The 144,179-nt window shown below is 40.2% G+C and overlaps 3 protein-coding genes across 10 annotated transcripts; all 3 read right to left on the bottom strand.

The window, feature by feature from the left end:
• Positions 1-61,415: 61,415 nt before the first annotated feature.
• Positions 61,416-88,666, bottom strand: LOC308319300 (unconventional myosin-Vb; the record flags this gene model as incomplete). Its single annotated transcript, XM_080769304.1, has 35 exons — positions 61,416-62,153; positions 62,548-62,628; positions 62,770-62,944; positions 64,136-64,436; positions 65,017-65,155; positions 66,702-66,791; positions 67,556-67,707; positions 68,408-68,530; positions 69,057-69,165; positions 69,374-69,497; positions 69,879-69,979; positions 71,224-71,424; positions 71,926-72,074; positions 72,241-72,334; positions 72,767-72,982; positions 74,085-74,324; positions 74,715-74,871; positions 75,043-75,363; positions 75,472-75,558; positions 75,941-76,038; positions 76,924-77,067; positions 77,277-77,360; positions 78,023-78,154; positions 78,839-78,979; positions 79,544-79,625; positions 80,070-80,338; positions 81,116-81,228; positions 81,349-81,456; positions 82,151-82,232; positions 82,431-82,574; positions 83,803-83,959; positions 84,705-84,849; positions 87,440-87,608; positions 87,707-87,817; positions 88,640-88,666. 35 exons carry the CDS (start codon positions 88,664-88,666, stop codon positions 61,989-61,991), a joined length of 5,031 nt encoding a protein of 1,676 aa, XP_080625430.1. The 3' UTR covers positions 61,416-61,988.
• Positions 88,667-89,302: 636 nt separating this feature from the next.
• Positions 89,303-99,322, bottom strand: mbd3b (methyl-CpG binding domain protein 3b). Of its 4 annotated transcripts, none has more exons than XM_080771336.1 (8): positions 99,235-99,286; positions 97,184-97,261; positions 95,931-96,090; positions 95,148-95,285; positions 94,818-94,908; positions 93,359-93,536; positions 92,723-92,875; positions 89,303-92,194 (listed from the first exon to the last, which is right to left on the bottom strand). In XM_080771336.1, the coding sequence occupies exons 1-7, from the start codon at positions 99,246-99,248 to the stop codon at positions 92,728-92,730; spliced, it is 807 nt and encodes a 268-aa protein (XP_080627462.1). In that variant the 5' UTR covers positions 99,249-99,286; the 3' UTR covers positions 89,303-92,194; positions 92,723-92,727. The 4 variants fall into 4 exon arrangements, with proteins under 4 accessions (XP_080627462.1, XP_080627460.1, XP_080627463.1 ...); XM_080771334.1 differs by lacking the exon at positions 99,235-99,286 and adding an exon at positions 97,718-98,037; XM_080771337.1 differs by lacking the exon at positions 97,184-97,261 and having other exon boundaries at positions 99,235-99,322.
• A 6,744-nt stretch (positions 99,323-106,066) lies between these two features.
• On the bottom strand, positions 106,067-135,585 carry tcf3b (transcription factor 3b). 5 transcript variants are annotated; one of them, XM_080771041.1, is made up of 21 exons: positions 135,004-135,585; positions 132,010-132,115; positions 129,261-129,333; positions 123,934-124,007; positions 122,677-122,749; positions 121,741-121,781; positions 121,371-121,503; positions 120,724-120,770; positions 116,864-116,963; positions 116,643-116,743; positions 116,229-116,349; positions 115,890-115,948; positions 115,685-115,760; positions 115,238-115,299; positions 114,570-114,770; positions 114,349-114,460; positions 113,779-113,926; positions 113,485-113,538; positions 112,239-112,477; positions 111,804-111,952; positions 106,067-109,169 (listed from the first exon to the last, which is right to left on the bottom strand). In XM_080771041.1, the coding sequence occupies exons 2-20, from the start codon at positions 132,091-132,093 to the stop codon at positions 111,810-111,812; spliced, it is 1,941 nt and encodes a 646-aa protein (XP_080627167.1). In that variant the 5' UTR covers positions 132,094-132,115; positions 135,004-135,585; the 3' UTR covers positions 106,067-109,169; positions 111,804-111,809. The 5 variants fall into 5 exon arrangements, with proteins under 5 accessions (XP_080627167.1, XP_080627169.1, XP_080627166.1 ...); XM_080771043.1 differs by having other exon boundaries at positions 116,229-116,319; XM_080771040.1 differs by having other exon boundaries at positions 114,570-114,773; positions 135,004-135,584.
• Positions 135,586-144,179: the final 8,594 nt, after the last annotated feature.

Here is a 144,179-nt window from a genome sequence, read left to right as displayed (position 1 = left end):
AAAAAAAAGTTAGCCTCGTTTCTCATCATTTTGGACCATGGGCTATAGCCCATATCGTACGGCATACTATAGCGCGCCGTTTTTCATCATTTTTGAGGATTTTAAAAAAATGACGAAATGACAAAAACGAAGGGTTATAGCCCATGTTTTTTGAAATTTTGAAAAAAAAAGTTAGCCTCGTTTCTCATCATTTTGGACCATGGGCTATAGCCCATATCGTACGGCATACTATAGCGCGCCGTTTTTCATCATTTTTGAGGATTTGAAAAAAATGACGAAATGACAAAAACGATGGGTTATAGCCCATGTTTTTTGAAATTTTGAAAAAAAAAGTTAGCCTCGTTTCTCATCATTTTGGACCATGGGCTATAGCCCATATCGTACGGCATACTATAGCGCGCCGTTTTTCATCATTTTTGAGGATTTGAAAAAAATGACGAAATGACAAAAACGATGGGTTATAGCCCATGTTTTTTGAAATTTTGAAAAAAAAAGTTAGCCTCGTTTCTCATCATTTTGGACCATGGGCTATAGCCCATATCGTACGGCATACTATAGCGCGCCGTTTTTCATCATTTTTGAGGATTTGAAAAAAATGACGAAATGACAAAAACGATGGGTTATAGCCCATGTTTTTTGAAATTTTGAAAAAAAAAGTTAGCCTCGTTTCTCATCATTTTGGACCATGGGCTATAGCCCATATCGTACGGCATACTATAGCGCGCCGTTTTTCATCATTTTTGAGGATTTGAAAAAAATGACGAAATGACAAAAACGATGGGTTATAGCCCATGTTTTTTGAAATTTTGAAATAAAAAGTTAGCCTCGTTTCTCATCATTTTGGACCATGGGCTATAGCCCATATCGTACGGCATACTATAGCGCGCCGTTTTTCATCATTTTTGAGGATTTTAAAAAAATGACGAAATGACAAAAACGAAGGGTTATAGCCCATGTTTTTTGAAATTTTGAAAAAAAAAGTTAGCCTCGTTTCTCATCATTTTGGACCATGGGCTATAGCCCATATCGTACGGCATACTATAGCACGCCGTTTTTCATCATTTTTGAGGATTTAAAAAAAATGACGAAATGACAAAAACGATGGGTTATAGCCCATGTTTTTTGAAATTTCGAAAAAAAAGTTAGCCTCGTTTCTCATCATTTTGGACCATGGGCTATAGCCCATATCATACGGCATACTATAGCGCGCCGTTTTTCATCATTTTTGAGGATTTGAAAAAAATGACGAAATGACAAAAACGATGGGTTATAGCCCATGTTTTTTGAAATTTTGAAAAAAAAAGTTAGCCTCGTTTCTCATCATTTTGGACCATGGGCTATAGCCCATATCGTACGGCATACTATAGCGCGCCGTTTTTCATCATTTTTGAGGATTTGAAAAAAATGACGAAATGACAAAAACGATGGGTTATAGCCCATGTTTTTTGAAATTTTGAAAAAAAAAGTTAGCCTCGTTTCTCATCATTTTGGACCATGGGCTATAGCCCATATCGTACGGCATACTATAGCGCGCCCTTTTTCATCATTTTTGAGGATTTTAAAAAAATGACGAAATGACAAAAACGATGGGTTATAGCCCATGTTTTTTGAAATTTTGAAAAAAAAAGTTAGCCTCGTTTCTCATCATTTTGGACCATGGGCTATAGCCCATATCGTACGGCATACTATAGCGCGCCGTTTTTCATCATTTTTGAGGATTTGAAAAAAATGACGAAATGACAAAAACGATGGGTTATAGCCCATGTTTTTTGAAATTTTGGAAAAAAAAGTTAGCCTCGTTTCTCATCATTTTGGACCATGGGCTATAGCCCATATCGTACGGCATACTATAGCGCGCCGTTTTTCATCATTTTTGAGGATTTGAAAAAAATGACGAAATGACAAAAACGATGGGTTATAGCCCATGTTTTTTGAAATTTTGAAAAAAAAAGTTAGCCTCGTTTCTCATCATTTTGGACCATGGGCTATAGCCCATATCGTACGGCATACTATAGCGCGCCGTTTTTCATCATTTTTGAGGATTTTTAAAAATGACGAAATGACAAAAACGAAGGGTTATAGCCCATGTTTTTTGAAATTTAAAAAAAAAAAGTTAGCCTCGTTTCTCATCATTTTGGACCATGGGCTATAGCCCATATCATACGGCATACTATAGCGCGCCGTTTTTCATCATTTTTGAGGATTTGAAAAAAATGACGAAATGACAAAAACGATGGGTTATAGCCCATGTTTTTTGAAATTTTGAAATAAAAAGTTAGCCTCGTTTCTCATCATTTTGGACCATGGGCTATAGCCCATATCGTACGGCATACTATAGCGCGCCGTTTTTCATCATTTTTGAGGATTTTAAAAAAATGACGAAATGACAAAAACGAAGGGTTATAGCCCATGTTTTTTGAAATTTTGAAAAAAAAAGTTAGCCTCGTTTCTCATCATTTTGGACCATGGGCTATAGCCCATATCGTACGGCATACTATAGCACGCCGTTTTTCATCATTTTTGAGGATTTAAAAAAAATGACGAAATGACAAAAACGATGGGTTATAGCCCATGTTTTTTGAAATTTCGAAAAAAAAGTTAGCCTCGTTTCTCATCATTTTGGACCATGGGCTATAGCCCATATCATACGGCATACTATAGCGCGCCGTTTTTCATCATTTTTGAGGATTTGAAAAAAATGACGAAATGACAAAAACGATGGGTTATAGCCCATGTTTTTTGAAATTTTGAAAAAAAAAGTTAGCCTCGTTTCTCATCATTTTGGACCATGGGCTATAGCCCATATCGTACGGCATACTATAGCGCGCCGTTTTTCATCATTTTTGAGGATTTGAAAAAAATGACGAAATGACAAAAACGATGGGTTATAGCCCATGTTTTTTGAAATTTTGAAAAAAAAAGTTAGCCTCGTTTCTCATCATTTTGGACCATGGGCTATAGCCCATATCGTACGGCATACTATAGCGCGCCCTTTTTCATCATTTTTGAGGATTTTAAAAAAATGACGAAATGACAAAAACGATGGGTTATAGCCCATGTTTTTTGAAATTTTGAAAAAAAAAGTTAGCCTCGTTTCTCATCATTTTGGACCATGGGCTATAGCCCATATCGTACGGCATACTATAGCGCGCCGTTTTTCATCATTTTTGAGGATTTGAAAAAAATGACGAAATGACAAAAACGATGGGTTATAGCCCATGTTTTTTGAAATTTTGGAAAAAAAAGTTAGCCTCGTTTCTCATCATTTTGGACCATGGGCTATAGCCCATATCGTACGGCATACTATAGCGCGCCGTTTTTCATCATTTTTGAGGATTTGAAAAAAATGACGAAATGACAAAAACGATGGGTTATAGCCCATGTTTTTTGAAATTTTGAAAAAAAAAGTTAGCCTCGTTTCTCATCATTTTGGACCATGGGCTATAGCCCATATCGTACGGCATACTATAGCGCGCCGTTTTTCATCATTTTTGAGGATTTTAAAAAAATGACGAAATGACAAAAACGAAGGGTTATAGCCCATGTTTTTTGAAATTTAAAAAAAAAAGTTAGCCTCGTTTCTCATCATTTTGGACCATGGGCTATAGCCCATATCATACGGCATACTATAGCGCGCCGTTTTTCATCATTTTTGAGGATTTGAAAAAAATGACGAAATGACAAAAACGATGGGTTATAGCCCATGTTTTTTGAAATTTTGAAAAAAAAAGTTAGCCTCGTTTCTCATCATTTTGGACCATGGGCTATAGCCCATATCGTACGGCATACTATAGCGTGCCGTTTTTCATCATTTTTGAGGATTTGAAAAAAATGACGAAATGACAAAAACGATGGGTTATAGCCCATGTTTTTTGAAATTTTGAAAAAAAAAGTTAGCCTCGTTTCTCATCATTTTGGACCATGGGCTATAGCCCATATCGTACGGCATACTATAGCGCGCCGTTTTTCATCATTTTTGAGGATTTGAAAAAAATGACGAAATGACAAAAACGATGGGTTATAGCCCATGTTTTTTGAAATTTTGAAAAAAAAAGTTAGCCTCGTTTCTCATCATTTTGGACCATGGGCTATAGCCCATATCGTACGGCATACTATAGCGCGCCGTTTTTCATCATTTTTGAGGATTTTAAAAAAATGACGAAATGACAAAAACGATGGGTTATAGCCCATGTTTTTTGAAATTTTGAAAAAAAAAGTTAGCCTCGTTTCTCATCATTTTGGACCATGGGCTATAGCCCATATCGTACGGCATACTATAGCGCGCCGTTTTTCATCATTTTTGAGGATTTGAAAAAAATGACGAAATGACAAAAACGATGGGTTATAGCCCATGTTTTTTGAAATTTTGAAAAAAAAAGTTAGCCTCGTTTCTCATCATTTTGGACCATGGGCTATAGCCCATATCGTACGGCATACTATAGCGCGCCGTTTTTCATCATTTTTGAGGATTTTTAAAAAATGACGAAATGACAAAAACGAAGGGTTATAGCCCATGTTTTTTGAAATTTTGAAAAAAAAAGTTAGCCTCGTTTCTCATCATTTTGGACCATGGGCTATAGCCCATATCGTACGGCATACTATAGCACGCCGTTTTTCATCATTTTTGAGGATTTAAAAAAAATGACGAAATGACAAAAACGATGGGTTATAGCCCATGTTTTTTGAAATTTCGAAAAAAAAGTTAGCCTCGTTTCTCATCATTTTGGACCATGGGCTATAGCCCATATCATACGGCATACTATAGCGCGCCGTTTTTCATCATTTTTGAGGATTTGAAAAAAATGACGAAATGACAAAAACGATGGGTTATAGCCCATGTTTTTTGAAATTTTGAAAAAAAAAGTTAGCCTCGTTTCTCATCATTTTGGACCATGGGCTATAGCCCATATCGTACGGCATACTATAGCGCGCCGTTTTTCATCATTTTTGAGGATTTGAAAAAAATGACGAAATGACAAAAACGATGGGTTATAGCCCATGTTTTTTGAAATTTTGAAAAAAAAAGTTAGCCTCGTTTCTCATCATTTTGGACCATGGGCTATAGCCCATATCGTACGGCATACTATAGCGCGCCGTTTTTCATCATTTTTGAGGATTTTAAAAAAATGACGAAATGACAAAAACGAAGGGTTATAGCCCATGTTTTTTGAAATTTTGAAAAAAAAAGTTAGCCTCGTTTCTCATCATTTTGGACCATGGGCTATAGCCCATATCGTACGGCATACTATAGCACGCCGTTTTTCATCATTTTTGAGGATTTAAAAAAAATGACGAAATGACAAAAACGATGGGTTATAGCCCATGTTTTTTGAAATTTCGAAAAAAAAGTTAGCCTCGTTTCTCATCATTTTGGACCATGGGCTATAGCCCATATCATACGGCATACTATAGCGCGCCGTTTTTCATCATTTTTGAGGATTTGAAAAAAATGACGAAATGACAAAAACGATGGGTTATAGCCCATGTTTTTTGAAATTTTGAAAAAAAAAGTTAGCCTCGTTTCTCATCATTTTGGACCATGGGCTATAGCCCATATCGTACGGCATACTATAGCGCGCCGTTTTTCATCATTTTTGAGGATTTGAAAAAAATGACGAAATGACAAAAACGATGGGTTATAGCCCATGTTTTTTGAAATTTTGAAAAAAATAGTTAGCCTCGTTTCTCATCATTTTGGACCATGGGCTATAGCCCATATCGTACGGCATACTATAGCGCGCCGTTTTTCATCATTTTTGAGGATTTGAAAAAAATGACGAAATGACAAAAACGATGGGTTATAGCCCATGTTTTTTGAAATTTTGAAAAAAAAAGTTAGCCTCGTTTCTCATCATTTTGGACCATGGGCTATAGCCCATATCGTACGGCATACTATAGCGCGCCGTTTTTCATCATTTTTGAGGATTTGAAAAAAATGACGAAATGACAAAAACGATGGGTTATAGCCCATGTTTTTTGAAATTTTGAAAAAAAAAGTTAGCCTCGTTTCTCATCATTTTGGACCATGGGCTATAGCCCATATCGTACGGCATACTATAGCGCGCCGTTTTTCATCATTTTTGAGGATTTGAAAAAAATGACGAAATGACAAAAACGATGGGTTATAGCCCATGTTTTTTTAAATTTTGAAAAAAAAAGTTAGCCTCGTTTCTCATCATTTTGGACCATGGGCTATAGCCCATATCGTACGGCATACTATAGCACGCCGTTTTTCATCATTTTTGAGGATTTTAAAAAAATGACGAAATGACAAAAACGATGGGTTATAGCCCATGTTTTTTGAAATTTCGAAAAAAAAGTTAGCCTCGTTTCTCATCATTTTGGACCATGGGCTATAGCCCATATCATACGGCATACTATAGCGCGCCGTTTTTCATCATTTTTGAGGATTTGAAAAAAATGACGAAATGACAAAAACGATGGGTTATAGCCCATGTTTTTTGAAATTTTGAAAAAAAAAGTTAGCCTCGTTTCTCATCATTTTGGACCATGGGCTATAGCCCATATCGTACGGCATACTATAGCGCGCCGTTTTTCATCATTTTTGAGGATTTGAAAAAAATGACGAAATGACAAAAACGATGGGTTATAGCCCATGTTTTTTGAAATTAAAAAAAAAAAAGTTAGCCTCGCTTCTCATCATTTTGGACCATGGGCTATAGCCCATATCGTACGGCATACTATAGCGCGCCGTTTTTCATCATTTTTGAGGATTTGAAAAAAATGACGAAATGACAAAAACGATGGGTTATAGCCCATGTTTTTTGAAATTTTGAAAAAAAAAGTTAGCCTCTTTTCTCATCATTTTGGACCATGGGCTATAGCCCATATCGTACGGCATACTATAGCGCGCCGTTTTTCATCATTTTTGAGGATTTAAAAAAAATGCCGAAATGACAAAAACGATGGGTTATAGCCCATGTTTTTTGAAATTTCGGGAAAAAAAGTTAGCCTCGTTTCTCATCATTTTGGACCATGGGCTATAGCCCATATCGTACGGCATACTATAGCGCGCCGTTTTTCATCATTTTTGAGGATTTTAAAAAAATGACGAAATGACAAAAACGATGGGTTATAGCCCATGTTTTTTGAAATTTTGAAAAAAAAAGTTAGCCTCGTTTCTCATCATTTTGGACCATGGGCTATAGCCCATATCGTACGGCATACTATAGCGCGCCGTTTTTCATCATTTTTGAGGATTTGAAAAAAATGACGAAATGACAAAAACGATGGGTTATAGCCCATGTTTTTTGAAATTTTGAAAAAAAAAGTTAGCCTCGTTTCTCATCATTTTGGACCATGGGCTATAGCCCATATCGTACTGCATACTATAGCGCGCCGTTTTTCATCCTTTTTGAGGATTTGAAAAAAATGACGAAATGACAAAAACGATGGGTTATAGCCCATGTTTTTTAAAATTTAGAAAAAAATAGTTAGCCTCGTTTCTCATCATTTTGGACCATGGGCTATAGCCCATATCGTACGGCATACTATAGCGCGCCGTTTTTCATCATTTTTGAGGATTTTAAAAAAATGACGAAATGACAAAAACGATGGGTTATAGCCCATGTTTTTTGAAATTTTGAAAAAAAAAGTTAGCCTCGTTTCTCATCATTTTGGACCATGGGCTATAGCCCATATCGTACGGCATACTATAGCGCGCCGTTTTTCATCATTTTTAAGGATTTGAAAAAAATGACGAAATGACAAAAACGATGGGTTATAGCCTATGTTTTTTGAAATTTCGAAAAAAAAAGTTAGCCTCGTTTCTCATCATTTTGGACCATGGGCTATAGCCCATATCGTACGGCATACTATAGCGCGCCGTTTTTCATCATTTTTGAGGATTTGAAAAAAATGACGAAATGACAAAAACGATGGGTTATAGCCCATGTTTTTTGAAATTTTGAAAAAAAAAGTTAGCCTCGTTTCTCATCATTTTGGACCATGGGCTATAGCCCATATCGTACGGCATACTATAGCGCGCCGTTTTTCATCATTTTTGAGGATTTGAAAAAAATTACGAAATGACAAAAACGATGGGTTATAGCCCATGTTTTTTGAAATTTTGAAAAAAAAAGTTAGCCTCGTTTCTCATCATTTTGGACCATGGGCTATAGCCCATATCGTACGGCATACTATAGCGCGCCGTTTTTCATCATTTTTGAGGATTTGAAAAAAATGACGAAATGACAAAAACGATGGGTTATAGCCCATGTTTTTTGAAATTTTGAAAAAAAAAAGTTAGCCTCGTTTCTCATCATTTTGGACCATGGGCTATAGCCCATATCATACGGCATACTATAGCGCGCCGTTTTTCATCATTTTTGAGGATTTGAAAAAAATGACGAAATGACAAAAACGATGGGTTATAGCCCATGTTTTTTGAAATTTCGAAAAAAAAGTTAGCCTCGTTTCTCATCATTTTGGACCATGGGCTATAGCCCATATCATACGGCATACTATAGCGCGCCGTTTTTCATCATTTTTGAGGATTTGAAAAAAATGACGAAATGACAAAAACGATGGGTTATAGCCCATGTTTTTTGAAATTTTGAAAAAAAAAGTTAGCCTCTTTTCTCATCATTTTGGACCATGGGCTATAGCCCATATCGTACGGCATACTATAGCGCGCCGTTTTTCATCATTTTTGAGGATTTAAAAAAAATGCCGAAATGACAAAAACGATGGGTTATAGCCCATGTTTTTTGAAATTTCGAAAAAAAAAGTTAGCCTCGTTTCTCATCATTTTGGACCATGGGCTATAGCCCATATCGTACGGCATACTATAGCGCGCCGTTTTTCATCATTTTTGAGGATTTTAAAAAAATGACGAAATGACAAAAACGATGGGTTATAGCCCATGTTTTTTGAAATTTTGAAAAAAAAAGTTAGCCTCGTTTCTCATCATTTTGGACCATGGGCTATAGCCCATATCGTACGGCATACTATAGCGCGCCGTTTTTCATCATTTTTGAGGATTTGAAAAAAATGACGAAATGACAAAAACGATGGGTTATAGCCCATGTTTTTTGAAATTTTGAAAAAAAAAGTTAGCCTCGTTTCTCATCATTTTGGACCATGGGCTATAGCCCATATCGTACTGCATACTATAGCGCGCCGTTTTTCATCCTTTTTGAGGATTTGAAAAAAATGACGAAATGACAAAAACGATGGGTTATAGCCCATGTTTTTTAAAATTTAGAAAAAAATAGTTAGCCTCGTTTCTCATCATTTTGGACCATGGGCTATAGCCCATATCGTACGGCATACTATAGCGCGCCGTTTTTCATCATTTTTGAGGATTTTAAAAAAATGACGAAATGACAAAAACGATGGGTTATAGCCCATGTTTTTTGAAATTTTGAAAAAAAAAGTTAGCCTCGTTTCTCATCATTTTGGACCATGGGCTATAGCCCATATCGTACGGCATACTATAGCGCGCCGTTTTTCATCATTTTTAAGGATTTGAAAAAAATGACGAAATGACAAAAACGATGGGTTATAGCCCATGTTTTTTGAAATTTCGAAAAAAAAAGTTAGCCTCGTTTCTCATCATTTTGGACCATGGGCTATAGCCCATATCGTACGGCATACTATAGCGCGCCGTTTTTCATCATTTTTGAGGATTTGAAAAAAATGACGAAATGACAAAAACGATGGGTTATAGCCCATGTTTTTTGAAATTTTGAAAAAAAAAGTTAGCCTCGTTTCTCATCATTTTGGACCATGGGCTATAGCCCATATCGTACGGCATACTATAGCGCGCCGTTTTTCATCATTTTTGAGGATTTGAAAAAAATTACGAAATGACAAAAACGATGGGTTATAGCCCATGTTTTTTGAAATTTTGAAAAAAAAAGTTAGCCTCGTTTCTCATCATTTTGGACCATGGGCTATAGCCCATATCGTACGGCATACTATAGCGCGCCGTTTTTCATCATTTTTGAGGATTTGAAAAAAATGACGAAATGACAAAAACGATGGGTTATAGCCCATGTTTTTTGAAATTTTGAAAAAAAAAAGTTAGCCTCGTTTCTCATCATTTTGGACCATGGGCTATAGCCCATATCATACGGCATACTATAGCGCGCCGTTTTTCATCATTTTTGAGGATTTGAAAAAAATGACGAAATGACAAAAACGATGGGTTATAGCCCATGTTTTTTGAAATTTCGAAAAAAAAGTTAGCCTCGTTTCTCATCATTTTGGACCATGGGCTATAGCCCATATCATACGGCATACTATAGCGCGCCGTTTTTCATCATTTTTGAGGATTTGAAAAAAATGACAAAATGACAAAAACGATGGGTTATAGCCCATGTTTTTTGAAATTTTGAAAAAAAAAGTTAGCCTCTTTTCTCATCATTTTGGACCATGGGCTATAGCCCATATCGTACGGCATACTATAGCGCGCCGTTTTTCATCATTTTTGAGGATTTAAAAAAAATGCCGAAATGACAAAAACGATGGGTTATAGCCCATGTTTTTTGAAATTTCGAAAAAAAAAGTTAGCCTCGTTTCTCATCATTTTGGACCATGGGCTATAGCCCATATCGTACGGCATACTATAGCGCGCCGTTTTTCATCATTTTTGAGGATTTAAAAAAAAATGACGAAATGACAAAAACGATGGGTTATAGCCCATGTTTTTTGAAATTTTGAAAAAAAAAGTTAGCCTCGTTTCTCATCATTTTGGACCATGGGCTATAGCCCATATCGTACGGCATACTATAGCGCGCCGTTTTTCATCATTTTTGAGGATTTTAAAAAAATGACGAAATGACAAAAACGATGGGTTATAGCCCATGTTTTTTGAAATTTTGAAAAAAAAAGTTAGCCTCTTTTCTCATCATTTTGGACCATGGGCTATAGCCCATATCGTACGGCATACTATAGCGCGCCGTTTTTCATCATTTTTGAGGATTTGAAAAAAATGACGAAATGACAAAAACGATGGGTTATAGCCCATGTTTTTTGAAATTTCGAAAAAAAAGTTAGCCTCGTTTCTCATCATTTTGGACCATGGGCTATAGCCCATATCATACGGCATACTATAGCGCGCCGTTTTTCATCATTTTTGAGGATTTGAAAAAAATGACGAAATGACAAAAACGATGGGTTATAGCCCATGTTTTTTGAAATTTTGAAAAAAAAAGTTAGCCTCTTTTCTCATCATTTTGGACCATGGGCTATAGCCCATATCGTACGGCATACTATAGCGCGCCGTTTTTCATCATTTTTGAGGATTTAAAAAAAATGCCGAAATGACAAAAACGATGGGTTATAGCCCATGTTTTTTGAAATTTCGAAAAAAAAAGTTAGCCTCGTTTCTCATCATTTTGGACCATGGGCTATAGCCCATATCGTACGGCATACTATAGCGCGCCGTTTTTCATCATTTTTGAGGATTTTAAAAAAATGACGAAATGACAAAAACGATGGGTTATAGCCCATGTTTTTTGAAATTTTGAAAAAAAAAGTTAGCCTCGTTTCTCATCATTTTGGACCATGGGCTATAGCCCATATCGTACGGCATACTATAGCGCGCCGTTTTTCATCATTTTTGAGGATTTGAAAAAAATGACGAAATGACAAAAACGATGGGTTATAGCCCATGTTTTTTGAAATTTTGAAAAAAAAAGTTAGCCTCGTTTCTCATCATTTTGGACCATGGGCTATAGCCCATATCGTACTGCATACTATAGCGCGCCGTTTTTCATCCTTTTTGAGGATTTGAAAAAAATGACGAAATGACAAAAACGATGGGTTATAGCCCATGTTTTTTAAAATTTAGAAAAAAATAGTTAGCCTCGTTTCTCATCATTTTGGACCATGGGCTATAGCCCATATCGTACGGCATACTATAGCGCGCCGTTTTTCATCATTTTTGAGGATTTTAAAAAAATGACGAAATGACAAAAACGATGGGTTATAGCCCATGTTTTTTGAAATTTTGAAAAAAAAAGTTAGCCTCGTTTCTCATCATTTTGGACCATGGGCTATAGCCCATATCGTACGGCATACTATAGCGCGCCGTTTTTCATCATTTTTAAGGATTTGAAAAAAATGACGAAATGACAAAAACGATGGGTTATAGCCCATGTTTTTTGAAATTTCGAAAAAAAAAGTTAGCCTCGTTTCTCATCATTTTGGACCATGGGCTATAGCCCATATCGTACGGCATACTATAGCGCGCTGTTTTTCATCATTTTTGAGGATTTGAAAAAAATGACGAAATGACAAAAACGATGGGTTATAGCCCATGTTTTTTGAAATTTTGAAAAAAAAAGTTAGCCTCGTTTCTCATCATTTTGGACCATGGGCTATAGCCCATATCGTACGGCATACTATAGCGCGCCGTTTTTCATCATTTTTGAGGATTTGAAAAAAATGACGAAATGACAAAAACGATGGGTTATAGCCCATGTTTTTTGAAATTTTGAAAAAAAAAAGTTAGCCTCGTTTCTCATCATTTTGGACCATGGGCTATAGCCCATATCATACGGCATACTATAGCGCGCCGTTTTTCATCATTTTTGAGGATTTGAAAAAAATGACGAAATGACAAAAACGATGGGTTATAGCCCATGTTTTTTGAAATTTCGAAAAAAAAGTTAGCCTCGTTTCTCATCATTTTGGACCATGGGCTATAGCCCATATCATACGGCATACTATAGCGCGCCGTTTTTCATCATTTTTGAGGATTTGAAAAAAATGACAAAATGACAAAAACGATGGGTTATAGCCCATGTTTTTTGAAATTTTGAAAAAAAAAGTTAGCCTCTTTTCTCATCATTTTGGACCATGGGCTATAGCCCATATCGTACGGCATACTATAGCGCGCCGTTTTTCATCATTTTTGAGGATTTAAAAAAAATGCCGAAATGACAAAAACGATGGGTTATAGCCCATGTTTTTTGAAATTTCGAAAAAAAAAGTTAGCCTCGTTTCTCATCATTTTGGACCATGGGCTATAGCCCATATCGTACGGCATACTATAGCGCGCCGTTTTTCATCATTTTTGAGGATTTAAAAAAAAATGACGAAATGACAAAAACGATGGGTTATAGCCCATGTTTTTTGAAATTTTGAAAAAAAAAGTTAGCCTCGTTTCTCATCATTTTGGACCATGGGCTATAGCCCATATCGTACGGCATACTATAGCGCGCCGTTTTTCATCATTTTTGAGGATTTTAAAAAAATGACGAAATGACAAAAACGATGGGTTATAGCCCATGTTTTTTGAAATTTTGAAAAAAAAAGTTAGCCTCTTTTCTCATCATTTTGGACCATGGGCTATAGCCCATATCGTACGGCATACTATAGCGCGCCGTTTTTCATCATTTTTGAGGATTTGAAAAAAATGACGAAATGACAAAAACGATGGGTTATAGCCCATGTTTTTTGAAATTTCGAAAAAAAAGTTAGCCTCGTTTCTCATCATTTTGGACCATGGGCTATAGCCCATATCATACGGCATACTATAGCGCGCCGTTTTTCATCATTTTTGAGGATTTGAAAAAAATGACGAAATGACAAAAACGATGGGTTATAGCCCATGTTTTTTGAAATTTTGAAAAAAAAAGTTAGCCTCTTTTCTCATCATTTTGGACCATGGGCTATAGCCCATATCGTACGGCATACTATAGCGCGCCGTTTTTCATCATTTTTGAGGATTTAAAAAAAATGCCGAAATGACAAAAACGATGGGTTATAGCCCATGTTTTTTGAAATTTCGAAAAAAAAAGTTAGCCTCGTTTCTCATCATTTTGGACCATGGGCTATAGCCCATATCGTACGGCATACTATAGCGCGCCGTTTTTCATCATTTTTGAGGATTTTAAAAAAATGACGAAATGACAAAAACGATGGGTTATAGCCCATGTTTTTTGAAATTTTGAAAAAAAAAGTTAGCCTCGTTTCTCATCATTTTGGACCATGGGCTATAGCCCATATCGTACGGCATACTATAGCGCGCCGTTTTTCATCATTTTTGAGGATTTGAAAAAAATGACGAAATGACAAAAACGATGGGTTATAGCCCATGTTTTTTGAAATTTTGAAAAAAAAAGTTAGCCTCGTTTCTCATCATTTTGGACCATGGGCTATAGCCCATATCGTACTGCATACTATAGCGCGCCGTTTTTCATCCTTTTTGAGGATTTGAAAAAAATGACGAAATGACAAAAACGATGGGTTATAGCCCATGTTTTTTAAAATTTAGAAAAAAATAGTTAGCCTCGTTTCTCATCATTTTGGACCATGGGCTATAGCCCATATCGTACGGCATACTATAGCGCGCCGTTTTTCATCATTTTTGAGGATTTTAAAAAAATGACGAAATGACAAAAACGATGGGTTATAGCCCATGTTTTTTGAAATTTTGAAAAAAAAAGTTAGCCTCGTTTCTCATCATTTTGGACCATGGGCTATAGCCCATATCGTACGGCATACTATAGCGCGCCGTTTTTCATCATTTTTAAGGATTTGAAAAAAATGACGAAATGACAAAAACGATGGGTTATAGCCCATGTTTTTTGAAATTTCGAAAAAAAAAGTTAGCCTCGTTTCTCATCATTTTGGACCATGGGCTATAGCCCATATCGTACGGCATACTATAGCGCGCCGTTTTTCATCATTTTTGAGGATTTGAAAAAAATGACGAAATGACAAAAACGATGGGTTATAGCCCATGTTTTTTGAAATTTTGAAAAAAAAAGTTAGCCTCGTTTCTCATCATTTTGGACCATGGGCTATAGCCCATATTGTACGGCATACTATAGCGCGCCGTTTTTCATCATTTTTGAGGATTTGAAAAAAATTACGAAATGACAAAAACGATGGGTTATAGCCCATGTTTTTTGAAATTTTGAAAAAAAAAGTTAGCCTCGTTTCTCATCATTTTGGACCATGGGCTATAGCCCATATCGTACGGCATACTATAGCGCGCCGTTTTTCATCATTTTTGAGGATTTGAAAAAAATGACGAAATGACAAAAACGATGGGTTATAGCCCATGTTTTTTGAAATTTTGAAAAAAAAAAGTTAGCCTCGTTTCTCATCATTTTGGACCATGGGCTATAGCCCATATCATACGGCATACTATAGCGCGCCGTTTTTCATCATTTTTGAGGATTTGAAAAAAATGACGAAATGACAAAAACGATGGGTTATAGCCCATGTTTTTTGAAATTTCGAAAAAAAAGTTAGCCTCGTTTCTCATCATTTTGGACCATGGGCTATAGCCCATATCATACGGCATACTATAGCGCGCCGTTTTTCATCATTTTTGAGGATTTGAAAAAAATGACGAAATGACAAAAACGATGGGTTATAGCCCATGTTTTTTGAAATTTTGAAAAAAAAAGTTAGCCTCTTTTCTCATCATTTTGGACCATGGGCTATAGCCCATATCGTACGGCATACTATAGCGCGCCGTTTTTCATCATTTTTGAGGATTTAAAAAAAATGCCGAAATGACAAAAACGATGGGTTATAGCCCATGTTTTTTGAAATTTCGAAAAAAAAAGTTAGCCTCGTTTCTCATCATTTTGGACCATGGGCTATAGCCCATATCATACGGCATACTATAGCGCGCCGTTTTTCATCATTTTTGAGGATTTGAAAAAAATGACGAAATGACAAAAACGATGGGTTATAGCCCATGTTTTTTGAAATTTTGAAAAAAAAAGTTAGCCTCTTTTCTCATCATTTTGGACCATGGGCTATAGCCCATATCGTACGGCATACTATAGCGCGCCGTTTTTCATCATTTTTGAGGATTTAAAAAAAATGCCGAAATGACAAAAACGATGGGTTATAGCCCATGTTTTTTGAAATTTCGAAAAAAAAAGTTAGCCTCGTTTCTCATCATTTTGGACCATGGGCTATAGCCCATATCGTACGGCATACTATAGCGCGCCGTTTTTCATCATTTTTGAGGATTTAAAAAAAAATGACGAAATGACAAAAACGATGGGTTATAGCCCATGTTTTTTGAAATTTTGAAAAAAAAAGTTAGCCTCGTTTCTCATCATTTTGGACCATGGGCTATAGCCCATATCGTACGGCATACTATAGCGCGCCGTTTTTCATCATTTTTGAGGATTTTAAAAAAATGACGAAATGACAAAAACGATGGGTTATAGCCCATGTTTTTTGAAATTTTGAAAAAAAAAGTTAGCCTCTTTTCTCATCATTTTGGACCATGGGCTATAGCCCATATCGTACGGCATACTATAGCGCGCCGTTTTTCATCATTTTTGAGGATTTGAAAAAAATGACGAAATGACAAAAACGATGGGTTATAGCCCATGTTTTTTGAAATTTCGAAAAAAAAGTTAGCCTCGTTTCTCATCATTTTGGACCATGGGCTATAGCCCATATCATACGGCATACTATAGCGCGCCGTTTTTCATCATTTTTGAGGATTTGAAAAAAATGACGAAATGACAAAAACGATGGGTTATAGCCCATGTTTTTTGAAATTTTGAAAAAAAAAGTTAGCCTCTTTTCTCATCATTTTGGACCATGGGCTATAGCCCATATCGTACGGCATACTATAGCGCGCCGTTTTTCATCATTTTTGAGGATTTAAAAAAAATGCCGAAATGACAAAAACGATGGGTTATAGCCCATGTTTTTTGAAATTTCGAAAAAAAAAGTTAGCCTCGTTTCTCATCATTTTGGACCATGGGCTATAGCCCATATCGTACGGCATACTATAGCGCGCCGTTTTTCATCATTTTTGAGGATTTTAAAAAAATGACGAAATGACAAAAACGATGGGTTATAGCCCATGTTTTTTGAAATTTTGAAAAAAAAAGTTAGCCTCGTTTCTCATCATTTTGGACCATGGGCTATAGCCCATATCGTACGGCATACTATAGCGCGCCGTTTTTCATCATTTTTGAGGATTTGAAAAAAATGACGAAATGACAAAAACGATGGGTTATAGCCCATGTTTTTTGAAATTTTGAAAAAAAAAGTTAGCCTCGTTTCTCATCATTTTGGACCATGGGCTATAGCCCATATCGTACTGCATACTATAGCGCGCCGTTTTTCATCCTTTTTGAGGATTTGAAAAAAATGACGAAATGACAAAAACGATGGGTTATAGCCCATGTTTTTTAAAATTTAGAAAAAAATAGTTAGCCTCGTTTCTCATCATTTTGGACCATGGGCTATAGCCCATATCGTACGGCATACTATAGCGCGCCGTTTTTCATCATTTTTGAGGATTTTAAAAAAATGACGAAATGACAAAAACGATGGGTTATAGCCCATGTTTTTTGAAATTTTGAAAAAAAAAGTTAGCCTCGTTTCTCATCATTTTGGACCATGGGCTATAGCCCATATCGTACGGCATACTATAGCGCGCCGTTTTTCATCATTTTTAAGGATTTGAAAAAAATGACGAAATGACAAAAACGATGGGTTATAGCCCATGTTTTTTGAAATTTCGAAAAAAAAAGTTAGCCTCGTTTCTCATCATTTTGGACCATGGGCTATAGCCCATATCGTACGGCATACTATAGCGCGCCGTTTTTCATCATTTTTGAGGATTTGAAAAAAATGACGAAATGACAAAAACGATGGGTTATAGCCCATGTTTTTTGAAATTTTGAAAAAAAAAGTTAGCCTCGTTTCTCATCATTTTGGACCATGGGCTATAGCCCATATCGTACGGCATACTATAGCGCGCCGTTTTTCATCATTTTTGAGGATTTGAAAAAAATTACGAAATGACAAAAACGATGGGTTATAGCCCATGTTTTTTGAAATTTTGAAAAAAAAAGTTAGCCTCGTTTCTCATCATTTTGGACCATGGGCTATAGCCCATATCGTACGGCATACTATAGCGCGCCGTTTTTCATCATTTTTGAGGATTTGAAAAAAATGACGAAATGACAAAAACGATGGGTTATAGCCCATGTTTTTTGAAATTTTGAAAAAAAAAAGTTAGCCTCGTTTCTCATCATTTTGGACCATGGGCTATAGCCCATATCATACGGCATACTATAGCGCGCCGTTTTTCATCATTTTTGAGGATTTGAAAAAAATGACGAAATGACAAAAACGATGGGTTATAGCCCATGTTTTTTGAAATTTCGAAAAAAAAGTTAGCCTCGTTTCTCATCATTTTGGACCATGGGCTATAGCCCATATCATACGGCATACTATAGCGCGCCGTTTTTCATCATTTTTGAGGATTTGAAAAAAATGACGAAATGACAAAAACGATGGGTTATAGCCCATGTTTTTTGAAATTTTGAAAAAAAAAGTTAGCCTCTTTTCTCATCATTTTGGACCATGGGCTATAGCCCATATCGTACGGCATACTATAGCGCGCCGTTTTTCATCATTTTTGAGGATTTAAAAAAAATGCCGAAATGACAAAAACGATGGGTTATAGCCCATGTTTTTTGAAATTTCGAAAAAAAAAGTTAGCCTCGTTTCTCATCATTTTGGACCATGGGCTATAGCCCATATCGTACGGCATACTATAGCGCGCCGTTTTTCATCATTTTTGAGGATTAAAAAAAAAATGACGAAATGACAAAAACGATGGGTTATAGCCCATGTTTTTTGAAATTTTGAAAAAAAAAGTTAGCCTCGTTTCTCATCATTTTGGACCATGGGCTATAGCCCATATCGTACGGCATACTATAGCGCGCCGTTTTTCATCATTTTTGAGGATTTGAAAAAAATGACGAAATGACAAAAACGATGGGTTATAGCCCATGTTTTTTGAAATTTTGAAAAAAAAAGTTAGCCTCGTTTCTCATCATTTTGGACCATGGGCTATAGCCCATATCGTACGGCATACTATAGCGCGCCGTTTTTCATCATTTTTGAGGATTTGAAAAAAATGACGAAATGACAAAAACGATGGGTTATAGCCCATGTTTTTTGAAATTTTGAAAAAAAAAGTTAGCCTCGTTTCTCATCATTTTGGACCATGGGCTATAGCCCATATCGTACGGCATACTATAGCGCGCCGTTTTTCATCATTTTTGAGGATTTTAAAAAAATGACGAAATGACAAAAACGAAGGGTTATAGCCCATGTTTTTTGAAATTTTGAAAAAAAAGGTTAGCCTCGTTTCTCATCATTTTGGACCATGGGCTATAGCCCATATCGTACGGCATACTATAGCACGCCGTTTTTCATCATTTTTGAGGATTTAAAAAAAATGACGAAATGACAAAAACGATGGGTTATAGCCCATGTTTTTTGAAATTTCGAGAAAAAAGTTAGCCTCGTTTCTCATCATTTTGGACCATGGGCTATAGCCCATATCATACGGCATACTATAGCGCACCGTTTTTCATCATTTTTGAGGATTTGAAAAAAATGACGAAATGACAAAAACGATGGGTTATAGCCCATGTTTTTTGAAATTTTGAAAAAAAAAGTTAGCCTCGTTTCTCATCATTTTGGACCATGGGCTATAGCCCATATCGTACGGCATACTATAGCGCGCCGTTTTTCATCATTTTTGAGGATTTGAAAAAAATGACGAAATGACAAAAACGATGGGTTATAGCCCATGTTTTTTGAAATTTTGAAAAAAAAAGTTAGCCTCGTTTCTCATCATTTTGGACCATGGGCTATAGCCCATATCGTACGGCATACTATAGCGCGCCGTTTTTCATCATTTTTGAGGATTTTAAAAAAATGACGAAATGACAAAAACGAAGGGTTATAGCCCATGTTTTTTGAAATTTCGAGAAAAAAGTTAGCCTCGTTTCTCATCATTTTGGACCATGGGCTATAGCCCATATCATACGGCATACTATAGCGCACCGTTTTTCATCATTTTTGAGGATTTGAAAAAAATGACGAAATGACAAAAACGATGGGTTATAGCCCATGTTTTTTGAAATTTTGAAAAAAAAAGTTAGCCTCGTTTCTCATCATTTTGGACCATGGGCTATAGCCCATATCGTACGGCATACTATAGCGCGCCGTTTTTCATCATTTTTGAGGATTTGAAAAAAATGACGAAATGACAAAAACGATGGGTTATAGCCCATGTTTTTTGAAATTTTGAAAAAAAAAGTTAGCCTCGTTTCTCATCATTTTGGACCATGGGCTATAGCCCATATCGTACGGCATACTATAGCGCGCCGTTTTTCATCATTTTTGAGGATTTGAAAAAAATGACGAAATGACAAAAACGATGGGTTATAGCCCATGTTTTTTTGAAATTTTGAAAAAAAAAGTTAGCCTCGTTTATCATCATTTTGGACCATGGGCTATAGCCCATATCGTACGGCATACTATAGCACGCCGTTTTTCATCATTTTTGAGGATTTAAAAAAAATGACGAAATGACAAAAACGATGGGTTATAGCCCATGTTTTTTGAAATTTCGAAAAAAAAGTTAGCCTCGTTTCTCATCATTTTGGACCATGGGCTATAGCCCATATCATACGGCATACTATAGCGCGCCGTTTTTCATCATTTTTGAGGATTTGAAAAAAATGACGAAATGACAAAAACGATGGGTTATAGCCCATGTTTTTTGAAATTTTGAAAAAAAAAGTTAGCCTCGTTTCTCATCATTTTGGACCATGGGCTATAGCCCATATCGTACGGCATACTATAGCGCGCCGTTTTTCATCATTTTTGAGGATTTGAAAAAAATGACGAAATGACAAAAACGATGGGTTATAGCCCATGTTTTTTGAAATTTTGAATAAAAAGTTAGCCTCGTTTCTCATCATTTTGGACCATGGGCTATAGCCCATATCGTACGGCATACTATAGCGCGCCGTTTTTCATCATTTTTGAGGATTTGAAAAAAATGACGAAATGACAAAAACGATGGGTAATAGCCCATGTTTTTTGAAATTTTGAAAAAAAAAGTTAGCCTCTTTTCTCATCATTTTGGACCATGGGCTATAGCCCATATCGTACGGCATACTATAGCGCGCCGTTTTTCATCATTTTTGAGGATTTAAAAAAAATGCCGAAATGACAAAAACGATGGGTTATAGCCCATGTTTTATGAAATTTTGAAAAAAAAAGTTAGCCTCGTTTCTCATCATTTTGGACCATGGGCTATAGCCCATATCGTACGGCATACTATAGCGCGCCGTTTTTCATCATTTTTGAGGATTTGAAAAAAATGACGAAATGACAAAAACGATGGGTTATAGCCCATGTTTTTTGAAATTTTGAAAAAAAAAAGTTAGCCTCGTTTCTCATCATTTTGGACCATGGGCTATAGCCCATATCGTACGGCATACTATAGCGCGCCGTTTTTCATCATTTTTGAGGATTTGAAAAAAATGACGAAATGACAAAAACGATGGGTTATAGCCCATGTTTTTTGAAATTTTGAAAAAAAAAGTTAGCCTCTTTTCTCATCATTTTGGACCATGGGCTATAGCCCATATCGTACGGCATACTATAGCGCGCCGTTTTTCATCATTTTTGAGGATTTAAAAAAAATGCCGAAATGACAAAAACGATGGGTTATAGCCCATGTTTTTTGAAATTTCGGAAAAAAAAGTTAGCCTCGTTTCTCACCATTTTGGACCATGGGATATAGCCCATATCGTACGGCATACTATAGCGCGCCGTTTTTCATCATTTTTGAGGATTTTAAAAAAATGACGAAATGACAAAAACGATGGGTTATAGCCCATGTTTTTTGAAATTTTGGAAAAAAAAGTTAGCCTCGTTTCTCATCATTTTGGACCATGGGCTATAGCCCATATCGTACGGCATACTATAGCGCGCCGTTTTTCATCATTTTTGAGGATTTGAAAAAAATGACGAAATGACAAAAACGATGGGTTATAGCCCATGTTTTTTGAAATTTTGAAAAAAAAAAGTTAGCCTCGTTTCTCATCATTTTGGACCATGGGCTATAGCCCATATCGTACGGCATACTATAGCACGCAGTTTTTCATCATTTTTGAGGATTTAAAAAAAATGACGAAATGACAAAAACGATGGGTTATAGCCCATGTTTTTTGAAATTTTGAAAAAAAAAGTTAGCCTCGTTTCTCATCATTTTGGACCATGGGCTATAGCCCATATCGTACGGCATACTATAGCGCGCCGTTTTTCATAATTTTTGAGGATTTGAAAAAAATGACGAAATGACAAAAACGATGGGTTATAGCCCATGTTTTTTTTAATTTTGAAAAAAAAAGTTAGCCTCGTTTCTCATCATTTTGGACCATGGGCTATAGCCCATATCGTACGGCATACTATAGCGCGCCGTTTTTCATCATTTTTGAGGATTTGAAAAAAATGACGAAATGACAAAAACGATGGGTTATAGCCCATGTTTTTTGAAATTTTGAAAAAAAAAGTTAGCCTCGTTTCTCATCATTTTGGACCATGGGCTATAGCCCATATCGTACGGCATACTATAGCGCGCCGTTTTTCATCATTTTTGAGGATTTGAAAAAAATGACGAAATGACAAAAACGATGGGTTATAGCCCATGTTTTTTGAAATTTTGAAAAAAAAAGTTAGCCTCGTTTCTCATCATTTTGGACCATGGGCTATAGCCCATATCGTACGGCATACTATAGCGCGCCGTTTTTCATCATTTTTGAGGATTTGAAAAAAATGACGAAATGACAAAAACGATGGGTTATAGCCCATGTTTTTTGAAATTTTGAAAAAAAAAGTTAGCCTCGTTTCTCATCATTTTGGACCATGGGCTATAGCCCATATCGTACTGCATACTATAGCGCGCCGTTTTTCATCATTTTTGAGGATTTAAAAAAAATGACGAAATGACAAAAACGATGGGTTATAGCCCATGTTTTTTAAAATTTAGAAAAAAATAGTTAGCCTCGTTTCTCATCATTTTGGACCATGGGCTATAGCCCATATCGTACGGCATACTATAGCGCGCCGTTTTTCATCATTTTTGAGGATTTGAAAAAAATGACGAAATGACAAAAACGATGGGTTATAGCCCATGTTTTTTGAAATTTTGAAAAAAAAAGTTAGCCTCGTTTCTCATCATTTTGGACCATGGGCTATAGCCCATATCGTACGGCATACTATAGCGCGCCGTTTTTCATCATTTTTGAGGATTTGAAAAAAATGACGAAATGACAAAAACGATGGGTTATAGCCCATGTTTTTTGAAATTTTGAAAAAAAAAGTTAGCCTCGTTTCTCATCATTTTGGACCATGGGCTATAGCCCATATCGTACGGCATACTATAGCGCGCCGTTTTTCATCATTTTTGAGGATTTGAAAAAAATGACGAAATGACAAAAACGATGGGTTATAGCCCATGTTTTTTGAAATTTTGAAAAAAAAAGTTAGCCTCGTTTCTCATCATTTTGGACCATGGGCTATAGCCCATATCGTACTGCATACTATAGCGCGCCGTTTTTCATCATTTTTGAGGATTTAAAAAAAATGACGAAATGACAAAAACGATGGGTTATAGCCCATGTTTTTTAAAATTTAGAAAAAAATAGTTAGCCTCGTTTCTCATCATTTTGGACCATGGGCTATAGCCCATATCGTACGGCATACTATAGCGCGCCGTTTTTCATCATTTTTGAGGATTTGAAAAAAATGACGAAATGACAAAAACGATGGGTTATAGCCCATGTTTTTTGAAATTTTGAAAAAAAAAGTTAGCCTCGTTTCTCATCATTTTGGACCATGGGCTATAGCCCATATCGTACGGCATACTATAGCGCGCCGTTTTTCATAATTTTTGAGGATTTGAAAAAAATGACGAAATGACAAAAACGATGGGTTATAGCCCATGTTTTTTGAAATTTCAAAAAAAAAAGTTAGCCTCGTTTCTCATCATTTTGGACCATGGGCTATAGCCCATATCGTACGGCATACTATAGCGCGCCGTTTTTCATCATTTTTGAGGATTTGAAAAAAATGACGAAATGACAAAAACGATGGGTTATAGCCCATGTTTTTTGAAATTTTGAAAAAAAAAGTTAGCCTCGTTTCTCATCATTTTGGACCATGGGCTATAGCCCATATCGTACGGCATACTATAGCGCGCCGTTTTTCATCATTTTTGAGGATTTGAAAAAAATTACGAAATGACAAAAACGATGGGTTATAGCCCATGTTTTTTGAAATTTTGAAAAAAAAAGTTAGCCTCGTTTCTCATCATTTTGGACCATGGGCTATAGCCCATATCGTACGGCATACTATAGCGCGCCGTTTTTCATCATTTTTGAGGATTTGAAAAAAATGACGAAATGACAAAAACGATGGGTTATAGCCCATGTTTTTTGAAATTTTGAAAAAAAAAAGTTAGCCTCGTTTCTCATCATTTTGGACCATGGGCTATAGCCCATATCATACGGCATACTATAGCGCGCCGTTTTTCATCATTTTTGAGGATTTGAAAAAAATGACGAAATGACAAAAACGATGGGTTATAGCCCATGTTTTTTGAAATTTCGAAAAAAAAGTTAGCCTCGTTTCTCATCATTTTGGACCATGGGCTATAGCCCATATCATACGGCATACTATAGCGCGCCGTTTTTCATCATTTTTGAGGATTTGAAAAAAATGACGAAATGACAAAAACGATGGGTTATAGCCCATGTTTTTTTAAATTTTGAAAAAAAAAGTTAGCCTCGTTTTTCATCATTTTGGACCATGGGCTATAGCCCATATCGTACGGCATACTATAGCGCGCCGTTTTTCATCATTTTTGAGGATTTGAAAAAAATGACGAAATGACATAAACGATGGGTTATAGCCAATGTTTTTTGAAATTTTGAAAAAAAAAGTTAGCCTCTTTTCTCATCATTTTGGACCATGGGCTATAGCCCATATCATACGGCATACTATAGCGCGCCGTTTTTCATCATTTTTGAGGATTTGAAAAAAATGACGAAATGACAAAAACGATGGGTTATAGCCCATGTTTTTTGAAATTTCGAAAAAAAAGTTAGCCTCGTTTCTCATCATTTTGGACCATGGGCTATAGCCCATATCATACGGCATACTATAGCGCGCCGTTTTTCATCATTTTTGAGGATTTGAAAAAAATGACGAAATGACAAAAACGATGGGTTATAGCCCATGTTTTTTTAAATTTTGAAAAAAAAAGTTAGCCTCGTTTTTCATCATTTTGGACCATGGGCTATAGCCCATATCGTACGGCATACTATAGCGCGCCGTTTTTCATCATTTTTGAGGATTTGAAAAAAATGACGAAATGACATAAACGATGGGTTATAGCCCATGTTTTTTGAAATTTTGAAAAAAAAAGTTAGCCTCTTTTCTCATCATTTTGGACCATGGGCTATAGCCCATATCGTACGGCATACTATAGCGCGCCGTTTTTCATCATTTTTGAGGATTTAAAAAAAATGCCGAAATGACAAAAACGATGGGTTATAGCCCATGTTTTTTGAAATTTTGAAAAAAAAAGTTAGCCTCGTTTCTCATCATTTTGGACCATGGGCTATAGCCCATATCGTACGGCATACTATAGCGCGCCGTTTTTCATCATTTTTGAGGATTTGAAAAAAATGACGAAATGACAAAAACGATGGGTTATAGCCCATGTTTTTTGAAATTTTGAAAAAAAAAGTTAGCCTCGTTTCTCATCATTTTGGACCATGGGCTATAGCCCATATCGTACGGCATACTATAGCACGCCGTTTTTCATCATTTTTGAGGATTTAAAAAAAATGACGAAATGACAAAAACGATGGGTTATAGCCCATGTTTTTTGAAATTTCGAGAAAAAAGTTAGCCTCGTTTCTCATCATTTTGGACCATGGGCTATAGCCCATATCATACGGCATACTATAGCGCACCGTTTTTCATCATTTTTGAGGATTTGAAAAAAATGACGAAATGACAAAAACGATGGGTTATAGCCCATGTTTTTTGAAATTTTGAAAAAAAAAGTTAGCCTCGTTTCTCATCATTTTGGACCATGGGCTATAGCCCATATCGTACGGCATACTATAGCGCGCCGTTTTTCATCATTTTTGAGGATTTGAAAAAAATGACGAAATGACAAAAACGATGGGTTATAGCCCATGTTTTTTGAAATTTTGAAAAAAAAAGTTAGCCTCGTTTCTCATCATTTTGGACCATGGGCTATAGCCCATATCGTACGGCATACTATAGCGCGCCGTTTTTCATCATTTTTGAGGATTTGAAAAAAATGACGAAATGACAAAAACGATGGGTTATAGCCCATGTTTTTTGAAATTTTGAAAAAAAAAGTTAGCCTCGTTTCTCATCATTTTGGACCATGGGCTATAGCCCATATCGTACGGCATACTATAGCGCGCCGTTTTTCATCATTTTTGAGGATTTTAAAAAAATGACGAAATGACAAAAACGAAGGGTTATAGCCCATGTTTTTTGAAATTTTGAAAAAAAAGGTTAGCCTCGTTTCTCATCATTTTGGACCATGGGCTATAGCCCATATCGTACGGCATACTATAGCACGCCGTTTTTCATCATTTTTGAGGATTTAAAAAAAATGACGAAATGACAAAAACGATGGGTTATAGCCCATGTTTTTTGAAATTTCGAGAAAAAAGTTAGCCTCGTTTCTCATCATTTTGGACCATGGGCTATAGCCCATATCATACGGCATACTATAGCGCACCGTTTTTCATCATTTTTGAGGATTTGAAAAAAATGACGAAATGACAAAAACGATGGGTTATAGCCCATGTTTTTTGAAATTTTGAAAAAAAAAGTTAGCCTCGTTTCTCATCATTTTGGACCATGGGCTATAGCCCATATCGTACGGCATACTATAGCGCGCCGTTTTTCATCATTTTTGAGGATTTGAAAAAAATGACGAAATGACAAAAACGATGGGTTATAGCCCATGTTTTTTGAAATTTTGAAAAAAAAAGTTAGCCTCGTTTCTCATCATTTTGGACCATGGGCTATAGCCCATATCGTACGGCATACTATAGCGCGCCGTTTTTCATCATTTTTGAGGATTTGAAAAAAATGACGAAATGACAAAAACGATGGGTTATAGCCCATGTTTTTTGAAATTTTGAAAAAAAAAGTTAGCCTCGTTTCTCATCATTTTGGACCATGGGCTATAGCCCATATCGTACGGCATACTATAGCGCGCCGTTTTTCATCATTTTTGAGGATTTTAAAAAAATGACGAAATGACAAAAACGAAGGGTTATAGCCCATGTTTTTTGAAATTTTGAAAAAAAAAGTTAGCCTCGTTTATCATCATTTTGGACCATGGGCTATAGCCCATATCGTACGGCATACTATAGCGCGCCGTTTTTCATCATTTTTGAGGATTTGAAAAAAATGACGAAATGACAAAAACGATGGGTTATAGCCCATGTTTTTTGAAATTTTGAAAAAAAAAGTTAGCCTCGTTTCTCATCATTTTGGACCATGGGCTATAGCCCATATCGTACGGCATACTATAGCACGCCGTTTTTCATCATTTTTGAGGATTTAAAAAAAATGACGAAATGACAAAAACGATGGGTTATAGCCCATGTTTTTTGAAATTTCGAGAAAAAAGTTAGCCTCGTTTCTCATCATTTTGGACCATGGGCTATAGCCCATATCATACGGCATACTATAGCGCACCGTTTTTCATCATTTTTGAGGATTTGAAAAAAATGACGAAATGACAAAAACGATGGGTTATAGCCCATGTTTTTTGAAATTTTGAAAAAAAAAGTTAGCCTCGTTTCTCATCATTTTGGACCATGGGCTATAGCCCATATCGTACGGCATAATATAGCGCGCCGTTTTTCATCATTTTTGAGGATTTGAAAAAAATGACGAAATGACAAAAACGATGGGTTATAGCCCATGTTTTTTGAAATTTTGAAAAAAAAAGTTAGCCTCGTTTCTCATCATTTTGGACCATGGGCTATAGCCCATATCGTACGGCATACTATAGCGCGCCGTTTTTCATCATTTTTGAGGATTTGAAAAAAATGACGAAATGACAAAAACGATGGGTTATAGCCCATGTTTTTTGAAATTTTGAAAAAAAAAGTTAGCCTCGTTTCTCATCATTTTGGACCATGGGCTATAGCCCATATCGTACGGCATACTATAGCGCGCCGTTTTTCATCATTTTTGAGGATTTTAAAAAAATGACGAAATGACAAAAACGAAGGGTTATAGCCCATGTTTTTTGAAATTTTGAAAAAAAAGGTTAGCCTCGTTTCTCATCATTTTGGACCATGGGCTATAGCCCATATCGTACGGCATACTATAGCACGCCGTTTTTCATCATTTTTGAGGATTTAAAAAAAATGACGAAATGACAAAAACGATGGGTTATAGCCCATGTTTTTTGAAATTTCGAGAAAAAAGTTAGCCTCGTTTCTCATCATTTTGGACCATGGGCTATAGCCCATATCATACGGCATACTATAGCGCACCGTTTTTCATCATTTTTGAGGATTTGAAAAAAATGACGAAATGACAAAAACGATGGGTTATAGCCCATGTTTTTTGAAATTTTGAAAAAAAAAGTTAGCCTCGTTTCTCATCATTTTGGACCATGGGCTATAGCCCATATCGTACGGCATACTATAGCGCGCCGTTTTTCATCATTTTTGAGGATTTGAAAAAAATGACGAAATGACAAAAACGATGGGTTATAGCCCATGTTTTTTGAAATTTTGAAAAAAAAAGTTAGCCTCGTTTCTCATCATTTTGGACCATGGGCTATAGCCCATATCGTACGGCATACTATAGCGCGCCGTTTTTCATCATTTTTGAGGATTTGAAAAAAATGACGAAATGACAAAAACGATGGGTTATAGCCCATGTTTTTTGAAATTTTGAAAAAAAAAGTTAGCCTCGTTTCTCATCATTTTGGACCATGGGCTATAGCCCATATCGTACGGCATACTATAGCGCGCCGTTTTTCATCATTTTTGAGGATTTTAAAAAAATGACGAAATGACAAAAACGAAGGGTTATAGCCCATGTTTTTTGAAATTTTGAAAAAAAAAGTTAGCCTCGTTTATCATCATTTTGGACCATGGGCTATAGCCCATATCGTACGGCATACTATAGCACGCCGTTTTTCATCATTTTTGAGGATTTAAAAAAAATGACGAAATGACAAAAACGATGGGTTATAGCCCATGTTTTTTGAAATTTCGAAAAAAAAGTTAGCCTCGTTTCTCATCATTTTGGACCATGGGCTATAGCCCATATCATACGGCATACTATAGCGCGCCGTTTTTCATCATTTTTGAGGATTTGAAAAAAATGACGAAATGACAAAAACGATGGGTTATAGCCCATGTTTTTTGAAATTTTGAAAAAAAAAGTTAGCCTCGTTTCTCATCATTTTGGACCATGGGCTATAGCCCATATCGTACGGCATACTATAGCGCGCCGTTTTTCATCATTTTTGAGGATTTGAAAAAAATGACGAAATGACAAAAACGATGGGTTATAGCCCATGTTTTTTGAAATTTTGAATAAAAAGTTAGCCTCGTTTCTCATCATTTTGGACCATGGGCTATAGCCCATATCGTACGGCATACTATAGCGCGCCGTTTTTCATCATTTTTGAGGATTTGAAAAAAATGACGAAATGACAAAAACGATGGGTTATAGCCCATGTTTTTTGAAATTTTGAAAAAAAAAGTTAGCCTCTTTTCTCATCATTTTGGACCATGGGCTATAGCCCATATCGTACGGCATACTATAGCGCGCCGTTTTTCATCATTTTTGAGGATTTAAAAAAAATGCCGAAATGACAAAAACGATGGGTTATAGCCCATGTTTTATGAAATTTTGGAAAAAAAAGTTAGCCTCGTTTCTCATCATTTTGGACCATGGGCTATAGCCCATATCGTACGGCATACTATAGCGCGCCGTTTTTCATCATTTTTGAGGATTTGAAAAAAATGACGAAATGACAAAAACGATGGGTTATAGCCCATGTTTTTTGAAATTTTGAAAAAAAAAAGTTAGCCTCGTTTCTCATCATTTTGGACCATGGGCTATAGCCCATATCGTACGGCATACTATAGCGCGCCGTTTTTCATCATTTTTGAGGATTTGAAAAAAATGACGAAATGACAAAAACGATGGGTTATAGCCCATGTTTTTTGAAATTTTGAAAAAAAAAGTTAGCCTCTTTTCTCATCATTTTGGACCATGGGCTATAGCCCATATCGTACGGCATACTATAGCGCGCCGTTTTTCATCATTTTTGAGGATTTAAAAAAAATGACGAAATGACAAAAACGATGGGTTATAGCCCATGTTTTATGAAATTTTGAAAAAAAAAGTTAGCCTCGTTTCTCATCATTTTGGACCATGGGCTATAGCCCATATCGTACGGCATACTATAGCGCGCCGTTTTTCATCATTTTTGAGGATTTGAAAAAAATGACGAAATGACAAAAACGATGGGTTATAGCCCATGTTTTTTGAAATTTTGAAAAAAAAAAGTTAGCCTCGTTTCTCATCATTTTGGACCATGGGCTATAGCCCATATCGTACGGCATACTATAGCGCGCCGTTTTTCATCATTTTTGAGGATTTGAAAAAAATGACGAAATGACAAAAACGATGGGTTATAGCCCATGTTTTTTGAAATTTTGAAAAAAAAAGTTAGCCTCTTTTCTCATCATTTTGGACCATGGGCTATAGCCCATATCGTACGGCATACTATAGCGCGCCGTTTTTCATCATTTTTGAGGATTTAAAAAAAATGCCGAAATGACAAAAACGATGGGTTATAGCCCATGTTTTATGAAATTTTGAAAAAAAAAGTTAGCCTCGTTTCTCATCATTTTGGACCATGGGCTATAGCCCATATCGTACGGCATACTATAGCGCGCCGTTTTTCATCATTTTTGAGGATTTGAAAAAAATGACGAAATGACAAAAACGATGGGTTATAGCCCATGTTTTTTGAAATTTTGAAAAAAAAAGTTAGCCTCGTTTCTCATCATTTTGGACCATGGGCTATAGCCCATATCGTACGGCATACTATAGCGCGCCGTTTTTCATCATTTTTGAGGATTTTTAAAAAATGACGAAATGACAAAAACGAAGGGTTATAGCCCATGTTTTTTGAAATTTTGAAAAAAAAAGTTAGCCTCGTTTATCATCATTTTGGACCATGGGCTATAGCCCATATCGTACGGCATACTATAGCACGCCGTTTTTCATCATTTTTGAGGATTTAAAAAAAATGACGAAATGACAAAAACGATGGGTTATAGCCCATGTTTTTTGAAATTTCAAAAAAAAAGTTAGCCTCGTTTCTCATCATTTTGGACCATGGGCTATAGCCCATATCATACGGCATACTATAGCGCGCCGTTTTTCATCATTTTTGAGGATTTGAAAAAAATGACGAAATGACAAAAACGATGGGTTATAGCCCATGTTTTTTGAAATTTTGAAAAAAAAAGTTAGCCTCGTTTCTCATCATTTTGGACCATGGGCTATAGCCCATATCGTACGGCATACTATAGCGCGCCGTTTTTCATCATTTTTGAGGATTTGAAAAAAATGACGAAATGACAAAAACGATGGGTTATAGCCCATGTTTTTTGAAATTTTGAAAAAAAAGTTAGCCTCGTTTCTCATCATTTTGGACCATGGGCTATAGCCCATATCGTACGGCATACTATAGCGCGCCGTTTTTCATCATTTTTGAGGATTTGAAAAAAATGACGAAATGACAAAAACGATGGGTTATAGCCCATGTTTTTTGAAATTTTGAAAAAAAAAGTTAGCCTCTTTTCTCATCATTTTGGACCATGGGCTATAGCCCATATCGTACGGCATACTATAGCGCGCCGTTTTTCATCGTTTTTGAGGATTTAAAAAAAATGCCGAAATGACAAAAACGATGGGTTATAGCCCATGTTTTATGAAATTTTGAAAAAAAAAGTTAGCCTCGTTTCTCATCATTTTGGACCATGGGCTATAGCCCATATCGTACGGCATACTATAGCGCGCCGTTTTTCATCATTTTTGAGGATTTGAAAAAAATGACGAAATGACAAAAACGATGGGTTATAGCCCATGTTTTTTGAAATTTTGAAAAAAAAAGTTAGCCTCTTTTCTCATCATTTTGGACCATGGGCTATAGCCCATATCGTACGGCATACTATAGCGCGCCGTTTTTCATCATTTTTGAGGATTTAAAAAAAATGCCGAAATGACAAAAACGATGGGTTATAGCCCATGTTTTTTGAAATTTCGGAAAAAAAAGTTAGCCTCGTTTCTCACCATTTTGGACCATGGGATATAGCCCATATCGTACGGCATACTATAGCGCGCCGTTTTTCATCATTTTTGAGGATTTTAAAAAAATGACGAAATGACAAAAACGATGGGTTATAGCCCATGTTTTTTGAAATTTTGGAAAAAAAAGTTAGCCTCGTTTCTCATCATTTTGGACCATGGGCTATAGCCCATATCGTACGGCATACTATAGCGCGCCGTTTTTCATCATTTTTGAGGATTTGAAAAAAATGACGAAATGACAAAAACGATGGGTTATAGCCCATGTTTTTTGAAATTTTGAAAAAAAAAAGTTAGCCTCGTTTCTCATCATTTTGGACCATGGGCTATAGCCCATATCGTACGGCATACTATAGCGCGCCTTTTTTCATCATTTTTGAGGATTTGAAAAAAATGACGAAATGACAAAAACGATGGGTTATAGCCCATGTTTTTTGAAATTTTGAAAAAAAAAGTTAGCCTCGTTTCTCATCATTTTGGACCATGGGCTATAGCCCATATCGTACGGCATACTATAGCGCGCCGTTTTTCATCATTTTTGAGGATTTGAAAAAAATGACGAAATGACAAAAACGATGGGTTATAGCCCATGTTTTTTGAAATTTTGAAAAAAAAAGTTAGCCTCGTTTCTCATAATTTTGGACCATGGGCTATAGCCCATATCGTACGGCATACTATAGCACGCCGTTTTTCATCATTTTTGAGGATTTAAAAAAAATGACGAAATGACAAAAACGATGGGTTATAGCCCATGTTTTTTGAAATTTTGAAAAAAAAAGTTAGCCTCGTTTCTCATCATTTTGGACCATGGGCTATAGCCCATATCGTACGGCATACTATAGCGCGCCGTTTTTCATCATTTTTGAGGATTTGAAAAAAATGACGAAATGACAAAAACGATGGGTTATAGCCCATGTTTTTTGAAATTTTGAAAAAAAAAGTTAGCCTCGTTTCTCATCATTTTGGACCATGGGCTATAGCCCATATCGTACGGCATACTATAGCACGCCGTTTTTCATCATTTTTGAGGATTTAAAAAAAATGACGAAATGACAAAAACGATGGGTTATAGCCCATGTTTTTTGAAATTTTGAAAAAAAAAGTTAGCCTCGTTTCTCATCATTTTGGACCATGGGCTATAGCCCATATCGTACGGCATACTATAGCGCGCCGTTTTTCATAATTTTTGAGGATTTGAAAAAAATGACGAAATGACAAAAACGATGGGTTATAGCCCATGTTTTTTTAAATTTTGAAAAAAAAAGTTAGCCTCGTTTCTCATCATTTTGGACCATGGGCTATAGCCCATATCGTACGGCATACTATAGCGCGCCGTTTTTCATCATTTTTGAGGATTTGAAAAAAATGACGAAATGACAAAAACGATGGGTTATAGCCCATGTTTTTTGAAATTTTGAAAAAAAAAGTTAGCCTCTTTTCTCATCATTTTGGACCATGGGCTATAGCCCATATCGTACGGCATACTATAGCGCGCCGTTTTTCATCATTTTTGAGGATTTAAAAAAAATGCCGAAATGACAAAAACGATGGGTTATAGCCCATGTTTTTTGAAATTTCGAAAAAAAAAGTTAGCCTCGTTTCTCATCATTTTGGACCATGGGCTATAGCCCATATCGTACGGCATACTATAGCGCGCCGTTTTTCATCATTTTTGAGGATTTTAAAAAAATGACGAAATGACAAAAACGATGGGTTATAGCCCATGTTTTTTGAAATTTTGAAAAAAAAAGTTAGCCTCGTTTCTCATCATTTTGGACCATGGGCTATAGCCCATATCGTACGGCATACTATAGCGCGCCGTTTTTCATCATTTTTGAGGATTTGAAAAAAATGACGAAATGACAAAAACGATGGGTTATAGCCCATGTTTTTTGAAATTTTGAAAAAAAAAGTTAGCCTCGTTTCTCATCATTTTGGACCATGGGCTATAGCCCATATCGTACTGCATACTATAGCGCGCCGTTTTTCATCATTTTTGAGGATTTGAAAAAAATGACGAAATGACAAAAACGATGGGTTATAGCCCATGTTTTTTAAAATTTAGAAAAAAATAGTTAGCCTCGTTTCTCATCATTTTGGACCATGGGCTATAGCCCATATCGTACGGCATACTATAGCGCGCAGTTTTTCATCATTTTTGAGGATTTTAAAAAAATGACGAAATGACAAAAACGATGGGTTATAGCCCATGTTTTTTGAAATTTTGAAAAAAAAAGTTAGCCTCGTTTCTCATCATTTTGGACCATGGGCTATAGCCCATATCGTACGGCATACTATAGCGCGCCGTTTTTCATAATTTTTGAGGATTTGAAAAAAATGACGAAATGACAAAAACGATGGGTTATAGCCCATGTTTTTTGAAATTTCAAAAAAAAAAGTTAGCCTCGTTTCTCATCATTTTGGACCATGGGCTATAGCCCATATCGTACGGCATACTATAGCGCGCCGTTTTTCATCATTTTTGAGGATTTGAAAAAAATGACGAAATGACAAAAACGATGGGTTATAGCCCATGTTTTTTGAAATTTTGAAAAAAAAAGTTAGCCTCGTTTCTCATCATTTTGGACCATGGGCTATAGCCCATATCGTACGGCATACTATAGCGCGCCGTTTTTCATCATTTTTGAGGATTTGAAAAAAATTACGAAATGACAAAAACGATGGGTTATAGCCCATGTTTTTTGAAATTTTGAAAAAAAAAGTTAGCCTCGTTTCTCATCATTTTGGACCATGGGCTATAGCCCATATCGTACGGCATACTATAGCGCGCCGTTTTTCATCATTTTTGAGGATTTGAAAAAAATGACGAAATGACAAAAACGATGGGTTATAGCCCATGTTTTTTGAAATTTTGAAAAAAAAAAGTTAGCCTCGTTTCTCATCATTTTGGACCATGGGCTATAGCCCATATCATACGGCATACTATAGCGCGCCGTTTTTCATCATTTTTGAGGATTTGAAAAAAATGACGAAATGACAAAAACGATGGGTTATAGCCCATGTTTTTTGAAATTTCGAAAAAAAAGTTAGCCTCGTTTCTCATCATTTTGGACCATGGGCTATAGCCCATATCATACGGCATACTATAGCGCGCCGTTTTTCATCATTTTTGAGGATTTGAAAAAAATGACGAAATGACAAAAACGATGGGTTATAGCCCATGTTTTTTTTAATTTTGAAAAAAAAAGTTAGCCTCGTTTTTCATCATTTTGGACCATGGGCTATAGCCCATATCGTACGGCATACTATAGCGCGCCGTTTTTCATCATTTTTGAGGATTTGAAAAAAATGACGAAATGACATAAACGATGGGTTATAGCCCATGTTTTTTGAAATTTTGAAAAAAAAAGTTAGCCTCGTTTCTCATCATTTTGGACCATGGGCTATAGCCCATATCGTACGGCATACTATAGCGCGCCGTTTTTCATCATTTTTGAGGATTTGAAAAAAATGACGAAATGACAAAAACGATGGGTTATAGCCCATGTTTTTTGAAATTTTGAAAAAAAAAGTTAGCCTCGTTTCTCATCATTTTGGACCATGGGCTATAGCCCATATCGTACGGCATACTATAGCGCGCCGTTTTTCATCATTTTTGAGGATTTTTAAAAAATGACGAAATGACAAAAACGAAGGGTTATAGCCCATGTTTTTTGAAATTTTGAAAAAAAAAGTTAGCCTCGTTTATCATCATTTTGGACCATGGGCTATAGCCCATATCGTACGGCATACTATAGCACGCCGTTTTTCATCATTTTTGAGGATTTAAAAAAAATGACGAAATGACAAAAACGATGGGTTATAGCCCATGTTTTTTGAAATTTCGAGAAAAAAGTTAGCCTCGTTTCTCATCATTTTGGACCATGGGCTATAGCCCATATCATACGGCATACTATAGCGCGCCGTTTTTCATCATTTTTGAGGATTTGAAAAAAATGACGAAATGACAAAAACGATGGGTTATAGCCCATGTTTTTTGAAATTTTGAAAAAAAAAGTTAGCCTCTTTTCTCATCATTTTGGACCATGGGCTATAGCCCATATCGTATGGCATACTATGGCGCGCCGTTTTTCATCATTTTTGAGGATTTAAAAAAAATGCCGAAATGACAAAAACGATGGGTTATAGCCCATGTTTTTTGAAATTTTGGAAAAAAAAAGTTAGCCTCGTTTCTCATCATTTTGGACCATGGGCTATAGCCCATATCGTACGGCATACTATAGCGCGCCGTTTTTCATCATTTTTGAGGATTTGAAAAAAATGACGAAATGACAAAAACGATGGGTTATAGCCCATGTTTTTTGAAATTTTGAAAAAAAAAGTTAGCCTCGTTTCTCATCATTTTGGACCATGGGCTATAGCCCATATCGTACGGCATACTATAGCACGCCGTTTTTCATCATTTTTGAGGATTTGAAAAAAATGACGAAATGACAAAAACGATGGGTTATAGCCCATGTTTTTTGAAATTTTGAAAAAAAAAGTTAGCCTCGTTTCTCATCATTTTGGACCATGGGCTATAGCCCATATCGTACGGCATACTATAGCGCGCCGTTTTTCATCATTTTTGAGGATTTGAAAAAAAGGACGAAATGACAAAAACGATGGGTTATAGCCCATGTTTTTTGAAATTTTGAAAAAAAAAGTTAGCCTCGTTTCTCATCATTTTGGACCATGGGCTATAGCCCATATCGTACGGCATACTATAGCGCGCCGTTTTTCATCATTTTTGAGGATTTGAAAAAAATGACGAAATGACAAAAACGATGGGTTATAGCCCATGTTTTTTGAAATTTTGAAAAAAAAAGTTAGCCTCGTTTCTCATCATTTTGGACCATGGGCTATAGCCCATATCGTACGGCATACTATAGCGCGCCGTTTTTCATCATTTTTGAGGATTTTAAAAAAATGACGAAATGACAAAAACGAAGGGTTATAGCCCATGTTTTTTGAAATTTTGAAAAAAAAAGTTAGCCTCGTTTATCATCATTTTGGACCATGGGCTATAGCCCATATCGTACGGCATACTATAGCACGCCGTTTTTCATCATTTTTGAGGATTTAAAAAAAATGACGAAATGACAAAAACGATGGGTTATAGCCCATGTTTTTTGAAATTTCGAAAAAAAAGTTAGCCTCGTTTCTCATCATTTTGGACCATGGGCTATAGCTCATATCATACGGCATACTATAGCGCGCCGTTTTTCATCATTTTTGAGGATTTGAAAAAAATGACGAAATGACAAAAACGATGGGTTATAGGTTATAGCCCATGTTTTTTGAAATTTTGAAAAAAAAAGTTAGCCTCGTTTCTCATCATTTTGGACCATGGGCTATAGCCCATATCGTACGGCATACTATAGCGCGCCGTTTTTCATCATTTTTGAGGATTTGAAAAAAATGACGAAATGACAAAAACGATGGGTTATAGCCCATGTTTTTTGAAATTTTGAATAAAAAGTTAGCCTCGTTTCTCATCATTTTGGACCATGGGCTATAGCCCATATCGTACGGCATACTATAGCGCGCCGTTTTTCATCATTTTTGAGGATTTGAAAAAAATGACGAAATGACAAAAACGATGGGTTATAGCCCATGTTTTTTGAAATTTTGAAAAAAAAAGTTAGCCTCTTTTCTCATCATTTTGGACCATGGGCTATAGCCCATATCGTACGGCATACTATAGCGCGCCGTTTTTCATCATTTTTGAGGATTTAAAAAAAATGCCGAAATGACAAAAACGATGGGTTATAGCCCATGTTTTTTGAAATTTTGAAAAAAAAAGTTAGCCTCGTTTCTCATCATTTTGGACCATGGGCTATAGCCCATATCGTACGGCATACTATAGCGCGCCGTTTTTCATCATTTTTGAGGATTTGAAAAAAATGACGAAATGACAAAAACGATGGGTTATAGCCCATGTTTTTTGAAATTTTGAAAAAAAAAAGTTAGCCTCGTTTCTCATCATTTTGGACCATGGGCTATAGCCCATATCGTACGGCATACTATAGCGCGCCGTTTTTCATCATTTTTGAGGATTTGAAAAAAATGACGAAATGACAAAAACGATGGGTTATAGCCCATGTTTTTTGAAATTTCGAAAAAAAAGTTAGCCTCGTTTCTCATCATTTTGGACCATGGGCTATAGCCCATATCATACGGCATACTATAGCGCGCCGTTTTTCATCATTTTTGAGGATTTGAAAAAAATGACGAAATGACAAAAACGATGGGTTATAGGTTATAGCCCATGTTTTTTGAAATTTTGAAAAAATAAGTTAGCCTCGTTTCTCATCATTTTGGACCATGGGCTATAGCCCATATCGTACGGCATACTATAGCGCGCCGTTTTTCATCATTTTTGAGGATTTGAAAAAAATGACGAAATGACAAAAACGATGGGTTATAGCCCATGTTTTTTGAAATTTTGAATAAAAAGTTAGCCTCGTTTCTCATCATTTTGGACCATGGGCTATAGCCCATATCGTACGGCATACTATAGCGCGCCGTTTTTCATCATTTTTGAGGATTTGAAAAAAATGACGAAATGACAAAAACGATGGGTTATAGCCCATGTTTTTTGAAATTTTGAAAAAAAAAGTTAGCCTCGTTTCTCATCATTTTGGACCATGGGCTATAGCCCATATCGTACGGCATACTATAGCGCGCCGTTTTTCATCATTTTTGAGGATTTAAAAAAAATGCCGAAATGACAAAAACGATGGGTTATAGCCTTAGAGTATATATACAATAGAGAAGACACCCAAGTTCTCCTCCCGTCCACTTGCATTGAGTTGCTCAGAAGCGCATGAGGCGAATCCACTCCTCCTTCCGGTTTAGGAGCCCTGTGCATTCTGGATTTTTGCCCTCAAACACATGAACGCGCGACGACCGACACATGAACTAGCATCGTGCGTGTGTGCGTGTGCGTGCTACTCGTGGTGAACGCGCATCGCTATGTTGGCAGCAGACTCGTCTGCTGTTTTTTATCATATTAGCATTTTGAATAGATTAAGAACATGGATGTATCTGATTCTTTAAATTCGTTATTTTTATACACCTCTATGAACTGTTTACACACCATATAATATAATATTAATGCAATAAACTGAAGTTCATTCCAACTTGTGTTATTGTGTGGTGCAGTGCTGCAGTTGAATATTTGCTTTTAAAGGGACTTTATACTTTTGCTAATTCACATTTAGAAGAAAGTGAAAATATAGGCTACATACATTTTACAAATACACTTTACCAATGACAATGTAGAACAATTTTAGCTCTGAAGAACACTTTAAGCCTTCATGGCAAATGCAAGGTCACAGCACCACTCTAAACTATTAAATAATAATGCTACAGATCTCTAATAAAATGCCAAAATACAATAAATGATGGGTTCTTTTTCATAGCACTTGTAGCACTATGAATGCAAATATAATAAATATTAAATATGTATCAGACAACCAACAAATGTAATACAAACTATATATTTATATAACAAAATAATATTTAAAGTGTGACAATATTGTCACAATTGTAAAATTGTAATTGAAAAAGAATGTCAATATAGTTTAAAAAAGAGCACTTTGACACTTGTCATGCCAATTTGCGCACCACTATGAGCAATGACTTTTTAGACATATTACTAACAAAAATACCAAATCGTACATGATCTACTGCTTGACCAGACAGATATTGTTTTTGGTTCTTTAGACAATATGAACATATTCCAATATCTGATATGCAGAATAAATGCTGCGTAGGCTATTCTATGCCATTCAGGTTCATATATGTGCATAGGAAATATGTCTCAATACTGGATGTACAGTATTCCAGTCCCACTGTTGTTTATCCAGTGTGAATAATAGATTATTTTAAAAATCATTGCAATTTGATCTGTGACTTTTGCAGAACCCAATGTTTTAATTCAGAGGTTGGTTTAAAATGAAAGCATTTTGATTATCTCGGTAAGCACATCAATACGAATCTGGGTTATTATTGTGGTTATCTTAGCACTTCATCATGGATTCCTTGGGTGAAATTCCCAGTTTTACACTTCACATGTGACATAGAGAAATTCTTCCTTGATCTCCACCTTTTCTTAACTGCACTTTGTCCAAACAGAATAAATGTAATTTACACACTTGACCATAATTTGATTTTAATTGGAAAATTGATCATTTTCAGTGTTATGGAATAATTTAACCATTGATTTTAGACGGCACTGCACAGAGCTCCACGACCACCAGTCAATCATTCAACCTCTGCCCAGGGATGGAGGCTTGAAGACGGGGTAAATGGAGAGACATACGCCTGGCAGAAAATGAGTTTCGCCTACTTGTAGGTTATCAAACCATGTATTTATATCGGTAAATAATCATGTTGATGCTAAATCAACATTAACATTTCATGTACAGCTGCTATTTAAAAAAAAAAAAAAAGAATTCGGACTCGGGAGTTCTACAGCAGAAGCCTATGGTAAGTGAATGGGAAGTCAAAATGACATAAGCGATCTTTATAATCTTAATACTTGGTCACAAACCAACTATTTTACAAGAACAATATTGATGTAACTAGAGATTAGACAAATTATCTATATTTTATATACACAGAATAATAAGTAATGAGCAAAAGTCCTGATGCGGCATTTCCTGGTTTTAATGCGGTCTGTCTCTCAGCGCTCCGCTCTGGGGCAGAGCTCAGAGAGCTGGCTGAAACTTGCTGGAGTGGGCGGAGCCTAGTGCGCGTTCATGTGTTTGAGGGCAAAACCTTACCAAACTGCAATACCTTCTTCGGCCACTATGTCCATTGCGCTTCAGGATTTTCTCTGGGTGTCTTCTCTATTGTATATATACTCTAAGGTTATAGCCCATGTTTTTTGAAATTTTGAAAAAAAAAGTTAGCCTCGTTTCTCATCATTTTGGACCATGGGCTATAGCCCATATCGTACGGCATACTATAGCGCGCCGTTTTTCATCATTTTTGAGGATTTGAAAAAAATGACGAAATGACAAAAACGATGGGTTATAGCCCATGTTTTTTGAAATTTTGAAAAAAAAAAGTTAGCCTCGTTTCTCATCATTTTGGACCATGGGCTATAGCCCATATCGTACGGCATACTATAGCGCGCCGTTTTTCATCATTTTTGAGGATTTGAAAAAAATGACGAAATGACAAAAACGATGGGTTATAGCCCATGTTTTTTGAAATTTTGAAAAAAAAAGTTAGCCTCTTTTCTCATCATTTTGGACCATGGGCTATAGCCCATATCGTACGGCATACTATAGCGCGCCGTTTTTCATCATTTTTGAGGATTTGAAAAAAATGACGAAATGACAAAAACGATGGGTTATAGGCTATAGCCCATGTTTTTTGAAATTTTGAAAAAAAAAGTTAGCCTCGTTTCTCATCATTTTGGACCATGGGCTATAGCCCATATCGTACGGCATACTATAGCGCGCCGTTTTTCATCATTTTTGAGGATTTGAAAAAAATGACGAAATGACAAAAACGATGGGTTATAGCCCATGTTTTTTGAAATTTTGAATAAAAAGTTAGCCTCGTTTCTCATCATTTTGGACCATGGGCTATAGCCCATATCGTACGGCATACTATAGCGCGCCGTTTTTCATCATTTTTGAGGATTTGAAAAAAATGACGAAATGACAAAAACGATGGGTTATAGCCCATGTTTTTTGAAATTTTGAAAAAAAAAGTTAGCCTCTTTTCTCATCATTTTGGACCATGGGCTATAGCCCATATCGTACGGCATACTATAGCGCGCCGTTTTTCATCATTTTTGAGGATTTAAAAAAAATGCCGAAATGACAAAAACGATGGGTTATAGCCCATGTTTTTTGAAATTTTGGAAAAAAAAGTTAGCCTCGTTTCTCATCATTTTGGACCATGGGCTATAGCCCATATCGTACGGCATACTATAGCGCGCCGTTTTTCATCATTTTTGAGGATTTGAAAAAAATGACGAAATGACAAAAACGATGGGTTATAGCCCATGTTTTTTGAAATTTTGAAAAAAAAAAGTTAGCCTCGTTTCTCATCATTTTGGACCATGGGCTATAGCCCATATCGTACGGCATACTATAGCGCGCCGTTTTTCATCATTTTTGAGGATTTGAAAAAAATGACGAAATGACAAAAACGATGGGTTATAGCCCATGTTTTTTGAAATTTTGAAAAAAAAAGTTAGCCTCTTTTCTCATCATTTTGGACCATGGGCTATAGCCCATATCGTACGGCATACTATAGCGCGCCGTTTTTCATCATTTTTGAGGATTTAAAAAAAATGCCGAAATGACAAAAACGATGGGTTATAGCCCATGTTTTTTGAAATTTTGAAAAAAAAAGTTAGCCTCGTTTCTCATCATTTTGGACCATGGGCTATAGCCCATATCGTACGGCATACTATAGCGCACCGTTTTTCATCATTTTTGAGGATTTGAAAAAAATGACGAAATGACAAAAACGATGGGTTATAGCCCATGTTTTTTGAAATTTAGAAAAAAATAGTTAGCCTCGTTTCTCATCATTTTGGACCATGGGCTATAGCCCATATCGTACGGCATACTATAGCGCGCCGTTTTTCATCATTTTTGAGGATTTGAAAAAAATGACGAAATGACAAAAACGATGGGTTATAGCCCATGTTTTTTGAAATTTTGAAAAAAAAAGTTAGCCTCGTTTCTCATCATTTTGGACCATGGGCTATAGCCCATATCGTACGGCATACTATAGCGCGCCGTTTTTCATCATTTTTGAGGATTTAAAAAAAATGACGAAATGACAAAAACGATGGGTTATAGCCCATGTTTTTTGAAATTTTGAAAAAAAAAGTTAGCCTCGTTTCTCATCATTTTGGACCATGGGCTATAGCCCATATCGTACGGCATACTATAGCGCGCCGTTTTTCATCATTTTTGAGGATTTGAAAAAAATGACGAAATGACAAAAACGATGGGTTATAGCCCATGTTTTTTGAAATTTTGAAAAAAAAAGATAGCCTCGTTTCTCATCATTTTGGACCATGGGCTATAGCCCATATCGTACGGCATACTATAGCATCTATCTGCACAGTCAAGACTAGATTAAAAACCTCTATGACAAAAGGTCACCCGACAAAGTAAAGAGGGCGAGAAGAGAACCCCTCCACCCAACCCCTCGGCGTGGTCACGCCACCAGGGCGAGTTAATTGCACAACCAAACACTGTTGTATATACAGTATATTATGTACACGTATTAGAGGCTAGTATTTTATAGAGAAAGGCTTTATTATGTGATGGGAGTTTAATTGTGTTTAAGTGCTTTGCATTATATGAAATGTCTTGTCGTAGTTTACCGTTTTGCCTCATTCTAGTGTTGTTCTAACACCCACTGAGTATTTACTTTAATAAAGATTGTTATACATTTAAAACCCTCGTCTGTGGTCCTTCCAGGTTCGGACAACTCAGTCTTTTACTTAATTTCCATATATAAATGTTTAGGCATTTTGAGCAAAGATCCCAGGAGGAGAGAGATACAAAAGTCAGAATACGAAAGTGAGGCAAGAGGAGACACATGGGTAGGGATGGAGCTCATTAATTTATATCGATAACGATCAGGCTTAGAGCAATTTATATTATTTTGAGGAAAGACAGGAGACAATAAACTCTGAACAGAACCAGTATCTACTGGGGCAATTGCCCCAATGGGGCAAATGCTAGGGCAATTGACCTTTTTACCAATAAAATATTAAAGAAACTGTTAACAGGTTAATATATGTTCCGCCACTTTAAAAGCGTAATTGAGTTTACCCAGATAGTGCTGGTTGGCATTTATTGATTCACCTCTTGATTATTCAAACATGAACGGGCCACTACGCTCAACAAGCCCAAAGCTTATTGATAACGGGTACTCAATAAGTTTAAGGATTTTTCCTGGTATCGCTCCATCCCTACACAGCTTATTGATAACGGGTACTCAAGTTTAAGGATTTTGTTCGGGTATCGAGCTCCATCGCTACACATGGGTATCAACGTTTTATTGCTCATGGTCAAGCGGTCCATGAGCTATGCCCGTTTAAAGTTTGAATTTTCAGTTGAGTGCTATAGCGCCACCTATTGGACAATGGTTGTGGGCTTTGTGTCCTCGCCGTTTGGCATTGCCCTCTAGGTTGTCCTGATCAGATGGGGTGATGGGAAATCAGGGCAAATCGTCATTTTCAAATTATTGGGAGCCCAAAAAAATAAAGGGCTACCATATTGCCAAGTTTGACGAAAACCCGACAGCACAGTTCAGCCAGAACTAACATTTTTGGTGGAAGGAGAAGAGAAAAATAAGGGACCAAGAGTCCCTTCGGACTTGGTCCCTAAATAGACTTGTAACCCAACTGTAGGGAGTACAAACACAGTAAAGAACCTGGGGGTTATCATCTATGAAAAGGAAACAATGAGCAGAAAATGAACCATGTAAATACAACAAATTGAGGGCACCGCAGGGAGTTGAACCCCGTTCTGGTAAACCAGGAGTACCACACCAGTGCCTTAGTTTTTGTTTATAATTTACAGGTCCAAATCAGTCATTAGTTTCAATTTTGCAATATAATTTTAAAAAAAAAGAGAGAGCCTACACACTCAATTTGAATCTTGACTATAATGATAGCCATGCTTATGTCTTTATACAATTGAAAGCCGGAAGACTCACTCCACAAATACCTTAAGGAAAACTCCTCAGACATAAACTAAGAAAATATTTTGTCATGCTCATAAAGTGCTGCAAAGTGCTAAAAGTGAAAAGTGCAGCAGAAAACGTTTGGGTCATAGGCCCATCGTCAATGCCAAAGTTTTAGCTGCAAATGGCAGCATAAATAAATCACATCAATACACACCACATAATGTGATGTTAACTGACACGATGAAGCTTGCACATTATAAGACATACATCACATCAACCAACATCACATACCTAGCCCTACCCTAACCCTAAGTTAATTATGTGATGTTGGGATGACATGATGAAGCCTTACTCACAAATGTGAAATGAGACAAGACATAAACACACATCACATACCGGGCCTGTGTTCATAGGTGATGTGGGCTTACGTAATGAAGCTTTACTCACAAATTAAATCTGATAATATAGCACGAACAATGGTCTTATGACCTAGATGTTTGCTGCTGCACTTTTCACTTCAAGCACTTTGAGCGCTTTATGAACATGAACAAAATAGATTTTCTTGGTCTCTGCCCAAGCAGTTGGCCTTTAGGTTTCCGTGGCGCAAGTATTTTTCTATCTAGTTGTCCCATGTAGGAAACATGGGGCAAGACTGTACAATTTATGCCATTTGTGGACGATTGACATAAATTATACGAGGTAGCAGCATTCTTTGCGCCCCAGTATTTGTCAGCAATATGAACATTAGTACACAACATGAACAGCAATAAACACAATTCATATGGCGCAATGCCAACAGACGTGAATGACGAGCTAGCCGCAATTGCTGTGAAAAATCACCTTTAAAAAAACCCACATAAATGCACATCACATATCGGCCTGTGTTCATATCTGATGTGAACTGACGTGATGACGCTTTACTGGTAAATTACATGAAACAGCTCCAAATGAGAAACTGTACTCGAGACATGACCCGACTCACCCGAGTCACACATACACTAGTGAAAAACTAGTGTCATAGATAGGAAAGAAAGAAATAAGAAATTACAATACAATAAAGCAAAATGCGATTAAAAACTCTGAGACCAAAAACAAATAACTTTATTAAAGCAAAGAAGAGAGAAAAGATGAAGGTTGGGTAAAAACCTTGTACGTCCAAAATGGTTACTTTTATGGACCAAAACAACTGATCCAATATTATTAATATAATAATCTGTGTTCCAATGTTATTATTTAGTCACAAGCTCTTGCTGATACTTCACTGGTTTGAAAAACAGAATACTACATGTTAAATATTCAATAATGGATTATCTTTGCCTCATGAGATTGGCCATTTGGTACTTGTGTGTGACACTGTAGCATGACCAAGTAAGGAAATTAATTTACAAAAGGTTGAACTATGGAGATACAAGGTTTCTGCCCAACAGTCAAGGATAATAAACTACTCACTTACCTTCAATATCAGCACTAAACAAAATACACACACCAACGAAGGAAGCAAATGACACAGCGGCCATCATTTGCTTCCTCTTGTTAGTGTACACAGACCTACAGCATAGTAAGCTGTAAACACAGTGTTAAGGGGCTACATGCTACCATAATGACATAAGACATAAAGCACACACCTCCACATCACATAAAACACTAGTGACGAACTAGGGAAAGATAGGCAAGAAGAAATAAATTACCTAAATAAAATAAAGCAAAATGCGATTAAAAACTATGACAACAAAAAATAAACAACTTTATTAAAGAATAGAGAGGAGACACAAGAGAACATACATTATGTGATGTGGATGTGGACAGACTTTACCCGTAAATTATGTTAAACGATAAATAAATCACATGCCTCCACAAACATCACATAACTGTGATGTGGACTGGCATTATACACACAAATTAAGTGAAATTATACATGGCGCGAAAGACAATCTATGGTATGGTAGCATGTAGCCCACTTAAACAAGCAGCAGGAATCAGACGGTTAACTAACCTTCACTGATAACAGCACCCAGCAGTGGCAACAGCATAGAGTTCACCCAGCAGTGGCAACAGCATAGAGTTCACACCTCCAGTCCGCTTCACTTTCTGAAATGGCAGGGGAAAAGAAAATTAGTTGTCGGCCTACAGGATGACATTTTGGAAGTCATAACAGTCACTGACAGAGCTGTGTCACCATTATTACACACATTCTAGAGCTATAATCTGCCTTGTGCAACCATTTCTTTTATGAAGCCTAAAAGCTAAAAAGTTCTGTATGTAATTACCATGGGGGGCCTTCCGTCGCTCGGTTGAAGATAGCCGGTATTAATAGAGCCGCGTAGGTTGTATGGCACAATACGTCCCGAGCACCGTACGCCTCGTAATCTCAGGGAGCGTTCGTTGACACCGTTATTCGTTTCAGCTCAGCCGAGTAGACACTCTATTATCAATACCAGCTATCTCCTGAAGACTGCAGCCAAGGTCACCGCATGACACAAAGGTCACATGATCAACCTGTAAGACACAAACATACACCAACATTACTCTTTATCCAGATATTATACATTGTAGAAAACACATCTTTAGGAAATTCTTGCATTTTTCTTTTGCAAACAGATCTTATTTTAATGATGTTAGAGACAAAAAACACTTTCCTGGGGTTTTTATGCGTTTAGATATTTCAGTATTTCAAAGAGTCCATGATGTCATCATGGACACTGGGCTCACTTCCTTCCTGGACTAAATGTTGTCTCAGTAAGACAGCCCTCCCCCTATCCACAAGGAGGAGCAGTGGCCCAAAGCATTGTGGGAATTGTAGTTCAGGAAGGAAGTGAGCCCGGTGTCCATGACATCATGGAGTCCATGGACACTTTGAAATACTAAAATATCTAAAAACACATAAAAACCCCAGGAAAGTGTGTCTCAAAAATCATTCAAATAAGATCTGGTTGCAAAAGGGGTGAAGTGTCTGAGCCACAGTTACAACTTGTTTTACCATTATGTACTAAAGTAAAAGGGTATGGCATCAAAATGCACTTAAAAAATGACCAAATGTAGCTCATTACACAGAAATGTCCCATATCAAATGTTTGAAAGAAAAATTAATCTGAAAATAGCAGAACTACAATCTCACAATGCATTGCATCACAATGCATTGTGAGATTGTAGATCAGCTACTTCCAAATGGCCAAAATGTGGTTGTAGCTAGCCCAGTGGTAAATGGTGTAGCCAATGTAGCCAAAGGGATATTTTTTTTTAAATAATCCAAGTCTACAAAACAACTAGTAGTGTCCAAATAAAATATAAAAGTACAATATATTGTCCACAGTACTTCAGTAGATGTAATTATTTACTTTCCACCTGTTTGTTTGTTTGTTTGTTTATTTGTTTGTGTCTCAAAAAGTACCAACACATTCCTCATATTGTTGTCCTTTTAGAGTCACAATAAACAACCAACAGTCCTTCTAAAACACTAATATTAAAAAAAACAACAGAGTTAATGTTGGCTAACAACCATGCGGTTCTAAAACAAACCTTACCTTGTTGCAGCTACGCCCCAAACACACTGCTACGGAACGCGTGCGGTTCCATTTTAAATCATAAGCCCCGACTACTGTATCCGGGTCTAGACCGTCGGTCATTGGTCCGTCAGAGTGTATGGATCACAGCTGTGTGGAAGGAAGCCGCACGCATGCGCGCGCACACACGCACGCACACACGACTGACAGACAGACAGACAGACAGACAGACAGACAGTTGATGGACAGTTCAACATAATTAATCGGTTCACATTGCTGTCGGTCGGAGGAGGAGGAGGAGGAGGAGGAGGAGGAGGATTTGCTGTGGTGAACGGAATGTTAGTCAAGTCAGTTACAGTTCCCACTGGGATTTCCTGACAGTGTGGGAGGGTGCCCCACTCCTGGGGAGGGAGTTGGCTGAGATCCAGGAAGGTGTTGCTGGCTGCAATGAATAAAGGTTGGGTTTTGGTTGGTATGTCTATCTATTAGTAAAGTAAATGAGGTGGTTGAATGGAGGTTTTTTCATGATTTTTCTATTTTTTATATCGTTGAAAATCATGAAAAACAACATAAGTATGTAGGCTATATTAAAAAAATGATGAAAATCTGTTTTTTCGGCGACATATACGTCGAACCAATCATGATCGACTTAATACTACTCATGTAGGCCTATAGCTTAATCGAGAAGCACATCTTTGGAGGTTATACATCAACGAAAAACAGTGGGAAGTGGGAATTCATTGGTATAGAAGGAATAACCTGGGGGAGAAATGGAGCAGAGGACAAACCTAATGAAATGTTGTCCAGCAGGGGGCATGGGTTTACCCAGGCTAGGACAAACCGTCACTAAAGAATGTCACGGTGTGCAGTTTTTGGTTTGCCATAAATGAGCAGTTGGACGATGGGCGGCATTATATCTGTATCTAAACATGACATTATATGAGTCATCATCTTTGTGCTGCAATTATGGAAGTACAGTGGTGCAAAAAAGTGCATTTTTTACTTACTCTGTCACACGTACGTAAAAGTCCGGAATTCAAAATGTACTTGATTAAAAGTACAAAATAAGTATTGGTATCAAAAAGACCTTAAAGTTCTAAAAGTAGAAAGTACTTTACATTATGTGAATGTCTCATTTCAAGTTTTCAAAATTTGAAAATAGCTGATCTGCAAGCTCACAGTGCGTCGCACCACCACACACTGTGAGCTTGTAGATCGGCTTGTTTCAAATGATCTAAATGTATTCATATAAGTCTGAAATCATCTCTCATTGGGGGTCCTTAGCATATATTTTCAAATGGGGGGGTCCGCGGGCTATAATTAGTGCCAATTTAGGGGTCCTTTACATGAAAAAAGTTTGGGAACCACTGCTTTAAAAACCATGATAATATGAGTCATCTCTGCTGTGCTGTAATTACCGGGTGGTATCCATGAGAGTGAGGTTGAGTCTAAGGACCCCAAAACCGAGCCCCATGGTACGCCATGACTGGAGGACATTCTCCACAAGCCCTGAACTACAGGCCAGATACACAACGGAGTTCAAGGACCTCATTCACATACAGGATGTGAGGGAGGAACCGGGCACAGGGTACACGAAGTTCATGGAAGCACACGAGGCTGCAACAGCGAGGTGTGTACCGATGATGCAGAGGACCAGAGGCCCCACTAGATCGAAACATCCAGATGTCATCGCAGCACGTCAGAGAATAGAGGAAGCACGTCGAGCATGCGATCAAGAACCATCCGCAGAGCAGCGCGAGACACTGAAGGAGGCCAAGCGTCTTCTCTTCGCCGAGTACGATACCATCAAGGGTGAGGAGCTGATGCAAAAAGTCCGCAGGGTGGAAGCTGCTCATGGGGAATTCCAGTACAGCGAGTCATGGAAGGTGATCAATGAGATGTGTGGAAGGAAAAGACCGAAAGAGGGACAGGTGGCAGGAAACAGCCCAGAAGAGAGAGTGACCTCCTGGCTAACTCACTTCAGGAACCTCCTCGGCACACACCAGACAGTGGAAGGTGCTGAGAGGGAAATGCCTGCAGTCCTAGAGGATCTCAACATTGATGACGGCCCTTTCACAGCAGGAGAGTTTGCCAAGGTCAAAGCCTCCCTGAAGCAAGGGAAAAGTGCTGGACCTGACGGCATTCCACCTGAGGTAGTCAAGAACTGCAATCTTGATGAAGTCATCTTGGAGATCTGCAACCAGGCTCTATTGGGAAACATCATGCCAGAAATATGGTCTCTCTCTCACATCATCCCAGTACCAAAATCTGGAGATCTGTCAAAACCTGACAACTACCGTGGTATCAGCCTGACCTGTATCATAGCAAAAATGTTCAGCGCGCCGTTTTTCATCATTTTTGAGGATTTGAAAAAAATGACGAAATGACAAAAACGATGGGTTATAGCCCATGTTTTTTGAAATTTTGAAAAAAATAGTTAGCCTCGTTTCTCATCATTTTGGACCATGGGCTATAGCCCATATCGTACGGCATACTATAGCGCGCCGTTTTTCATCATTTTTGAGGATTTTAAAAAAATGACGAAATGACAAAAACGATGGGTTATAGCCCATGTTTTTTGAAATTTTGAAAAAAAAAGTTAGCCTCGTTTCTCATCATTTTGGACCATGGGCTATAGCCCATATCGTACGGCATACTATAGCGCGCCGTTTTTCATCATTTTTGAGGATTTAAAAAAAATGACGAAATGACAAAAACGATGGGTTATAGCCCATGTTTTTTGAAATTTTGAAAAAAAAAGTTAGCCTCGTTTCTCATCATTTTGGACCATGGGCTATAGCCCATATGGTACGGCATACTATAGCACGCCGTTTTTCATCATTTTTGACGATTTGACAAAAATGACAAAATGAAAAAAACGATGGGTTATAGCCCATGTTTTTGAAATTTTGAAAAAAAAGGTTATCCTCGTTTCTCATCATTTTGGACCATGGGCTATAGCCCATATGGTACGGCATACTATAGCACGCCCTTTTTCATCATTTTTGACGATTTGACAAAAATGATCCATCATCCATCTTGGATGATGGATCTCACGCATCAACTCAACTCCCGTCCCAAAGTCTCGGGACTATATGATCTGCACAGTGTGGAGTGTAACAGGTGGTCTGTTGTTGCTACAGCGCCATCGTGTGGTGGTTTAGATACATGCAGTGTGTTACGTCTCCCTTCTTAAAGAAAAGACGGTTGGTCCATAATGTTTGAGGCAATAAAGTCCAATAACAGGCACAATCGTTGGCTGAAAAATATGTGTGCTCAAAATATCAAAATAGGCACATAGCATGAATCACTTGGACAGTGCATTATAAGTAGCCTACCTGTTTGGAAAAGATGTGCAACCTTAGAGTAGCCTATACTCTAAGTGAAAATACTCAAATTTTCACTTTTCACTTATTACTTGCGCAAGCAGAGCGCGCAAATAATCGTTTCGCTTGGTCTCTTCGAAGTGAAGCCAAGTTTTCTTCAACGGTAAATCTGTGCCTGGTTTGCTGGGACTAGTTACAACATTACGTCATCCTTGAGAGAGTACATGGTGTGTATATGACGTAATGTTACAAGTTACAAGTTACAACATTACGTCATATACACACCATGTACTCTCTCAAGGATGACGTAATGTTGTAACTAGTCCCAGCAAACCAGGCACAGATTTACCGTTGAAGAAAACTTGGCTTCACTTTTTGGAACCAAGTAACCACAGTATACTGCTAATCAAATTACAACTACATACTCTGTATGTAGTTACTTGCGCAAGCAGAGCGCGCAAGTAATCGTTTCGCTTGGTCTCTTCGAAGTGAAGCCAAGTTTTCTTCAACGGTAAATCTGTGCCTGGTTTGCTGGGACTAGTTACAACATTACGTCATCCTTGAGAGAGTACATGGTGTGTATATGACGTAATGTTACAAGTTACAAGTTACAAGTTACAACATTACGTCATATACACACCATGTACTCTCTCAAGGATGACGTAATGTTGTAACTAGTCCCAGCAAACCAGGCACAGATTTACCGTTGAAGAAAACTTGTCTTCACTTTTTGGAACCAAGTAACCACAGTATACTGCTAATCAAATTACAACTACATACTCTGTATGTAGTTACTTGCGCAAGCAGAGCGCGCAAGTAATCGTTTCGCTTGGTCTCTTCGAAGTGAAGCCAAGTTTTCTTCAACGGTAAATCTGTGCCTGGTTTGCTGGGACTAGTTACAACATTACGTCATCCTTGAGAGAGTACATGGTGTGTATATGACGTAATGTTACAAGTTACAAGTTACAAGTTACAACATTACGTCATATACACACCATGTACTCTCTCAAGGATGACGTAATGTTGTAACTAGTCCCAGCAAACCAGGCACAGATTTACCGTTGAAGAAAACTTGGCTTCACTTTTTGGAACCAAGTAACCACAGTATACTGCTAATCAAATTACAACTACATACTCTGTATGTAGTTACTTGCGCAAGCAGAGCGCGCAAGTAATCATTTCGCTTGGTCTCTTCGAAGTGAAGCCAAGTTTTCTTCAACCGTAAGTCTGTGCCTGGTTTGCTGGGACTAGTTACAAGTTACAAAGTTACAACATTACGTCATATACACACCATGTACTCTGGTCCCAGTTCTCAAAGATTACGTAATGTTGTAACTGGTCCCAGCAAACCAGGCACAGACTTACGGTTGAAAAAAACTTGGCTTCACTTTTTGGAACCAAGTAACCACAGTATACTGCTAATCAAATTACAACTACATACTCTGTATGTAGTTGTAATGTGATTTGTAATTTGTAAATCTGTGCCTGGTCTGCTGGGACCAGACTACACAGATGACCATATCTACAATTTACAATTTAGGCATTTAGCAGACGCATATCTCTTACGTCATCACTGAGAGCTAGTCATACATATACACACCGTGTACTCTGGTCCCAGCTCTCAACGATGACGTAATGTGGTATCTGGTGGGACCAGATTACACAGATGACCATTTCTCTTACGTCATCACTGAGATACAAATCCAACTACAGATTTCGGAAGTATTTTAGATCATGTATATTTCAACAAATTTGAAAGTATTATTACAGAAATTGAAGTTAGAGACACATATTACTCTGATCATAATTTAGTATTAATATCACTATAGTACAAAATGAAATACATTTAAAACAATTGACAATTTACAATAAGTAATAAAATAATTATACTGTATAATATATTTTAATTCAGTTTATATACCTTTTTTTTCATCACATATCAATGATTCATTTTTCTGTAAAAAAGTAGTTAGGTAGCAAATAGTTACACGTAATGATTATACATTTCAAACGTTCCTTCACAGAGATACTGAGATGTGATAGTTTCCAGCGGTCGAAAGTACTTGCGCGCTCTGCTTGCGCACTAGTAGGCCATTTATGGCCTACTAGTGTGCAACAAGCAAGTATGCACTCGGCAGAGTGCAGTTCTAGTTGTAACTAGAACAACTACATACTCTGTATGTAGTTGTAACTAGAACAACTACATACAGTCTGTGCCTGGTTTGCTGGGACTAGTTACAAGTTACAAGTTACAACATTACGTCATATACACACCATGTAGGCCTACTCTGGTCCCAGTTCACAACGATGACGTAATGTTGTAACTGGTCCCAGCAAACCAGGCACAAACCTACGGTTGAAAAAAACTTGGCTTCACTTTTTGGAACCAAGTAACCACAGTATACTGCTAATCAAATTACAACTACATACTCTGTATGTAGTTGTATAGTACAAAATGAAAAACTATTTAAAACAATTGACAATTTACAATAAGTAATAAAATAATTATACTGTATAATATATTTTAGTTTATATACCAGTTTATATACCTTTTTTTTCATCACATATCAATGATTCATTTTTCTGTAAAAAAGTAGTTAGGTAGCAAATAGTTACACGTAATGATTATACATTTCAAACGTTCCTTCACAGAGATACTGAGATGTGATAGTTTCCAGCGGTCGAAAGTACTTGCGCGCTCTGCTTGCGCACTAGTAGGCCATTTATGGCCTACTAGTGTGCAACAAGCAAGTATGCACTCGGCAGAGTGCAGTTCTAGTTTCTCTCTGTGTTGAGATGAGCCTTTCAGAGCCATCTAATAGAAGAGTTAGGACATTGAGGGGGCAGAAACCCAGCGCTGTTCGTGCAGCCTGAACTGAGACAAGTTGGAGTTGGAAATACATTGTTTTCAACGAGGGCGGCGCAAACAAGAGCTATTGTAAGCATGTGTGCAACATGACAACTGTTTTAAAGTATTGTACAGTAACAAACTAAAGTCTCTGTAATGTTTATGTTGTATGATTACTACAAAACTATCTAAAATAAAGGGATTTAAGAGCATTAAAGCTGGGCTGTTGCCCTGAGTTCAATGCATTTCTTCCAGTCCAGGACTTGTCGGAGTTAGTTGAACTTGTCCCCATTCTCAATAGAAGTCTATGTAGGAGAGCCTCCATTGGACTGGAGCCAAAACCTGTCAGTGTGTCACACTCACACACACACACACACACACACACACACACACTGACACACACACTGACACACACACACACACACACACACACACACACACACACACACACACACACACACACACACACATTTGAAATGTTTATTTATGTCCACATAATGAGAAGTACAGGAAGACCTTGTACAAAGGACATAAACACTGCCAGTTACAACGTGCATGGACGGCAAAGCATCGTTACATACATACAGTTGAGCTGACATGTCGGACAAACAGCATCGTTACATACAGTTGAGCTGACATGTCGGACACAGGACAGCAGACATAAATCATGGATGAAGGAAACAACGCCTCCTCCAAATTGAGCGGCTTCCTATAATGGCTGAAACTGAGCAATTCCTCGCTAACTGCTTGGCTCTCCTTTTGGAAAGGCCGGCCATTTGTAAGCCCCTCACAACCAACTTATGCACATGCCCTAGGCTGCCAAAGATAAAAACTAAAAGTTTACATCTGTAGCCTAGCTGTGAGATCAGGGCCGGATTAACCCCCATGAGTGCCCCTGTGCAGATCATTTTTAGTGATGATGCCGCGCCATTGCGCCGGATGGCCCGCCCAGTACCGGCAGAGAGGTTCTGGAGCAGAGGATTGTGTGTCCCTGGTTTTTCCCTAATGGGACTGATCGAGGGTAGCTACTGGGACATAATTCGGGACTTGATCACCCCGGCTGGGTCACCCGAGTGAGGGGTATGATGTTGAGAGACTCGAAACCCAGAGGACCTTGGGATACATCACTGAGGATACTGTATGTCCCAGGTGCATCCTTGCAATGTTTTTGAGACACTTTCTGAATGATTCAGTTCTATTCCCTATCCCTATAACTATTGAGACAATTATAAAGTGACAAAGTATTGATTATGTTGGCAGCTCAGTGAGCTAAGGTGAATGCTGTATGATGAGTATTTATTTAATTAATACATTTTTATCCCACGATTGTCAATTATCTAATGTAATCCTGAGCGCTACACTTCCTCTGCCAACCTGGGGGGGCAGCGGACTGACCTCATGCTTCCTTCAATGCATGAGGAATCCAAGCTTCTTCTTTTCACAGGGGGAGTTTTCCTGGCCGGACATAGCGTGTGGAAGGAACACGTTATTCCAACCAGTTCCTTTCCCCTCCATCAGGCGCCCCGGGTGGCCAGGGGAGGCAGTTTAGTGACCAGGATTACTGCATGTTTTTTGTGAGGTATACCTACCCTAGGGGACACGGGGAGAACATGCAAACTCCACACAGAAAGGCCCTTTCGCCAACCTCACCTCGGGTGAGTGATGATGAGTGAGTCTTGATCAGTGGTGGAAACTAAAGTAACTAAGTACATTTACTTAAGCACAATGTTGAGTTATTTGTAGTTTACAGTACTTGAATATTTCCAATTTCAAATCCTTTTTTTATTTTTTATTTTAATCCCACGATTTTGTAACCCATTTTTACCCCTGTGTCAATTATCTATTGTGATCCTGGGCTCTAAACACCCTCCGCTAGCCTGGGGAGAGCAACGAACTTAACTCATGCTTCCTTCATGCATGAGTGTCCAGGTTGCTCCTTTACACCTGACAGGGGGAGTTTCCCTGGTTGGACGTAGCACGTGGAAGGAACACGTTATTCCAACCAGTTCCTTTCCCCTCCATCAGGCGCCCCGGCTGGCCAGGGGGAGGCAGTTTAGTGACCAGGATTACTGCATGTTTTTTGTGAGGGTAACTACCCTAGGGGACACGGGGAGAACATGCAAACTCCACACAGCATACTTTTAGGTCTACTTCTACTCCACTACACCTCAGATCCAAATATTGTTTTTACTCCACTACAGTTGTTTGAAAACTTTAGTTACTAATTACCTTGTAGATTTTGATTATTATTACAAAACTACATTAACTCACAATGTGGGAACTTGTACTGTAGATCTACAAGCTCACAATGTGGGAACTTGTACTGTAGATCTACAAGCTCACAATGTGGGAACTTGTACTGTAGATCTACAAGCTCACAATGTGGGAACTTGTACTGTAGATCTACAAGCTCACAATGTGGGAACTTGTACATTTTGATGCCAATATTTTTGTACTTTCATTCAAGTACATTTAGAATTCCAGACTTTTAATTGTAATGTATTTCTACATAATTGCAGTATTGATACTTTTTACAGAAAATGCATTGATATTTAACAGTTAAGCCTTTTTTATCATATACTGTACACAGTGTACAGTATTATCCATTCGCATCCAACGTGTCACATGTTCGCATCACATTGTAGTGAGCTGATGAATCTGCAAAAACAAAAAAGCTTAGCCACAAGACATAATTTTTCATTCCTTCAAACAAATCCTTCTTATTTCAATTGAACAATCGATTTAAAGTTGGTCAATCTTGCCAGGCTTTGTTCTGTGCCGACATCTTGTAAAATTATACAAGATATGGACAGAATTTCACAGGCTGAGAGGCGGATTTGTACAATACAAGTACAATACCCCCTTTACTGTTTAATTTCAGGACGACGATAATTTAACCAGTTTTCTAGTCCTTCATTTCTCAATGACAGAGACAAGACTCTGAGTGTGAATATGGAAAGCAAAAAGTTTAATCTAAGTAACAAGTTTGAATGTGTGTGGAGGAAGCAGCAGCCCACCTCCTTTCAGCACAGATGGTATTCTCTTTGGTTTTTCATAAGCTTACCGTGTTCATGTCTTCAGTCAACCACAGCACACCCACACACTGTCCTGTGAGACAATCAAAATGTTTATCAGCTATTAAAGACACACATTGATGAGGAAATGGGGGAGGTAGAATGAGAAATCCACAATGGGAGGACGGAGTGCCGCCTCGTTAATTTCTTGACTTCCCTTTGACATAAATTAGGAAATATACTGAAAAGGAGAGGGGGAGGAGACTGGTTCTGCTGGGAGTTGGAAAGTCCAAATGAATGCCTTGTCTCCTGTGTTTCAACATCTATCATGGGCTTCTTCAGTGGTTGTTGTCAGGGTTCCATTTATAATCACACATCACATTGCAACGTGTCGTGAGCTTGTAGATGTGCTATTTTCACCATTTTTGAATGAATTAACACTGCAGTGTTAATTTTGTCAATTACCCTTTTCCACTGTGAAAACTATAAAACTATAAGTCATGATGTCAATTTCGTCAACAAATACAAACTAGGAGAAGATATCCAGTAGAAAATAAAAGACAGGTCTTTGTATGGTTATACGCTCAGGTGTTGCTCTCTGAAAATAGCAGATCTACAAGCTCACTCAGCGTTGTGAGCTTGTAGATCTGCTATTTTCAGCAATGTGTAAAATCAGTCATCATCTACAGTTGATTTTTGTTGCAAAAGTTTTATGATATAAAGTCGACCTAATAATTTCAGATGACTAAAATATAACTAAACTAAACGAAATCTTAATCAAAAGACTATGACTACAACTAAAATCAAACTTTGCTGCATGGTATTGTGTGACAATAATTCTATCTGCTACTGGAAGCAGCTTGGCTGCTGTAAAGGACTTTCGACATTGGCATGGAGCCAATCGTAAATCCTGCTGTCGGGCAATCATTTTTGAGTGGTGCAACCACTCCTATAGACAGCTATGTGTGTCCCTGGGTCCCTGGGACTGTCCCTGGCTGGCTGTGTCCGAGCACGAACATAGCTTTTGTTTGGTTTTCACAACCAATTGTCACTGTTGTAGCCTAACACACATGCACGCACGCACGCACGCACATGGTAACTCTCTCATTTCTCTACCGTTTCGGACGCAGGACGGCTCGCCGGAACCGGGCCGACACCCTGGGCGCGTTCCTGTGGGTCTGGCTTGGGACCCCCACACGGAGTTGCACCATTCACTTCACACAGGTGTGATTTTTGTTTCATTTGGGGCCTTGTCATTTCTACTACGTAATCACACTTTTTGACCGCTCCATTACACAGCTGTGCCTGTGTGTGTGTGTGTGTGTGTGTGTGTGTGTGTGTGTGTGTGTGTGTGTGTGTGTGTGTGTCTGAGCACGGACAGCTGCAACACCTTGCCAATACCTCTGGATGGCACTGTTGAGCAGCGACACACACACACACACACACACACACATGCCAGGGAGGAGAGCTAGTATGTATAATTGCACCGCTCAGTTCACACAGGTGTCTTTTTCTCTCTCTCGTAACATACTGAATATTTCATCAAGGTATTGAGTAAGACTGTGAAAAACTGCGAGCGTCGAGGAGTGGAGCTCAGACGCCAAAAAAACAATGAGTTCACTACTACAAGACCACGAGAGATTGCAAGAGAAGGTATTGGACTTAGAAACGAGGTCTCGACGCCAGAACCTGCGTTTATACAATGTTGCAGAAGACAACGAGGGGAATAACATGATGGGGTTCATTAATAACTTCATCAAAACTGAGTTAGCACTGGACATTGACCTGGGCATACAGCGCTGCCACAGATCCCTCATTCCCAAGCCACCGCCGACCGCCACCCCCCGTTCAATCATCATGTGCTTTCAGTGTGTGTATATGTATGTATGTGTGTGTATGTGTATGTGTATGTATATATATATTGTGGAGTGTGTCAGGTCTCACCTCAGGGGGAGGGGCGCGTTACCATGACAACCAGGCACGCCCACGGCCGTGTCATAGACTCAGTGTACTATCCAAGAGCAATTCTAAATCAGCTGCGCCTCATTCCGGCCGCCGCCCTGGTTAGCAATTAAGGACAGCCGCAGCCTGTCAGCCGCGCCCTTTATAAACAACCTGCGCACCTAGCAGTATCAGATCCCTGCTACACACAGACGCTCGCGCAGCATATGCCGTCCACTCGGCGTTGGATGGTAAGTCCACACTCCTCTCACTTATGGACTCTCACGTAGGGACTATGTTTATTGTTTGATCGCTTGTATCACCACTCAATTGCTCTCTTATATTCCCACATCACCAGGCTTGTAGGAGTGGGGCTGGAAGCACACGCAGGAGCGTGTGCCCCCCATAGACAAGTATACACGGAGAGCCGCCTGCATACTAGAGACCCACCTGGCTCGTATCGGGGACGAGTGCGGAAGACGGGACCCCCGTATGGAAACGGCAGCTCCACAGCTCCATAAGGTCGCAGTAAGACAAACCGTTCACTATCTATCACCCGTGTTATTAAGAAGAGGCACTCATAGTGGCAAATGAGCAGCTAAGGATAATAACGAAGACTGTGAATGAAGGAAGTCACACTGTCGATGCTAACTGAAGACTGTGAATGAAGAGTGTCACCGTGGTGTTGTACACTGAAGATTGTTGAATGAAGATAACCCCGTAGAGACTAATGGAAGCTAGCAGGCTCTAGATAAAGTGTCACGTCCACCCTGTGAAAGAAGACAGGCCCGTGTTATGTTTATTTCACCCTGTGAAGAGACTTTAAGTTGGCTTGCTCCGCCAGGCCCGGTGAAAGAAGACCGTTAGAAACTAGAGCGCTTACTTTGTGTTAACCCTCTGACTGCCGTTGTCGTACCGACACGGCCACCCAGTAGATAGAGAGAAATAAGAATATAAATGCTTGTGTATCTTCCTGTGGGCCGAGCCTAAGGGGCCCTCCGTACCATACCCGCCCGGTACCATACCAAGTACTTTTACTCTAATTACTCACCACCCCGTATCCGAGTACTTCTACTCTAAAGTACTCTTCTGTGCCTAGTGGATAGAGAAAGATACGCACCCCCCTTACCTACCTCCGGGGGAGCCTCCTGGCCTCCTCTGGAACCTGGAAAAGAAGAAGAGAAAGAGTTATACAAATGTCTAGTTGGTAGACTGCCTAGACCGGGAGTCTCAGGCCCCAACTTTGTACTTATCTTGTGCTCTGACCGTATGCTAACATCCCCTCTCATCCTCTGCAGTGACGACTCCCGCCTCGGAACCGGGACCTCATGCAAAGAATAATAACTGTTTGAGTCCTGTTTGTACTACTGACTTTGTTTGAGCCTTTTGGAGAAATAAAGAAAGGGGCGCCCTCGTGTGTCTAACCCCTGATACTGCACTCTGAGTTCTATTTCCCACCCGACCTCCCACAATATATATATATTATCCCTTGATTTTCTTTTGTGTTGCACTTATTTTTTGCTATTTGTCATTGTTGTTGCTGTAAGGTTAGTTAATGCTATTATTGGTACTATTTTCTTGCACATATGAAGGTCTGATTATATTCATGAAAATATTAATGGTAATCAACAGAATATCAATGTGCGAAAAACAGACTTTGCCAAAGCGAATGATCGGTTTGAGAACACTGTGGAAAAGATTGAAACCATCAACCCCAAAAGTGCAGATGAAAAAAAAGTTTATTTTATTTTCAGCTCCTTTAAATGGAGAAAGTTACTAGATGCACTGATTGGGATAGAAAGAGGGCAGGTCATCTCTCCTGTATGAAATCTGAGAAATAAACTGATCTGATCCGTTTAATGGCTGCCAGTTGTACAGACTGTCAATTTAGAAGATGGTTTTGTCACTTTTGTGGGCCTAATAGTACTGCACTGTATGTAACTTTGACTGCAGAGTTCAGGCGTACTACTGTAGCTGGGTTCAGTACAATATTTAGTAAATAGTGTATCTACAGTATTCAACAGTGCATTCCCAGATAGCAAAAGATGTTAATTCAACGTTGACTTTTGGTCAGATTGGTTATTTTTGGTTGAGGTTGAAATACCTATGTTGATTCAATGTCTAATTACAGTTAACCATTTCAACGTTTGAAAAGCTGTTGTTGAATCAATGTATTATAGATGTTGATTTTTCAATGTTGAAATGTCCTACAATTAATTGACATTGTTTCAATCCTATGGTTTCAATTGTGATGGGGGGGGGGGGGGGGGGGGACCTCCACAATATTCTCTGTTTCTCATTTGGCCTCATGGGAAAAAATAATTACCCACACCTGCTATAGTATGTCGTTTTTTCATGATTTTCATGACTATAGTATGTCGTAGGTGTGACTAAAGGTACAACTCAGACTTCAGGCTTTGCGGAGGAAGGAGAGCTTAATGGAGTCTGGGATGTGTAAGTGTTCAGCGTGAAGCGCTGGGGGAGGCTGGTAGGGGAAGGTGACAGGGAACACACGCCTCACGTCCATCAGGAGCTGCTGGGAAGGCTGACCGTCAGAGCGCTCCTTCAGAAGACCCTGCAAGAGCCCAGACAGAGGCACTTACACAATGGCACATTATGCACCAAAAGGTTCATTCATCTCATGCATGTTCACTGTGGAGACTTGATGGTACACACGGTATTGTTCAAAACTGTCACTTTTTCAGGATTCAAATTCAAAAACGTCAAAATTATAGCAGATCTACATGCTCAACAAGCTTGTAGATCTGCTACTTTTGATCAAGTATAGGGCATTAATTTACAAAAGAAAGTTAAAATATGGAGATAAGAGGTGTCTGCTCAACAGCAACGATATATTGCATTTATGACAATGCCAAATTATAACATTATTTAACATAATTTTAAATAAATCTAACTATGAGATTGTAAAAATTGACCTAGCATTTCGACCATACTACCATGGTGTGTACCTGGACAGAGCGGATAAAATTCAGCGTGACTCTTTCTTCAAGGTCGCTGTCGGGGGTGTAAAGGGTCAGGATCTTCACAATCTGTTGATACAAGTAAGACATCAAAGACATTCAGGCCTGAGAGCTGAGCACACTGGAGTTACACAGTTCATTATTATTATTATTATTATTATTATTTTTCAACAAACACAGAAAGAAAGAAAAAAGCAAAGGGAGAGCCACCTGAGGTTTGGCCAGAGCAGTGCAGGTCTGAACAATGGCCTGTGCATCCGCCTCAGTCTTCTTTCCCACCTGCAGCAGCTGGACAGCCTGAATGAGTGGCTCCAGCATGGAAACAGCACCCCCTGCCTGCAGGCCATGGCAACGCAGCCACTCCTCCAACAGGCTCACATTATATCTGGCAGAGAGAAATGTTTAAAAAATAATAACAAGCATCAAAGGGTAATAATAATAAATGCTTTACTCTGTACTCTTACATTAAGAACCATGTTTGTGTAAGTGTTCCAAATGATGAGTTGGATTCAAGAAGTGGCTGGCCTTAAGATTATGGTCACAACAATAGTAAATTAAAACACCCCTTAATAGTGAACTATAACAATCCATCATACATATCCAGATATAAGGGTAATCCAGTGGAGTTAGTCTATTATGAAAATTTTAAATTTGCATCAAAAGACATCTCTGTGTATGTGTATCTAAAAAAAGGTAATCGATAGAACAATCCCTGTGGAAAAAAAATCAATAGCTGCAGTCAGGGAACAGTCTCTCTAACAGGTCTCTCTAACAGGTCTACACATGCATGCAAGGTTTAAAGCAAAATAAAAGCTTATGACTGAAACTTTTGTTAGGCCATGTCCCAATCTGAACAATGAGTTCAGAACTCGCACATTGAAGCTTTAACCTTTTGTGAAATATGGAAGTCCATTTTGGAAGATGCTTCTGAACATGCGTTCTAGTTTGACCAATTCAAACGCACAGTTTGACCACTTCAATGAATATAGCCAACAACCAGTTACCGTATCTGCATGCCTCGGCTCCAGCAGCACATGTCTGTCCTTACCGTATCTGCATGCCTCGTCTGCAGCAGCACATGTCTGTCCTTACCGTATCTGCATGCCTCGTCTGCAGCAGCACATGTCTGTCCTTACCGTATCTGCATGCCTCGGCTCCAGCAGCACATGTCTGTCCTTACCGTATCTGCATGCCTCGTCTGCAGCAGCACATGTCTGTCCTTACCGTATCTGCATGCCTCGTCTGCAGCAGCACATGTCTGTTCTTACCGTATCTGCATGCCTCGTCTCCAGCAGCACATGTCTGTCCTTACCGTATCTGCATGCCTCTGCTCCAGCAGCACATGTCTGTCCTTACCGTATCTGCATGCCTCGTCTCCAGCAGCACATGTCTGTCCTTACCGTATCTGCATGCCTCGTCTGCAGCAGCACATGTCTGTTCTTACCGTATCTGCATGCCTCGTCTCCAGCAGCACATGTCTGTCCTTACCGTATCTGCATGCCTCGTCTGCAGCAGCACATGTCTGTCCTTACCGTATCTGCATGCCTCGGCTCCAGCACCACATGTCTGTCCTTACCGTATCTGCATGCCTCGGCTCCAGCAGCACATGTCTTTCCTCAGCAGCAGGCTGTTGAGCGCTGAGGCGGAGATGAGGTAGGTGAGCTGGTGGAAGGCCTGCTCCAGCAGGCTGGCGGGCAGAGCCTGGCGGGACAGGGCGGTGTGCAGGGCCCCCAGTTCCCTCAGCACCGACGCCATTGTGGGGGCGTCGGACCCCGCGGCCCGGGGGTCTGAACCCGCTCGCTTCCTGGACCCTCCCAGTTTGAGAGCAGCAGACCCAGACAGGCCCGGTATGGTCTCACTTTCTAACATGGCTGTGACTGTGGGGGGGAGAGGGGGGTAAGAACATGTACTCAACTCCCAGGTACTTAAGTTGAGACAAACTATAGATACTCCTGGTCAAAAATTACTCAAAGTTGCTCTGTTGAATTTATACTTCAATCAATAATCAATGATTTTCCATTGAATAAAAATCTGATTCACGACACATTGTGAGTAGGTCGGCTACATATCGACTATATTTTACATAGGGCTCAAGTGGTTGCCTTCCTAGAGATGTAGTGGAGTCAAAAGTAAAATATTTACTTCGAGTAAAGTATACGACTATATAAGCACCCCTCACTTCAGACGGGTGTGATCTTTTAATAGCCAATATGTAAAATACAGAGTAGGGGGTCCCCGGACCCCCCACTCTGAGAACGACTGACCTATATAGTAGGGTCCCCGGACCCCCCACTCTGAGAACCACTGACCTATAGAGTAGGACCCCCCACTCTGAGAACCACTGACCTATAGAGTAGGGTCCCCCACTCTGAGAACCACTGACCTATAGAGTAGGACCCCCCACTCTGAGAACCACTGACCTATAGAGTAGGACCCCCCACTCTGAGAACCACTGACCTATAATGTTCTGGAGGCGTGCCTCCGTGATGGAGAGGAGCTGCTGGTAGGTCTGGATGCACAGGTCGCTGAGGGTTCGGCTCAGGTCACTGAAGTCGCAGGTCAATGGAACCAGTGCCTCTGACCCCAGGGTTCCAACCTTATGGGAATCAATAACACCACAATACGAATCAATAATGCTGCTTTTAATGATACATAACTATTCTGCTATCCTCCTCACATTGTTTGCAATGACCAGTGGACACTCCTGATTAAATATTGACATGCAGTTCATTAGCCGATCTGCAGCCAGCAGAGTATTATAGGTTTTTTTTGTTACCAGGCAGCCCAAAGGTATCTCAGCGGCAAGGTCGTCTTTGTCCAGTGGATTATAGAGGCACTGAATTATTTACACATTTCTTGTTAGTATGGTAAGATTTTTTTTTTTTTTTAACTTAAATTTTTATTGTTTTACAAGACAGAAAAAACAAACTTACAATACATATAACATCATAGACGTACAAAAAATAAAAAACAGAAAAATACAACAGGCATCGACATTGCGTTTATAAAAAGTTACTTTATCTTTCCAGGCATTCCCAGTTGTCTCTCATTCCCCTATACCCTTAAATATTGTCCATTTATACCATTTGTCCTCCATCTTTTCTTCTTGTAGCCTCAGACTGTGTGTTAGTTTTTCCATAAAGTGAATCTCCTGAATCAAGTCCTCCCACTGTTCCTGTGTTGGAGGTTCCATCTGTCCCCATTTTCTTGTGATAGCTTTTTTTGCTGCCGCCAATAAAATGTTTATCAAATATCTATCCTCTCCTCGTATCTGACCCCCCATCAGGTTTCCTAAATACAAAACATCACACTTCATAGGCACTTCGTATCCCAATATCTTTTGTATCTGCTCATGTATCATTTTCCAAAACACATCCATTTTGGGACATTTCCAAAAAACATGTGAGTGATCTACATTTGCATCCCCACAACCTCTCCAACATTGTATCTGTTGCTTCAACTGTTTACTCTTGATTTTTGGTGTTATAAAAAATCTGCATAGGTTTTTCCAAGAGAATTCCCTCCATATCCGTGAATTGGTAGTTGACTGATGCATTCTCCACATATGTGTCCAATCCTTTTCTGTAATTTCTATGTTTAGTTCTGTTTCCCATTTATTTTTTATGTATTCCGTTGAATGACTGCCACTCATCAGAGTTGTATATATTGCTGATATAATTCGAATATTTTTCCCCTTGTATATATTTTTGATGATTTGGACAATACCATTCACTTCTATGGAGGGCCTCCCTTTGACTTCCTTAGTGTAATAATCCCTTAGTTGCAAATACCTGAAGAAATCATGTTTATCCAACATGTATTTAACACTCAAGTCTGTGAAACTCTCCAATGCCCCACTTTTCTCCAAAACACACCATGCCGTCATTCCTCTATTACTCCATATTTTAAATTCCTTATCATACCCTGCAGGTTTAAATGAACTATCAAATGCCATCCATTTTAAAATCTTTATATCCTCTTCTAACTTATATATTTTTACTATTTTAAACCAGATCTCCAGTGTAAACAGTGTGATTGGATCCATACAATGTTTTATTTTCTTAAACTTTCCATTTTGCTATATAATCTGGTTTACACCAACATCCTACATATCGTAATTGGGCCGATGGTAAGATTTTTACCTGCTTTGTCGAGTGCTGGGTCAATAGGTCATTCAACAGACAGGTATTTTTCATCCACAGTGCTGTCATATCTACATCGTTATTATGTTTCTGCAAGAAGATAATAGAACATAAATGTCAGTAATTGTTATGTAATTAACACTTCTGTGTGTGCGTACTGTGTGTGTGTGTGTGTGTGTGTGTGTGTGTGTGTGTGTGTGTGTGTGTGTGTGTGTGTGTGTGTGTGTGTGTGTGTGTGTGTGTGTGTGTGTTCAAATAATGTCATCATCAACTATGTGGTGGATTATAGAGGTACACATGCTGCCAACTCATTGGTTGCTAAGATACAGCCCCTGCAGAGTTGGCTGGGAGGCCCCACTGCCCCTTGAGCGGCATCTGTTTTAATTTAAGTTTTCGTTTCCCTTTTGTCCTTGGTGGAGGGTGTACGTGTAGCACTAGTGTTACCATGCGTGTTATATACCTGGGATGTTAAATATAAAGAAATGCCTTTAAGTATGAAGACAATTGTATGGTAGTTTGCTGTTCCGCTTAAAAATCTTGAAAGTGCTTGGGATCATGTGTTCCGATTTGTGACTTCTGTAAGAGCACTAGAAAAGTGTGTTTTGAAGAAAACACAAAAAGGTGTACATGGGTGCATCATGATCCAAACAATGTTGATAAATATGAGCCATAAGAGTTATGGCCCAAAACGTGAATATATATATATATATAGGCTTCACGGGTAAGTGTAATTGATAGAAAATAAGTCATGTTTTGGGTAGCCAGGAGGCAAGCTTCTCTCTGTAACAATGTCATGAATCGTACACGGTCAGAGTTAAATTGTCACAGATGATGATGTTAGTGTTACTGTTTACCTTTACAGCTCCTTTCATGGCACTGACAGCAGCGCTACAGAGTGAACGTGCACGAGTCTGGTCTCCACTGCAGTCAGCCTGGCGCACACACAGGAACAGCACACTGGCCGGCAGACCAGGGGGCAGAGACAAGGCACTGTGTCCACGCACATCTTAACCACGCACGCACGGACACACACACACGCACACGCACGCACAGGTCATATTCACACAATTTAAGTCTTAGCTGTCATTAATGCCTATTAATGTCATTAATAGGAAATAATTTAAAAAGTCCCCCCATTCTGTGTTTCCTAGAACTGTAAGTATGAAAAAATCATTAACATGTTAACAGCTCTAAGGTATATTAATGACATAATAAAATGTTGAAAATTTGTGGAATGCCCCTTTAAGATTTATCATACAACACACACGTCACAAAGTATCGCAACGTGCTGTGAGCTCGCCCCAAAACACACTCGCCACCTATTTTGTCGCAGACCACTCACCCGAGTGTTTCTTGTGTTCTTGTATTTGTTATTATTGGGACAAGGTTAGGAATACGTTTAAGGCTAAGCAGAGCTTTACTGGGGTTAAGTTTAGGAATAGGGTTACATTTTTAAGCATAGTTTTACTGAGGTTACGTTTAGGAATAAGGTTAGGTTTTGGCATAGTTTGGCATAGATTTGACCCGGGGGGGCATGTTTTGTATTCCTGTGAGCTTGTAGGTCTGTGATTATCGCTATTTTAGACTTTTTTATATTATTCTTGTTTAAATATTAACATATAATAACATAGTGACTCCGGGTTGAAAGTGGTCTGGTTACAAATGCAGCTGTTTGAGTACAAATAAAAGATAATATGACTTCTGACCTGTGATGAGATTCTTGATAAGCTTGGCCTCATCTTTCTTCCTACATTCCAGCAGGCTGGTAACTGCCACCGCTTTAGGTTGGGAGGGAGTAGAGCCTTCTGGGCGCAATGATGATGGGAGGACTGGGCGGAGAAAACACCATAACACAGACCAGACAACAGGGGAGAAAAGACAAGACTACACAGCTGTAAATCCATGTGGAAATCCATCTGTTGTTTTTGCTACCATGAATTCGGCTTAATGCATTAGAGTTTATACTTCTCAGAGTTGTTGAATGAGGAGGCTGCAGGTAATTGGATGCTTATAAATTTTCACTAAATTCTGATTCTGATTAAAATAATAATTTTCCGGGGACAGTGATATGAAAGAAAGCAGTTGTATTGCTGTAGTAGTAATTTATCACAATGTGTCATGAGTGGAGTCCCTTTATCACCTCCATATCGTCTCTGGTGGAAACCCCATATGTCCAAAACTGTTTCTTTTCAGGACTCAAATTCAAAAATAGAAAAAGAAGCAGTAGTATGGTGGTAGTAGGGTGTTAGTAGGGTGTTCATTTATGAAAAAACACAAAAGGTTAGAATACAGAGATAGGAGGTTTCTGCCCGACAACAACGTTATGCTGATGTGCATCACAACCAGTGATATTACCTGTTTGAGCCAGTAGTCGTCTGACTGTGACTGTGCTTCTCAACTCCTTTACCTCTCTTCTTAGTCTCACACACTCCTGTTCTCTTGCATCGAGCAACTCCTGCACATCCTTAACACACGCACGCATACACAGACATTTTCCCAGAGTTAATATAACTCAGTGAGTGTACTAGTCAAATACAAGAGCGCTACCCCCAAAACATGCCCACCCCGAGTCGAATCCGGCGACCACGAGGTATTCCTAAACATAACCTCAGTAAAACTATGCCTAAACCTAACCATATGGACCTGTGAGGGCTCAGAGTTTGACAGTGTACCTGATGCAGTGCCCTGGAGGGAGGGTCAGCGAGGGCAACATCTCCATGCGGCTGTGTGTTCCCCATAGACTTCCTCTCCTTCTCCCACTGGCTGTGCTGGCTACGGAGCTGGCCCTCCAAGAACCTGACACATTGATGGAAAAGAAAGCATTCTATAGGGCCCTATCTTTCCTTAGCCCTTATGCCTATAGGGGTCGCACAGCTTTTGGTGACTAGTTTTTTTATTTTGGCGTAGTGTTAGAAATGGGTATAATGATTTCAAAAAGCTGTGCAAGAGTATTGGGAGCGCCCCCTAGTGGTCTGTTTACACAGACTAAAATATTACACTTATAGGTATGGTTGAAAACATATGCATATCCGCGCAGTGTGATATTAGTATTATATGGTCAAGCCAGGCTACACATACTGTACATATAATATTCCTCAGCTATTTAAATGTAGTTAGTTACTTTACACCACTGAATACTTTGTAAATGCTTGTTATATGGTGAAATGTAACACTGACTTGTTGGCTACTCGAACAGCATCATAAGCATGTCCCAGGTCCTCTCCTCTCATCTTCACTGCTGTGTCTTTGGCCACGCCCATCCTCTCCATTAGCGGCTCCTTAAAGCAATAACAAACAAGCAATAACAAAACATTCTGCTAAATACAACCTCCACGCCCACGCTGATGTTCCCAAGAAGACAAATTTATAACTACTTTGTTGCTTTTTCTTTTTTGTGAGTAATTAGTAGTGTGTAGAAACATGCAACTCTGATAATTATATACAGTTAGCTTTGACTATGGTCGCTAAAAGGCTATTTTAAATGACAGTCATGTCACTGCACCTATACTAATATGAAAACACAATTTTTATAGATTTAGGACACAAAGTTGTATTCTGTGATTTTAACACCATGTCCTTTGTTTGTAGCCCGGCTATTAGAGCATAGTGGCCATTTTCTTTACTGGCTCTGGTTCCACACATAGAAAGCCCATTCATTCAGACCATTTAGCCCAGAGATTTCCAAAAATATTGATACCAATAATTGTAATCCTGGAACCAAGCCATCCAGGCTCCCGGTGAATCGGGACATTTCTGTGTAAATAATAATCATACTATAATTCTAACAATGTCTGAATGTCTGTCTGTCTGAATGTCTGAATGTCACTGACAGCGCGTGATCTCATCATTGCCTGCACCAATCACTCCCACTTTTCACACAGGCATGGACCATAATTATATGGAGGTCTTAACGGAGCCCTTTTTTCGATCTGACACATTAATGATTCATAATTAATTTATTAGTGGATTAAAAAATGCGAAAATGGGTATTGTACTGTCAATATGACATGAATATGAATGCAAAGTAGTGGTTGATGTGTGGACAGGCTAGCTTTTCGTGTTGTGCGTGGTGAGATGTGTGCAAACGGTGTGCTTTGGTAGGAGAAGACGAACAAAGGATGCAACATTTATTAGTGAATTAAAAATGCACCGTACCCCCCCAGTACCCCCCACGGCCACAAGAGGGGGGAAAATATCTCACAACGGGTAAGGGCTAGTAATAATAATACATCGAAAAACAACTGAATGGCTGTGTGCTTATGTGACTGCACGGTGTCTCCAGCCGACAACGCTGATGAAGGCTTGAATGGCGAAACGAGTTCAGTGAGTGCTGGTTTTCTCTTTTAGATACATTTCTGTTAAAGTTATTTACCAAACAGCGCACCCAGTAAGAATGCTTAAGAAGTTTGAGACTGTTTGGAGTTGTGCGAGCTATACCATGATAAAATGAATGAACGGGAACCAGAGTCGGTAAACAAAATGGCTGCCACTGCTAAGACCTAGCTTTATATTATTCTCTCACCATGTGTGTCTCGGCGCCCAAGATAGGGACACTCCAATCAAGGCTGGCAGAGGTTACACTGACCCTGCGGACCTCCTCTGGAGAGGTGGGTGTAGATGGGAAGAGCGGTGGGTTGGAGAAGGACGGGGACATGGGGGTGGAAGAGGTGGGCTCCCAGCCCACACTCTGGGTGGAGTCAGTTCGTCTGTGACCCTTGGCATGCTGCCATGGGCAAAAGAACACTTATACACAATATTTTATGATGTGATAGGTGGCTTTTGTTCAAACAAGTGTTAATAAATAGTGCTATATTCCAGGGGTTTTCAGCATTAACCACTTCAACCCTACAGCGATCTCTATTCTGAAGAGAACATTGGACGAAAATAGCAGATCTACAAGTTCACAGCGTGAGCTATTCTCTGTAAAAGAGTTTGGTGTACAATTAAGCAAGTACAGAGCTAAAGGTCAGGTTTACTAAGTATTGATGGTTTAAGTGCATGGTATGACTGAAAATACACATTAACATGAATCGAACATATTAAGAAAAAACAATCTATGAAAAGCAAAAATCTGCAACACAATTTCACAGACAATGTAGTGGGGGGGTCGGAGGACCCCTGCTTCATCACTCTCTCAGCTAAGTGGTCCTTGGCCTGAAAAACGCTGAAGACCACAGACATTCAAAGGATATAGTCCACTGCTGTATTCTTTGAATGTTTGTACCTCTGTGATCAGGCTCATCTCCTTGAGGTTGTCGTATCTCTGCTCCAGTCTTGTGAATTCTCTCAGCAGACCCTGGTACTTCCTCCGCTCATCATCCACCTCAGCCCTCAGAGACTCCCCTGCCTGGGACACAGCGGCACGTACGCACTCTGCACGCGCGCACAAACACGCACAAGCACACACACACACACACACACACACACACACACACACACACACATACACACACACACACACACAGTGTGACTGAGAAAGAGAGAACTTCACTATTGATCAAACAAAATCCTTCAGGACAGTGGAGGTTGGGTCACCTACCCTCCTGTCTCTTCTCTTGTTCAACAAGACGTGAAGTGAGTTCCTCGTTGTCTTTCGCTAGACGCTCCCTTTCTGTCTGCAGGGCCTGTAGCTCCTATGTGTCAAAGAAGTTGAGGGAAAAAGGTGTGAAATAGTAATACAAAGCATCGCAACACAAACAAATACACATACACGTCAAAGCTATTTACCTCCCCAGTCATGTCAGTATGCTAATCGTATGGATTTCCGTGGATTGTGTGATGTTATTATCAGACATGCCCTTGAAGGGTTCAACTGGGTCCATGTAAAAACTCTGTATGTCAGGCTCTGCTTCAGGGGGGTTGGTTCGTATTGTCAGATTCTGGGTCATGCTTTCTCAGATAAATCTGTAGTATCACAGGAGCAGTCAGTGGCACACTGCCAAATGAAATATCATTGTAATAAATAAATTATCTTGGAGGGTAATAGGTATTGCAACTCTAGATTCATCCCATTATAAATTATAATATGCAAATTGCGGCTACATGCGGTCGCTGGCTGCATCTACCTGTGTGAGCCGTGAGATCTCCTGAGCGGTCTTCTCCTCTGCCCTCCTCTTCTCCTCCATCTCCTTCTCAGTGACCACCACGGGGACTGGATGCGGAGCGACGTGCTGTTTTTGGCTCTCCAGCCTCTTCAGCGCCCCCCTGAGGGCGTCCAGCTCGGCGCTGTGGGCCTCGCGTTCAGCATGGAGGGTCTCCCTCAGAGCGGCTCTGTCCCTGGCCTGGACACACCCAGCACAAACAGTACTCACGTTTGTTACTTATACGTAAAAGTACCAATACTGCAATGTAGAAGTACTCTGTTACAAGGAAAAGTCTGGTAAGTAAGTCCAGAGTAAAGTACTGGTATCAAAATGTACTTAAAAGTAAAAAAGTAAAGTAAAAGTATTCGTTGTGCAGAATGTCCCATTTCAAGTTTTCTAAGCCCTCACTCACACCTTCGCAAAATCGCAACAGACTGATGTATGCTTGTTGTATACAAAGGGTGTGATACATCTTGCCCCAATGCATTTCCAATGGGAGTCACATGGTTTGACACAACATTTGTGTTGTACGAGGGGGAGGGGGGCAGTCGAAACACAGCCGAAAGCCATACAACAGCTTGTAGTCCAAAATGTGACTTCCATTGGAAATGCATTGGGGCGGCCATGACACTTACATCTTGCTTACATCTAGCATGTATCAATGTTGTATGCTAGATCGAAAGGTGTGAGTGAGGCCTAAGGTAGCCATTTTCAAATAGCCGAAATAATAATAGGGTATGTTTGGTAATAATAATCAAAATCTACAAAGTAACTAGTAACTAAAGTTTTCACATAAATGTAGTGGAGTAAAAGTACAATATTTGGATCTGAAATGTAGTGAAGTAAAAGTAGTGAAGTAAAAGTACTGGAAATTGGAAGTACAAATACCTCAAGATTGTACAGTACTTAAAGGGGAATACCACTCATTTTCAACATATTTTTGTACACCACCATAAGTATCTATTGTATTATCCAAGTATAATAAAGAGTTAGTTGTTTAATCAGATTAATTTAGTGGATTATTTAAAAAAAAATCTTTCATGTCGATTCGTTGATAATACAGATATGAGAAAAATATGAATAAACCTGCTTCTCCATTACTAGATTAACCTACATGAGCACGATTAAGTTTAATTGGTTCTAAATATCGGTTTTGATATATTTTTAGTTAATTGCCTAGCCCTAAAATACATTTAAGAATATACATTTTCAACCAAATAAATGATATAATTCATTTATTTCAATTCCTTTTATTTTTACCCCGCCCAACCCCTTCCAAGCTCAGCTGCCGTTCACCAACCTGCTGGTCGACTCTCATTTGTAGCTGCATCACTTTGACCTCCATGCCCTTGTTGAGTTCTCTGTATTTCTCTACAGAGCGGGCCTCTGCCTTCAGCTTAAGCAGCTGTCTCCGAGCGGCCCTGCGACGCACGCAACACTGCATCAGCACCACCGCCGCCCGCACACGCCTATAGGCCTGCCTCGCCAACCAGCCACGCACCGCTGACTGCAACAACACCGCGGCCCGCTCTCCCACCATCTGCACATGTCAAAATAATGATATTGTGTTTTTTTAAAGGGTCACTGTCTAAGACAATAGGCTCTATGCACAGCAGCTATATTGGAAAGAAATTGGGCAGATGTTATCAATTATACGAATGAAGGCTCTGTTCATTATTCAGGTCAAACAGAGTCAGGGTGCAGATACATGGTGGAAACACTCTGCTACACCGGTGGGTCTGAAAGTGTGGTCCAGGTACCCTCATGATTCCTTGAGGGGGTTCCAAATGGCCCCTTACGGAGTTACAGGTGTGTAACTCTGAGAGTGTACAAAGGAATGAATTAAGAGGCCCAATTTCTTTCCAATATGGCTGCTGTGCATAGAGCCTATTAGAAATCACTGCATGGGTCGCCTGCTGATTGCCGTTACCTGTTTGTGCCTGCGTCGGGCCAGTGTGCCCCTGGTGAAGGCCTGGATGGTGACGGTGGCCTGGCGGATCATGAGGAACAGCTGTCTGATCGCTACCATGCGGTAGGTCTTCTGGATCACCAAGGCTGCCTTGGTGTAGTGGATGGTCATGACCAGCCTGGAACACATAAGATACAAAGGATCAAAATGAATGTAGACCTTTTCGCCTGGTCGGATGCACACAAAGTGAGTGACACCCACAGCCACGACACTAAAGGGCGCCGCGACCATGATCTGGTACCACCCACATCAATCAAAAACCCATTGTGAAGTGATTTCCCAACCTCACCGTCTGGCCAGAGCTCCCCTGCAGTATCTCTGCAGGGTGAGGGTTGCCCAGCGGATCCTGGTGTATTGATTCCGTGCCAGCCATCCTCTGACCCAGCTCTGGATGATCACCCCGGCTGCCCTCAGCCTCTCCGACCTCAGCCTCTCCAGGATAGCCACCTGGCCCGCCCGGAAAAACACCTTGGTCTTGCCAAAGCAGTACTGGTCCGGGTCGGGGATGAGCTCGGGCAGGGTCTGTCGGCATGAGGCGTGGGCCTGCTCTTGGCTCCAAGTTCCTCGGAGCAGAACGCGGTACCGCCGGAAGAACTCTGCATATGTCCATCTTGGAAATATACAGACAAATTAGGTGCTACGGGTACTACAGTATGTACACTAATGTTTTAGACCTGTAGAGTAGCTATAGTAAAGAATGTCTGTCAGAGCCGTGTACCTGGATGGAAAGCCTGCTGCACTGATCCGAATGGTCTCCAACACGCCGCAGGCTCTCAGCTGCTGGACAGCCCTCTTAGGGTCGAACCTGGCAAGGAAACACTCTGTTGTATAGCAGTGGTTCTCACACTTTTTGGAGGCCAGCGCTGCTGTCCTATTCGATATCCAGGTCTCTTACCATGCCCCACATCCAATTACATTTAGGCTAGGTTTATGCTCTTTAAATTATTAATTTGACAATACACCATTTCATTTTATTACTCTGGGCTGTCTTGAGAGATATAAAATATGTCTACTTCCTAGGGAGCAAAAACAAACAAGTAGACTATTAGAAGCAAAATTGTATAGTTTTAAAATAGGTTATCATTGTATTACTGCTCCTGCAAGCACCAGGGTCCAGTGCACATAATTACATTTTTCTGTATTTCTGTCTCAAGCAAATACACACAAATGTAATGTACAGTACTTACATGAAAGGTTCTTTGCAGTCGTTGGGTTTGATACAGCGGACATAGTGAGGAGTGGTGCTGTTCAGAGTGTCCATCAGCAGCTGTAAGGACTGACGGAACTGCAGTGGAGAGGTAAAGACAAGACCAACAGTCAAACTGTCTTCATTTAGATCAAAGGACACAAGGATGGGTCTGATAATGGTTGAAACTGAACTGTCGTTGAAGCCTGAGGGAACATCTAAACAAGTTATTCTAAAACTTTTCAATTTCAAGGACACCCAGTGTTATTAGGCGAGTGGTTCTCAAAGTGGGGTCCAAAATATTTTAAAAGCCGAAAAATAGAGATGGAGGTCTGCAGGCAAATACATATAATTTTGGGGGTCTTTAGATTTTTTCAACCAAGGTTCATGTTTTAGGTTCATTTTTATTAGAGAAAGTAAAAGATGAGTGGTTTTTTTTTTCATTTGCTGCTTTCTTTCGTTTTAGAGATTTTAGCTGTTTTTGACAGGGGGGGGCGGGGGCATTCGAGTATGGGGCTAAATATGTATTATTTTTTACAAAATGTTATAGCGATTTCTTTTTTTTAAAATCATTTACTATAGTCCTACTAGACCCCAAGAAAATACATCTGGCCACAAAAGATCACAGGATCTACTGAATATAAAGGAAGCCTACTGGGGGGGAAGCCACACTGTATGTGTGTCATAGGCTCAATTTTTCACTTTGACACATTAGAGAACCAACTGTATTAGGCCATCGACCAACATTTTATATTATGTATCAAAGGAGCCCCAATCTACAGTAATTCATCTTCAGTGTGAATTCAACTCAGAGTGCACAAATAGACCTGCTGAAATGTGTACACACACACTGTAAGGTTACAGGCCCGTAAAGTGTCCATTTGGTTCTAAACGATCAATCATTTAGCTGGGGATTGAACCCTCAGGCCAGGGACCCGGGGCAGGGAGTCAGTCCAGTCAAAGGGACAGAAGAAGACCACTAACCTGGACGCCCACAGTGAGTTTATGTTCCCTGTGAGCTCTCTTCCCCGAGCTGATGCTTCCATTGGCCAGAGAAGACTTCCCACCTGACAGGGACACACTGCCCTCTGTAGGATCCTTTTGGAACAGCTCGGCCACCAGCTCAGACTGAAGCATGCACACACAAGCACAGGAAAGCAGCAATTTTATCGATGACCAAAAGATTCATGTGTACAGTATATTATGCATACAGTTCATACACACACAAAAAGCGTGTGTGCGCATGGCACGCACTGTACGCACACAATCACGAAATGGGGAAGGTCACAAGGTCAGATATCAGATATATGTGATAGATACAAAGATAACATAATTACCTGACTTGCTCTCAGAATATTAATGGGTTCTTCAAACACTGTGCCACGATTCTTGTCTAAAAAGCCGTCACATTCATATTGGACCTGACAAGAGAACCAAAACAAGTTAACAAACAACCTATCTGTATGCAAAGCACTTATCGTCTGTGGAAAAACGAACACAATAGGTCTTTTTACAAAAATACATTCCATCAGTGATTCCCAACTTGTGGGCCGGGGACCACAAAATGCCTGCGTTTGTTGTCGCCTCTCTGAGGCTAGCCCCCAAATAACTTTAATGATAATACTTAACAATATTGTAAGAGCCATTTGAGTCATGTATCTATTTGTATGTAGGGCAGGGCTTGTCAATCAAGGCCATGGTTGCCATGGTTATTTAACCCTGTCCCTAATAAGGTGCAGGTACTGCTGACAGAGTAGTCTCGCGTATAGCCAGACAACTATTCCACAAACAACTGATTTTAGACTGTGTTCAGAGGGCTCGTGGTCTATAATCTTTTGACTGTTATGTTTATTTATATGCTGAAGTATAGGACTTTGGATAGAAAATAAATCTATTTCAACTGAATGGACACATCTGGTCTTTTGAGCACACGTCATAACTTCAAACCTGGCTGTCGGTAACCAATACTGTAACTCTATTTTCAAGTGTGATCTAGCATAGTTTGGGAGCCACTGCATTAGGTCATCAGTGTGGCTAGGAGATAGGTTCACAGTTCACAGTTCAACATCTCTTAACTTCTTACCGTATCAGCAAAATGCAGTATGATGAAAGCAGTGTTGGACATCCGAGGTTTACGGAAGTTGGGATGGGGCTTGCTGCTCTGGTGTTGGTCATAGAGCTTCCGTGCCCAGCTCTCCTCTGTGCCCTTGGGCATCTGATCGATAAATGAGAGGCTACTCATTACTTTCATGCATTGCTCTAACAATAAGAGTGTCTTTAAGTCTAATGTTTCCCCACGATCGTCATGGAAACGGCACATTGTAGTTTCAGAATCTGTATCAATCTTTATTGTCATTTTTTATTGTGCAGGGTACTCAGAGCAGTTAAAAGATTTAGCTTTTTTTGGGTGAACATTTTTGAAAGTCCTTTGAAATAATAATGTAAAACAAAATGTAGGGAACAAAAAATAAAGGGTGGACTGTGACCCATAAAGAAATCGGTCAGCCACCCACAAATGGGTGCCCACCGTTTGAGAAACAACTCAGTTAGTCATTTTTAAATGCTGTGTGTGTGTGTGTGTGTGTGTGTGTGTGTGTGTGTGTGTGTGTGTGTGTGTGTGTGTGTGTGTGTGTGTGTGTGTGTGTGTGTGTGTGTGGTACGCACGTGTGCAAGAAAAGGAGTGAGATCTCAAGGTTAGACAGAGACCGGCAGAGAGAGAGAGAGAGAGAGAGAGAGAGAGAGAGAGAGAGAGAGAGAGAGAGGGAGAGGGAGAGGGAGAGAGAGAGAGAGAGAGAGAGAGAGAGAGAGAGAGAGAGAGAGAGAGAGAGGGAGAGGGAGGGAGAGAGAGAGAGAGAGAGAGGGAGATAAATGGAGAGAGAAACCAGAGTGCATGACTGACCCTACACTCCTCATCCAGCAGATCCAGCAGGCCCAGATGTCCCTCTATCAGAGCGATGCAGGGCTGGTTGTCACTGAACTCTATTCTGCTCCAGGCCAGTTCCTCTCTCACATACTCCTCCTGCTCCAAGTGGAACACATGCTGTAGAGAGACAGACACCACACAGACCATGGTTGACCCAGGTCACACCTGGCAGACATGCTGACTAAATGGGATGTCACATGAGGACACTATATATATATTTGTTTTATTATATGTGTGTATACTATATATATATATCACCCCCACCTGACAGCAACAATGGGGGGGGGGGACATTGTTGCTGTCAGGTGGAAACCTTGTATGTCCAAAACTTTCAAAACATACAAAAACTATTAATTGCTTCTGGAAGTCTATGACCTTGGGTGGGTTTGAATTCTTAACCATACCTGTCGTCATAGAGCTTGTCAGCCTATTGCCATGGCCCATGCATGATGCATAGAGGGGTGTGCTTCCCATGTTTTCCACTTTTAGCTTGACGAAGACTCAAGTCGGATTGAAACGTTGTCACTATTTTAACTGTTTTGGCGTAGAGAAGTGTGCAGGACAGGTGTTACTTATTTTGTTGAGCATGACACATGGGTTTGGCACGTTTGCACGCACGCACACGCACACGCACACGCACACACACACACACACACACACACACACACACATCAAACTCACCCTATTGAATTGCTGCTGCAGTTTCTCATTAGCATAATTTATACAGAATTGCTCAAAACTGTTTCTGTCAAAGGTCTCAAACCTGCCAAAGAGAGAGAGAGAGAGCGGGGGGGATGCCTGGTTCATTATAGCTTGGTAATAATTACGTGACATTATTTTAAAGACCATTTTTGAGACAACCCCAACTCACACACTGTGGATGATAGTTTTATCCCTTTAACGTGGGGTAACGTTTAAAGTGGGGTGGGGTCCTTGGGGGGGCGGGGGGGGGGGGGTTGTGTCTATAGCGTCACAATCATTTGACCATTGAATCACTTGAACCACATTTTATACTTTGGATATTCTTCAAATGCAGTTACAAATGTTTTAATGGAAATCGTTTCGTTAGGCTTTCTTTATAAATGCAGATGCAATTTCTTTGCATCTGCATTTGAGCCAGTCTTGCATCTTTTATTTTGGAGTGCCGCTTTTTCCATTTAGTTGGCTTATGAGTTAACCATTGCTCTAACGTCTCTCCCAAACGCACCCGTAAATATCCAGCACGCCGATGAAGGACTTGGGTTTGTCTCTTTGGGCGCGCAGGGCCGCGTTGAGCCTGTGGACGGTCCAGCGGAACAGCTGACCGTAGATGTGCTTGGCCAGGGCGTCTCTGGCCTCCACCGCCTGCTGACCAGACATGGGTTTCACCAGCATCTCTCCTCCTACGGCCAGCCTGCGGTGGCACAGCCAGTGGGCCATCTGAGGCCCTTCTAGCCCCAGCAGCTTGGAGAAGACAGCCAGAGAGCAGTCCTGCCCCTGCAAAGAAATACACAGGACATGCATATCGTTGATATTTTTGTTTGTTTGTTTTTCTTTCCTTACCCCATTTTGACCTGAGATCAGATTCTTCTACATCCTGACAGTTTTCTGAAAAAGCTATGTTTCCATGTCAGTCGTTCTTCGATTTAAAAAAATAGCAGACCTACAAGCTCGTAGCGCGCTCACTCGGTGGCGTGCTATGAGCTTGTAGATCTGCTATTTTTCAATAGCTAAAGCATAGCTAAAACCAAAAGGGATTCCCGCCTTACATGAATGCCATACTTGATCATACTACAGTACAGCATCAGACAAACAAAAGTATCAAAAGTAGCAGATCTGGCCCGGGCTGGCCTAGCGGTCCGGGCACCTAGGCTGGTAATCCTGGTAATGGTAAGCCTGACAACGTGTTGTGGGTTCGAGTCCCGAACCCGACAACCTTTGCTGCGTGTCTTCCCCCCCCCCCCCCCCCCCCATCTCTCTCCCCGTTTCCTGTCAACTTACAGAAACTGTACTGTACATCTATCAAATGCAAAAATGCCCCCAAAACATATCTTTTAAAAAAAAGTAGCAGATCTGCAAGCTAGAAACGTGGCACGAAGCGATGCGGTTTTATTTTAGTGCATATTTTCATTTGTCCGAATATATGAAATTAAATTAAATGAATGAATGACAGAAAACATCTATTGGAAGTCAGAAGCACCTTTAACCTTTTAGAGTCTGAAGGGACACACATTGATGTTTCTTGGAGTGATTGCACCACTCAAAAATACGTACATCAATGTAACTCCGATCACCACCTCTGCCACTTGATTGGATGTTGACGTTCCCCAAGTGCAGAACAGCTGACAGGATCCTGAAGAGCTCCATCTGTTGGTCATGCTGCACACCTGCAGTGTTAAAAAGAGAAGAAAAAATAATAATTTGAATGATCTTTGTCATATTATCAATCACTTGAAATATTAACCCTGGAGCAGGAAGAATTAGTGAGTGAAAATGTCCCGTTATACCCAGGACGGTGAAGGCATTGCGTGTGCGCTCCAGGTCCACCTGATCATCAGTACCAGGTATCACCATATCTCCTCCCTGGTTGGTGTAGCGGAAATGTTCAGCAGCATCTGTAGGATTTTGCATTGATGCCGTCAACATTTTAAAAGTAAGACAATATTGTCACAAGCAGGGGTTTCACCAACTAGACGACTAGTAACCACTTAGCCGACACAATTAGAATTATTTATTTTAATAATTCAGGGCAGCACTGCACATACACTAAAGTTTGCCTATTCTATATAATTTAACCCTTTAATGGTTGTATCTGAGATGTTTTTTTATTATTGTTTAATGGATGAATAAAATGTGATTTATCTCCACTACTTTGTTAGTAGTCGACAACTATTACAATTCAGTAGTCACGACTACTGAATTGTAACCGCTATATCCCTATCTTCACTTAGTTGACGAGGCGATCATACTATATATCAGACAGTGCCTATATGGTGAAGGCTCACCATCATACTGTATATCAGACAGTGCCTATATGGTGAAGGCTCACCCAGGTTGATCATACTGTATATCAGACAGTGCCTATATGGTGAAGGCTCACCCAGGTTGATCATACTGTATATCAGACAGTGCCTATATGGTGAAGGCTCACCCAGGTTGATCATACTGTATATCAGACAGTGCCTATATGGTGAAGGCTCACCCAGGTTGATCATACTGTATATCAGACAGTGCCTATATGGTGAAGGCTCACCCAGGTTGAGGTGATCATACTGTATATCAGACAGTGCCTATATGGTGAAGGCTCACCCAGGTTGAGGGCCCTCATCTCGGGCAGGTCTCTGGATGCACACAGCTGATAGAAGATATGGTAGTTTCTCTCGGCTGAGGCCTTAGAGTACATACACATGAATACAGTACTGAGAACAGATGCGTTGTTAAACTTCAAATTAATTCATTTTCCTAGGTGTTTTAGCAGTTCAAAAACAACATACAGAGTTTACAGACACAATATTAAGTTGTATGAATCGGGATATAGCAGCGTCATTTCAGAATGTGAAAGTTCTTCAGCAGCCAGGAAATGGTTTACCTGAAAGACAACTCTTGACTTTTCCAACAGATAGGTCCTCATGTTTGCCCCGATGATGTCCCCCTTGCTGCCAAAGCCAATCTCGATGTACTTCCCAAATCGACTGCTGTTGTCGTTCCGGGTGGTTTTAGCATTCCCAATGGACTGTGTAAATGAACCCCGCATAATGGCATCTGTTAGACTTGACTGTATAACAGGGGTCTTCAACATTTTTCAGGGCCCTAGCTGAGAGAGAGATGAAGCAGGGACCCCCTAATATTGTATAAAATTGGGTTTTTCACTTTCTCATAGATTTCATAGATACAGTAACTTCATAGACTTAATTAACTTAGACTTAGTTCAGGGGACTAAGTTAGGGAACCACCAGTTATCCTTGAGGGCGTTCCAGGTGGCCTCCAGCTAAAAGATGGATAGTTAGGGAATCAAATGGACCCTTATAAAGAGAGACAGCTTATAGATCTGTAACTGATGAGATTGGAAAATGAAACCAAATGGATCCTTACAGGTCCATTTGGTTTAATTTTACACTCTCAAGAGTTACATTATTTTTAAACCTCTGAATTACTTAATTAAGAAGTTAATTGCGAACGCAGTGAGCACTTACTATGAGACCTAGCAGATCATGTCTGTCTGTCTGTCTGTCTGTCTGTCTGTCTGTCTGTCTGTCTGTCTGTCTGTCTGTCTGTCTGTCTGTCTGTCTGTCCCGCTTTTGTGCCCATATATGGAGCTGAGTGATTTGTGTCACCATGACTCAGCCATAACCATATAAGGAGTCCCCAAAGCAGCTATACGTCCAAAACCCAAATATGTACGAGCTGCGTTCGCTTCCCGCGTTTGCGCGTCTTACTGGTATAATTAGGGAATATATAGAACAATTGTAAGTTGTAACTTTGATCAACTTTGCCTGTTATCTCTCTACCACTACCACATCAATACAGCATTGATGGAATTGTGGAGATAATCTTATCCAACAATAACAAAATATTCAAAGTTTTGGATGTGAGAGGCTACCATAAATGTCATCTGGTGGTCTGTGGCTCAAATGCTAACAAAATGATGGTTGGTTTACTATGAAAACCTGAATTTCATGTCAGTAGCCCGTCACGCCTTGTGACACGCTCCATATATGGCTGTCTCCATGTATGAAGATCACGACACCTCATCAAACCCTGGATAGCCATACATGGAGATGACTGGATCATCACCTAGATCTGCATATATGGAGCCGGCCAGCAACTGTGCCGTATTAAGGGCAAAGTCACTTCTCGGCCTCAGGGCGTCTTAATGGTATGAAAGGTATGAAAGCCACCCCCAGTTGAACACCGCTGCTCATGAGCCCCTCATAAGAAAAGCTGTGGATTTGCATCATCACCTCCATGATAGGGTTTGAGGCCAGAACCCTCTCCTCTACGCTGGTCTGCTGAGAAGCTCCTCCTACCACAGCAAAGTAGCGCATGGTAAACTTGGCGGAGACTGTCTTTCCAGCGCCCGACTCTCCACTGATAATGATGGACTGGTTTTTCTCCTCCCTGTACACACATAGATAATAGGAGTGCCGTTAATCGAACTAATCGATTCAACTTTTCATTTTTTAAAATCAATACTATATAACCAGTAAGACGGCCGAGGGTGAGGAGCGACCCTAAAGGGCGAGGTCGCGTGCACTGGCCATATATGGAGCGTGTCTTGAGTGTACAGGGTGTGATGAGTGAATATGGAGTCTATGCTGATGTCAGAAGTCGGTGGGACGAACCCGTATTTAGGCATGCCCAAATAAGGAGTCTGGCCCGGGCAGAGGCCTTTTGTGGCGATATGGAGTCTGGCCCGGGCAGAGGCCTTTTGTGGCGATATGGAGTCTGGCCCGGGCAGAGGCCTTTTGTGGCGATACGGAGTCTGGCCCGGGCAGAGGCCTTTTGTGGCGATACGGAGTCTGGCCAGGGCAGAGGCCTTTTGTGGCGATACGGAGTCTGGCCCGGGCAGAGGCCTTTTGTGGCGATATGGAGTCTGGCCCGGGCAGAGGCCTTTTGTGGCGATATGGAGTCTGGCCCAGGCAGAGGCCTTTTGTGGCGATATGGAGTCTGGCCCGGGCAGAGGCCTTTTGTGGCGGTTCTGGACAACCGTGGGTCCGACCGATTCGACATATGGGCTTAACTGCGACAGCAGGTCGCATTTACTATGACATCAGGGATATCCATACCTGATGATGTCATTGTGTTTTAGATTATGACTCACGATTTCTCGTTTTTTGTTTTACCATGACCTTTGACCTCTCACCTGGTCATTGTACGGTAAGCCTCCTCAGCCACAGAGAAGATGTGCGGCTCCATGTCAGCCATGTCCTGACCACTGTAAGCATCCACCACCTCCTCTCCATAGATGGGCAGCTGGTCATAGGGGTTGATGGCCACTAGGACGATACCTGCAAGAGCAGGAGGAGGAATTATTGTACTCGGATCCAGTATTAAAGGGATATTTCACTTTAAAAAAAACTTTTGGTCATTTCATCATCTACTCAGGCTTATGTGAACACCCCAGACAGTTTTTAAGTTACTTCAGTCAGTATTTAGATATTTGATATTAATTTTAGCTGCCCCGCCCCCTTCCTATACAAACCCATTATAACTTAAAACTTTAACCATGATAGATTCATCGAAAACACCCGACCTATCTTCTGTTGACTGATAATGCCCTTCTAATATGTGATTACGTGGTTTGTCATTTAATTTATTTTTAATAATTCTTTTTGATTTTGTGAGGGGGGGGAGCTGGAGTTGGTTTGTTTCCAAAATAATTATAAAGAATAAATGAAAACACAGCACGGCCCCCTTTTTCGTGCCATTTTTACTTCACTCGAGTATTTCCAGTTTTCAATACTTGTACTATAATATATCTCAGAGGAAAATATTGTACTTTTTACTTCACTGCATTTGTTTGAAAGCTTTAGTTATTTTATTTTAATTTAGTTTAGTTACTTTGTATATTATTACAAAACAGAGTATCCACTTCAGCCCTATACTTTGGCTATATGATAATAGACGATCTACAAGGCTAGCTCACAACGCGTCACAACGCGTCACAAAGCAGCGAGTTATTCAGTGCAGTCTGGCAGTGAAGGAATCCTCTCTATGAACTTTAAACATAATAAAGATGGGATTACAAGCCCTGATCACAAGCACACGACAGCTGTCTGTCAGACCAACAAAAACCACTAGGATCACACCCATCTGCCTTTCACCCTCTCCGGCATTCTACTTCAGTTTTTCTCAACCTGTTGATGGATTTGAGGGGGCCCCCAGATGACAGTAAAGTGACAATTTAAGGACTTTTAATACCTAAAAATAAATAGAAATCACACTCGTATGAAGTGAGCAGCACTCTTATCATCATACATCACATTCCGTGCTTAGCCAATCAGCTGAGCACATTCCGTGCTCATACAGACAAACAAAGCTGTGCATAGGAGTGGCTAGTGCCTGCATCAAAAGTGATATGGACGAACATTGGCCAAATTATCAAATAATATACAGCATTGTGAGTTTGTAGATCAGCTATTTTTACAATATATGTGTTGAACCAAGTCAAACAAGTAAGATGCGCGAACACAGGACGCAAACGCAGCTCGTAAATTGCAATAACAACAATAACGTTTTTTTTCTTCTACTGTGTGTGTGTGTTTTTTTTTTTTTACTTTTTTTGTGTGTGATACAGCTGCGCCCTCACACAGACAGACAGTTCTGCCTGGGTTACATAGTAATCGCTCATTGCATTCGCAATTCAATGTAACGCTTTAAGTGCTTGTCAAGGTGGGGGTCCCCATTTCAAATTACCAGCATGGAGAGATGTGGAATCAAGCTCCTTGAAGTTACCATTCCCCCTTTATATTTACTCAGATACTTATAAAAACCTAAAAATAATAAGCAATCCTATAGTTAAAACAATGATTGGTCTGGCATGAGGTCAATATATTTTTGGGAGAACTTCCACTTCTCTCTCGCTTCAGCCCAATTTGGGGTAGAGCTGATGGGGGTTTTAAATTATGGGCCGATAGGGGAATAGGTCAATTAAGGGATGTATTTGAGAGGGTTAGGGGGAGTATGCTCTCGTTTGAGGAGCTGGTCATTAAATATGATATCCCTCGCAAACACTTCTTTAAATATCTGCAACTGAGGGATTTTATTAGAACTGGCTTAATGCCTGGAGAACAGATATTCAGGAGGATTTAACAGTGGAGTGCGGCTTGTGCACAAGCTCAATCCCAGATTGGGAATACTCGTCTAAAACTTACACAATACAATTGGCTTATGAGAGTGTACATCACACCAGTTAATTGTTAATATTCCGGATGTATGCACCAGATGTGGTGAAGATAGAGGCACATTGTTCCACTGTCTATGGTCCTGTTCAAAATTGATGGAGTTTTGGGGGAAGGTCGGGCAGGAAATACAGAAGATTTTGTCAATAAATATTGTACCAGAACCAAAATTCTTCCTGCTATATCCAGAGGGACACAAGATAAAGCGTAATGAACAAATGTTTATAGATATAGGTCTTTTACAAGCTAAGAGAGTGATAGCATTGACCTGGAAGTGGCCAGACAAACCAAGTATTGCACAGTGGTTCAGGGAATTGTCTTTGGAAAAGATTACATACATTCTTAAGGACAAACAAGAAATGTTTCAGGAGGTGTGGGGTCGTTTTATAAGATATATTAAGATTAAGAACAATAATTTGAGTAGTGCTGTTCTTTTTTGGTTATTGTTGTTTTGTTTACTTTGTATGAGTAATTGTCTTGTAATGTTCATTGTTGTTTTTTGTATATTTGTATTGTCATTTGTGTGGAAAAGGAAAAATCAATAAATAAATTGTTGAAAATATTTATATATATTGTGGGGGGTCACGGCCTGAAAAGGTCGAAGACCACTGCTCTACTTAAGGGATTTCCCCTTTAATATTGATATCTTCCCATCTCCCTTTTTGTCATCTCTCTCTCTCCACCTGGTCCCTCTCACCACAGTAGGTGTAGATGCTATTGTAGTCCAGGAAGCGGACACGAAGGTTGTGGAGCACCGCAGGCTCATGGAGGAAGCTGAGAGCAGTTAGGTCATTCTCTCCCTCAAGGATGTCAGGGTTCCCCATAGGGGGGAGATTAGCGGCCGAGGCCACAGGGTACTGCACCTCCTGCCAACAGAGACGGGGAGGGGTTAAGGAGCTGTAAGAATATCAATGCTACTCATTGACGATGCTACTGTGTTTGTGTGCGTGCTTCTCTCTCTCACCCTGCCATCTGCGAGCTGTAGCAGTAACTGTTTGTCTCCAGGGCTGTAGTCTTGAAGGAGCTGTGCTGAAATCCAGACTGTGTCTGGGTCTGCAACCCAGACACTCGCTCCCTAACAAAGGAATGTTAATTGAGAGCAAATTAGTTTGTTGGGGGACAGAAAGCCAGCCAAACATGTACTTTTGTACATGGACTGGACTGACAAGAGCTGAAGTGATTGATTGATTGTATTTGGTGTGATAAAAAGAGCACTTTCCGACATACACCGAGTATGAAAACAGAATAAAGGCTGAGGGCTAATTTACATTGCAGTCCCGGTCATCAAAAAACACTAAACAACAGTGCAGATGACAGTGGAGGAATCATTATGTCATTCATTTTCCTTTCTGTATAACTGTACCATTGTTAAACTGGCCTGTCACACCCAGACAAGATATTTGTCAGTGATCAGCATAAAATGCTCTTAAACGGTGTTAAAAATTAACATTGGTCATCCCTCTGTGCCAGTCCTACTATGGATTAGTTATTACACTCCATGAGTATGTCTTCACTGAAGATTCAGTTTAGGAAAATCTGTTGTTTTTGTCTCTTATTTTTAATGAACATTTCTTTAGAATAGAAAACAATGATAAGGCTGACATTTGGGTTGAGAGAAATGAGTATTGATTTCTCTGAGGGATGTGACCAGGTGCACAAAGAAATAGAAAATCAATAATCTGTTTAAAAATGAATGACAGCGGTGTGCAAACGCAACAAAATTTCAATGTGTCTCATCACAAATAGGAACATGGATTTACTATGTTACCAATAACTGAAATTAAAGTTGAAATATTCCACATCCATGCATTTGTTTGGATAAACAACAAAAGCAATTAATATGGCACTATGAAAAAAGAAAAAATACATCTCCAATTCACTACTCATCAAACCTTACCTTGCAGTACAACTCCACTGTTTCCATGTTAAGCAGGAAAGTGGGCAGACATTTAGGAAAAGCTCACAATGGTCACTCTGGAATGGATAGCTAATGTCCTCTTGCCCAGAACAGCCACACTGCAAGTTTTTGTGAATGTTGTTGTACTTTGTCCATTTACCCAGAGACACTGCAAGTTAACTGTTAATCTGAATGAGGAATTGAGGATGCAGTGACTGGATGGAGCCAGTAGTAGACTAGTAGCCAGCTCAGTAAATTCCAGAGTTGGTAATTGTACTGTTTAACAATTAAGACAAGGAGTAAAGTGGCTCGGACTGCATCGTTACTATCAATACATTAAAAGAAAGAAACTTTAACAGATTACATCTAAACCTTTACTTTTCAACGTACCACTGCACTCCATCTAGAGACCCCTATCACATACAAGTTAATATTTGTCCCTATAGGGATCCCTAGAATACAATATTTTGAGATAAAAACATATCATTTTGGGGGTCCTTGATATGAAAAGGTTTGAGCACCACTGGTATACGTTTTTCCAGAAAACTGATTGTAGAATCAAGCCTCAGTGTTTAGTCTTATGTGAGCTCAACAAATCAACTTTGTTGATATGGGAATATCAAAATATTTAACGATAACACAGAAGAAAAAACATCACTGCTGTTGACATACAGATTTATTTTAATAATTAAAACAATCAATTTAATAATGTTCAGCAATCAGCCTGCTGATATTGAATAGGGAATTCATTTCAATTGGAAACATCATTACCAAGCTTTGAGAAATGGTGTAATACAGTCATACAAAATCACTCTTCCTCAAAACCCAGTGCAAAACAAATTCAATTTACATAATATCTCAGTTATAATTTACATTGTCACCAATTTTGTCCATGGGAGTTGGTACTACGAGGCAGCATGTGTGGTAAAACTGACACTTTTTTAAAAAATATCTATGGACTGAGGTTGAAGCAGAAACAAGCCATTGACAAAAAACAGCAATGTTTCACATCATCAGTAAGCACCAACTTTACATGATGACTAGCGTTGAAAACAGTTAACAGTTACACAATACAAGTCATTTCTTCATCACTGTGCTCATCTCTACCACATTTGCTTTAATTCTCAAAGGGGCCACATGATTGCTTAAAGTTAAATAGCTAAGCTAAGTAGACTAGATTTGGAGAGAACTAAAACAAAAGTGCTATCCCCTCCAAAAAATAACATGGCTCCTCTTTGGTCAAAAACACTGAAAATGAATGGTCTGATGACATAAGTCATCGCACGTGAATGAGAATATTTGAGAACACGATAAAACAGTTGAGCAGTACTTGTCCTCTCTGATGGATTCACAGACGTTTCAGCTTTACTATTGTTTGCAATTTAAGTCTGTTCCAGTCATACTGGAACTCCTCTTGTGGATTATGTGTGTATTGTTTACCGGTATTCTACTAGGAAATGTCAATGTATGCTGAACTATTCAATGAGGGCATTGTATAATTCAAGCACGAGACATACAGATGGGTGAAAATTTTAATAAAAAGACCTGAATAAATAGGTGGAGAAACATAATGGAATGCAACTGCTTCCATCCATGTGTACCACATGATATACAATCAAGCATCCCATTCCCATCATGCACTGTGGCATGAACACAATTGCTGAGCAGGTTCTCGTTGACCTTGATTCTGATGATCAAGATGGCAAGAACAAAAACAACATCTAAGTCACTATGAAAGAGTTAATCACTGGGGCAGGAGCTTCAGTAACAGACTGCCCAAATGGCTAGTGTTTGAATAGGATTTCAATCTATGGGTAAGACTACTAAATATGGTCAGAAATTGTGGTAAAAAGCAAACATTCAATGACTGATGCTCATGTATTAAAGAAAAGCTAAACGGCAACTCTTTCGCAGGTGAGTGAGAACGTCATTGCAAACATGATCAGAATGTGTCAGCAAGAACAGTCTGCCTGTGGACAACATAGAGAGCCATGTTATAGTAGGGTTGCTGTGCATAACCCCTACAGGGGTTGGTGCACATTTAGACCATAGGCACTGGTCTACAGAGTGGTCAAAAAAGTGGAATGAGTCACCCATCACTATGTTCTCCACAGGTGGGCGAGTGCACGTGTGGCATACACCATGGTACGGGCCTAAATGCTTGACCCTTTCAGTGAAGCTGGCTCTGTTGGGGGTTCAGCCATGGTTTGGGTCCACTTGTATGAAAAGAGGTAGGATACGCACAGTCTCGCAATTCTTGATAGTACCGGTACTAGACCAAACATTCTAAATAAATAAATAAATCCTATGATGAAAATGTTTTTACCTTGAATGGTCTCTTCCATGATGACAATGCCCCCGTCCACAGAGCACAAAGGGCTCACTGAATGAATAATTTGTAATGAAAATGACGGGAATATGCTATGGCCTTCGCAGTCACCAGATGTCAACCCAACATTGAACATGTGAGATTTGGGATCGAGGCATTAAGACAGTGCTTTCAAAACATTGTTTGCTGGAATTGTGTTCCATCCGTCCAGTAGTTTCAGAGACTTGTACAATCTATGCCATAGCACACTGATGCCATTCGGGTGGCTTGTCGTAGCCAAATACCTCACTAAGACACGTTGATGTTTTTTACTTTAATTTTACACCCGTCTGTATGCAAATCATACACATTCTTTCATTTCTCCAAAACCAAAATGCACCCAAATTAAATGTATATTCAGTGATTTCACTTAATTCAAATATCACTTATTTTTTTGTTTTGTTGTGATAATCCTCTCTACTATAGAGTGTGCTGACCATATAAGGAGTTCCTCCCTGTCCCCAGTTAACCCCTGGGGGTCAAAAAACCTTAGGTTTCGTTTTTGGCTAGGTGGCAAAGCCTTCATCCAATCAGGATAGAGAGGGGCCTTCCGCCAATCATGATCAAGCGGGGGCGGTCCTTGGTGTGTGTGCTGTTCGCCTGTTGCTTATCACCCCACTGTAGTGCGTGCACATCTTGTTACTGGGATGGACCGGGGGGTTTTCCAAATCACCTAAATCACTGAATGCTACTTTAACATGTTGAATGCATGTACAGAAGAATGTAGGGGTTTGACATGATTGTCATAAAATATGCAAACCCATACAATGTATTTTTCCCCATTTCTTTTTGTTTAGTAAAAAATACTTTTATCATTGAACACTGAATTCACATACTGTACATAACGCCGTTAACTTTTAAGCCTTTTGTTAAATTGCTGATGTCTTCTTGTTTTGACGTTCTAAAAAACATTAAAAATCTTCTCTTTATTATCGATAGGGATTACCTATTAGGGAGTACCTCGGTCCGAGTTGGTCAATGAGCGCTGGAATGACGGAGCTCCAGCCAGCAAGGGTTAGACAGGGAGGGGTAAACCAATCTTTAGGCTGCCCTGCTGTACATGATGGTCTTGTGGGAAGTGCAGGCTGGGGAATAAGTCACGGTTGGATTGGTGTGGCGGGGATCCTACCATTCATGTTCAATTGTGAGCCGTTTGTGTTAGTTAACACTCCCGGACATCAGAAAACCTTACAGGAGGAGAACAAAGGATGGTGAGGTTATGCCATTTAGAATAGATCAATCTCCTTTGTAGTTTACATTTCACATAAAGAACTTCATGTTAAATTGTTACGTTATGTTAAAGCTAACAAAAAACCTTGGCTCCATCGGACCCTCAAATTGTCTGATAAAGCAGCCAACTCCACCACCTCTCATGCAAGTAATTGACAATATAAAGTCACAACACAAACTTATATGAGGCACTATTGGTTTGTTTTACAAAATATAAGGTTTTCTTAATTTCCTGACAAATGTATACATTTTATTTCCTGAAAAATGAACATTTTGTAGTTAGGTGGTTTCTTCCCGACAGCAGAGCTATTTGAAATGTATAACATGGCTACAGAGAATACTTGATTCTGATTGGATGGAAGGCGTGTATTATTTTAACCACTGTTGCAAAAATAATCACTGTTCCAAATGAATATGCAGTGGCATAATACGAGCCAATCCAAAGTTTCCATTTAAAGCGCCCTATTAATGCAACCAGACCTTACCTGTGCTATACAGTGTCCATGTCCTCACTACTGTTGCCCTCATCCTTCAGAGCTTCTCCGTCGCTACCGGCCTCCTCAACGTGAGCCAGCATATCAGCCATCAGCGCCTCCTCTAGCCTCTTCCTCACGCTGTAGACCAGTTCCTCCTGTTTCCTACACCAAACATCAGACAGGAAACAGTTACTGTTGACAGTTATGAATGTATTGTGTGCGTGGGTGAGTGCATGCGCGTGTGTGTGTGTGTGTGTGTGTGTGTGTGTGTAAGGGGGGGTTGAAGTGAGAAGGAAGGTCAGACCGTAAGGTGCGAAACAGATATGCCATTATTAGGACATTTCTCAATGTAACTGGCTGAACATGATTGGTGCTCCCCAGTTAAAATTTTGCATCAACTCCAAAATTGTAAGAGCGCTAACAATGCTAGAGAATGTACAAAGAGATGTTCAACTGGGGAAAACAAAGGTTGAACAAGAACAATTATTTGCACTCGTACAAATGTTCCCAATTATATTTGGGGTTTGGAGCAGATGCTCTAAGAATGACTTGTTTCCACGTTTCTTCAAATAAAATGTGTCTGCGCAACAGAGTACTGAACATGAACTGGATACATATGTGAAGAATGTGGTGCTGCGTGCTTACCTGATATCCTCGTCGGTGACGATGAAGGCCTTGCACAGGGGCTGTGCGGTGTTGAGCCACACCCCTGGGTTCTTCTCTACAGCAGCAGACAGCTGGCCAGTGATGGGGGCTGCGCTGGTGTGGAGGGCACTAGCGATGGCCGATAGAAGAGTCTTGTCTGTGCAGCCTGGACCAACCCCTGAAGGCACAGTGGGACGATTTTGAGGGGTTGCGTGATATCCAAGGCTTTGTTCAAACTTCAGGCAACCTGGCAAATATTACTTATTTCTCAAATACAATTTTTAGGACTGACTGTCCACAGCCTGCCCTGTTATTTGCAAGAGATCACTTATATGGTTGTACAACGGCGTTGCTTATCAGAAACAGCACATCTACAAGCACGATTACAGGTGCTTTGTGTGTGCTGCTGCGGTCCTCGAGCCACCAGCTGTTTACATTGACATGCCATATGCTGCTAAATGCTGTCTGATCTGCACAAAATGCATGAATCACTAATCAGAATCATCTTTGTCACATCACAGTTTTAAGGTAAAAAGGTGGGTGAAATTTGTTTTTGTGCATAGTTCTCATCGTGTTGTTTTTCCAAGAAAACAAAGAAAGGGAATAAGAGAGAGGGGGGTAGGAGATCAAGGCAAGAAAGAAAAAACCACAGCACACTCGTAGGGTCTCTCTTAGCTCATTTACAAACAGCACAGCCGTAGGGTCTCTCACACACACACACACACACACACACACACACACACACACACACACACACACACACACACACACACCAGGTCAAATAAACTTTAAGATGCCATCACTGTCTAAACACCGATATGGCATAATAGCTCGTACACACTGCACGATATTTGCTCCGATTATGCTGACGCAAGATCGGGCTTTGATCGCCAAGGTTTTTCTCGCTGTGTGTGAAAGGCTCTGCGAAAAGATATAGAGCCTTCCCGACCGTTTCTGAATATCTAGCACGTTTGATATTTGGCTCTGTCACCGACTGGACATCGTACAGTATGAAATGGGTTGCAACCGTGTCCCAAGAAGTCCTGTATTACAGCCAATGAGAGCACAGGACAGCTGTGCTCACTGAAACTGTCCGTCTGTCTGTCGTCGACTGTATCGATAGATGATCAGATGATAATATATATAACCTTTATTCGTAGGGTAAATGCCTGTCCTGTGTCGTACGTACATGGTAGCTATATTAGCCCAATGTTTGAGATGTAAAAATGAATAGGAATAAAAAACAAATGTGTAGCCTATATCGGGTCTGGATCGCATCTTGGTGAACTCTTGCAGTGTGAGATGCCTAGTCGGCTATCAATCGTTTAAGCCACAACGATATTTAAAAAAAAGACTCCTGTAGTGTGAAATACATAACTATCTGATGACTCGCCGACAACTTTAAAATTCCTACAGTGTGTAGGGGTCATAAGGGAACAATGACATGGAACAAGTTTACCTTGCAGGCCTTTAGGTAGCTCCATAGTTTTTACCAGTTCCTCAGCAATGTCATAAGCATTCAGACCACTGAGCTTCTTTTCCCAAAACAGCTGTGGACAGAAAAGAAAGTGCGTTTGCTTTTAGTATTCAACAATTCCTCGTGGTCACTTCCAACATGACTGCACGATTACTGCAAAAGTGCTATTCCCAATAGTTTTTTCTTAATATTGTTAATCCCGATTATAAGGCACAATTACTGATAGTGAATGATGTATTTTTTGTGATGAAAGATGGCATCATCTTCTTAATGCCTTTCTTGTTCACAATATGAATAGGATGAGGGTCATACCTGTCTGGGCTGATCCACTGCCTTCTGGGGATCCGTCTTCACTTTGTTACTGGGGTGGTTGGTAACCTTGGTAACAGGTTGCTTAAAGATGGATGCCGTTTGTCTGACTGGAAGCGACGTATTCAGGTCAGGCTTACCCTTTGAAACATAATAAACATGCGCGCACACACGCACACACACACACACACACACACACAAGTTGAAGACAGGCAGGAGAGAGAGAGCAAGACCAGTGCATCACTTGATGTTGGTAACTGTTGGTACAAACTAAGTACATGCACCAGTATTTGCTAAGTATATGTAGCTGTATGTACATTCTTTCAGAAGCTGTTATATATATATATATATATATATATATATATATATATATATAGAGAGAGAGAGAGAGAGAGAGAGAGAGAGAGAGAAGAAAGCTTCTGTCACTAGTAGTTGAACTTTTGTCAAATATCCCAGACACAGTCAAACTGTGTTTTGGTCTGTAATAGTAATAGTAATCAGAGGAACGTGGACTAAGTTTGAGGCCAGCCCAGAATCCCAGATTCCGATTCTAATCAATTCACGGCCAATAACTAAAGCCCGCTGATCACAGTTACAAAATGTATGCTTCGGGTGAATTAAAAAAAAAGACAGCGATAGATTTATTTTTAGCTTGAAGATTGTCTACTTCCACTATATATGGAAAATGTGAACATTTTTCAACATGTAAATGATGACGGTTATGCAAGAATTTATTGTGATTATCTCAATGCGATTATGTAACAATGGCGACAGGCTTCATCTCACCTTGTTCTGGTTGTTGTTGTCATAGCGCAATCTCTGGCGGTTTTTGTTCAGTTTACTCATCAGCATCTTCCCTGTACGGAAATCAAAGGAGCTGAGGTCCATCTGGTTACCGAGGTAACGGGCCAGTTGAGGTTTACTCCGGAACTTCTTCCCAGAGGGGCTAGGACGAGGAGAGACAGAGAAGTGACACAACACTGAATACATTGTAAAGTCAACCATGGATGGAGACACACATGACATACAGCAGCCATTCCCAACCCGTGTCGCCACCAGGGACCACTGTGGGCCGTGAGTGGAAGTGTGCCCCCAAATAATTGGCAAAACACAAGATTTATTTATGATAATATCATACCATTAACATTTAGTGACAGTAAAATTAGATTTCATTGTGATACCAATAAATAGGACCTTGAAGTATGCTCCTATTTTTAATTCCATGATCCAAGCCAGGAAAACAATCAATTGATGGTTAATTAAAATAAACATGCTATAAAATTGCATGTGGCCCACCCATCTTACTACTTAACACGCCGTTAACCACTTAAACCACTTATGGTTGAGCGGAGTGCCGGAGTCCCTCAGGGCCATATACTAGTATCTTTTCTACGTTATTGTGGGGAAAGCTTTCACTGGAAATGGCCGATTGACAAGCTCACAACGCGTCGTTAAGTGGTCAGATGGGTGGGCCGCAAACACTTTCAAGTGGGCCCTGGTCACAGAAAGGTTGGGAGCAGCTGACATCATACAGCAAAATAAGAGACCTGCACACAAACACGGACACAGGCCACACATCAGAATGGTACGAACAACACTGCAGACAGAAGTAAAGAACCTTGACATGCAACAAGTCAAAAGCAAATTGTGAACACCACCACATCATCCATATCGCAATGAGTTCATGAATCGTCGCATCATGTTTGTGACAACGGTGAGTGAAAAGGATGCTGATGGCCCATTAACGTCACATTCAAAACAAAAAGTGTTACTTTTTCCTTTCAAACTCAACATTATATCCATGGGTGCAAAAAATGGTAACAATTGATACAGAATGGAACAATTGTGTTGGTAACCGTGTTAACAAATCTGTTTAAACACAAAATGTTTCGGGGTAGAAACATTGTTGACTTCACTTCTAGGAGCAACGATTCTGCAATGAGTAGAAACAAACAGCTGCTGCAACGTGCTAGTAACTCATGCACATAACTTACATCACACAGCACAGTAAACACCAGTAGGATGGTACAGTAGCCTACCACAAACTATACAAACGACCCGCCTGAGCCTCCCCCCTCTCTCCTCGCCTCTGTTCCTCATCTTGCTCTTCTCCTCTGCTAAATGGAAACAAATCTGACGTTGTTGGTTCACTTATAGTGGGGAAATTGTAAGATTACATTACATTAGGACCAGAGATTTGAGGTTTTGCAAGGCCTCGGACAGGCTTATGGATTAACGTTAGTATCAAGTACAAGTAGTAGTACTAGCTGCTACTTCTACAGTAAACTCCTATGTTGTTGTTAATCTGTATCCATTTGTAACTCAGAGTGTAACAAATGTAACCAAATGGACCCGGCCGTCACTAAGAATTAAGTACTACTATAGGCTACATATGGCTGGGTGGGACAAGCTCCTTCTCATCCCATCCCAACATTGTGAAAGCTGGCCTGGACTGGCCTAGTTCAAACAGACGCCCTGTTTCCAAACTTTGTCTCCGTTTCTAATTCCTCCCAGCTCAGAGCCTCGTGGCTTTCACTTGAATGAAGTAACAACCTCATGTTTTCATTCAGTACCTAAAATAATACACGTCGCTTTTTCCAGCGGACAAACCCGACTTTCTGGTCACTTCTTCCATTTTCCAGCCCTTGGGGAGAGCAGTGCAATCCCACCTTTTCTTCTCCATTCTTACCCGACCGCGATTTAGCCTATAAAATCCACTTTAAAGTGCCCGGCGACTAGACTTGGTGGTATTTTAAGCAAGTGAAAACGCTCTTTTGTTTGGTTTTTCACACCATTACAAGGCTAACACATTTACACGCGCTGTCTGTAATGAGATCTCGCTGCCCGACGGCATCATCATCACATCTCTTTGTCGTTAGGCAGATCGCTCCGCCGTGGCCGTCGCGGCCACATCACTACCTGTCTGACTCGCCGGGACAACGAGGTCTAGAGCCCGCAAATAAAACACAGCAGCAGCAGGACGGTGACGGTGTGTAGCACCCACATTGGTGGCCCATCGAGTGCCGTCGTCGTGGCTACGAAGGGTCGCTGTTTTACCATTTGTCATGTGGCCTTTTTGGTCAGTGGTCCCACCACAAATGTGTTTAGTTTAAATATAAATAGACGTCTAAGATGATGAGCAAATGTCAGTATTTTCCATAAGTGCCATACACATATGCAATCTATTTTCAACTACAATACATAAAAACAAATATTAAGCAGCCCATGTACACGTTTTTTTGTTTGTTTTTACTGGCAACTTGGCACCTACTCCGCTTTGTGAAGAATGAATTTACTGCAATTGCAAACCGGCGACCTCTAGAGTCACAGAATGCGATAAGACACCGGTGTTTGTGAAACACCTGTACTACAGTAACATTAGCTTGCCTTGCGATGAAACCAAAATTGATATCCTATAAAAAATGTATTTCAAATAGTTGGCACTAGCAAAACATGATAACCTTCACATGATGTGTGAAACAACACATTTGCAAGACGACAAATAAAACGCCGGCAAGCGGCAATGTGTCGCTCAACCGAATAGCTTTACAATATTTGAAAGTTTCATGTAGGCTACGTGAAATTGGAGAAGCGTTTCACGACAATGTACCCTGTGTCATTCAGACTTGGAGCCGGGTTCTTTTTTTTAATGAATGAACAAAGTAGGCCTTGTCGATCAAATGCAGACATTTTAAAGGGTGACATGCATTTACGGAATCTTTGTACCCCATTTGGAAAATATGCTGCAGAAAAACAATTAAACGCCATTTAATGTAAAAACGAAGAAATAGCTAAATATGACATTGTTTGTGCATGATGTACCTTTGCGTCGCTTTCAAGTTTTAAGCATCCATAACAAGGTCATTATTTCACCGTGACGCCAACAGTAAATCGGTAACAAATTTTACAATCTGTTGTAAGACATTGCACAGCATTTGTATTTGCAAATCCGAGACCACCGAACGCCTATACCTAATCGATGACAAACATACTCTTCAAAATGCATTATGAACACGACACATTACGCATTAAAAGCATAAAGAATCGAAATTATGGTGAGTCCATTGCATTATCCTTTAGATATACTTACTCGTTTTTATCCATCTTGAAGATACTATCTGGTTTTCTCCCTTTCGCTGTTAAATCCCTTCTCCCCTCTCCTCTTTCAGTCCCCTCCCCCTTCGATGGGAGAAATGCAAGACATTATCCACGCAGAATTCGTAGCTTGATAAAATGGACAGATTTACGCCCGGAAACTAGCTCATCATTTTAGAGGAATAAATAATCTTTTTTATGTAATTGCAATGAAGTATGCGACTGGAATGTTGATATAAACCATCACATAACTCATTATACTTATAACACATTCCTTATACAGTAAGCTACAGTTTAATTAAAATGACAAATCCTAGGTTTAGGCTGCAGTGTCAGAAATATCAGAAGAAACACGCAAATATACCAAAAAGGAACACAAAGGAAACAGACATGTTCATACTTAGATTTTATTTCAGAAAATATAGACCACACAATACAATGGAAACCTTCCACCATGCACAATTTAACATGTGGCAATATTTAAAATACTCTGTCAGCACAGAAAGACAAAATATTTGTTCAATGTTCACGTTAAATAACGGAAAGAAAAACAAACAGAGCATTCACACATATTACAGTGACTAAAGTTACAATCAGGGGGTCAGAACACTGGCATTTTAAGCGAACTTTAGTCATTTGTCCTCCTTGCACCAAATGATTAACCTCGATAAGAGCCCCATAGTGCAACTTCTTAAGGAGCCCACTTTGATTGGCAGATTGGTGGGCCAGGGCATCTCTCTTCAGCCAGCATTGAGTAAGCTGAGCTCTCATCCACAAATCCAGGCCCTGTGTAGAGAGACAGCTCCTGCCGGAGCAACAAATGAACACAGTGTCGTTCGAAATACTTTTAAAGCAAATCCCTCCTCTTCTCATTTGTGACTCTAGAATGTACGTTATGCTACAAAGTCAGGAAACAATAAGTTTAAGGATGTTGAACATTTAAAAAATAAAATGTGCTTTTAAAAAGAAAAAAATCTTTACTCCCTGTTCCCCGTTGACCACAGAGCATACGGAATTACAGATGTACTAGCACTGTCCTTCCATACAGCAAAAAAAAGGCCTAGTTTGACACAATCTTTCTTCCAGATAAGACAATCTTGCACACCTGGATAGAATCTTTCTGACGGGTGTGTTCGAGTATACACAGGTAAATTAACCAAACACACCCCTACACTGTTGTCACTTGCTCAATAAAGAAAAGGTTTAATGGCACAAGGTTTCAGTCAAGGAAGGCCCATGACCGAAATGGTATGCCATTAAAGGAGAATTCCATACTAGAAGGCTATCTTTATTTGTAGTTGTTACGTCCCCACTAAAGAGGTCCAGATGTTATTTTGTGCAAAAGCGCATTATTGGCTATTTCCCCTACCATAAGCCCTCAATGAATTGCATTGAATTGAATGTGGCTATGGGGTGTTCAAAAATCAATTTCTTTTGTATATATCTTCTCTTCATAATGTAAATAGTATCTCACGCGGCACACTTTACTACTTATTTCGATGGAAATAAGCGAAATTGCACAAACCCAACCCCCATTGAGGGCTTATATTAGGGGAAATAGCCAATAATGCACTTTTGCACAAAATAACACCTGAACCTCTTTGGTGGAGACGTAACAACTACAAATAAAGGTAAGAAAGCCTTCTAGCATGGAATTCTCCTTTAAACTATGTCTTTATTGAGCAAGTAATGACAGTCTGGATTGAGGGGATCCAGATTAATCTAATTCTTGTTTTTCCAGATAGATGAAATTCCCCAATATATACACCATATGATACACAAAATACTAGATACACTAATAGTAGCGGTTAAAATGAGCAGTTGGATGATTTCAAGCATAAAGCTGAGAAACAAAGAATTCCTTAGGTAGGGCAATTGATATTTTTTTTATAGTTAAAACAAAGTTTTTTGTTGAGAAGATAAATCACTATATTCTGATAGTAAACATACTATATAGTGTCTGCTCATTTCTTTGTCATCAATTCCATTTTCATAAAATTGGTATCCTGACCTGAAAATGCATTTTCTGCTTAACCCATTTAGATCTGAGACCAATAAAGAGCTGAAGTAACATGGAGACTCCTGCAACTGAACAAACACTTCATAGCAATGAGTACTATCAGAATATAGAGCTATTTAACACTTATTTTAACCAAAGAAAATCACTTACCCTACCTTTAATATTATATTTACTCTATTAAACAACTCACTCACAATTCATCATTTGTGAGACTTTACTCATCATCCTTGAACTTTCCGTTAATGTAGGGCACAAAGTCCAGGAAGAGCCTCCAGTCTGTAAAATGAACCAGTGCCACTCCACCGACAGTGCCCCAACCAACCAGATTTGGTATCCTGAACAAAATATGAAAGAGAACAATGTGTCAGTCAGACCACATTCGCTCTACAGGTTTTTGTAAAGAAATGTGAGCACCTCACAGGTGTCATTGTCAGTATGGACCATGAGGGCTGGCATGACATTCAATCAAGAGATTACCCGTCACAATTATTACATAATCATCTAATATTGCGGCCCGTCATGGTCATACCAATCAAAACAATTAGTTATTTTCATTGTTTTGAACAAGACTGTAGGTATAGTATTGTTTGTTCCAAGAGAAAGTGATGTCATTTGAGTATTAACTAGTGGTGGATATTTCTTGCAATCTCACAATATGTATCACGATACAGAGGCTATGATACGATATATATCGATTATACGTTTATTCAAAATAATGACCATGTTGCACAAATACAATAAAACCCTTTCAGGCCTATAGAGATCTTTAAATTTAAAATAAAATGTCTAAACATCCTAACAAGGGGTCTGGGAAGGTAGTGCATTGCAATTTGCAAGGGGGGCTTTGATAACGTTAAACAGAGGTACATTTGTCAACACCAGATAATTCATCACCCAGATAATTCATGCCGTATCGATACAGCAGCCTCTTGATCGATTCACCTATCGTCCGGAGTTTCGATCGATATATTTCCTTATCGATTAATTGTATCAATTATCGATTAATTGAATGCACCACTAGTTAAATAACCACTTATTTATTCACCTATGATAATCTGTTCATTAAATGTTCACTTCACATTTTGTGAATGAAGACTCATTTTGTAACTTAATCATTCATTATGATTATTATTATATAATATTATTATTATGCCTTATAGATGGAAATGTGGCTTTTTAATGTTGTGTGTTTTCTTATTTTTTTAGACTAGTTGTGTAGTCGGATACAAAAATACATTTGTAAACATTTCAAAATAATACTGACATTATTAGCTTGCAGCCCTTGGACTTTTGAAATTGTGTGGCCCCTGAGCCATCTGAAGTTGAGAAGCCATTTCCTTTTTATTGTATAAAATTAATAAATGTAAGTATTTTCCTTGTATTATTTCAGTTATTTGATATATCTGCCATGTGCATTTTTGGATAAGAAGCCTAAAAGCCAAAAAGAAGTTCAAATTTTCAAAAACACAATTAGCCTATATCGTTAATCGGAATTATTTGAGTGACAATTAATCGTGACAGCCCTATCATGAGGGCTGGCATGACATACACTTGACCTACAGTACATACAGAGAGAATACCCTAATCTCATCACCCTAGCTTGATTGGAATATAAAATAAGGTGAGCTGAGCTGCTCACAGCTTGCATATGGACTTATGGAGACATGCTAAACTTAATTAAACATCAAGATACTTATTGAGGTGTCTTGTGTCATAGGATTTTCTATTTAGAATAGGTTGCGTGTTTGCCTGCGTGTTTGCCTTCTGAATTTTGATAGGCTAAATACATCATATTGTCGTGGTACTAATTGACTGAAAAGGTTGTCTTCACCCATTCCCCCTTAGCAGTGTTGGCATAGTGTTAGGTATTCTGTTACTATTGGGTGTGCTAAATAAGTTAACATACTAAATTCTTACAAAAAACAAACAACTAGAAAGGCATCGTTTTCAAGATGGCGTCCACGATGGCTGTCAGGAGCTTAAAAGGCCTATGGTTTCATTGCAAACCGACCACTAGGCGGCGACCCAAATTGGTTTGCAATGGTTTTTGAAAACCTTATGACCATACCTAACAACATGCCAAAATTCAAAAAGCAATTACCAAGTGCATAATTGTTATGATTAATGTGATGGCTGCCGGGAGCTAAAATGCCTATAAACTGCATAAACTGGGATTAATGTAAAAAATATAAAATTATGCACTTGGTAACTGCTCTTTGAATGTTGGCATGGTGTTAGGTACTGTATGGTCATAAGGTTTTCAAAATTCTTCGCAAACTAATTTGGCTCGCCCCCTAGTGGTCGGTTTGCAACTTTGGAATGAAACCATAGGCATTTTAAGCTCCCGGCAGCCATTGTGGACGCCATCTTGACAACGATGCCTTTTTTCGTAAGAATTTAGCACACCCAATAGTATAATCCATTGCAAAATCTCTTCTATCAATTATTTGGGGTTTCAACCATATACTGACATACTGTATCTAATAGTGTGGCATGGTGTGGGCATAAGGTTTTCGAAAACCATCGCAAACTAATTTGGCTCGCCCCCTAGTGGACGGTTTGCAATGAAACCACTATTAGATACAGTATGTCAGTATATGGTTGAAACCCCAAATAATTGATAGAAGATAAACAACTAGAAAGGCATCGTTGTCAAGATGGCGTCCACGATGGCTGCCGGGATGCCTATGGTTTCATTCCAAAGTTGCAAACCGACCACTAGGGGGCGATCCAAATTAGTTTGCGATGGTTTTCGAAAACCTTATGCCCATACCATAACACCATGCCAAAATGAAAACGATGCCTTTCTGGTTGTTCGTTTTTCCTAAGATTATAGTATGTTATTTAGCACACCCAATAGTAACAGAATGCATTGGAAATTCTATTTTATCAATTAATTTGTATTACAACCATAGCTATACGCATCTAATATTTGAGTCTGTGCAAACAGCCCACTAGGGGGCGCGCCCAACGTGTTTGCACAGCTTTTTGAAAACTTTATACCAACCAACACCACGCCAAAATTAAAAAACTAGTCAACAAAAGCCAAATCTTGGTGATTTCTTACGAGTTCGCCCCCTGCTACTGATAAGGTAGGGTAGGTATATTAATTGCTTGTTTGCCAAAATGTCTATTGACAACAGTATTAGACTAAATGCAGTGTGCAGATCTAGCCATCTATTCTGTAGATAGACTAGACTGGGTACTTCAAATGCATCAACTTATCACTAAGTGTGAACTTGCCATTGGTCACCTCCTGCAAGGTGATGTGATTGTGAACTCAACAAAGTGCCACACGGCTCATACTGAGCCGAATGTTTTAGAAGGGTCATTAACAGTAGTATTCCCAGTCTCAAAACATTAACAAACTGCATAAATTGGTATTACACATTAAAAGATAGAAACGTTGGCGCAAACCATTTGAAATTCCTGTTGACTTTACACATTAATTATTAAATAATAACTCTTGACAATTTGATCAAGAAATGTCAAAAATAGCTTCGACTTCGATACCATACGTTAAACGACATACAAATATTAAACTTTGTAATATGACATTTACTTTCTGCAGTTTCCAACTTGCCTCTAAGCTAACATTAGCTAAGCCAACTATTTAGTTCGGTCATATGGAAGGGCGGACGTGTTGACATGTTTTGGACTAAAAATGATCGAAATTAGGTTTCAGCATGAAAATGTACACTTGCTACCCGGCCGTTCAACTCACCACGTCTGGAGGATGGAGACGTATTTCGCACCGACTACTTTGTTTATTATTTTCATAACCATTCTGACCTTCGCTTGTCTACTACTAGCTGGTTTCTCTCCCGTTACTCCATACAAATCTGGCTCGTTCCGCAGATGGCTGTTCAGGACCCGCGGACTGTCTCTCCTTATGCCTGATCAAAATAATGACGTGGTGGCGCAAAGCAAGCAGCACTAGACCCATTCTCTAAGACTAGACCACTAGTAGGCTACAATACAGGGTCATCTTAGGCCAATGTTTCATTCGGTATTTAATATCTATGGTCAATCTTGAAATAACCGGTATGTGACTCTGAGAGCACTATGCTTGTCTCCGACTCTGAGTCATTAAGTTAGTAGCTGTACTGTACAGTTTTGAATAAATGTAGAATACACTGTGCAATGATAGTGCACTGATGCGAGGCAGTAGTTTGGTCATTTATCATAGGGAAAATATGGACAAATTCACTTTCCAAACTATAATAAACCCTTTATTACAATGTTTTCCTTTATTTTCATTTTTATGTATACAAGATTCAAAAGCCAGACATTGAAAAATGTATAATTCTGTTATTAAAAATGGCACATTTATTGCTACATTACTGTTATATACAGGACAGTTCTCAACTACTTTATATATATATTTATATATAAAAACAAAGTAACAAAGGATACTGGGATTGGAGGCACTCTGAGGACACTACAGTAGTCATGATCATGTCCTCACCCCAAGTGTAAAGATGTCAGGGTCTGTAGCTGTGAATGTACTTGTTTCAACACTCAAATATTAATCTCCCCCCATTTTCTAGCTCAAACAAAATTGTGATGGGTGAAATGCTTTTTTTGTCGTTTTATTACTTTCTTTTTCCAAAACAAAAGCTGAATCCCATCAACTAAACACTTTCTGTCAATATTAGTCATGTTACTAAAACATCCTCTCGGTCATTAAATAAGAGGACAATTATTTTCTTCAGGTTTAAAAAAGAATGTATGCCAAGAGTCAGGTCAAGAAACAATGCAGACTCAAAAAAATTCCCCCATCACATAACTCATAATACAGGATGTAGGCTACAGGTTGTTGTCATTGTGGGTTGTTTTACAGAATACTCAATGTCCGTTCTTCCCTAAACAAATCTGCAATATTTAGTACATATTCATCTTGTAATAGGAAAAAAAAAAAAACTTCAAAACAACTCTTTGAAAGAAGTGTTCAAAACCTCTCACAAAAAGTCACTGTCAAAGCCAGAGCCGGCATTCAGAAAAGTGAAATGTAGAGATCTCAAAGTCTAAAAGGAAATTGTCATTGAAGTCGTAATGTGCTGGAATCCATCGCAGCAAAGGACTCGTACTCTGTTACACGGGAACTGAAAATGCTGCTAGTAATGACAAGCTCCAGTTACTACAGCTCAAAAATAAAAACAGCATCCTACTTCAAAGCCGAAGCGATACATACACATCAATGTGTATCAAAAAGCGGGCCAAAAATCAGCATCTCCTTTGAACCCAGTAGTGTAGAGTGGTTTAGCAATAGGGGGCATAGAAAAGAAATGCATGACCTGAACCCACGACCCTAAATAAAAACAGTAGTTTGGACAATATGGTCATAATCCAGTTGAATAATTAGAAGAAAGGAATAAAAACTAAACAAGATCTACATATCATTTATTTATTTTACTAGATACATTGGGGGGGAAAATCTCTTTATACCACTTTAAACTTCTTCCTGAAAATTGAAAAAGCATAGGAGAGGGGAAGGTGAAGGAAATGAACAGTTACCTCTCCAATCTCTGTGATAAAATGAAATGATATGGTTTACAAAATAAAACTGTCTTATAATGAAAATACAAGTTCAGGCACTGATAAGGTATCATCACTCTCCCACCATGACATCTTCAGTCTTGAGAATGAAAAGGCCACACTATTGATTTTAAGTTTTTTTTTTCTTTTCCCCATCTTTTTCTACAAATTAAAGTTAGATCTTTCAACAATACTATGATCACAGGACACACAAAAGGCTCTTCGACCCCCACCCCCACCCGCACAGAATCTGTGATTACAAGTTGATAAAGATCCTTCACCACGGGAGACAACATGGGAACAATATCACAATCAATAACACTGTTTTTGATCTCCATATTCTCTTGTATCTTACACTCAAATACCAATGTCTGCCTCCAAAACAAATGTGCAGTATACTGTAGTTAGCTGCACACTGAAATAATGCAGACGGTAAAAAAATAAAATAAAAACTGAAATGAAATGACAATGATACTGTACTGACAAAACCCAGGAATATGAAATCAGAAAATGAAGGCGATACACATTTGAATGGTAGCTACATTCAAAAAACCAGTTGCATAATTACTGTTAGAAGAGATTTAAAAAATCCCTCCATACAATTTGCCTTATGGTGCCTCACCACTTGAGTAAGAACACTTCAAAAGGACGGTGACACACACTCCATCCACATGTCCCCATATGGAAATAAAGAATTCCTCTGGTTATGGGACAATACACTTCCATTCTAATTCCACAAACTAAAACTGTATTTAGGCCATCATATCACCTTTAATGGTGACTTTAACTTATGGGGGGGTGGAAGGATAACCACATTTGTACAATTATCTTAAGTTGATCCTTTTCATTCGCCATCCTGCCTGAGCAAAGCACAGTTGAATGTTGAGCTCATTTTTGAACAAATTCATTTAAGTGTCAAATATCCCTCATTCAGATAATCTACAATACACTCTAAACTTCAAACTAATATTGCCTTTGTTATTTAGAAATCTACAATGTATAGACTAACAAAAAAATATATATTCTTATATATATATATTTCATTTTGCTCAACATGAAACATATCCGAGTAATGTATGGATGAAGTGAATTTACATATCAGACTTGTCTCAGTAAGAAGATACAAGGAAAACGTACTCAGGTGGAAGTTGAGTGGCTGAGTAACTTAATGGGAATGATCTTTTTAAGAATACAAAGCCTCTACTTGGCAAAGGCTTGTCTGTTTCTACAACAGTGGGCCGATATGATTCCTTACATCAATGGAGTCAAGATCGTTTTAAGTTTTTATCGATTAAGGGGCAAAAACATGGGATTCAAGTCTGTTGTCACAGACACTTTCTAAGTCAAAGCAACAACAGTACAGCTGATCAGTATTTTTTATAATTGTTTATAAGTTGGCCTTGTAGAAACTGAAATGCACCGACGGTTGACACCCATAGTTTTCAGTATATTATATACAACTGTGCTTTGTCTGGTCTACCTACACTTTAGTAAATAAAGCATTATCACTAACTGAAGCCAGGACAAGGGAGAACTGGAGTAACACTAGAGTGTGTGGTCAATAAACAGGAAGAACAGTTTGAAGGTGACTGATTCTACCACTGGATCAACTCTAATTTACAAAGAAAATCCTCCCCTTCTAACTCTCCAGATTCCCTGTAGGATGAAACAGAGAGACTGTCAGACCCTATCTGGATGTCAGAGGTCCTGTCATTCATGTAGCCTGTGCTCAAATTATCAACATTTTACCTTTTCCTGGAGGAAAAGTAGGCTAGAGACAATTCGACCTCACAGCCAGGAGCTTTGTTACATAACATATGTAAGACTGTACCATCACGCTGGGAATGACATACTACATTAAAAAATAATTGCTCATACACATAAGCAATCCCTTACAATAAATGTTCCTCACTTGTAAAGCAATTCGCTTAAATGTCTCATAGAAAACATGTAACAATTAGGCACAAATCCTTGATTAAATTTGTTTGTTTTTTTGTCATATTTCTTGTCTTTCACCAGAGCATATCGCGGCAGTGTGTGAAGTCCCAAATTTGTGGCAGGACAAACGTACTCTGGTGTGCCATCATGGTATGGAAGCCAAAAAAATTCTTACATGTATATAAAAAAAGAAAAGACAACTAAAAGTTCTTCACATTTGAGCTGGTAGTCATGGTCAGGAGTGCGGCAAATAGGCTGTGTCAGTTTTGGCAGTATGCATGTGTGTACAAGGTTGTGTGAATGTGCATCTCAAAACTGAAAGGGATAATACACAGACACGTCCATATCTACACACACACATACACAGACTGAGAATAATGGGTGGAAGAATCTGTTAAGGCCACATCCTCAGAGCCAAGGAAATCCCACCAGATCTGTAAAATAAAAGAACAAACATCATCGATCCATACAAAATGGAAATCTCAAGCAAAATATTGTGAACATGATGCCTATAGCTTTATAGGACCATAGTGGCATCAAGAAATGTCATTGTTTATTCACAGATTCATTCAGATGTATTGTACATAAACAGACCACTTTCCTGAACATTTTGATTTACAGTTTCTCCAGTCCTTAAATTCATACTTGTTGACTTCAATGTCAAGCGAAATCTTAAAACACTTTCATCTCGGATTCTGTTCCCAGATTTAGTTTATGAACAAAACAAGCTTTACTTAGTGTTGTATTAAGCAAGTTTCAAGTCTCTGCAGGTTTACCAAGGGTTATTTGATTATAGGAAGCCATTAAATGCATTCCTTTCGTTTCTTCAATACAGAATAAAATTTGAAGCTCGCTTAATTAAACATGCTGAATTTCATTGCTTTTTTTATTGTTGCGTTAAACATATGAAGTATTAAAAAAGGCATTAAATTGTCCTAAATTGTCACTTTGTTATCTGGGTGGGGACCCCTAACCTGACTCCACCAGATTGCGGCAGTATTGAGTTCACAAGTTCCCTCCTCCTGCCTGCCTCTGGTCTCTCTCAAGCAGAAACGATGAACCCGAAGCAGCGGGACAAAAATCTGATATCTCCGTAATAATTTCGAGTTGTAGTCCTGTTAGGTTGTGTTTACATGTGCGCTGTGGCAGCGCTTCAATATGTCACCAGTCCTGCATATCGCTCCGATCAGCATTTGATCGGAGTACATCGTCTCTGCCCGAGAGAGACCAGATGGGAGCAGTAGAAGGAACCGGTGGAGTCAGGTTAGGGGACCCCCCATCTTTTCAGAGTAAAATCTGCTATATCTGCTGGCAGATATAGCATAATTCCCCAGCAAAAAAAGTGTTGATGGCGTTGTCTTTCAGTCACGGATATTTTTCTATTTATAATAATAATAAACTTAATTTATATAGCACCTTTTAGACAAAGTCACGTGCTTAACAATAAAAAAAAAAGGCAACAGTGAATCATAATAAAATAACTTAATCAATTACAACAACAAGGCAGAATATAATTACAGTGTCAGTGGAAATTAAATGCATACATCGTTATGGGTTTGAAAAAGCTTTAATATACAAGTGGGTCTTTGGTTTTAAAAATAGTAATGGAGCTAGAAAACCTAAGGTCCAATGGGCGGCCGTTCCAAAGCCTAGGAGCCCCACTTGCAAAAGCCTCATCACCCTTTAGCTGAATTCCAATACCCAAAATTTCAGCCACTCGCTCACTCACACTCGCTCACTTCAGAATGGTGGCGTTACAGTAAAATTGGTGACCTGCTGAAATATGTGACACATCAGTGTCCTAATATATATATATATATATATATATATATATCTGATCTCCGTTTAACTCTGTTACAAGCAGGATTTTCAAACCTCAATAAGTCAGAATCTAGCAGAGCCGTCCATGGTGGATCTTCTGCTGTCCAAAATTCTGATTCATGTCGCTCCCGACATGTAAATGTTTCTGGCGAGAGGTAAACAGTGTGTGCTTGTGCCAATGATACTAAAGTGCGTGTTGAGTGTGTGTGTGGGCCGGGCAAACTCCTTCTAAGTGAAAGTGTATGGTGGCACTGGGAACTTCATAAATGCTAACAGCTAGCCGGCAGTAAGTTACGTGAAGTCCAGAAGATAGTCACGTATTTCGGCAGGTCACTAATTTCACTGTAACACCGCCATGCTGGAGTGAGCGAGTTTAAGTGAGCGAGTGGCAGAGATTTTGGGTATTGAATTTGGCTTAAGTCACCAGGTTGGTCTTAGGGACCTCTAGCAGGGCTAAATTAGAAGACCTCAGTTGGCGAACAGGCACATGGGGTTCTAGTAGTTCAGCTTGGTAGGCTACTGCGGTGCCAGTAAAATATTCCTTAATGGTAAATCCCAAATCCAAATGAAGAACTTGAATTAATAAGATATACAACAGCAAAATATAGAAGAATCTGTCCATAAACTCCAAAATCACTGCATATTCTGTTTTACCGAAGCCCGCCGAGAAACCTTCCAGACATATCACTTTTAAAGGAGCCGCTCATGCATGAGCAAAGAACTTCCATGGGCATGCCCATGGGGTTCAACCAAGCCCCCAGAATAGCTGGGCAACGTTGAAGTAGTCTCCCTACTGGTCAAAACCTGGTACTGCAGGCAGGCTGGGCCCAGGTTAAATGTATGAATGAATCGTGACGTAGCGGTACCACAAGAACAGCGCGAGGGGTACTATGATAGGAGCCATATCAACGCTGTTTTAATCAAGAAGTTGTTGTTTTTACCGTAGCTTAATAAAAAATGATAAGACATTTGGGACACACTAGGAGACGGAGTAGTGTTTTTGCGTTTATGGACAGCTGTTAAAATTTGTCTCTGATTAATTCCATTCATCAAGTTTGTTCATTTTTGGAATCGGGATTTACTGCAAAGGAATATTTTACAAACTAAAAATATCCATGACTGAAAGACCTCACCGGGTAAGTAAACGACATAAATGAAGACATTTCTTGGGTGAACCACGTCCCACGTCCCCAGGTTGTTTTCTCAAAAACAGAATATTCAATTTGTAGCAAAACAACTCTGCCTACCTGGCGTTACATGTGGCTGACTGGATTGTGGCCGTCACCACCCAGACTAGGATGGCCTCCTGAGAGCATTGGTGCGTCTCCCACCACTCCGGACACCTTCTCTTCCTCGCGACGCTTCAGACATGCTGCCTTGGGGTTCAGGTTACGTTCTTGAAATAGAAGAGAGATTATCGCCTTTGATTAAAATATGAAATTTACCTTATATAGAAGAAGAGGCAGAGAGAAGCAGGAAGTAGGAACCACTATTCTAACGGCTTGTGCTGCACAGAGCCATCAACGTCATCCTCAACTTGGAACAACAACTCAGAGGTCAGTCACCAGTATAGCCATTTGCTACAATTGTAAACTCTCCGAGTCTGGGTGACACTCGTGACTTTACAGTGCACTAAGAAGAACACATAATAGCATATGTCTCCAGGCTTGTCGGTGACTGACCTCTCACTTGTTGTTCCAAGTTCAGAATAACGTTGACGGCTTGATGCAGGATAAGCAGCTTGGTCTGAGGTTTGTCGTTGCTCAGGTGGAGCTGGCACATCCTTCCCAGCTCCTTGAAAGCCTCGTTGATGTCCCTCACTCGCAGGCGCTCGCGGGCATTGTTGGCCACCCGGCGCTCCTTCTCGCGCTCCAACTTCAACTCAGGAGGAAGGTCCTCGTCGTCCTCCTCATCATCAATACTGGGAATAACAGGTAAAAAAAAAGGATGACGCCAACAGGACTTCAAAACCAACCGTGTCAGGTGTTGGAGAGGTTAGCTGTATAGATGGACAATGGATACAGTTGCACTAGCTCCCTGGAGCAGAGTGCATGCACAATACAGAATTATCAATATGAAGTTATTTTATTAGTTAGTTATTTTTAAAAATTTGAAATAGTTTCACAGTTTTAGCCACTACACTGAATTTAGATGTCACCTATCGTATTGCTAGGCAGAGATCTCAGATTGTCTGGATACACAAGACTAACTAAGCTGTAAATGGTTTAGCTCCAGAAAGCATCTCTGATCTTGGAGGGCTTGTTGCACCCTGCATGGTTGCTTTAATGTAGTCTGAAGTCTGTACATTGTCCTTCAAATATGAGAGAAATGTGCTATATAAATAAATTGCACTTGACCACCACTTGTATTATGAAGTGAATGGAAGAGAAGACAGTAAGGAGCTACACTCCAGATGTTTTAGAGAAGGGCAGCAGCATCCTGCCCTCAAGTTATCTTTGTCCTTTGACCTGTATCCCACATAAGCTGGAAATGTTAACATAAGTTTGTATCTCAACAATGTGCTTGTAATGCTAAATGCGACCACAAGTTGTATACATTGTCTGGCAGAAAATAATTAAGAGCACAGACAATGTTGAGAATGTATTTCTCTATGTATATTTAAATATGTTCATATAGCAGCTACACCAACAAAATGTGCCTTTAGTGATATTTGAAAAGTGCCCAAAAGCACATCGTCGCTGTCGTGTGGAAACCTTCAACTGATAAAAAAAAAAAAAAGCAAGTCTACAAGCTCACAACGTGCCGTGATGCAACTTGTTGCAAGCTTGTACATCAGCTCTTTTGCTACTTGTGTGACACTGTCGTATGACGAAGTAGTGCATTAAATTATTTAAAAAATGTTGAAATATGGAGATACACGGTTTCTGCCCGACAGCAACAACCTGAAACCCTATTGGAGACACTTACTCATCTTTCTGGTCTGAAAGGCTAGAGAGGATCTGGAGGGCCAACGCCTCCTTTCTGTAAACAACGTGAAATAAGGGGAGAGGGTATGTCAACAAAGTTAAACACCAAATCTAACATAGGCTAGCATGGCCTGGGACAACAATTATATTAATTAAGCACATATACAAATCGTCGCAACGTAAGGGTAGCAACATTTCCACCTATGTGGGATAAAAACGGCTAACTCTTAATAGATTGAACAAATGTAATGATACAAGCTAAAAGCAAAACAGTGATTGGAGCGAGGAACTATACCTTGCTCGAGTGCGTGCCAACTTGACCTCCTTCTTCTCCTCCTCGGACTTGTCTCCAACGGATGAGTTTTCGTCATCCTCCTTGTCCTCTCTCTTGATGTCTGAAGCGCTGGAGGAGTGTGTGGAACGGGCTACACCACCGGGGAGATCTAGCAACAAAACACACACATGGTCATCAGGGGCGTCCATTTCCAAGACACTGCAAACTTTATTTCAGCTAACAAGTGGCTATTTCCTCCATATTTATCAGAAAAGGTGTGATATATACACACACGTGGAGAGTACAGTAAACATTTGTGTATGTATTTTGTAAAGTTAATTTCTTTGATCCCCAAAACTACCTTCAGAAAATAAACTGAAAATGTCTCTGGAGGACTCCTGCGGCGTGATAATTTGATGTGCATGCACCTTTAGGCGTTGCAACTTAATCACACATAAAGAAAAGTTTCTCTTTCTGAGGGCTGAGATAAAGAGTCGGATGACAAGGTCCCCTGATTAGAGGAAATAGCAGAGCCAAGCGAATACTATAGCTACTACTGTGGAATAAGATAAACGGTGTGCTAGGACTCACTGGTAAATCCCTCAGGTTGACCAGCAGTCTGTGGTGGTCCAGAGGCATGGTGACCGTGCAGCAGGGTGCTGCTAGGTGGAAGGCCTGTGGGCTCCTCGTGATGGTTCCCTCCCTGCAGAGGAAGGCAGACAGAACATCAACCAGGTCTCCTATTTTGCATGACATCACATGCAGTATTTTGACAGAGGCCCACAGCTGTAAAAGCACACACACACACTTACCATGGCCGGGTGTCTGTTGCTGAGGGCCAGTCCAGCGTTGGAGAAGGCAGGAGACAGGCCTCCAAGGCCGTTATGTACCGAGGACACAGCACTTAGCAGGCTGTGCATGTCAGAGTGAGGGCCCCCCAAACCTGGGCCCTGGCCCACGGCATGGCTACGCAATACATGGATTGCCTCCTCCAAACGATCCTCCATTTTATTCTGCTAGATTTGCACAAAATATATGTAGTTTAGCAATATTTTTAACAACATTTTGTCATTTTCTGGCTCAATTAATTTATATGCAGGCACTCAGATGATCAATTACTTATTTATATAACTAGCAACTACGGTTGAACGATATGGCGAATATATTATACAGCCGAATGTATACTTAGATGTATGACAGGGTTGCCCCCCGAGCCGCTGTGTGGCGGTGTATAAATCGTAGTAGGGGATGCCAATATTTGGGCCGATGGTGGCCGATAGGAATATTTTGGAATTACGCCCAACGTTATTAGTAACATTATGAATATAGTACATAATATGAATTGGCAGTTTCTACAATTGCAGATATGCAACACAGAGTAGTTATAGATCATATATAGACAGATGCTTATTTCAAATAGCATTCTCCTCATTAAGTACCAAGAACAGTAATTTATTTTGAGACAGATGTCTGACTGTACCAGTGCATGAGTTTGCCCTTCGTAGTTGGGTGTGGGTGGTCTTTGCCACTGAGACTGAGCCCCTGCAGAGATAATGGATGAAGAGCAGCCAGTTAATGAGGGTTCAGATAATGTTCACTAGTGACAATTCTAAACTCTAACAGCAGATGGAGCTACAGATCCATTTCTGTCAAGTGTATGCATCTTTTCACAGGTCACTCCTTACAAAACAAGTATAAAGGATCAATGACGAATCTTAAAATACGACATATATTCTATCTATATTATGCATATTAATATACAATGAAAGGGTTTTCAAAATGTAACGACATTGCATCGTTTCATGCAATATATGCCCCGACTACACAATTGAAAACAACCAAATCCAAGATCTTCTAAATGGAAGCCCATATTTCCCCGAGTCTACACGTGATCCTTGTACAAGCATTCGGGATGGCCTTATTGTACCTGCAATTCCCTGAGGAGAGCCAGGGGTGGAAGGAGCCGAAGAAAAGTTGTTACTATTATGGTCCGAGGGGTAGATCTGAAGAAGAAAAAAAAGACATGAGCACTAAGCCTCTACATAATGAACAACATCATACACTGGGGAAGTGAAACTATGAACTTCAATGAGATACCATGAAGCTGTGGAGGGAAGAGGGAACAAACTCACCGAGGCCAGAGCCTTCCCGATCTCATCTCCTGAACTGCCAGCCGTGGTACCTCGGCTCGCTGAATGAAGACACGGAAAATTATTATGGTCGGACAAACTCATTCATTAGTGTCCTAGGTACAAAATGAACCATGGACTGACCTCGAGTTACGGAGTCAGAGATGCAGTATCATTGTGTGATACTCAATTAACCATTGAAAAATGGGAGATCTACAAGCTAACAGCATATCGGAATTGAGCTTGTAGATCTGCCATTTTTGAGATAATGTTGCCTATAATAGCATGCTCAAAAGCGGGACAGCAGGATTAAAGTGGTTAAAAGCCATTAAAAGGTCTTACCCATAATGCCATCTCCATTGAGGGATGTGTGGTTGTAGGTGGACGGAGCCGAGTGGAAGCCGTTGACCTCACTGCCATGTAAAGGATAGTTCTGTGGGGACAGAGGCAGGGGTTGACGCTTCTAGAAAGAGAACACAGGTAACTAGATTAGAAAAGGCTCACACCCCTCTTAGAAAAGATACAGACTTTCAGTCTTATGAAGGGAAACAAGTGACTTCATGTCTACCAACATTTAATTATATGGTATGATGATCTCTGTGGATTTTATTAAACAAAACTAAAAGCCATATTTAGATAACTAGTACTGATAAAAATGTGAGGGGAAAGCACACAATCATGGGTAAAATCAATGTCGGAGGACGTGAGTGAAAGACCAGACGGTAATATTAGAAAGAGACAGTTCATTTCGCTCACCATCCTATCTTGTGGGTTGATAGCAGAGAAGGAGCCTGGCTGTCCAATGTGAGGGGAGTTGCCCAACATGGCAGAGTAGCCGGATGAAGACCATGGGTCCTCTGGAGATGCACAAATATTATTTGTTATATAAGTACATATTAAAAAAGTATGCAAGCATTAACAATGCACGGTCAAACTCTGTAAAAAATGATAGCGTAAAATAACCACTGCGAGGTTACCTTGCATGTAGAAGGATCCAGGGTAAACAGCTCCAGGCTTGGCACCAGGATATCCTCCATTCTCCCTAGCATATTCATCACCAGATGTGGAAGCGTACACCTAAACAACAGACAGGAAAAGAATGCACAGAGTTGGCACACAATTTCCATACACACAAGACCTGGATATTTTATTCTTCTGAAACACATTGCTAATATTTTCCCGTCACGCATAGCTCTGAACAACAACCGAGGGAAACAAGTCAGAAATACTGGCCCACCCTATCCATGTCAAATGCCATTTAATTACGATACTCTGACAGGCCACAAGATGGCGCGAGGGAGTCTGCCAGGCAACCAGGCAAGCAGGCCATCCGTCCGTCACCTATGGAGGACAGCACAGCGACCATGGCACGCTGGGAAAAGCAACGGCTCGAATCCCAGTGCACAGGGAGTGCTTCCTCTCGTTCCCAGGGGTCCAGTGACATCGCACTGTCACTGCCTGGCCTACAGCCGCTCCCCATAGACACACCGTCTCAGCTCACACACACAACACATTATGTGAGAGCCAACACACACTCACACCACCACAACCACCACGTCTCTGCGGATAACATCAAAATAAACTCAACAATATTTAATCCACTTTCGATGGAGTCGATTGGAGGTTCATTTTTTATCATGCACACGCACACAAGACAAAGCTTCTAAAGACTCCTATAATGACATTGGACATTTTATATTAGTCCCTCAAGGTGTTCAATAATCCTTTCTACTTAGAGCTAACAAAAATGGATGCTGTGCCTGTGGTGACATTCCACTCCCATGTGTTCCACAGCCATAGAATGAAGACAGACATGAGGAGCCCTCCACTTCCTGACACCATCAACCATCATTTACTCTTCCTCACGTGTACTGGAGGGGTGGAGAGACAGAAAAACGGGAGAAAGGAAGACAGAGAGAGAGAGAGGAAGAGACGGAGAATGGAGGCTATGCTGCGAAGAATGCTAATCCAGAAAAGGGACTTTTTTTCCTGTAATTTGATTTAACAGGGAGAAGTGGAAAGGGAACGGAGAGATGCACTTCTAATTACAGAGCCATCTGCCTGTTCCTGGACCACGTCCAACTCCACAGGCAGCTGGGCTGAGGAGAGGGAGAGAGACAGAGCGAGAGGGAGAGAGAGAAGGGGGCTGGGATTCAGTCAGCAAGAGAGGGAGGGAGGGAAGGAGGGGGGCCAGAAAGAAGAGAGTGAGAGCAAGCAAGAGAGAAAGAGATTGCAGCGAGTAGGGGATGGTGGCGGGGTGGGGAGGGAAAAAATGAAGGCCCTGATGATTTATGAAATGCTTAGTGAGATAAGGGGTGGGGGGGGGAGACAGAAGAAGGTAATCTAAATGACTTAAACAAAGCTTGATATGGCCAGGGGAGTGTGAAGGGAACAGGGGATTTAAAAATGATCACGGCTAATTCAGGGGAAAACATGACGGAGATGGCTTCATTTAACAATGGGCTTTAGGTTGCTCTTTCACGGGGAACAATGTCGCGCGATTCCTGCTGCTCTGGATGGGAGCGCAGAACCACACAAAGACTGGCACTGCTGGATAATTGTATTCACAGGAAGAAAAGGGATTTCTAGGGTAAAATCCTCCGCTAATAGGGGTTTAATGTAATTCAGGTTGTGACCGTGTAAAGGTCCCCACACTGGCAAAACCAGGGTTGTGACATGTTGCTGGGGGGAGGAGTGAGGAAGTGAGGGGGGTGAATAATATCAAAACTATATTCAAAAATGATAATTGAACAAGCAGGGTTATGAGGCTGGTGCCTGGTGGACAACCTGTGGGCAAGAGAGCAGCTCCTCTGCACTGCTGTTTGATGGTTTGTGAGGACAGTGCTCAGGGATCAGGATCTAGTGTACAGGTATTAGTGGATTACAGAGGTTGGGCACTTTGGAGGAAGGAGGGGGGAGGAGCTTCACCACTAAGGCTAGTGCAGATTTACCAACAGTAATGACAACGATGTGCATTACTATTTGCATGTATAAGGAGGATATTTACCTACAAGTTGAAACTAGTAAAATAGTGATGCCATCACATCAGTTCTTATGGTTGCTTTACTTGCTAGGACTGGATTAATTAAACTGGATTAAAAAAAGTGCACTAGATGTAAAGGAGAGAGAGAGAGAGAGAGAGAGAGAGAGAGAGAGAGAGAGAGAGAGAGAGAGAGACACAGAGAGAGAGATATGAGATGAGATGGGAGGAGTGTTGAAGGGAGGGAGGGACCACAGGATCATCATCATCAGTCATTAATCTGGGCTCAGACACGGGGCTAAGAGGCCTCGCAATGCGCCGCGCCTCACAACTGGGTCACTCACAGGGGGAGGCCCACCCAGACCATCATGTGGCGAGGCGTAGGCGGGGGGGGGGGGGGGGGGGGTGAGCAATTCACACACACAACATAATTTGGGCTGAAAACCACATGGCCATCGTTCTCGCTGCGGGGAATGGTTGCGGGTCATACCGAAAAAAAGACGACAGGACCTCCATCAGACCACACAGTCAAATTGTGTGTTCGTTGAACTCAGAAAAGTGTACAATATAACCAAAGGGCCCCTTTGGTTACATTTTGTACACTGCAGAGTTTACACATAGTTTTTACACTAAAATCGGCGCGCACACACGCACACACACACACACACACACACACACACGCTTGACGCTACACTTAAACCACACACACACACACACACGCTACACTTAAACCACACACACACTCTTAAACCACACACACACACACACAAGCTTTCCACTTAGTTTCCAGGTAATAATACAATAAGATTCCATAATACATCATTCACACTGTGCTGTTGGGTACAGGCTTTAGTTCCGACATACTATTGATCCAAAACCTCAATCTCTAACCTAACCATAACCGCAAGCACGGGAGCAGCGCATGTCGGACCATCGCATTTTCACATCGCATGTCCCCACGCTTCGGACCTGTGTGTGCACCCAGTGCTGTTCACGCAATTGGGCTCCAGCTGACAGTGACCCACATTATTATTGTCATTAGAGTATGGTTGTGACACAAGATTGTTACAGAAAATGTTTGTGTGTAACAGCAGTATTCTTTTTTCATTGATGACCAGATAGCAGCTCTGACAGGAGGGGATTCAGGAAAAAAATAAGTTAACTTAAAACGTTCAAATATCACAATCATTGATCACATCCCATTTCATGTTTCATTAGGCCCCCAATAGTCGATTAAGAACAAAGTGAAACTTTTGTGGTTTGGTTTTCCAGTAAATTTAGCTACAGAGAGTAACCGGAGAAACTGAAACTGGGTTCATTATCACTGGTCATATCACCATAAAACGTTGGTGAGGGGTGCGTTAAAACGACCAGATTGGGAGAGTGTTACGGTTAGGTTTAGGTGTGCTGCCCCGTGGGTGGTTAGGGTTAGGGTGAGGGTTTGAGATAGGTTGTAGGACTAATGACTGGTCTAACCAATTACTTGTCTAAACTAAGTACTGCACCCTAAAACTGCAACTGTAGAGCAATCCAAAGTGGGGCGTGATTGAAAGCCACCACACTAGACAGCAGCACAGAATCCAGGTATTTTCTCCTTTTCTGTACACATGAGAAGCAGACCCTGGGGACTACAAGGAAGCAAGCGTGGACACTGCAGTGACAAGGAAAACAATGTTTATCGGAGGCATTCAGAGTCACCTAGCTGTCAACTTGCAGGGAAAGAGGGACTGAGCAAGAGGACCTTAACCTATGTCTGTCACAGGACTGCTCAAGCAAAGTACTGAGAAAAGAGAGAGAAAGAGAGAAGTAGAGCATACTGGCTGTGGGCTGTGAAGGGGAGCAGAAATTAGCTCTTACCGAGGATGGCAGGCCATGGGGTTTCCGGATCTTCTTTGGCTGGGTATCTACAGAGAGAAAGACAGACAGACAGACAGACAGAGGGGGTAGAGAAACACAAATTGAGGATGTAGTCGTTGACCGTCTGTGTCAGTGCAGGTGCAGTGTGGGCTTCTGGTCCTACCACTATCTAATAATACGTGTGAATGTGTAAAATGTGGAACAAATACGTGGCATACATCAGTGTGTTTTGCGTTTGTGTGTCTCAGTATAACTGAATTTGTTGTTTTAACCCTTGAAGTTTGAATGTGCACTAAAGTATCCACACTTGTGTGACGTGAGGGGCGCTCTTATCATACAACACATTCTGTGCTCAGCCAATCAGCTAAGGACATTCAGTGTTCATACCCACAAAGCTGTGCTAATGAGTACATTCCATGCTCATAGACACAAACACACAAAGCTGTGCATAGGAGGGGTCAAAAAGATCCCTATCAATTATATTTCCTACCATAGATCAAAGACAAAGTTTTAGTGGAGATCACCTACGCAGCGTGAGATCAACACAATAAAAAGCCCTATTGCACATAAATGGGAACTGTATGTCCTGGATTCGTAAGATGACCTAATAAAGCCATCTATGAAAAGCGTCTATTCCATTGTCCTACCTATGCTTCCATCAGGGGGTCTCCTCCTTGGGTTGTTGGGGTATGACGGGTAGTACTGGGAGGCAGACTTCAGGCCAGAGGGAGACATGGCATCAGGGCTGGGCAATGCGATGTCGCTGGGTAGGAAGCCAGGCTAGATGGAGACATGGATTTAGTCTTTTAACAATACATTCAAGGTTGCACAATCACAGGAACTCCCTTCTCTTCTAGGAAACAGAGGCCGCTAATTCAATGTATTTCACAGGAAAATCAAAGTAAGACAAGGGGGTGGCCTTTATATTAATCCCTTAAAATGAGTCCCCCCCCGCCCCCCCCCCCGCCCCAACCCCAACACAAATTAGAGTGAGGATTAGGCTTAAACGTTGCTTACCTGGCCTCCAAAGGAAGAATATGGTGGCCTCTCGTTTTTACCTGTAGGATGAGAATGGTCATTGAGGGATTATGAAAATCAAACATTATGCTTGTGCGTGTGTGCATGCGTGTCTGTGTAAATGAAAAGTAGGTTTGTGAAAGTACAAAAAGTCCAGAGATGCCCCCCGCCCCCCCCCCCCCCCATCTTTTTTTTTCAGTACGCTCAGCTGCATAAAGCTGCCTGCCAGATAAAACCCTAGGGAGGGTTTCTGCTCTGCTGCCCTAACATTCAACACTCAACCAATGAGCAAACGCACACACATGCATGCACACATAACATTCACATGCATACACACACGCATCCACGCACACATTTTGCCGCCCAGATAACGATGTTTTGCGGTCAAAACAAAATATGCGAAACAGCTACATCAGCCACTGAATTAAAACTCATTGTCATTTCAATTTTTAGCTCTGAAGTTCTGAACAACAGGGCTGCTTTATAATTCATGTTTAAAATTGACCATATCGTCGCTGTCGGGCAGAAACTTTGTATCTCCATATTGTACGTGTATGTATTTTTGTTTTCATAAATAAATGCCCTACTTTATCATAACAAAGAAGTAGTGAAAATAGCAGATCTGCAGTATAAGCTCGCAACGTCAGCGTTGTGAGTGGTTAAGTAAGCTATTTTTAAACTATCTTTGCTTTTTAATTTAAATCACAATAAAAACAATTACGGATATATGAAGTTCCCACCTGGCAGTGACAATATGATGCAACATTTAAAAAAATGAGCAACAACATTTGACACGACTCTGACATTCCTGCTTTATCGTCGAATTGAAGGCACATTAGGGCGGCAGCCATATTTGGCCTTACATCACACGCAGGGTCGGGGAGGGTCGGGGTGATGTGAGATGTCATAAGATATAATATATCTGATATATCATACCTGCAATCCCTGAGTTGAGGAATGGGGAAGACAGGCCTTCATGCTCACTGTAATGAGATCCCTCTCCATAGCCCTGGAAGAATATTGGCACAAACATACACTGTAATGACACTTAAAGGACCATACCACTGCAAATGCAACATTATCATAGCCACACACAGATTCAGCCAAAAAAAATCTTTGCAACTTTTTCTTCATCAATAGAATCGACTAGTCAATGTTGGCAAAACATCACTGTGTGCTTAAAAATCATGCACATCATAATTCAACTAAATACATTTCCAGGAAAAGTTACAATCATAAATCAATCTTTTGTCCAGGGGGAAATTTCAGCTACACTTTTCAGATCATCCCGCTCTTTAAAATTGACAAAACACAATGATAATATAACTTTGACAGAAATATCCACATAATAATATTTAGTGTGGATTATCTATATCAAATGAGTTTCAAGTCTCTGCAAGTTGGTTTTCATATTGTGCTGAAGACCTAGGAAGAAACAATGCTACAGTATAGTGCTGTGGAAAATGATAATAATTGATCAATAATTCTAAATGTTGTAGTCAATGGGCTAAACATGCTAGACCACTGGTGTGGTCCTTTCAAGTAGGATGTACATGTACCAGCATAAGGCTAAAACACACTAATGAAAAATAGTCAGTGATTCGAGGCCATCTCCCCCCATGTGCAGCTTAGTGGTTACCCTCCCTTTTGCCTCATATCTAACCAAAAGCATCCATGCCAAGGAGATCTGCATCAGCTTGGGGGATTCAAACACCGACTTTCTTAATTATCAACTTGTGGTAATCAAAGTCTGCTGCATTTATTTCACCCCCTGTTCCTTGTATTTACAAAGAGTTGTGCCAAGACAGTTACGGAGGATGTGAAGCCGCAATTACCGGTGGGCTTCCACAGAGGTTCAGGACTGGCAGAGAGCTTGCCAATGCATGATTCTGAGCCAAGGCTATTAGATAGAGAGGAAAACTACTGCTCCGAAAAAAAGGGGGGGGGGGGAAATGGCACAGAGCGTGCCAAAATACTAAGCTGATGTGGGGTTTGCAGGAGAGGGTGTTATTTTGCTGTGTACATGTATGGCTGGTTTATTGTGTGCAGACAGACATTCATGTGCACATGAGATACAGACAAAGAGGGAGTTAGACCAAGACAGATATGTATGTACAGACACACAAAGAAAAAGAGAAAAATGCTCATAAACCGAAAAACATTTGCAACCAAAATGTGTGTGTCCATTCTTACCCGTCCCTGGTTAAAAGAGGGGCTGTTCTGTTCTGCTGATCCCCAGGACCCAGAGCCACTGCGCTCATCTAGACCTGAGAAAGACATGTTACATTGATTAGTAAGAAGACCAGTAACATAGGATAGACATAAAGCAGAGCTGAAAGACACCGCCAGGCAGGGACGTGACTTGGCCACTGCCGTCAAAAGCTCATTAGCATTCCCCAGATGAGACTATATCATTAGTACCATCCTATGTTTCACCACAGGTATGTAGCAAATAGCAATGTCCTTATCCTAAAGTCACATCAGACAGTGGCACCTGTCGACAAATCGTATACTTAGTATCCAGTTTTATTGACAGATCCCAGTGGACCTGGATAGGCACAGCAAAAATGACATTTTACATAAACGCTGTTATATTCTAAAAGGATTTTTACATGAACCGAGAAACTTTTTTTAAAATAAATATGCGAGACGCTTCCCCTTTTCACACGTTCTTCCTATGCATCATGTATGTATAGAATTGATGGGGTGGGTAAGGGGGGGAAAGGTGTGTTGAGAGGGTGAGAAGTGTTGGGTTGAGAGATGATTGAGTATTTGAATGTGTTGCACTGCATTTTCTTCTGCATTTTGCACAGTTTCACAATTGAAAATATCAAAAATAACTGATAAAAAAAAAACATATGATAAAAAAGAAAGTAAGATGCTGCTCAGTATACTCATTTACCAATCTAATGAATAGGGGTGTCCTAACAGTGACTGAATATTGGAAGATGTCGATCACTTAATAATTTGCAACCCAAAAACTTCAACAGGATTAAATAGTTCTTAATGTAAGCCACATTCACATCCCATGATTTATCTAGCTTATATACTGTGTTCACAGATTCCTCTGTGCATCTAAACCAATCACATCAATTTGTGAGTGGGATGTTGAGGACAACTGATTTGGGATTTGCTTACTACATGGTCATCTAAACATTCACAGCGATTTGAGTGCATTTCAATGTAAAATTACGGACGTGTGCTTCCGTGAAACTCGCCACCACTTTAAACAGTCTTTTCAAAGTGGAATATCATGCTACACCTCTGTGTTACTACAGACTTCTGTAGGACAATGTGGACACCATTTGCAATATGACGTTGGATGGTAAAGCTACATGACTGAGTCCTGAGCTCCAGCGATTGTTTAGTGTGCTGCTGGTGTTTGTCATTTGTGCATTTAAGCCATCGAGTGGAGATGGGCTGCGTACATGGGCTTAACAACGAGAGAGAGGGCGGGGGGTGGGTCTGTGTGTACACACAGAGGATAGTCGTGTAAGAGAACGAAATAAATATTATTTCAATTCATCATTGAAATTTGTTTAACTACAGAAAATAATGTGCTTGTGATTTACACTTGTAATCAAGACAGCAAGCACCCCACGCTCATATATATATATATATACACACACCGGTATATATATATATATATATATATATATATATATATATATATAAACCATGAAACAAATGTGTTTAAAAACTGAAAATGTGATTTGAATTGTGAAATGTTTTAGGTACACAAAGGGCCAGTATAAGTGACAGAGGGGAAACGCGTCCAAAAGATCGCTGGAGCAGAAAACTCCAAAATACCCCCATCATCCCCTTCTCCCTGTCTTATGCGCTAATGCTATCCAGCCTCTCTGGAGACACAAGGCTTAATTGCATACTGATTTGCATAATTGTGCATATTAATGCGGTTTCCCTATGAATATTCATATTTCGCCTTTGATTTTTGCCTAATTAAAAAAATGTGTGTGAGAGAGCGAAAGAGAATGAACGAGCGAGTGGAGGGATGGAAGGAGAGAGAGAGCGTGAGGGGAGGGAGGAGAGAGAGATGGAAAAGAGGGAGGGAGAGCGAGAGGGGTCTGGGCGAGATCAGCAGCCTGGCTGACGAGTGAGAATGAGTGATGAGACTAACAGAGCGGAGCAAGCACCTACACACGCTGCGACAGCCGTGATCTATGGAGCTGATGCCAGTAGCATGGAGAATCAGGGGAGTGGGGAAGAGAGGGGACGTCAGAAGATCAGCCTCGCTTGCTCACTGTCAGCCTGGCCCTGCTGAAAGGCCATAGGACTAATAAAAGCACTGTGTCGCTGGCAAAACACAGGAGAAGCTGCTGACGGACAAACTGATAAATAAAGATGGCAGGGCAGACTTTTCATCGAGGTGCCTCGATTCATAGCGTGTTTTGTCCGGTGAGAGTCTGACCCAATTTAGAAAGGTGATATGCACCATACAACCGTGAAACCATTAACTATCAGATATTACAGGACAGCTAGCCTAGCAATGAATGAATATATCTAAAATCAAAAGAAACGCGCTACTTTCGACAGCCAGGAAATGTTACATTAACCAAAACACTGCAAACACTTCCACACCGCCTTTGGGAAACACACAGATCATGCATAGTAATTTGCGAAGTAATTTTCTTTGAATAGGCCCAGAAGGCAATGGTTTTGAGTGTTTGAGTCAAACTCTGAATCCTCCATACATTTTTCTAATACACTGCACAGCCTCCTACAAAAGACTCAATTTGACCAGCGGGGGAGTGCGGGATAGAGAGAGCATGGTCGTGCAGGAGAAGTCTGTCAACATTGTTTCACACTTAGTGGAGTAATTAACTCAGAGGCAATTAAACAAGGTGGAAAGCTGCTGAGGTGACACTGACACTCAGCCAGCCTATGAGAGCCAAACATTGTGCTATACCAGGGGAGGGCAGGCAAGAGGAGAGGACTGTTGTGATGGTTGCCATGTTACCCCTCTTCCAATGATGCCACTGCAAAATATTAAGAATCATTAACTTTAAGTAACAATAGTGGCCGCAGGGGGGAAACACTGGAATTATTTATTATGCATTCTCACTATTAATTCAATAAGTAAACGGGGGCCATATTATACTAAAGTAACGTGGAGTTGTCAAACTAATGCCGATCCCTTTCATCCAAAACACTGCATTTTTGGACAAATTGTTTTAACTACTAGTACCAAGTAAAGTTAAGCAACTACTTACTTACATCTACTACACTCTAGCTGCAATACCGTGTGTGCGTAGCGTGCTGTGCCGTTTGTTGTGATAGGGAGAAGGGGGAACAGGCCTGTTGTATCCCTTGAAGTTTTGTGTGTGTGTGTGTGTGTGTGTGTGTGTGTGTGTGTGTGTGTGTGTGTGTGTGTGTGTGTGTGTGTGTGTGTGTGTGTGTGTGTGTGTGTTGGGGGACATTGCCAGCAGCTGCAGAGGTGACAGAGGGGACGCCTGCCTGAAGGCTCGTAGGCTTGGCCAGATCCTCACACTCCACCTCCCCAATATCCCCTTCACTTCAGTACACTCCAATCCTCTCCTACACGACACACCCCTCTCCTCTCCGCACACACACACACGCTCTGACCACTGAGGAGGGAAGAGGGACGCCTAATGCAATTAGCACCCCTCTGAGCACTTTTGTGCTGATGAATAGAGGTGGTCTGGTGGGCCACCAGACCACTCCGCCGTTCCCGCGCTGACGGCTCCCTGACTACACAAGCCGCCAAAGGCTGACGTCACAGGCGGACCTTGCTTCTATCAATTTCAGTTATTGTGCATCATTTGCATCAACCAGCGAGGTTCACAGCCGTAATCACATATAGGCCCCCCCACTACAGCATGATGAACAAGATCCTGTGAACAAAGCTGCAGGACGCCATACAACAAAGCAACAGGACAGATCTCAACTCACTACTACCGATGACACATTGAGGTGACGGGGAACAGCCATGGAGGTTTAAGGGCACCTGAACAGCCACATTATCCATTTCACTGACACAAACAGTGCACCATTCTGTGTACTAAATGTGATAAACATCTACATGAAACTCCTGGCACACAATTTGCAGATGTTTGCACTTTGACTCTCGTTTGCTAACAGAACCTACCTGGCGCTTGTTGGAAGTTAGAGGTGACAGCTATGATAAGTATCACATTCAAAATGTGTCAGTGACAAAAGGGGCACACTTTAGGACTTGGGGGTGGTGGGGTGTTTCGGGGTGGTGGAGGAGGGGTAGGCAGGAATTAACTCCTCACTGCTAAGTAATTGCCTGCTCTAATAGAAACAAACAGATTCCTGCCTTCCACTGGCTGATCCCTCTATTCAGTGAGCTCTCTCCCACTCCGGCCACTCACTGCATGCTGGGCCAGTTTAAGAGGCTGCAAGCTGGGGGTGAGGGGCATTGTCTCAGGCTCAAGCCATTTCCTGCAGATCAGTGGGGGGAAGAGCCCTGTGCTGTGTTGGGGGAGGAGTGTTTTACACTTCAGGGTGGGGGAGTCGTTTCAAGTCCATAAGCCCCTTTTTTGCCTTTGTTCCTCTGTGGCTGAGTTCTCACTCTGGGGAAGGCTGGGGAGTGTGACTCGATTTCACACGGCAGGTTGGCAGGGTGACAGAAGAGTGGAGCAACATGACTTACTAATAACATTCAGGAAGAGAGCAAAAGCTGGCTCATATGCTTCAGGTGTTCTGGGGTGGGAAACTGACAGCCATTTTGGGCTTTGAAAAGGAAAGCAACAGAAGCCAAAACAATGAAAGCACACTTATAATTTATGGAAGAGGGGGATGTTTAAACTAACATGATCCTGCTAAATGTGAATATTAGGCAATTTCCGGAGTAGAAAAGGCCATGTCAAGGTTTTATTTTTACGCTATGCAAAATAATTGTCTTTCAGCTACACTGTTAAAAACACTTAAGATGGTCAAATCCCTCGGGCTGTATGACTCACATTGGATAGATAAAGAAAGAGGATTTAACAGGAGAGACCACCACACATAAAGGCATAGTAGAGCAAGCTGTTGCATGTCCCCTAACAAGAACTCCCATCAAAGTGAGGCTCTAGACAGCTTACTACCAGCAGTAAAATATACACATGCTTTCCTCATCCTGCCTAGGTTAAATACACGCATATTTCTTTTCCGGATTCCAGCTAGGTTCAAAATGTGAAAATGCTGAATGCAAGCAATTTCTTTCCATTTGATGTGTTAAATAAATAAGCACCGTTTTCAAGGCACATACTGCAGTTAGCACTTTCTCATTTCTGCAAGCAGGCAAATGTATATTCCAAGCAGGATACAGCCATGTCAATAAACATTAAGTACAAAGACAAGTCAACAGCTAATGGTTGAGAAACTAAAATAATCATGTTTTGAAAGGAGATGTTTAATGCTTCTTTATGACTAATTAGTTACGTTTGATACCTAATAAAGAATGCAGTAAAAAATAATGTGGTCTCAGACGATGCTGTTTCTGTAGGTGTTCTGCACTGTGTAGGGAATCTTACCTGATCCACTGAACTGACTGCTAGCGAGCGTTGTTGGTCTTGGCTTTCCATTGGCGACAGGAGGTGCAAACATCTACGAGATGGAGAGAGAAAATGCTAAGTAACAAAACACCAGTCGACGCACTTCACACATTATAATTTCACCCAGCCAAATCAAATACTTTGTCACTTTATGTATGACTTCATTGATCACCAATGCCCCCCCACCTTCCCCCAAAGCGAAAGAATACTAAGAGCTTTAGCATTTGAGAAATGTTACACTTCTTTCTCTTACAAAAATGAGAGAAAAGGTGTTAAGACACTCTCAAACACCCTCAGAAATGTTGTAGTCAAAATGTTTGAGTAGAAACATTGGTGAGCAGATCGTTTGACTCAAAATGTTAGTTCACCAATGTTTCTGGTAGCATGTAACAGTAACACTACACTGTGGTAGTTTTCTGGTAGGATGGTATCTAGGCCATTACAATATGCCAACGCTTGAAAAATAAACCACTGAATCTGGTGACGAGTTAGCTTTACCAGCTTTTATTGCAGAAGGTGCAGTTACGGAAAACCTTCATTCATTAAATAAATATTGCATTTGGTATATATGTTGCACACACACTAGATATATGCTGAGCATCTAGAACCAAACAACAAGGAAGAGTCAAACATAACCCTCATAAAGGGGACTTTTCCCCCACGACCACTCCTTGTTGATTTTGTTATAAAAGCAATGAAAACAACTACTTTAGTGGGGGCTGTTGACACGCCTAGCATGTCATGACTGAGCACCATAAAAGAGCTGCAATGCAACAGCCACATCCTCCTAACCATCCGTTTTAATTGACTTTCCTAAATAAAAGCTACAACGGGAGTTTCTGAATGTTATATACACATCATAGGGTTTTCGATGACCCAGCCGACACCTACAGTACTTTTAACTGTAGTTAGTCAAAAGAAACCTCATGGGACAAACAATTACTTCATTAAGATTAATGTTTTAAAATTACCCTTTGTCCATCCATACATAATTAGTATCTATAACGCACAATTTAGTTTTGCCCAGCTATTCAATTTATTGAGAGAGAGAGAGAGAGAGAGAGAGAGAGAGAGAGAGAGAGAGAAACCTGACATTGGTCCTATGAGAACGGATGTCAACACAACACGCAGCTTAACAAAGGCATCAAAACAAACAAAAACACAGGTGAATAAAAAACAACTATGAATGCTGCAGAACGGATGTCTAGAGAATACTTCTAAAAGCATTTCCGTGATAATCATCAGCTATCAAATTGTGTTTGTTGTGACCAACAAACAAAAAAAAGAAGGAAAAAATAAAGAATCCTCTTCAGTTCTGAAAATAACACGAAAAGAAATTCATCTCCTCCAGAATGAATAACAAGCCATCGTCTCAGGCCCAGATCATATATCATAAATGTGTCTGTTGAACTGCTTGTAGCAGTGAGGAGTTGGTGTAAATTTGGTCCTGGTGACTCAGGTTTTCTCACGGTCCTACACATAAAATCTGTACTGTTATTCAACTCTCTGAAAGTGTAGACAATTTGATTTGTAGATTTTACTGTTTGGTTCTTCTAATATTACTTTCAGGTACCCGTGTTGATTTCTTTTTAAAGATATTTAGACGTTATGTATCGTATCCGAGCATTATCCGAATAGCAGGTGTGATTTCCCAGTAGCACAGTGAGTTCCCATTACCCCACTGGTGAATGAGTGAAGTCTGCATACACAACTGAGTAACTAAGTAACTAATCTTTAAAAACATCTCTTCTAAAAAATAAAAATAAGAGTCTGAAATATACCTGAGCTAAACATCCATCCATCTATTAAAAAGGACATAACATTGGTATTGCATTTTAGCCAATTGACTATGACTCATGGTATGCTCTACTGCCGACCATTTTCAAAAGCATACAGTAGGTTTCTTTTCTCTCCATTCTCAAGGAATTCCATTGGTTAGTTTCCACTCATCTCAGTAGAATACAGTATGAAAATCAACATGCAGCCACCTGACATTTGATTGAGATCCACTAAGTAAATAGTATGTGGATATTTGTCAATATTATGAAATCTGTTCATGTTAATACAATTTAAAGTGTAATTTGATTTGTAAAATCTAGCTGAACATACTTGAGAAAGGATTGATTTATGCCTGAAACAGTTAACAGCATTGAACAGCTGGTGAAGCAGAGAATGTTATGATAGATTGAAAGTTTGATCCTTAAAAACATTGCAAAATCCGATAACCTTGCAATTATTCCAAAATATAACAAACTGTAATATGCATTAGCAATGTAAATTACATCATGAGTCGTAGTCAACAGGCTAAACATGCAATACCGCCTATATGGTCTTTTAAATGGGATGGAAACAAAAGTAAAGTGTGCCGCATCCTGCCATGCTAGATGACAGATGACAGAATCACTGCCATTCCTATTTTTTTAAATCAGAACTGACCAAAGGTAGAAGAAGGCACACATGCAAACTCGCCCATGACCCCACTACCCATCCCATACAGCCTTATCTCTCTCTTCAAGTCCAACTCCTACCTTCCACTCATTTTGTACCCACCTCTCTGACTCAGACCTCTCCCTCCCACCGCCATCCAAACCCACGTCTCAAGTCTATCTGCCTCCCCATCCCTTCCAGAGTCACAGACCCTTAACCCACTGCTACCCAGACCCCTATCCCATTGCCACCCCGATCAACCATCCCACTGCCCCCCCAGACCCCTATCCCACTGCCTTACCGCACTGAAATCCAAGAGGTCGTTGAGTTCCTTGTCTGTTCCCACTGTTCCCGCAGCCATTCGTTGCTGCTGCTGCTCGTTCATGCCCTTCAGTCTCTAATAAACCCTACGAGAGAGATTTGCAGATACCAATGTTTAATGGCACCAGACCACAGTGAGTACACACATTAAATGTGGTTATAAAAAAGGGGGGGACAACAACAATCTGTCTGATTCAAACTACCACTGTCTGGTTAGATCACTTAAAAACCATAAACAGGGCAGCCATGTAGGCTGCTCCTTCATGTCCTAAAAATACTGGGAATATGTCAACACTGTTCATAGAAGCAGGTGAATTTAATGAACTTTCCCTAAAGCGGCAACATCCATACCCACTCAGGTCCACCACAAATACCTGTCTTTCAAAACTTTGAACATGACAATTTATTTAAAAAAACACAGTGGCCAAATTATTATCATTTTGACAACATTCCGAGTGCGGCATATTTTCCTCAGATGCTGCCTTTCCACTCAGGCAGAGAAAATGACACATAATGATGAATATGCCGCCTTTAGTCAAATAACTACCAAGTAATCACTTAAAATTTGTCTTTCTTCACGCAACCCTCGCAAATCATGCACGCATCCGTCGATCACTCATTGCTACATAAAAGATAATGTAATACATTTACAATTACAGACATAATTGGGACTATTGTTAGCCCAAGGAAATAGGGGTGAGAAAGGCAGAGTTAATGACTGTATGCAAGCACGTCATTACCAAATTACCATATGTCAACTCAGAAGGAACCTTGTCAAATGACACAGTGAGCATGAATACTGGATTTACCCTGTTTTGCATTCCAACGGAAGCCTGAGGCAACTCTCTGATGCTGAGCAGTGGCTCTGCATGCCTGACAGAGGAACTGGTGGAGAGCAAGTGGAGGAATAGAGGCACTGGGACACCAACAGGTGGTGTGCTTTTACAGCCTCTTTGGTAATCCAGCACTAGTATAATTTGTTGTTTCAATGGAAAAATTAAATTAAGGGCTTTGAGCTAATATAATTAACAAAAAAACACAAACAAGGATTTGATATGATCCAAATCACTACAGGGGGAATCTTCTCAATTGAGAATCAATAGCATACACATAGACGAGACAAAGTCTTAGGTCTAAGCGTAACATCCCTTTTCCATAATTCAGCACTGCTTCAGCAGAGCTGGACAGGACAGACTAGGTTTTGTGAATGCAGACTAGCATACATAATCTAACCTTGAGATGGGGAAAGGAAGTGGGCAAACACAACACATATGCCCAAGTGTAAATATGATACGAATTAGTCTTTGATTGCCTTTTCTTAACTTTTGGATAAGGTGACCAATAAAGGGCAAATAACATTGGCCAAACGTAGCTAAAAAATGTTGGCTATTATTTCCAAATATTTGGAGACATCTCATCTGATAGTTAAAGAGGCAAAGATTATGGCTTCTGGTGACAAAATGGCATCTTCTGCAACTGTTGGATGATTTTGGATCAATATTTGAAGGAGGCAAAAGATTAGGGCTCTTTGTCAACCCACACAAACCAGAGGGCTCTTTCACAAAGGAGGCTGTATGTCCTAGGGTGAAACAAAATTTGGTTCGAGACTCGAGTAATGGATGCTTAATTTGGAACAAGAACTTTACTACATTTAACCACCGGTCATGAGAGCAAACACATCAGAATGATGTGCAGGCCTACGTAAGTGAGCGTGTGACAATGCTCTCCAAATGTGTACTAACCAAGCACCCTTTATATGCCCTTAATAAACCTACAATTATTTGTGGAATAATGTGTTAACATTATTTTTTACGATATTCTGTCAAAAAAAAAGGGGGAAAAAAGCTACAAATGTGCACAGAATGCATGGGAACATTTTAGTTAAGAGTAAAGGTAAAACATAATAAATATGTTGACTGTAAATGTGTGATTACCACATTGTTATCGCCATATTAGCGACTAGGAGTAGTTGTGCTCAATGGAAAAGATAGTCAACAGTTGTTACAAATTATATTACAAAAGACACAAATGTTATGTATTTGCATCTAAAACATAAGCAAATGTGCCTCACTACTTCCCTTGTGTGGAATTAAACGATGTACGTAAACATAATGCTGATACACGGTGTAAACATGACTACATGGTCAACTATTGACTAGGCCACATCCAGGACCATGAGCATAGCCTACTGACAACTAACCCAGCACTATTGTGTTTTGAACTAGTCCCTAAATTGTCCTCGTGTTGTCAAAAGGGAACCAACAATATCTGCTAACTAACATGGTCAAAACAAACAATCGTGCTTGTAAATACACGTGCTGTTCCCCCGAGTATATATAAAAAGGAAACAATGTTTCCAACTTCAGCAACCAACAAATGTTACGTCTCCTTTCGGGATTTTAGGGTTCAAGTTGTGCATTATGAGGGAGTTCAGGCGGTGGGGGTTGGGGGGAATAAGGAATTTCCTGCCAAATGTGCAATAAAATAAAGTCTCGCCCGTGAGCAGGCAGTCCCATAAAGGGATTCTTAAAAGATATCCAATGGGTTTTTTTCTTATATAAGACAATAAAGTTTGTTGGTGGTGTAGCGAAAATTAACGCACAACTGAAACTTCAAAATGGTCAACATTACAAATGATTTCATATTCCTACATTGTTGCTATTGTTCTGGTCATTGGGCGAGTGGAAAGGACACAAAGAAAGAAAAAGAAAAATCTAAGTGCGGCTTCTTATAGAGAAGCAACGTTTAGCGGAGTGTTTTTTGTAGAACAAAGGAGTAATTTCCTCTTCTTCGTGGTCGATGCGGAGACCATCACACACTTGGCTCGCCACCTCAAACCAGACAAAAACTTGCATCCCCCGCTTTAACCACACATTCCCAAAACTTTTCTAAAATTTGCAGGCACTACAATATAACCTTATGAAACATTACATGCAATGTGCCTAAAATACGTGAGCGAAATGGGAGTAATTACCTTTCCTCTTCAAACGTCTGGTATCCAACAGTAAAAAAAAGAAAGGCAGAGACTCGGCAAGGGAAAAAACATAAAACTTCGGGAGAATTTCGACCTCAGTGTATGAAACGCATTGGATCGCCGTGGATGTCTTTCCTTTTCGCCACTAAAACACCCTGATTTTCGCACAGCGCCCACGTGTTCGATACAATGTAACCAAGTCTACGTGCAAACAATTCTATTATAGTTACTAATCTCGCGTCTTTCCTTTTTGTTGTTACAATTGAGATGATTTCATTCTTCTAGTAGACATCTTCACCACCTCCGTCCACATTGTCAGACGCAACAACGTATCCCTCCGCCACAAAAAGTGAGGGCCTCAAAGCCAAGCGGTGTCCAATTTCAAACGCCTTTGAGGGACGGGGCTGTTTTCGCAAGAAGGTAAGGAAAATGTACCTCGAATAATCGCCGAGGCCGAAATCGGTAAACGTTCCGACGTTAAAGCTCCGTCTTTCTCCGCCCGAACCCCTCGCTTCAAAATACGGGCACTAGTACAGCACTATGTTGTCCGGCGGAAAGTTACAGCAAGAAAGTTAGCTGCGATTACACAGCAGCTTGGCGAGATGGAACGATAAATCCGAGGGAGTCCGGCGAATGAGAAGGCAGATATAGTTGACGGGCAGGCGCACGGACCAATGGGCGTGTGCAGATGGACCCTCCCTCTTCTTGACGCTCACTTTCCCTGTGTGCTCGGGGAGGGTGGCTGGCTGAGGGGGGGCTATGCGCTGACATCATTTTATTGCTTTGGTTGCTGAGACCTCCTTTGCTGTTATTATGAACGTGGCCAACACAACGCTCCACCGTTTTATTTAGTGATTTGCTGCAACTACACATTTTTATTTTTTGTTTAACCAACTATTACAATGGCATAACAGTGCTATTATTATTTCCTTATGTTGGTGTTTAGAATAATAGATCATGAGCTTGCTGCATATTACAAAAGGGCCCCTGTTTACACCGGTATGGTAAGTCTTCATTCAAAGTCCAGTATTGTATAGCCCAAAAGAAAATATATTGGGAAAAACACGAAACATGCTACTGTAGGGCAGTGTAGGCTATAATCCATTGGAATTTACCAAATGCCTAGAGTAAATGTACACATGTTGCTTCCGTTATACCCTCTTTTGACAAGATAAAGTTTCAAGCACAAGAATATTACATTTATAAATGAAAAATTAAATCTAGGAGTACAATGTTATGCTAAACCTCTCCTGATGCTAAAAGGATGGAACATGTCCGCTTACATTACCTTTTTTCCTCTTCTTTTTATCCCAGAAACATAAAACCAAGGTATCCCCAGTAACTGTTCCTGTTCCAGTGCAGAGTGGATAGGAGGGAATGGAAGGAGTATAGGATCACAGAGTAGGGGATCATAACAGAGAGCATGAATGTAGGGGGAGGGGAGAGAGGAGGAGGTGACACAGAGTGAAGGGAGAGAGAAATATAGTGAAAGAAAGAACAGTTAAAATTGCGGGGGAGGGGGTGGGGGGGTCATAGTTGATGGTCATCAGGAACTTGGCAATAGTATTAGCATGAGCTTATACAGGGAGAAAAAACTTTGATAAACCTGTCATAGACGTGAAAATTGAAATACATTTAGGGTAAATTATGACCATTATATGATCCACTCTGCAATAGTATACTTTTAGATCAGCAAGAGGACCCTGATGTAACCAAGTCTTAATGCTTTCCATGGTTTTATCCTCGCAGCAGTTTTTGTATTGACTTTGTGCTTTCTTTTGAAATGTGCCCATTCTACATACTGTGAATACAATTTTCAATCAATCAAGACATTTCCAGAGAAAAGTAATGTCAAGTATTCTCTCATTCACCGCAAACATGTGAAATGGCTCACATAATGACACAATACCTGAAATTTGTATGTGGGTGTTAGAGACAGCTGCTGTTGTGAATCTGAGGGCAAACTTTGCAATGGATTACCATTGTCTGTTTACAATCTGATTAGAGCATTTAAAATGTGTTAAGGAAAAAACTATTTACTGCTGATATTTGGTTGAAACCCATCTTACACGTAGGCCTACGTTGTAGCATCAACCGGTGGATATCATCAGAAAAATATTTGAATCACTGTAGGAGTGTAGGAGCATGGATAATACGTGCCTATATTGCTTACGTAAAAAACAGGGCAGCTGAAAATGCAAATGTATGCTAACAGTATTATAATTCCTGGTCTAATGCCTCAATCTGTCTGTTTGCAGAAGTTACTAGGGCTGTCAATAGGACATATAGGTAAATAATCCAATGAGTCTCCCCTGGGTGTAGAAAAAGCCTGAACACTGAAAATTAATTAGTCTCGTGGACCATCTTTGGAATGTAATGGGGTTACTGCTTGGAACAAGCACACATATGGACCATAAATACCTTTACAAACACACCACACATTATATGCATGCATGCATCCGCGCACACGCACACACACACACACACACACACACACACAACCCACAGGCCTACAGCCTGTACTGAATCCTCCCCAAAAAGAAAAGATAGCAGCAGAGACAGAATCACATAATAATGTGAGCTATGAGAGAAATGGCATCTTGAGTTATTCGCCGATTTTGAATCCTTTCATTTGGGAAATGTATTAATCAAGAGATTATATTGGAACAGATGGAAACATCTGTTTGGGAAATGAATTTCCAGGAGAGAGAGAAAAATCGCTCCTACTTTTTCCAGTATAGACTATAGACGTCGTCGGGGCCCTGAGTAAGAATACTGCTGTTGTCAGTATTAGCAATGAGGCTTGTAAGCCCTCCAAGTAGTTTGTAGTAACAGCTGGGTCTGACATGGAGAGCATGTACAAGGGCAGTGAGGCTGAAGAGAGGGAGGGGGTAGCAGAAGAATGAGAAGAAAAAGAAATAACAGAGAATCACCAATTAAAGGAACACAGAATGCACTGACTGAATGAGGCGAGGTTAAATGGCAGGAAGTTCGGCGTAAAAAATGGATTTGCCAGTTGCAATCGATTGTCTCTGGACACATCTTGGCCGTGTCCATAATATGGTAGATTTAAAATAAAAGTTAGCAATTAACAATCTAAATAAAAGGTTTTGCTGTTTCAAAAAGACTGTTTAAAAAACAAGACAGACAGGAGGGAGTATTTAGGGAAACCTAAATTTAATATGTGAACTGATTATATGCACTGGACAGTGGGTAAATTGCCATGTGTCTCCCACATCATGATATTATACATCATGAGGCAAAAAAAACATTAAAAAAAACATCTAAAAAATCTCTCAGTAATCTAAGAATTCATCCACAGTACAATGGACAGTATGTGCAATGGGTTGGATTCTGCATATGCCCTCGTAGCTTCCTTCAAGCTATTCCCGCTTCAATTCTGTAATTAACGACAGATGCACATGGAAAATTAGCATATGTTTGGCACATTGGTGCTAATCGGTCATATATTTGTGCATATTAATGAAATATTTATCGGTGGAGATCTTTACAATCACATACATTCACATAATAACAGCATGTACTAATATGTGCTAATTATTTAATCCAGCGTTAATCTTTTTCAATCAGCCCTGGCCTAAATGAGAAGAATGCTTTGTTGTAGGGGGACGATGCTGATGCAAAACATATGTCATAATATTTGTCTCCCTGTATTCTGTACCGCCAACAATGTAAGTGTTAAGATTGTAGATATTGAACAGGACTTAACAAAGTGTGATGGGTTAGCCTGTCTACCTGATTCCTATAGCTACCTCTTTGTACCAAACACTGAGCTGTCTATTCCATCCTGCTCCGTGTATAGGAAGCCAGCCATGCAAGCCAAACCACATCACATCCCCAGGTTAAATCACACGCGCTCGTGCGCACACACACACACACACACACACACACACACACACACACACACACACACACACACACACACACACACACACACACACACACACACACACACACATGCATGCACACACGCACGCACACAGGCCTATGTACCCCGACAACCACCTGCCTCACACACACACAGTCACACACACAGGCTATATGCTAAACCCACACACAGTCACACACACACACACACGCACGCGCACACACACACACACACACACACACACACACACACACACACACACACACACACACACACACACACACACACACACACACACACACACACACACACACACACACACAGGCTATATGCTAAACCCCCCCACCACCTACCTACACACATACACAGCTCTGTGGCAAGGCAAGGTTCGCTCACCTCTTTCCATATTGAGTCTGCTCTCAGCCAATTGCCAGTAATGGCAAAAGCTTAGGTTTGGGTTGGGTGGGGGAAGGGCAGAGGTACATAGGTTTCTGATCAGAGAAGAAAACTAGGCCAAGACCGACAAACCCCCCTCTCAAACCCCCAGCTCCTCCCAAACACTGCAACTTGTTACTGGCTTATTATGACAGCCACTTGCAAGAATGTCATTAATGGAGAAACAACCAAACTGACTTTCACTCACATCGAATGTACGTTAAAAGCATAAAAGCTTCACGTAGTTGTGGTATGATTCATTCCATGCCCCTTTGGAAGCCAAGAGTTAGAGGTTGGGGGTAGTGCCGGATAGATTGATAGTGTTGGCTGAGCGCCCATGCTCTGAGTCGGTCTGTGCTGAAGGGGAGGAGACAGGGGGGATCTATCTGTTGTGCTCTTCGTGCTCATGATAAACTGACTCCCGTCAGGCTTCTTCCCCTATTACAGCGCGCCTGGCAGAAACACCCAAACTCGGACTGTCTCCAACTTATTAGACGACAGCAAAATGCGATGGAGAGTGGAGCGAGTGATCTAAACAAGGCTGTAATCCACAAGGTTATAGGCTAACCTATTGCAACAAAAACATGGGCTCAGAAAACATCCACCGCAGAGTACAATTGTTATGGAATGGCAAAAAGACAACACACCTTCTTGAACTCACATGTCTGGAAAACAGTTGATAGCTACAGGGACACAGAGATCCCAGCATTCACTACACACAAATGCAACATCTTTAGCAAAAAGAAAAAGAAAAAAAAATACAATAATCCTTATCACAGAAGAAATAATGAGTTTGAGGAATTGACCATGACATTAATCCAACCAAAACATTTCAGGGCTAGACTGAACACAACACTGTACCTCACAACAAACACCATGATCACCAATCTATTTATGAAGGGAAAGAAAACTACATCAAGAATCCTTTAGCCCTCCCTGTGGACTCATTTCACACAGGTTTTCCTGGACACTGCCTGGCCCTGTTCTCTCTTGTGGTTTTACGGGGGCCCCTCCCTGCCATCTTGGAATCCCATTATTGAGCACTGCAGTTCCACGGGTTGCCCCTGTTTCTGCCACACATGCTTCAGGTACTCTGAACAGGACATCAGCTTCCTGTTTACCTCAGGACCGACCACACCGCATGCCCGAGGAAGAGCAATTGGGGGGGAGGGGGGGAGGGGGGGGAGGGGGGGGGGGGGGGGAGACAGGAGAAATTGGTCTATGAAGGTAGCTGAAGAAAGAAAAGAGAAAGGGGGTAGGGGTCTGGAAACATGACTTAGGAGGCAGAATGTCTTGTTGAGAGATGAAGTAAAACAACAGAGGAAGCGGGGTGGTGGAGAGGGAAGGGCTATTCCTGGCAAAGTCGAAAAATCTTTTCCTATTTTAGATGTCTATCTCTTGACATTCAGTGTGAAAATAATACAGTTGTCTCATATCGAGTGGGAGGTGTGCAGAAAGTCATATGATAACAATCAGATCAGGAACTGAATTGACTCTAAATCAATTGAAGTAGGCATGTCAGGGCTGCCCAGGACAGGGGGGGGTGGGGGGGTTGGAGAGTGAAAGGGAGATAGATGTGAGCGTGTGTGGGGGAGGGAGACAGAGATTGTTGGTGTCGTGGGAGCACTGGAACAACAATAACAGCAGTGTGTGTGTGTGTGTGTGTGTGTGTGTGTGTGTGTGTGTGTGTGTGTGTGTGTGTGTGTGTGTGTGAGAGAGAGAGAGAGAGAGAGAGAGAGAGAGAGAGAGAGAGTGAATGAGTTGTGTTGTGTGAGTGGAAGTGGGGATGTGTTATTGCTAGCAGAAGTGATGAAATGACATCTCCTTTTACTCCACAGTACAGCTGCTACTGCAGCAAAGCACGTACTGTTATAATATCTGATGTCTTATATCTCCCTTTTTACTTTGGCAGGCACAGGTCAGAAGAGTCTGTCATCTAATTGGCTGTGTGCAATTCAAAGTAATCTCTGCCAATTGATAAAACACATTTTTAGATCTTGAGTCATTTCTTAATAAGCTTGTATAGTGAATGGAAAAATTGGAAATGCAACAAACCTATCCCCATTTTGAAGATTGCACACCGTTGTGTCACTACAGTATTGTTTAAAAAACGAGACCGCTAACAATTTACATCAAACCCACATCTCTGGCACACAAACTTACGGCTATGACAAAAATTTAGGGTGAGGCTTTTTTCGTTGTTTTCCCTTATTTCTTTCATCTCTTTTTCTCCTCCCCTCCCCCCTTTCTTTGCAGATTAGAATTCATTAGCAATCAAAGAGCCTCCAGAGAGCTCCAGCTCTTAATTACCTACTCATTTGCATTTTTGCATATTAATGACTGCAGGGTTTTGGTACTGTTTTTGCCGCAGTGGTTTAAAGGTACCTCGGTCCTCCGTTCTCCAGGGAGGCTGAGGGATGGCCAGAGGCTAGGCTCCAAGCCTCTCCCGTCCCCTCTCTCCCCTTCCTGGTGGGAGTTGGACAGGGGACAGGGAGAGGCAGGGCTGGGTGTGGGATACATGCAGGGTGGGGTGGGGCTACAGGGGTGCATGGGTTAGAGGTCAATGTCCCTTATCACCATAAGAAAGAACACATGTCTTCAACACTGCTTAATTATTGTCATATTGAGTAGTTTAGACACCTGATCTGAACAAAATACACCCCAAGAGAGCGCTAGAAATGTATGCCGCAGAGAGTCGCTGACTCGCTCACGTGTGTTTATTGAGGACGGTAGCTAGTTTGGATGAAACTATCATGTCTCACAGCTTGTGGAGGCAGGGGCATTTTTATATCCCCAGAGGAAGGTGTGTACCAGGGAAAACGAGGCTAGTGTGTGTGTCTCCCCCTTTTGCCTTACATTATAACCCATCTCCAAGCGTTCATACGTAGCTTGTTTAAAATCGATGAAAACGACTATGATGTGCATGTTTGTGCATCTACATACACAATATAAACCCATGCTTTCACATATAAGCCACATAGCATTGTCAAACACGAGTAAACAGGTGCACGACCACATCAGACACACACACACACACACACACACACACACACACACACACACACACACACACACACACACACACACACATAAAGGGAACAATGCCACCAGAGACATCAGACAACAGCTCCCAGGCATCTCCCAGCCCCTGAAGTGCCGCCGTTCCTCTTATCCAATATGTTTTGACTGCAACAATGGGGCATGTACATGGAAAATAACATCATATCCCACTGTGTTTTAGGTACCTTACAAACATAGGAATTAATGACTTGGAGCCTCAAGACATCTGGCCAACAGGTTTGACATGAATGGATTTTAATAAATATGCTTTGCGGCCCGTGCCCTAATATATGTTAACATTAGGGTTTTTTTCAAGAATGGCAAAATGCTGATTCATTTCCCTACACAATCTATGGGAATGTCAGATGGTCCTATAGGTACGTGTAGACGCTTGAAAGGGCATACAAACATTATTAATGCCATGGTAGTAGTGATTAGTGAATATGCACACACAGCACGCGACACACCCATGCTTGCATGTACTATTGCACTTACACACACTTCTCCACCTAATCTTATGTTGTATCTACCAAAACATGCTGCTCATGCAATGAGCTTAAATTGACTGCTATTAGTGGAGCATTATAAAATGTGGGCGCCGTGCGTGCGTGTGTGTGTGTGTGTGTGTGTGTGTGTGTGTGTGTGTGTGTAGGCAAGGCCTGGAGCAATACGTGGGCTGTTGGGGTGAGGTTAATGAGCTGTTCCATGACCTCTGTCACCCTGCAGGACGGCCTGAGGGAGACAGACTTTCTGAGACAAACAGGAAGACAGGGTGACAAACAGGCCTGTGGTTGCAGTCAAGACTTCTGGGAGGAATCTGAGGAAAGGGGATCACCACACATGTGGTCTGACACCAACAGACATAAAATATATATGGGCATATATGCAATGCAAAGATGACATTCAATTTGTTTCTTTCACATAAAAAGAGCAAAATGATTGTCGGGAGCACAGTAGCTATATACTAGGCTACTGAAGTAGGCCTACTTCCAGCTCAAAGCACAATGTATTTGCGAACAGAATGTGCTGGATGTGACGGTGGGTTTATCTTGGTGGGAGATATGAGTTGAATTTTAAGCATGATTGCATTTGTGTCCATTTTTATGTACCGGTATCTGACAAGATGTAAAACAGCAAGTTAGTCTGTGCTGTGGTGCATGTGTGAATGAGAGAGGGAGGGAGCGTGTGTGAGAAAGAGAGAGAGAGAGAGAGAGAGAGAGAGAGAGGGAGCAGTGATGTGTGGCTGGCAGCACCACAGGGATTATTTCATGCTGGAATAGTTCAAAGCAGGGATAATACTGCCACCTTCTGGGAAATTTGTAGAACCAATTTGTAAATTCACAAAACCTTAAAATAAAAACAGAGGTTATAACTTGGTTTTAATGCAGTGGTTCTTAAAGTGTGGGGGTTCAGAGAGTCCCCAGCAAAATAAGTTAATTTAGTTTAACACTATTTTATACTTTGGCTATTCGAAAATCACCGATCTACAAGTTGGGGACCCAGCATGTTGTGAGCTTGTAGATTAAAAAAAAAAAATTATTGGCACAATATCTTAGATGGGGGTCCACGGCCAAATACATACACTATCAATTTGACATGAAAATGTTTGAGAAGCACTGGTTTAATATAAATGTATTTTTGGGAGTGACACTCAGCAATTGCTGTCGGGATCGGGACTCGAACCCACAACACGCTGTCATGCTACATTGGAGCCTAGGTGCACAGCCACAGACCGCAGGGGCGCAGGGCCAGCAGTCCAGAGCCAGTTTAATGTGTCTACTCTTAACCTCTT

Source organism: Protomyctophum bolini (genome assembly GCF_963924005.1).
Source record: "Protomyctophum bolini genome assembly, chromosome: 8".
In the NCBI taxonomy this organism is placed as follows: domain Eukaryota; kingdom Metazoa; phylum Chordata; class Actinopteri; order Myctophiformes; family Myctophidae; genus Protomyctophum; species Protomyctophum bolini.
Note: the sequence above shows the minus strand (reverse complement) of the source record. Positions and strands in the feature narration are given on the sequence as shown.

Coding starts and splice junctions, on each gene's coding strand:
- mbd3b (XM_080771334.1), bottom strand. CDS start 97,827: ATGGAGAAGAAAAGGTGGGATTGCACTGCTCTCCCCAAGGGCTGGAAA. Junction 96,091..97,183: donor GGTCGTTTGTATAGTTTGTG/GTAGGCTACTGT, acceptor TCCTCGTCCTAG/CCCCTCTGGGAAGAAGTTCC. Junction 92,876..93,358: donor GTCACCGACGAGGATATCAG/GTAAGCACGCAG, acceptor TGTTTGGTGTAG/GAAACAGGAGGAACTGGTCT.
- tcf3b (XM_080771040.1), bottom strand. CDS start 132,093: ATGAACGAGCAGCAGCAGCAACGAATGGCTGCGGGAACAGTGGGAACA. Junction 116,350..116,642: donor TCAACCCACAAGATAGGATG/GTGAGCGAAATG, acceptor TTCTCTTTCTAG/AAGCGTCAACCCCTGCCTCT. Junction 115,761..115,889: donor TCGGGAAGGCTCTGGCCTCG/GTGAGTTTGTTC, acceptor TTTCTTCTTCAG/ATCTACCCCTCGGACCATAA.